Genomic DNA, 121,896 nt, shown 5'->3' with positions numbered 1-121,896 from the left:
ACATTCACAGAGGGATTCCCGGACTGCCATCTTCCCCCATTTCCCGACTATACTGCTAAAGACTAGTAGGTGAGAAGAGCCATGGAGCGATGAGACTTGTTTATTCAGGTTATGTGGGATGAAGTTGGAGACCGTGTGTGAACACAGAATAATCGAGGGCACATATTAGGCAACTTTTGACACTGATCCAACGTTTTTTTTTCCCTTTTCTGAGACTTGCTGTAGAAATAGGTGTGTAGCCTATTTGTAGCTGTTCATGACGGAAACGATGGCGCTGAGTGGAAACTGTAGGACTAACCCCAAAGAGCAGGCGTCAGTTCAGAACAGTTTCCCAGATGTTGTTGAATTAAACGTAGGGGGACAGGTTTATTACACACGTCACTCAACTTTGGTGAGCACCCCGAGTTCATTACTAAGTAAGCTATTCTCTTCCAAAAAAGACGCGTCTAATGACTTGGCGAGAGACCCCAAGGGCCGCTATTTCATTGATAGAGACGGGTTTTTATTCCGGTATGTGTTGGACTACCTCCGAGACAAGCAAGTCGTCCTCCCGGACCACTTCCCGGAGAAAGGGAGGCTCAGGAAAGAGGCGGAGTACTTCCAGTTGCCCGACTTGGTGAAGCTCCTGACCCCCGAGGATATCAAGCACAGCCCGGACGACTATTTCCACAGCGACTATGAAGACGGCTCCCAGGGTAGCGACCACCGGCAGTGCCCACCCCCCTCTTTGGTCCCCGCGGATAGAAAAAGCGGTTTCATCACGGTGGGGTACCGGGGGTCATGCACTATGGGCCGTGAGAGTCAAACCGACGCCAAGTTCAGGAGGGTACCTCGGATACTGATATGCGGGCGCGTGGCCCTGGCCAAAGAAGTTTTCGGGGAGACCCTGAACGAGAGTCGGGACCCGGACAGGACCCCGGATCGGTACACCTCCCGCTTTTACCTCAGGTTCAAGCACCTGGAGAGGGCTTTTGACATGCTGTCGGAGTGTGGTTTCCAAATGGTGGCCTGCAACTCGTCAGTCACAGCCTCCTTTGTCAACCAGCACACAGAGGACAAGATCTGGTCCAGCTACACAGAATACGTCTTTTACCGTAAGTGACACATTTGTTGTTGTTTTTTGCCACAGCGGGTGCACGTAAGCGTACATACAAACGGGAGTCACCGCTAGAAGGCGCAATTGATTTACTCGCGCTCGCGTGAAAGAGATATCTGGCTATCTGGATGGGCTGGGCCTTTTTGGCATCGGACGGCCTCTGTTTTGAATGATGTGGGTGTACTAAACACTTCAGTGTGGTTGACTGCCACAGACAGTGTGATCAGAGCTGTGTCTACCTGTTTCTATGACCTACAGTGTAACGCGCGTTCCTGACCTTTTGGGGTGGACAATACCTGGCCTACATTCCCAGGACAGACATAGACATTAGTCTACATCACCTTGATTAAAATACAGGAACAGGCCGACATTCAAATATACAAGCTCAGTTAATGTGCAAAGTTTGTCCGAGCCCTGTGGAACAAGACCAATTAGAGATCACTTCTGTTAATTGGGGTTAAACCAAGGTGTTGTTACAGTGTCTCTCCCTGGAAGCAATGCAACCTTAGTAGCAAACACAAAACTGACAGACTAGTTCATGTTTTGATCTCAGTGTGTTCAACCCTATTGCAGCATGTTGCAGCATTCAAATGTGCTCTTTCCGGCTAGTTTATATTTCATAAGATTTAACCAGATTTGAATAATTTCACTCCTGTCTGAGCCACAGCAAACGTCACAGCAATGATTTGTCAACGCTTGCTGTTTCTCATCATGGCGTAATTTTCTACTCCACCTCCTCTCTACTCCTCTGCTTTCATCCATCCCATCCTTTCAATTTCTTACACTTCCTTCTGGGTTTTCTATTGCTTTCCGTACATTTCTCCATCACAGCTGCTCACTAACTGGTTGGAGTCTGGTAAGATCAGGTGAAAAAGAAGTGATAGTGAAGAAGATGTCATCATAACTTTTACACTGGCTCATGTTAGATTTTATGATGCAACTAAATAATCTACACTCTGCGTTGTGGCAGTGCATAATTTATCACAAACGGCCCAATAAAGGTGCCATAAAGGAGACAGAGTGTACTGTAAGTGATATTGCGATTGTGCTGAAGTTATTAGTGTCTTATAGACTACTTAGGTGCTATTAAGAAAAGTTTAAGACAAAGCTCTCCCTGGAACAACCTCCTGAATCAGAAGCAGCAGCAATTATTGAGATGCCCAAGAAAAAGTGAGACCTTGAAAAATTAAAGTGTGGCTACATGTACGGATTTTGATTGTTGTAACCTATATGGAGACCCCCAAAAGTATTCTCTATTGAGACAAAGAAAACAAACAAACCCAACAGGATAAATTATGTGTTTTTTTGTGATTTGTAATGAATGAATTACACTTACTAAACTGTGCAGATATACTGTCATACCCCTCTGGCTCATCAACATAGCTGCAGGCTGTCTGCTTTATTTTTGTCCTGGGCTGTATTTCAATAGCAAGCACATGGCTCAATGGCTTTATGTATACGTTTATGAATACCTGCAACCACCACAGGACAGTGCTTTTGTCATTAATAGGTACAGTTAAACAACCTTAACAAATACTGTGTGCAGAAATCTGTGTTAAACCCCCTAAAGATTAACTCAACTTTTATTACATAAGAGAGATACAACATTGTACAATGTGCTGACTGCAAATAAAACCGGTGCAGCTGCCAACAGTACTGAGATCAATGTGTCATGGCAGCTATCATTATATTCACTAATAATACAGAGAAGGAGTCTCTATACTCTCATGGGCACTACAATGTAATATAGAGTTTATTTTCCCTCAAAAGAGTTGTGACATTGACTTTTGTACCGATTTACTGAAAAACTGAAATCTTTCTGTTTCTGTCAAGACTTTGGTACAAGATGTAACTTCCCTTTATATGTGAATACTGTCGTATCAAACCTCCCTTCAACACAACAACCTCACTAAATAGTTGCCATGTTTGTCCTAAATTCCCATTCCATCCTCATTTGCAAATACATTCTGATTACAGACCAGATGGATTTAGTATGTTTGGCAACTATAATTAAGTGGTGGATGCTGTTTCGTATTCATAGGACATTTTTCAGTGCAAAAGGACATCGAACCGAGTTCTTAGTACCACTGGCTTTGCTCTTTCATTTCAGTGCCCAATCCTCCAGATGTTTGGCAAGTGAAAATAGTTATGGGTTGATATGCAAAATCCTTTTTTTCAATACTATGTATGGCTTTTTTTTCATTTTGAATAAAAAGACAAAAACATTAATAAAAATCATCTGTCACAAAAATAGATAGAAAAGCACAAGTACACATATTCAAGAAGCAAAACAAATTACATACACAAGTAAAAATATCTAAAGTATTTATTATATAATATATTTATTACAAAATCAGGGTCTTGTGTCATCTAGATTGACATCAATATCTAGGTGGTACGGCAACACTATCATACCAGCATTTCTCATTCAACTTTTGACAGTAAACCATTTGAGATGAAAAAGTCATCAATTCTGGAGTATGTTTTTGTATGTATATGAGAAGCACACATCATCTTTTTTATTAGGGTTAATATATCATCGACCATGAAATTTTTAATAGTCTTGTTTGTTGGTGTGTCAAAACCAGTGAAGCGATCATGCATCAGATCCAACAGGCAAATGAAATCACCACCAATTATATATTGACATGGGTAGGATGATAAGGAGAGAACGAGATTTTAACAGAAGGAGGGATCATCACCATTAGCAGCATTTATATATATTATTGATTTGGGTGGTACCATTAAATATAATGGACCTCCCTGATGGATGTATGTATTTGTTTTTCAACTGAAAAGGAATCAACATAAATTAACATTATGACCCCTTAGGCATGAGAAGTAAAGAAAGCAGAATAAACTTTCTTTGGCAATCTTTTATCAACTCTGTTAATGTAATTTTATGCTGAGTCTGTTTCCTGTATATTGGATTTAATTTACTTAATCCTAGTCAGTACCTATTTAAGCTTAACAATTTGTTCAGTACTTTTGTATTTCAGTTAGAGATATTTAACTCTGATCCATTAAGCATGAGGCTGTAAAATAACTTTTAGATTATGAGTACAGGATGATCCAATCATAGTAGTGCCATTTGTTTTCTTGCTTGTACATTAGGATAGCATGACCAAAAATAAATAAATAAATAAATAAATAAATAATATGAAAGCAAAACACTGACCTTAACCCCTCCCGAGAAACCTTCATGCACTTCCCCAAATGAAGTGCAAGTTAAAAAAAACACAAAGCGTAATTAACTTTGGTTATGCAGAACATTGGATCCACACTGTGCAGAGCAACGTGATTTGGGTACTGACACATTGTTTTATAGGCTCACTAACATATTGAAGAACAAATAGACCATAAGCTCGACCTGCAGTAAATTAAAAGAAAAATAAAAGGTTTACATTAGTCACTTGTATTACCATATTGTACATCAGAGTATGTTTCTCTTACAGTTATCATACACAGAAAGAGTGCCTAACAAAAATGTCTCTAAGGTCTGATTTGGTGAGGCTTCTGTGTTTAAAACTGAGGTCATTACATTGCCCATTACACGAAGCCAGTTTTCCAAAAAGTTGAACGTCTGAACCTTTGATTTTCTAACTAGTCTCAAATAAGAGCGTTTTGTTTGATGACAGTTATATCCTCTATTGCCTGTGAGATTCTTTCCTTCACTTCTCCAAATCTTCTTGAATTGGACAATAAATCTCTTTTAATGCCATTAACTGCTTACAGCATAACAACAGTTTGCTTTGTGAAATTTTCCGTCAATGAACATTTGCAACCAGTATTTCGCTGTTTAAAGGCACGCCCACACTAGCTTCTTCCTCAACAGCAACATTGTTATCATTGATTGTGGCGTTGGTAGTAATGTTGTTATATATCGGTGCCATGGATGATTGTTGCCCATGTTTAATTCATTTTTGTTTTAAAAGTACAGTGTGCTGAATTTAGTGGCATCTAGCAGAATGGACTTGGCAGAAATGGAATATAATTAATATATTATATTTGTAAGTATATTTTAATTACTATGTACTTCCATGATAATAAGAATTGTTGTGTTTTCGGTAACTTAAAAAGCGGCCTTTATATCTATATAGGGAGTGGGTCCCCTTCCACGGAGCCCACCATATTGCCATATTATCTGTGATTCTTCACATCTCCAACATCATTTTTATTCACTTTGTTCTAAGATTTCCTTGTAATGACTAGGATGTGGGCTAAGTCTGCTGGTTAGAAACCACTGAGCTGTGTGTTCACCACTTCCTTAGGGGAAACCATTGTCAGCTCCATAAATCACATAAGTCAAGTGATCACATGGTCACAGAACAAAAAGGAGTAGAAAACACATGAGCATTATTCGCTGGGCTGGATCTGGACTAAATGAGCTCGGCATTTATGGCCTACATGCAGCAGCTACAATGACTGGATGGCTCTTGGCTCTCATAACCCCCAGAAGTAGTGCTAACAAGCCAAATCGAGTGGTAGTGGGGGCTGCCGACACACAAACACACTAACATGCATACACAGATGTACACACACCTTACTTATGCAGTATCTGGCAGTGTGTATGTGGAATGCCTCTGCAGACCTCTTCTTGCTTACTGACAAACAACAACTGCTTACTGTCTAATTTGACAAATGTTCAGCTTGTTAGAGGGCACACATTCAACACTCAAAGGTGAGGGCACAAACTGGTAGATTTGCTGGGCCTAAAACTCAACACTCACAGTAACAAAAAAGACTACTTGTATTCACACACACACACACACACACACACACACACACACACACACACACACACACGCACACACCTATACACACACACGCACACGCACGCACACACACACACACACACACACACACACACACACACACACACACACACACACACACACACACACACACACACACACACACACACACACACACACACACACACACACACACACACACACACACACAGACAAAACCTGCACTCACACAGAAGCAAAAGCATGCACACACATACAGATAACTAGGCATAATTAAAAATGGAGATGTGCACACAAAGACACACATTCACACAGGTAAGCATGCATTTGTGCATGCAGGGAGTTTGTTAAGTGCTAGAGTCACCCAGTGGATTAAATGTAGGCTCTGACAGTCTCTTGTTTATCTGCCTGTCACGCTCATCTTTCCCCTCTCCCCATCCTCCTTCCTTGGCTTCCGTGTTTTTTTTCTTGCACTTCTCCTTTCATGTCTTCTCATTTTGCTGAAGTCAATCATACCCGGCTTTTCTCCCTTGTCTCAGATCCCGCCTTCTCTCTCCCCAGCTTCATCTTGCTCTGTGCGCCGCAGGGGCAAGGAGCAGTGCAGCGCGGCACCAGTTGCCTTTACATGCCTGACTGCACCGTCACGCCTCCTGTCTCGCTTCTTATTCATATCTCTCTCTGTCTGCTTGTCCATCTCCATGACTGTTTATTTACCTTCATCTCCGGCTGTCCCATTCTGTATTTTAGGTATTTTTATCTCGCCCTTATATTTAGCACAATCCCTCCATGAAGCCTCAATAATGGAGCCTGATGTGTTTGATGTAAAGTGCTTTGCTCAAGGGCACAGCAACAGTAGTTTTTAAGGCAACTTAGACTGTTAGTCATTCAATTTTTTGTTCCCAATTTGATTGTGGTAACTTTGCCATTATCCACTTACAAGCTTTAATTTATTTTCTTGCCAGAAGCCTAAACCTCTTTTATCTCTTTCAGTCTTCCTTTTGCTTGTTATCTCTCTCTGAAATTTTCACTCTGCGATTATACCTATCAATCTCTTTTCTGTTATTCAAATGCCGCTGAAAACCCCAGAAGGCAAATGTATTTACAAATTTGTTGCATGGCTGGAGTGACTGATAATTAATCATATCTGTTGACAGTTGGTTCAGTGGTATTCACCGCAGGGCCTGACGCAGCTGACCACAATAGAACCGTCAAACAACACAACATCCTGGAAAATCAGATTTTGTCCCAGGATGTTTTTCCCTAGGCTTTTATTTCTACCTCAGCTCAATATGTCGGGGTGAAGTGTGTGTCATTACAAATAGCCACTTTCAGAGGACTATGTGTGCTGGTGTGTGACACACTTTGCCATTAGCTTGTTACCCACGGATGAGTAACTCCTTGTGTTGCAAATGTGTTTTGGCAGGTGGGAAGGAAGGGGTTATGTTAATGGTTATGGTGTTTGTGTGTGTGTGAGAGTTTATTTGTGACCCATATTGCACTACCTGAGGCATTTGCACACCCATTGAGCCGCTAGCTAAACACACCTGCAGTCCACCCACTCGTTGCACACACACACAATTGCAGACACACACATTCGTTAGTGTATGAAGCTACATCACGCTCATCCGGCGAGCTTCTCCTGGCACAGTTGCTGATGACATTAGCAGCGGCGGTCCCATGCTGCAGGCCTGTAGGAAGTGATTAGCCGAGGAGCAGACAGGCCATGACAGCTCTGAGGAGAGCCTTGATAGGGACAGCTGCTACCCTGGCCTCAGCTCCACAGGGGAGTTAACCACCACACACCTCAACTCTGCATTATTCAGGCTGAGATAAAAAGGAAATAGAGGAAGCAGAGGAGATAACACAGTTTTATGTACAAAAGGAGAGAAAAATATGCTCCTCTTCTTAATAAAGCTTCAGTTTCTGTGACTACTGATATTACAACTGCTGTTACCACCACTGTATTATCACCACAAGTTGCACAAGTACTGTAACTGTAACTAGTGCAACAGTTTATCTTCCCATGTCCTACGTGTGACGTCAATCAAAGTACTAGATTGTTAGAAGTACTACTACTGCTACAGAAACATTCACATTGCTCTTTCTACTACAACTACAGGTTGTATTACTTACTTCTTATCTTTACTTATGTGCAGTAGCAGTGTTCAAAACACATTTTATATCACTTTGAAAAGGAGTACAAAAAACTTCATAAAACCAAGCAATAAAATCAAGGTTAGGTGAATAAAAGCAAGGCCAGAACCATAAAAGCTACACCATTAATGTACCATTTCAATTTATTTATATTGAAAGAAGAAAAAAATGAGAATTTGGAAAAAGATGGCAGAGTTTTGGCTTTCTTAACTCCTGTCCTGACACTCTGAGCAAACTGGAAGTTTAAAAACCCTACAGCTGCAGTTATAGTGTGTAGCTTATAGTCTCAAAAGAAATCTAAAAAGGATCTGTGTACTGTATACTGAATTCACAAATATATACTTTTTACTTTTCATTTATTGCCTTTCATAATGAAATGCTGCTTTGGGAGACTAATATAGCTTGACAAAACTGATACAGCCTTGCCTTTTTTCCATTAAGCTCCGAAGCTGCTGCATTTTGGCGAGGAAAATACTTCTGGACTGATGTGGGATGGAGAGTAGTGAAGAAAATGGAAGCACAGATGACCCTTTCCCTTTTCACCAAAATGATAAAAATGCACTTTACACTGGGAATATTGAATGTGGATAAGGGTAAACAGGAAATGAACTCAATTTTTATTTTTGAAATAGAGTTTACTCACCTTTTCAGCTTGATAGAAAATAAACTTGCGTGAGCCTTTGAGAAATCTAAATCCTGAAACAACATATTTGCTTGAATTTACATTGTTGTTTGTTTGATTGATTTTGCGTAAGAGGTCACAGTGTTAGGTGCAGGTGGGGTTACAGGAAAGTGAGGGGAGGATAGTATAAAAGAGAGAATGGATAAAGGGCAAGTTGGTCATATTGAAAGAAGATAGACTCTCTTGCTGTCTGTCCTCCCCTTGACCTTCTCCACTCAAAGATTACGTAGTGTAGATTCCCATAATCCCCAGTCTCTGGAGGATATGGGGAACTACAGAGCTGTGGGAGGGAGAGAGAGAGAGAAAGAGAGAGAGCGAGAGAGAAAGAAAACACAGAGAGTGAACACTGGAGAGTCAACAACAAGCTCCCCTAAGCCCTTAGCGACTCCCTCCTCTCCTCGCACGTCTATCAGCCCATTTTCTCCTCCTCTGTGACTCTTGACACTCTATTCTCTCTGCGGTGGTAGGCACAGTTGATATAATGCTGATGCTCTTCCCCTGTTGTGTTGGAATAAGTGCTCTGCGGTGCGACGAGGTGTGGAGCGTTGCCATAATGACGGAAACTGCAGCTGGAGAGCCTCTTCACTCTCTCAGCCCACCGGCTGGCTGCTGCAATGCATCAATGCCATAATAGCCCCGCTATGTGCAAGTCCAGATTGGCTGGAAACAATGTGTAAAGGAGGCACAGAATTCCTATCACATCGGTAATTGCATCGTCTAATCATAACAACAGCTGTTTCCACTGTGGTAATGCATGTCACAGTCCAGATTAATGCCTGCTGCCATTTGTTCAACTTTCTCAAACAGAGGATGTAATGCATAAGGGGACTGGTATCAAGTTCAAGGAATAATAAATAAAGGACATTTAAAGTTCCAATATTTAATATCTGATTCCAGTGCTGTTCTGAAATAACAGCACTGAGGACTCATTTAAACAACTTATTAGTTTTTTTGATTGATTATAAATCTTTACTGGCCCCAAATCTCTCTTGCATCAATTGAACTCACTTTTACTAGACAAGGCACTGGAGATGTTTGTATAGAGCAGATAGACTTACGGATACAGCAACTAGGCACTGACCCCTAGTGGTCAGAAATCAATGACTGCCTCTTTGAACTAACTTCTGTTTTCAAATGCATTACCAGAATAAAACTCTATTTTATATGTTCTAGCCTCTTATAAATATTATAGCCATGCTAGTGGCATGGCTCTATAGATGGAAATGTATGTCTGTTGGTTGGTCTATGGGACAGTTGACCCACCTTTGGGCCTTTATCTGCAAAACTAAAGCCATTCCCATCAGGCTCAGCTAACCTTTGTAATAGGAGTTAACTAGCCAGCATTAGCATGGTAACATAAAAAACCAAGATAATGAACTTGGTAAACTTTATGCTGACATTAGCAATTAGCTCATAACACTACTGTGCCTAAATACAGGATCACATTGCTTTCAGCATGGCTGTAGACTGCTGTTAAAGGTGAACGACACAATCAGTATACTTTTACTGAACCTCTGATAACCTATGACATTCAAAGTGTGATTTATATTGTCTATGCCTTTTAATGATTTGTAATACCCATAAGCAACCTGTGTGCTTATTTGATACAAGAAACTCATATCCTTTATAGAGTGACTTAACACCAGGTTGATAATAATAATAAATAATAATGATAATACATTGTATTTCATTCATGGTGAAATTTAAAGTGCTACAGTATTAATAACAGAGAACACAAAACACAAAGAAAATACTACTAAGAGTTAAGATGAAAAAAGCCCTGCAGAATAGAAAGGTTGACAAGCAGTTTCATCGCTGTCTCTGGTTGAAAGTACTGACACACCCTGGAGTTCACTTTTGCATCACTGCAGCAAAAAAAAAAAAAAAAATCACTGGAGGTCAGCAAAAACAGGATTTGATTTGATGGTAAGTTGATCTTCAAAATATATACAGTACCAGTCAAAACTCTGGGCACACTTTCATGAAATCTTATTTTTACGCCTCAAGTCTACACACTTAACTACAGTGATTATGTGTTGGGCTCTGAGCACTGCTAAAGTGCAGATGATCTACACTTAGTGACGGAGCATTATCTGCTGCTGTTGCTCTACTAACATGCTGCTCGTGTTACACCTCCTGTGCAGACACAGTGTAAACCTTTGTGGGAGTTAATCTGCATGTGGGTGGGGTGGCTTAGTCTTCCCTTCACTGTGGTGATTCTCACCTCAGTTAGCTCTGCTCCTCATTTAACACCACCTGCCCATCTTCATCATCATCTTCTTCACTCTAAAAATAGTGGGGTTGATGAAACAGTTGGTCAACACTCAGACCATTAGTACTTAAACTTCACAGTTTGATTGAGTTTTCTATCATTTCTATTCCTACAGTGCTTCATTAAATCACACATTGTCACTCACACAGCAGTGGTCCGCTGCACACAGCATATGGTCATACCACTGTTATTTCATTCCACAGTGCTTCATAGCTTCCTAGGGCAGAATGTCAGTGGCATTTCATTTGTAAGTGGCAATGAACTCTTTACATTCATTAAGAAAGCTAGAGGCACAAATGTAGCAACTCCAGAGGAAATTACTGAAATCACCAATGGTGACCTGTGATAAAAGCCTGTGTCTTGATGTATCATGAAAATATATAATAATATCAAAGTTCCTTTTACTTATTTGTAGTACAATGGAAGTTTGCTTCAAAGGTATTTGTTTTCATAATTTACACAAAAAGGAAAATAATAAAGGTTATACAATTTCCTCTGGAGTTGCTACATGTGTGCCTCTAGCTTTCTTAATGAATGTAAAGAGTTCATTGCTTCTTACAAATGAAATACCACTGACTTTCAAGATGAGAAAAGACTGAAGCGCACTGATTGATTTTCAGCCTTCAATACTGCAAGTCTTACATTTCTTTTTGCCTACATTGATGAATAGCCAAAGAGGAAAGAAAATGGTAAAAAGAAACTGGGGGCTGGGAAAGATGTGACAAATGATTTATCTCAGGCTGTCACAGTTACGTTGCATACATCTTAACCTCTTAACAAATCTGATAATCACAATACTGTATTAAAATAGTTTTTAGCATGATGTAAGACAGTACCTGAACTTGGGCTACTGCAGAGGATTATTCCAAATTCTAATACTGTGTCTCAGTGTCTCATTTGTAATGCCTTGGTGTCATTTCAGAGTACTCAGCTGCCTGCTCGAGCATGCTGTCATCACCATTTCATTCCTAAGTGACTGTGAAGCTCCTTGTCCATTAAAACACATGCACATATACTGTAGTCATAAGCATGCTATGCATGCGCACACATGCCCTCTACTCATACACTCTCACCTTCTTATACATATGCACACACTTGAAGGTTAACTTATAAAAACAGCTCACCGATAAAAAATGGCTCTCATTAGTGAGAAGATTATAGTTCAGGCTGTGCACTTAAACACACTTACGTTTGTAGATATTTTCATAACGTTGTTGTGTTGCATCACTTCTGCCTATTAATGTAAAGCAGGGGAAAGTTGGAAAGTGAGAGTTTTAACTCTTGATAACAATATTTACTTTGATCGATAAGATGGATTCTGTTGAATTGTTTTGTATAGGAGGAAATGTGATACACACTAAGTGCACAAAACAGCAACACTGTTATTGCTGAGCTCAACCTCATACCACCTCATGGCAAACAATTTCCACTTAATCTGTTTCCTTTGCTTTCATCTATAGTGCCCTTTTAAGACTGAGTGGGATTTACCAGGCAAATAAATCAGAGCAAGACCACTGATCTCACCTTGAACCCATGAGTTTGTCCCTCCCTGCTCCTTAGAACATGTAATTAAGCAGCAGCTACAGGCACAGGCTGACATGCAGTAAGCTAAAGCCTGACTGCCCCAAGTGTGCGGGCCAGATTTTCAAATTCAGCAGGATTTTGAAAAAATTAGAGCTGACACATTACCTACATACTGTAGTCTGCTGGGTTAATACTTGATGCAAAGGGTTAACGGCAGTCTAAGAACTACATTGTAGAGTTGATATTGTGCCATTCATTTGTGGTGGCTCAGTCAGAAATCAGCCTTACCTATATCTAAATTTTTCCATCTGTGGATCTCAAATTACTTCCCATTAATACCCAATACTTCCCACTGTGGCTTGGTGTCATGATTTTCCATTAAGTGCAGTTCACTAGTTTTTTCCATTTCTTGTTGGCCAAGACATTGTAATGGTAGTTTTTGAATCCTTAACTTAATCTTTAAAAATGTATTAAATCTGAAAAGTGAAGAGTTTTCCACAAACTCTTTTGCAAAGGTTAAGAACTTCGCAAGAGAACAATATGCAGGATATATCACACGGAGTGGGCTGTAAAAAAACCTCTATAGTTTTGAAAATTAACCTATTGCCCTGTAGTATGATTAAATGATTACTGTCTTTGACAGCATGATAGTATAAAACAAAGGCGCTATTGTTTCTAATACACACTGAATTCAGTTAATTGAGTAGAGTACAAAACAAAAGAATGAAGGATGTCTTATTGTCTCCTTGGTTACTGCAAGAGTTGGGAATGTAACATATACAGGAGGAAACTACAGCCTCAGATTGGTTGGTGTCATCTGGTTGTGTTTAATCAAACATCCAATGGATGTGAAGAGTTTGTGGTTAATGACTTTGTGTTTTCTGTCTCATAGCGATGGTGATTTATAGAAAGCGAAAGCGTCAGCTATCATCCAATCTACCCCGCTCTGCTGTTTACTATTCACAGGATAATGAATTATTGAGTTCTGCTCACTGAGGACTGCACAGTCTGTGGCAGCCACACAGAGCTGTTTGTTTGCAAAAGTAATGGGTTGCTACCTGGGGTCCTATGTACACATACTGCCTGTATAATGGTGTCTTAAACACACAAGCCTGTATTAGCTGTGTGTAGATAGTGATTTGTTGGCTGAGAACCTGTGTTTACTGTGTGATTATGGTCTACAGACAGGAGGTCCGCAGGTAAGTTGCTTTTGCAGGACAAGAGCAAATGTATCAGGGCGTAAACACTGAAATGGCACATATGCACAAGCACACATACGTACACATTCGGACACATTATACAGATAACATCAGACAGCACAGTCTAGCCTAGAGACACATTGTTCACTACAAGATTAACCTGGCCAATGCTTTAGAGGGATTAGTAAGCAGTGCCTCTCTGTGTATGGTAACACAACCAATGCACAGTTTTCGACTCGATGGATTTGTGTTTGCATGCGGGCTCCGCCTATACTATAAATTAAAAGTCTATAGATCTGATCTGATCTAGAGTGTGGTAGGTCTCATTTGTCCATGAATGCTTGCGTGTGCTGGGACGAGAAACAAGCAAATGGAGCAAGACAATTATCAACATCCATCACCTCATTTAGCCAATTAAAGCTGTTACAGGCTGACATTTGGGTGCAACAATCCCCTTTAATCATTAAGGTTCTCCCTTTTATGCACATATATACAAGCACATCCACCCACACGCACAAACACAAACACACAGACACACACACTGCACTTTAAGCTGTTAAAATGGTGGGATCAGTGCAATAATGTAGTTGTCTCATAATATAATGACGTGTCCTCGTTGAAGAGAAAATCTCATTCATCTTGATTAGGACTTAGTGTGTGTAGCATGTGGATGTTTTTGAGTGTGTGTGTGCGTGAGGTAGAATAGAGGACACTGGCCTTTTCAGATCTCACTCCTCGTTTCATGTGACACCTAATAACAAATGCCACTTTGCCTTCCATCCCCCAGACATCCCTCAACCTTTTGAGAAGCTCTTTTCTACGTCACCCAGCTTCACTTCTTTTCCTTTTTCTTTTTTTTTTCAATACTCCTCCGGTTATATTCCCCTCATTAATATACTATTAGCTATGCTTTGTTTTTTTCCCCAGCAAAATATTGTATGGTTGGAAAGATGTGCCAGATTGTGCAAGCAAACAAAGAAAAAACAGGTTAAAAAACAGACAAAGTCAAAGACAAAATATGCATATTGAGTTAGTCAACCAATGAGCCAAAACTGAAGATTCAGAATAAATATTCAGGGTATGTTTGCAGAAGAGAGTTTGCTTTGGAACTCAAAATCTTTTCAAAGTTTTGTTTTTTTTGGCTCATATGTTAATACTTTGACTCCTCAAGGGCATAGAGGGCTTTGCCTTGTTTGACTTTTGATTCCCAGCTCGTTTTACTGATCAGGTGTTTTGTGTTCCTGCTGTAACACTCAGAGCATCACAATGCTGTGCTGTTAGTTACACCACATGGGGCCTCTGGGTATTTCTTAATAAAGTATCCAGCTTACAGCATGAAATATATTATATGACCCCAAATGGCACATTATGTTCTGTGAGAGAGCACACATTTAAAAGAGGAAGCAGAAAGAAGATCGGGAAATTATTACACACACACACACACACACACACACACACACACACACACACACACACACACACACACACACACACACACACACACACACACACACACACACACACACACACACACACACACACACACACACACACACACACACACACACACACACACACACAAAGATATGTAGAATTGGGCACAAATTACTGATGGTATCAGTATCTCTATGCCTGTTGGTGTTGCAAAGTTATAAGTTCTCCCCATTTTAAAAGCTATGGGCAGTGGAGACAGCTGAGTGTGAACAAATACACCATGGATAACACAAAGGTTGTTTTACAAAATACAAATAGATGCTTAGATTTGGCTCACTGGCAACATGGAAATATGTTTTGGATTGAAATCTACAAGTGGGTGTCAAGTATGTATGCCACGAGCATGTTTTTTCTGTTTTTGAGTTTTTCTTCTTGGGTCTTACCTTCGTGTTCTATATCAGCTAGTGCTTTGAGCAGTTGATTCTCTGCCAGTTGTGCAGATCAGATATTCTTCCGTTTTCTCTGGAGCATTGAAAAGCATCAAGGTGTTGTGCCCAGAGCTCAGCCCCCCTGCCTTTCGTAAAGAATCTCAGACTGGTGTTTCACCGACTTCAAACATCTCACCTGGAGCGCACAGAGTGGTTTAGTTGCCAGTGCTGCAGCTGCCTGCAGATGTTTTTGATTGCTGTTGCTTTCACTGCTCTTACTGCTCCCAGCCTTTGTCTCACTCTATAGCCATGTCTCATATTAGCCCCCTTCTATGCCTCTTTCCTTCCCTGTCTGTCTGCCACTGACAGCTGGAGTAGAGTGTTTGGTCGAGGTAGCTTTCTCTTCTCTGGGCCTTTGTCTTTTCTTGGCTGTCCTTCTTCTTATATCTACCTCTCTGCCTTTTTCTACCTGCAAGAACTGAGGTTTGTTGTTATTTGGCTCTCATTTTCTGTAAGGATTGTGTCAATTGCTTCCAATGCTCTGTCTCCATTATCTTGTTTCTCTTTATTTGCTGGCTTTCTCTCCAAGTGCCCGAAGAGTAAAAGCAACAGCAGCCAAATAAAACAGTCCTGCTGGTCCTTTTCATTCTATTCTGTCTTAGATGTTTTGCCCCTCCCTCAATCTACACTATTAGCTTAGTTGTTTTTGTTGTTTTTTGACTAGATCTTCTACCTTGTTACCAAGGAGAGAGAGAGAGAGAGAGAGAGAGAGAGAGAGAGAGAGAGAGAGAGAGGGAGAGAGAGAGAGAGAGAGAGAGAGAGAGAGAGAGAGAGAGAGAGAGAGAGAGAGAGAGAGAGAGAGAGAGAGAGAGATTCACATTAAGTGCAATGGAAATAGAGTCATGCAGGAGATGCACTCTTGGCCATTTGCTGCTCTTACATTAAACCTATATAACATAAATACTTAGCGTAACAGACCGTACATTTCGGTCATCCACAAGACCGTAAAATAAACCTCTAAAGGTCAGCGCAAGAGGGATGAGTAGGACTGAGGGCCATTTGTAAGTGAGGCTGGGTGCCTTGTTAGGTTTATTCTACACTCAATTAGGAGGCACCACTGCCCAACTGTGAAAATGGAAAAGTTGGGGAAAAAAGGTCACAGTTTGAACAATATCTCAGGTCCCTCTGGTGACTGTTATGGTTTATTTTATTGTATTTTAGCTTATTTGCACCCTAAGGCAACTTTGTCTGCAAAACTACTTAATCAGCGTTGCCTTTTACTACATAAATGTACTAGTTTGGTGTTATCACTGAGCTCCCATTATCCAAGAGCTATTGTACACCCTGCCTATGTGAAAACACAGTGACAAATAGTAATAAAAAAGCAAGAGGCTGGTTGCAAAGGAGCAGCGATTCTATTCTGCTCCTTCAGGGCATCTGAGCTCTGAAAGACTGACTCTTCGCTACATTTTGAAGGAAGACAAAAAAAATGGCCGCACTGGGCTTTAGGGGTTGAAAAATCTTTTGAATCTCTGACCAAATCCAATATCACAGCTGGTTTTGGTCAAGTGTGGTCGGGTGTGTTTGTGACAACACCCAGCTGTGATGTAGCAGTTCCACCATGAAAACCTCTGGTGTAGTAATTATTTTATTGTTCAGTGTCGAATTGAATCCATTCATAGCACCACTGCTTAACTTGGAGTATTTGTTGCACTTTATCAAGCTGTGCGGTATATGCTGAAGTGACTGTGTTTCTTTCATTCACTTTGTGATAAAGAGTGACTGTACAGTGCAAATGGCCTCATTAGACCAAAAATATGTTTAGTACAAGGGGCGGTTATGGGCTGAGGTAAAGATAGAGCAGGTTGTCCAATAATCGTAAGATCAGCAGTTCAATTCCCAGCTCCACCAGTCCACATGTCAAAGTGTTCTTGGGCAAGATACTGAACTCCAAATTGCTCCTGAAGGCTGTGCTATCAGAGTAAGTGTGTGTGTTTGTGTGTGTGCGTGTGTGTGTGTGTGTGTGTGTGTGTGTGTGTGTGTGTGTGTGTGTGTGTGTGTGTGTGTGTGTGTGTGTGTCTGTGTGTGTGTGTGTGTGAATGGGTGAATGTGTAATAGCACTTTGAGTGGTCGGAAGACTAGAGAGGCCCTTCACAAATGCAATCCATTTACCATATTCCATTTATTCCTTGAAAAGGAGAAGATCAATGAGCCTTCCTTTTACTTTCCTGATGTTTCCACTATCATCAATCTTCACTCAATATGAAACATTAAGGAGAAAAACACAAGCAGCTATGCAGACTCCACATTGTATCTCTGTAGACACTTATCTCCTATAGCTTCATTTTTGAGGAGGTACAGAATAACCTTAATTTTGACTGTTAGATCTACATTTTTTCTTTTTTTTATCACTGTATTTAAACCTGATCCTGACTATTAACTTAGCAATTAAAAAAGAGTTTTGATTCTGTGCTAACTACTTTAAACTACCTGATAAAAGCAGCAGAGCTAATTTTTATGCAAAGAAGAATATCCACTTCTTGGCTGAACAGAATCTGTGACAAGCGACAGCACTGTCAGGGTCCACTGCACTTGACTTGTGGCCAAGGATGCAGACACATCTTAACACAAATTATATTAAAAACACTGAATTCTTTAGAGCAAAGGCCCTGGCGTAATGATGTCTTTAAATTTTCTGTCATTTCAAGTTTTGTTCCCCTGGTGAACATGTAGATTGTTGTTTGTTTCATTTGCTGTGGCTGCTTCTTCCATTCCATCTCTGTGGCAGTGATTTATTCACGTCCCCCTGCTAACACAGATAGAAATGCCTCCTACTGTAACCTTCAATCTTAGGATGAAATTGTCAGTCTGTGTATGCGTGTGCGTCTGTCTGTAGCATACACTAAATAACTGACCGGAGATTGTGTCAGTCATGTTTCAGGCTTGTCTGTTTGTATTTACTGTATATCTAGATCGCGTCTCTGTTAGTGTCTGTGCGTGCGTGTATTCATTTGATTCAGACATGAATGACCACAGAAGGAGTCACAGTGACATCCAGATATTGAAATCAAAACTCTTTACACTACTGTCCAGACGTCTAAAAAATGAGGCAGGAAAGTTGGGAACACACACACAGCCTAATGCTTACTGTAACACATGAACCCATTATCAATATGGAGTAGCCCAGAGAGAGTTTGAGTGATGTGGTATGAGAGGGTGGGATGCTAATGTGAATGGATGCCTCTCATATACTGCATGCAGCTACCAGCCAACTGAAGTGATGACTTTGTGCATTCACGCTGAGCGGAGGACTTCCTGTGATCAACTTGGTTACGGTGTGATGAATGCGAGTCAGAGCGACTTCATTTTGGGGAAACGATGTGCTGGAAGCCTCTGAGGCAGGATATGATGACTTTGTTTTGAATTTAGTTGAGAACAACTTTGAAAATGACAGACTGGCTGCAGGTACTCAATTGGTTTCACATCTATGGATAGATACCGTATTTTATCATAGCTGAATAATATCCTCCATTATAATGGTTCTGGTAAAAGTTTAGTTCTTATTGACTATAGTCTCATTTATTTTAGACTGCTGCATAACTGTGATAGCTGTTACCTTAAAGAGAGGTTATGATCTTGCAGCCCTGTATTACATCAAATTTTACATAATTTAAATTTACACTACAAGCATATTGTATAGTAGAAAAGCCTCCTCTATTCTCCACACTATCACTCACTCTTTCACTTACTTAGAAGTCAGTCAGTCCAATTCTATTTAATTAATTAACCCATATGTTTATTTGCTTTCTTACTGAGAGTTCAATGAGACGGTAAGTATGAAGCTACCATGAACAGCCAAGCTAGAGTAGCTTTTTGGCAGCAAAGATGGGGCAAAGAGCTAGCCTGGCTCTTTTCAAGGGCAACAAAATCTACCTTCCAGCACCTCTAAATCTCACTAGCCTACACTACTATTTCTTTGCAGATTACAGTAACTTCCTGGAGTCTCAGCTAGCTGGCTCTAACTAGCACATTGTATAACTGCTTACAGGAAAAAAGCACAATAAATCATATTTTTCTATATGACTTGTAATATGAAATGGTTGCTGATACTACTAATCACACTGAAAGCTAACATGTAAAAATACATTTTAGAAACTGTATGGAAACTTCCCAACCCCTGTAATTCTGAGCAAAGAAATTTACTACTCACCCTATTCATCACCATCACAGTCTTAAATGGCAGGCGCTAAGATATTGTTGTTATGATTTTGTTTGTCAGGTAGCCAGAAAGAAGACTCCACTGGGAAGCCAGCCATTGTCTGCTGATTGTGTTAAGTAGGAGTACTGTACATATGTCTTCAGTGGACAGTAGACAGGTGATAGGCGGTGAAGGGAGAGAAGGTGGGAATGATGTGCAACAAAGGAGGTGTTGTGATAATTACCAGGCCACTAACACCGCAAACCCTAATGAAATATCACAGCTCTATTTCTGTGACGTGCTGATTTTTTAGTCTTTGTCAAAGGACAGCTGTGACTCAGGAGATAGAGCGGGTTGTCCACTAATCACGGGGTTGGCAGTTCAAATGCCAGCCACTCCTGTCCACATGTTGAAATGTGCTTGGTACGAAACTTCACTGCCCTTGGTGTATGTAAGTGTGAATAGGTGTAAAGCAGTTTGGATAAAGGCACTATGTAAATGCAGCCATTTGTTCCCTAGTGTTCAAAATTGCTAAATACAGGTAGCAAGTAAGTATTAAGTTGTCAAAATTCTGTTCTACATTTGAGAAATGTCAGTTCAAAATGATACAATGTAATAACAGAAGTGGTTGTAAGTGCATAGCTGTGTAGTTCATTTGACCTGCTGTCATTCTGAGGAATCAAGTGACCACTGAGGTGCGCATCTAAGCCACTCCACTGGGGCATTTATGAGTTACAAACATTCGTCAAAGGCACCTCAATAGTAGGAGAGAGCAGTACCCATTCACTTCCAACCCTTAGTTTTTCTTCTTTCCAGCTCACACAGACATCCATCCAAGCCAACCTATATAATCTCTGTCTCACTTGGAAGTGTCCACCATACATCCTCAGCATTATATGCACCATAAATTGCAAGGTTGTGCGTTATGAAAGAGGGGATCTGATCTGGTGTTATCAAGTGATATTTCCACTGCACGGGCTGGCTTTCACCGCTTCACTGTGCTCATGGATCATCAGATAAGGCAGCACTCTGACAGGGAAGCTATTGGCTGGCAGTGCCTCTGGAGACTCCGCCACTCCAAAGCTCGCACTGGCAGTGAAAACGGCACCCCTCACTGTACACACACACACACACACACACACACACACACACACACACACACACACACACACACACACACACACACACACACACACACACACACACACACACACACACACACACACACACACACACACACACACACACACACACACACACACACACACGGATTCGTATGTACAACCATGTACAGTACAGACAAAGACAGACAAAGACAGAAATGCAAGGCTGTCTAATAATCATATTACAAGACTTATATTTGTATTAATATAGAATACAAGTGTTACCAAAAAACATATTTAAACTGCATTTAGCAATTGGATACAGAGTCATTGATGACTTATATACAACACAGAGAGTTTTTGGAAACTTGCAACTAAAACTAGAGAGATTCAACCTTTACATATTTGACATCTCATCTGAGACTTCTGGATTTACAGATGAGAGTCACCGAGTTTGAAAGTTACAACCTCATTAGTGCACTGCCCTCAAAGGTCGCTTGGAGACATAAAATATTTCTAGCCTTCCTATCATCAGAGGGTACACCAAATGATCAGAGAGCTAGTGTGACAATGTGAAAAGAAAAGATGAAAGAGCAAATGATGTGCCTCGTTTTCACCGGTGTCTGAAAGCATCCAAAATAAACTCTTCAGTATAGAACCTCTCAGAGAGACAGGACCTTAAAGTTTGCCTGAAAATTATTTTTCACAGTTGCTTTCAGGGTGGGGGCCTTTGAAGTGGTGATTGTTCTGTCTGAAACGTACTGGGTGGCTTTTGCACATTGTGATACCAGTGTTGATGGCTCCAGGAAACGTCTGGTTCCCAAATGGAATTCTCTATTGAATTCATTTTATGTGTGTCTCAGCGTGCTCAGGGGACCGATAGCTTCATAGCATACAGTGAAAGAGATGTATGGTACGGATGTTTCATCCTGATTTTGCAGCATCGAGCTTGGGGCCCAGAATCGAAATGAACAGAAAGGAGATGGCCTGGAGTGCAAGTAGCTCCACTGTTAGAGACTTTCAGTGTTTCCATATTTTTGTATTTTCACACTCTAAATGTTAATAGTGGCAGTTTTTAAGTGGATTCATATGATTAATTATATTTTTATATCAGCTTTGTTTTCATTACACTATTACAGCTTAAACTCTGCCCTACTTTGATAGGAGAAATTAAACAAATGTAAATATGAACGTTTGATAAAGGATGCAGGAAAGGAGCTCCAATCACACAAGGTAAACAAAATCCTAGGCCCAATGTGAACATCTGCTGCAGGAGGTTAACAGCAGGGATTCATGCTGATTGTTGATAAATCAAGTGTCAGGTAGGCTTCTAATGCCTTTGAACCATTATGAAACATTATAAATAGCAATAAAATGCATGTAGAAGCCCTTACAATTGTTGAGAATGTCATCTTAGCAGTCATACTGTATTTTCAAATCACAAGCTAATTCGACAATAATGCTTTCTTGATATAACAAAGAAAAGTGACAAGGGCTTTTAAATGTTTTCATGTCATAATAATGTTGGATACTTTTATCTGTTATTAACAAAATGCACATTATTGTATTTGGAAAATAAAGCATTTCGTTAAAATGCGAAATGTCTTCTTTCATAAAATCACTTTACTGTCTTCCTAATTGTACCAGATACTTTAATTTGAATGAGAAAGCCTGCTCTGCTCTCGTTAATTCAGTGACTTGCGTTGACCTGCGATTTTGTGTAATCGATTGTAAAGCGAGAAGAGGGAAAGAGAGATTCAGGGACAGAGACAGGTATTGGACTGAGAGTGTATATTGGATCAGATAGTTCTGTAGCAACAGTGTAGTGCTGCATCCTAAAATATACGGATGTAATCAGTGAATTGTTAAAGGTAAAATAGAAGCCTATTATACGTTTTGACTGCTCTGATATATTTCCATTTGTCAACATATTTCTTCACATGGAATTGGCAAGTGGCTAAGTAAGCTATTAAAGCTGCTGCTTGTGTCATGAATTAAAGAGTTAGTTTTGTTCAAGTCCCACAGTGCATCTCTTGCACTGTAGGCTGTAGCCTACTGGCTCCTTGCCTCCATATTTGGTAATTATGTGATTTATTCAAATACTGCTGCTGAATTAAGAGGTTGGTTCTACTTATCAACTTCATGTGAACTTGAAGAACATTAGACAAGCCACTGCCACTACATGCTAGCAGTGCTAGTACTTACCTGATATTGTCCACTTGATATTAACAAATGATTAAGCACAATGTATTAATGTTAGACCGCAGTTTAATGGCGCTTTTCCACTATACAGTTCTAGCACTACTCGGCTCGGCTCGACTCGGTTCAAGGAACGACCTTTTCCATTACAAAAAAGTACCTACTCAACGTGGGCGGGGTCGTCATAGCACGGCTCCGCGAAACTGCCCTGACTTCGTTTAATACGCGACACAAACACATAAACAATGGAGGACATGGAGGCAGTGGTGTACTTGCTGCTGTATGTGGCTTTCTGTCACACACAAAGCAAGAAAATTGAGCCGAATCGCTGTAACGCTTTTGCCGGTATTTAAAAATGCTGGGTTTGATTCTTGTGTGGGACGGCTCATGACTCTTCCAGTGAAGACTCTCTGACCAATCAGTGGCCGGCAGTCTGTTGACGTCACATTTAGTATCGGCTCGGCTCGTTTGGAACCTCACTAGAGAAAAAAAAAGTACCAGGTAAAAAAGTACCAGGTACCAGGCACTATCCCTAATGGAAACGCAAAAAAAACTGAGTCGAGTCGAGCCGAGTCGAGTAGTGCTAGAACAGTATAGTGGAAAAGCACCGTAAGTGTATAGTTCCTAGAAAAGACATTTGAGACATTTTGTGCAATTATCTGACCACCCTGACCAAAGTGCTCTTAAGAGACCTTTTAGCAAGGCAGAGGCTGTCTCTTACAGATCGCCACAAATTAAGGAAAAATGTAAAATGTCTCAAAGCAGTTCAAGCCCTTTCCTTCCCTTCCGTTTTGTTTCCTTTCCTCCTTTACTTCCAATTGTATCCAATCTTATTATTTTTTATCCTATCCTAGTCTAAAATCATGGAGAGCGTTTCCATATTTTCACAGTCCTAAAAAGACCTGAAGTCTGTCATCCTATTAGAGGGTAAAGGACAGACTGATGCACGTTGTGGTTGTCAGACCCCTTACAATTCAGTTCAATATAATTGTATCTATATAGCGCCAAATCACAGCAAAAGTAATCTCAAGGCACTATTCACATTCAGCAGGTCTAGACTGTACTCTTTAATTTAATTTAAAGAGACCCAACAATCCCCCATGAGCAAGCACTTGGTGACATTGGCAAGGAAATACTCCCCTTACACAAATCAGTGATCATATAATATCTATCAGGCTTAATTTAATAGAAAGGAATATGACTCCTGCCACTTCATCATACAACTCACAGTTTAAGGGATAATTTTACCAGTGAAAAGGCCAATAAACACTTCAAACAAAATTGGCAGCTCCTTCAGCAAAGAGGCCCCACTGAACTGTTCTGTGTACAGGGACTGGCAGAAAAAGATGGATAAAATGACAGAGAAAGATATGCTTAAAGATGTGTCAAACAGTAGCTTGAGCACCTGCAATTAGTGTTATATATTTACTGAACTGTACTATGTGACACAATAATTCCTAAATTACGTACTTAAGCAACTCATTTGCCATATCAACGTTACAGCTCATTTTGCTGCTCCCAAGTGGCCAAAAATGAATGACTAGATATTTAGTTAGTTAGTTAGTACATTCACTGCACAAAGACATTCACATATACAGTACATGCATGTACACACACACACACACACAAGTTGATACACACACACAATTACTTAGCATAATACATAACATGAAAGCTCTAAAAAATAATTTTAGAGTACAAAAATTATAATACATAAAAGAATGTAGCTAATTATTTCTCTAACAATACTACAGAAAATATAATTGCTACAGAGATTTGGCATCGCACACAATGGAGAATTCTGGGTGGAGGAAATTTTACAGTCACATGCTATTAATTAATTAGCGACTGCTCTCAACAAGAAGGATTGAGAGACACACAAAGACAAAGAGAGAGAGAGTTGAAATGTCTTTTAAATTAAATGCCACTGATAGCCTTTGTGACTGGAGGGCGAATCCTCTCACTAGAACAGTGATGAGTGAGCAGCCCTTTATAATTAACCAGCCTTCATTTATCCAGGAAATTAATCTTAATTTTCCTACATGATCTTTACAGCAACATGCTTTATATTCACAAAATCACCTCAGGGAGTTTTACAGAACAATAACTCGCTTCTGAGAAGCAAAATAAAGGCAGGCTACTATGTGCCTTGCTCAAGGGCACCTTGATTGTAAACATCCCTCTAATCTATAGGCTACATTTTCAGGTAAAGCAATATTATCAGTGTTTTATCAACTGGATGATCAACAAGGAATAGGTTAAACCGGACAGTGACTTACTGAAAAAAGAACAACAATATCTTAAGAACCAAAGTGAAAATTAAATTGAAACTTCATTAGATTTTTTAAAAATTATATTCATGTTTATCTTTCATTGTATACATTTCTAATACGTTAAGTAATAAGTTAATAACTTTGTACAAATAAGTTGAATAAGCAGGATTGACTGTGCGTAACTTTTATGCTGTTTATTGGAATGTTAACCCCACATTAATAAGATTATATCCTGCACCCCAAGACCACTGTCACCTCCACTTTCACTCAGACAGCAATAGAGCTTTTTGGTTCAACTCCTGTTTTTTACAAAACTCAGAATTAAAAAACTTCAAAGACTTGAACTTAAAAGGCTGTTTGGGGCTTTACGGCTTCAAATGATATATAACATGTCTTGGAATTTGTCTGCTTTAAACTTAATGCACAGAAGAAACTTTTGAAATTTAATTTTTGCTAGATTAAAAGGTAGATGAGGTTGTTTGTTTTGCTTTGCAAGGATTCTCTACCAATTTTTCCCTTTCCCATTTCCCTTTGAGTCAAGTCTTGAGAAGCAGCACAGAGGGACTAATGTCCTACCTATCAGATGAAAGTAATGGTATAAACAATACAATATTAGCCTCTCATGTGTGGTAAAGCAGATATAGAAATGTGCTGTAGTGAGTTGCCAAGGTGAGTTACCAGCATGTTTTGTGAGGACCCAGAATCCCATTTTGATTGACAGGGATGCAGATTATGTAGAACATTCTTCAGTGACAGTCCAGTGCTCTCTGGGATGTTGCCTGCAGCAGTCCACCAAGGCAAAGGGGATGGGATGATGGCATAAAAAATACTAAGGAAAACAGAGGGAGAGTGCATTCACTCACCATAGGCACAACCACCTTAACTTGGTCCCTGTACAGGGGTGTGCAGGGTGGAGCCTTAATAAAGTTACTTTATTTGTCAACTAAAATAAAGTACTTTACTTTTGTGTTAATTAACTATTAACTGTGTTAATTATTAAGACATATGGGAGCTGGCACAAATATGAAACTTAAAGTTACAAATTACTCATGTGTACTTCAGAGGTAGACATCTGGAGACAGCACATATTCATTTGAAATAAAAGATTTAGAAACCAACCAACTGGAGAGGATGTGTCTACAGAGTGATCGTTACTATCCGCCTTGTTTATTTATGTCTGAGTCATCGCAGAAAACATTGAGACAGATGATCCCATAAAGACCACAACGCTTCATTGCTTCATTTGATGAGTGAATAAATCTATTGTTTTGGTAGATTTTAGATACTGATATGGTAATCGCAATCAGAATTATCTTTATTGGCCAAATATGTTGACACACACACAAGGAATTTGACTCTGGTTTAGTGGCTCTTAATCTATTTACATAAAATAACAAATCAACAATCTTCAGATATATACAGAAGGAATACTCAGGATACAAATAGTGCAAGGACTACTAAGTACTTAATATACATATAGCAGGTGGTTACGTACAGTAGCCTCTTCAAATAAATAAAGTAATTAAAATGCATCATTTGTATACTTTGTAGGTACAGTGGGTACTTTAGTGTTCCGGGGTTACTGCGCAGTGCCATAGTGAGTTGATAAGTGTGCGGTGAGGGGGAAGAAACTGTTCTTGCATTTGGTGGTTTTAGTGAACAGTGTTCTGTAGCGCCTACCAGAGGGGAGAAACTGGAACAGGTTATGTCCAGGGTGTGAGGGGTCTACAGTAATTTTCCCTGCTCACTTCCTGACTGGCAGGCAGGTCGGCACCAATAATCTTTTCTGCAGACCTGACTCTTTGATATAGTCTGTTCCTGTCCTGTTTGTCGGCCGGCCCAAACCAGACGGTGATGGATATGCAGAGAACAGACTCAGTGACTGCATTGTAGAGGTGGATCAGCAGCTCCTGAGGCAGGTTGTATTTTCCTACAACCTGCAGTTGAGCTGGCACAGGAAGTACAACCTCTGCTGACTGTCTTGATGCTGGACACCCACTTCGGGTCCTGGGAGACTGTAAAACCCAAAAACCAGAGGGTTTCCACAGCTGACACAGTACTATTAAGGAATGGCGAGGGGGCAGGGGCAGGGGCAGTGATACGTTGTTCCTCCTGAAGGCTACTATCGTCTCCACAGTTTTGAGCATGTTCAGCTCCAGGTTGCTGCAACTGCACCACAGCACAGATCCAACTGTTCTACCTCCTGTCTGCATAGACTCATCTCCATCTCGGAATGTTGCGTTGTAAATGTTACTAACACCACACTTCTGAGAGTACAGACGTATCTAATGCTGTTAAGACTATTAGTGTAACTGGCTAATTTTAATCAGTGACATTTCCTGAAATACTATGTCGATTTTGTAGGCTGAGGACACAGCAGCAATCTGTAAGTATATGAGCAGTGACAAATTCCTGGTACTCTTGACCATTTGATTTGAAATGAGACAATGATTATAAAATAAGACGCTGACTTACAGCTTCAAAAGTGTGAGCAGATGTTGAGTGAACAGCATCAGACTATGTTCAAATACCAACAAAACTACATTGCTGGACTACAAACTAGACTGTTAGTTTACATAAACACTGAGGCTTTACTTGCTTTACTGGAGGTTCTGATGCTGAATAACTATTAATTTACCCCATTATTAACCTGTGTAATTATCTTTATATCTTCTTAGTTTTCTAATCTGATGTGCTGCTTCTTTCCCAATTATGGCACCACATAAACATTTGGTAGCAATTTGTTGTGCAGTTTTAACAATATTCAGGAAAATTCAAACTTGTCTCATGATAAAGTAATAGGCAAGGGTTGCAAACAATGCCCAAAGTCAGCTTGTCACAAAAAAGCCTAATTCACATTTCAAACATGTAATCTTTCTTTGAATTTTGTTGCTTTTATGTTTGCTACGTTTTTTAAAATCATTCAAAATCATTTTTTTTCTGTGCTATTTTCAGACTCTTTCTCTCATTAGAGCCTGCCTAAGGAATGGGTTATGTCATTGATGACATCACTGATATGACACCATCATTGTTTATCAGCATGAATGCACCACCTACTCTAAAACCCATTTGAAGTGACTTTGTAGTTTGGAATTGGGGCACAGCTCCTTTATCTCTCTGTCTGTCTCTCTCCATAGTGCTGAAATATTCAAACCGTCTCTCTCCGTGGTGCTGAAACATTCAACCGCTGTCTCGTAGTGTCTAAATATTCAAACCTAGTCTTTCTCTCTATGTCTTTGTGTGAAAATACAATGTTTTTGTGTGGGCTGGGGCGGGGGCTGGGTATGAGCTTACATACACACACAGTATATTATGAGGCTTTTACTGTTACATTATGAACCTCAGTCATAATGTTAAATAAAAATAAATTTCAAATTGGCAATTACATCATAGATTTCACTGCCTTTATATTATAGAATAAAAATCATTCTGCTTTTATAGACAGGCTCTGTGCTTTCTACCCACCCACACACCATTAGGCAAGTTTGCCTTCTCCCTTCAAACGTCTCTTCCCCAGTTTGGGGCCTTTGGAAGGAGTTTTCCTGGGACTCTCATATACATCAAAGTAGTCAGGTTACACACAGATGGAAGAAGAGAAAGAAAGAGAGAAAAAAAAGAGAGAATGTACTGTAGGTCTCATCAGTTGGATGTATTTCTGTTTCCACATTCACTCACGCTGAGAAACACCGCCTCCTCATTCCACACCATCGACTCCTCCGCTGTTCTCACACACACACACACACACACACACACACACACACACACACACACACACACACACACACACACACACACACACACACACACACACACACACACACACACACACACACACACACACACACACACACACACACACACACACACACACACACACACACCCTTATATATTCACCTAAGCACAATATTCTAAAAATTATCCGCATTGTAGCATAAAAGTGGAAAGAAAGTGCTAGCACTGTATTGAAGGTTCAGTATGAAGAACTGTAACTGAGAGGCAGCATGTCCAGCTGTCTTCATTGATTTAAGACTAACTAATGAATCCTCCTAACAAGAATCAACAAAGCTGCAAACTCACTTGTTATTACTCGTCATTTGGCTTCCCACTTCTGTTAACTTTCCTTCTTGTTTGCTTTCCATCTTTCCATCTCCATATCCTCCTCTCCACTTCCACTCCTTTCTTTTGCCGATTTTTTTTCTTTTCATTTGTTTTCTCTCCTCGTCTAACCCACAGTCGCGCCACCCCTTTTCCAGCTCTCTATTACCCCATTATCCTCACTGTCTATCTTCCTTTGCGAATCTTCCCCACTGTGTCTCTCTCTCCTATCTGCTCAATATCCTTTCTTTTTCTACATCACCCATGATGCTCAAGTTCAGCCCACGGCTCCAATTTGCCCTGACAGTGAATTGTGTCGAAAATAATTTCGATTGCTGAGCGGGCCGTCTTGGGCTGGGGTTCAGACAGATAGGAAATGATGGGAGGGGCCGTCAGCCGAGACATTTTGTAGCCAGGGGAAACAGAGAGCCAGTGCAGGGCAGCAAGTACACTGATGGTTACTGTTACAGTACATTGAAAAATGCTGTATACTATATGAAGACAAAACATTAGGTTATTCACATCAACTGTATATAATGAGATGCATGATAACAAAAGTCATAATGTATCAATTTCTGCTTTTCATATATTGTCTTTCACAAAAATACATACTGTACAGGACTCCCTTTTGTAATATTATTAACATTGAATGATGAATAAATTGAATTATGTGTTACTGTGTATCTGTTTCCTGCACATTTAAAAACAATGTACTCCACAACTAGCATCTTATCTCGTCTTCAACACAAGCATTACAAATACGCTAAACTCATTTATATAATCCGCTAATCTCCCCAACAGCATTATCATCTCACCCCCACACCCCCCATCCCCACCACACACACACACACACACACAGGCATGCACACAGAAACGGCATGTTTTTGCTTCACAATCCCGCACCTATTCCCTAAAAAAATCACCTGCTTGCACACTCATTATGTAAACACAACATCACACACTTGAGACTGGTTTCTGGGGTGTTCTGAGCTCCCTTGTTGTCTGGCTGACACAGATCAGACTGTACTCGGGTGTTGGATGCTGAGTGTGTCTGGTTGTAGCCAAGATGGCTTCAGGGCCAAAGTCTAATTCCTGCACATTCAATAGCAATCTGATTAGAGCTCTAAATTGCTTTTCCGCTCAACCTCTTAGCGCTTTAACAGTTTCTCTCACCGCCAACACCCTATCTCAGTTTCTTTCACCGTCTCTCTTTCTCTGTGTCTGCCTCACCCACTTTCTATCTTTATAATTACGGCTCGCCTTTCTATCTTTGTAATTATGGTTCGCCTTTCTATCTCTTTCCCTTCTTCTCTTAGCCCTCTCACTCTCTTAATACTACTACTACAATGTCTCTAATACTGCTGTGCATATCGGTTCATTTTCCTGTCCGATTCTTTCAAAATTTTGGCCTCGTCACTTCATCTCGCTCACATTGTCTTTTTCTCTCACTCTATTTCTTTCTTTCTCAAATGTTCTCCCCCTTGCTTTAATCTTCTGTCTCACCACTACCTCTGTTTCTCTGGGGTTTCCTTTATCCGCACCAGTCAGAGTGGAGGCTGCTCACCATTCTTTTCCTCACTCACCCCATTAGCCCATTAGAAGCTGCAGCAAGATGTACATTATTCTGGTCTCAGGGGACAGCCTATCACTTTCACTATAGCCAGAGAGCCATAGAGAATGGCGTGTACTCAAGACGAGGGGCCTGGCACGCCTTGTTAGGTGTGTCTCAAGCTTGAACGATTAGCAATTACACTGTCTGGCTAAACTTCTTAGGACTTGATGGAGTCAGCACTCTTGTCCAATCAGATATCAGAATGAAGCTGTTTTTTTCCTTTCAGAGTGACTAAGGTTTTGGTGGTGGGTGTTAGTGTGTTTGAAAGTGCAGGCTCACATCCGAGATCAGACTGTAAAGGCTGTTTTCTGTTTTTTTAAGATAAAAGATAAAAAAAAAACATTTTTTGTCTAAGAAAGGTAGAACTTGGCGTGGCCACCCTTTTATCAGATGTACTGGTATAAAACTGCAGTATACAAAGGTGAGGTAAGAAACATAATCAATGTTTTTTACTTGCCTGTCTGACAGCATCAAATGCATCTTATATACTTATATATATATTTGTGCTTGCCATAACTGTGCAACAATCCTATCCATCATCTTCTGTCGAAAGACATATTTTATAAATAAAGGGGACATATTGTGCTTACTGTGATTTCTGTTATTTTTATACTGTTATAATGTCATAGATTTATGTTAAACATGATCAAAGAAACAACCTACCTGCAAGTTAAAAGCCAGGACTCCAGCATACTCTGCTTCTTTTACAATCTTACCTGAACTGACAGGTCAAAGAGATGAAAACTGAATGAATAAGATCTCTTTAATAATGATAACATCTTACCTTCATGATCATCAGAAAACTTCTCCTTTTGCCGGCAGCCCTCCAGAAAGATCAAACCTCTTTGCAGCACCTGCAGCATTAAATTGTGGGATGCAGACCACTCAGAGTTTGGTTCATGAGATCAGCCTGAGTTTTGCAATGCATTTAAAAAAGAAAAATGAATGAATGTTTGTTTGAATGTATGCCTTTTGATGATCTAAATAAATACATACAGACATACATACATATATTGGCAACTACGGCAATGTGTGACGTGTATTTGAATACTGTTTTTTTTCTTTTATGCCAGAGTGTGAATCATAGAGAACTCTGATCACAGACAGATGACGCTGGTCTGGCTGCTGTAATCTCCATCCCCCTTCATCCTCACAGTAAACGCCTCGCCTGCTGCCTTCTCCAACCAGCTTAGCCTTGCTTTAGCATCATTCCACCACCACACGAACACACACAACACACACACACCTCCTTTCATTCCTGTCTATCTCTTCCTCTGCCCTTGTAACCTAAAGCTCTCCTGCACCTCTGCAGCCCTTCAGCTCTCTGGCCTGTTACCGAGGCACCAAAGTGATGGATTTGTTTTCATCAGACCTTGTGACCTCCCCTCTGGCCATGCACTGGCTATACTGCCAAGACTGGGAGTGACATTTAGCCCTCAACCCCCCATCCCCGCCCCGTTTCTGCAAGGACTGTAGATGACCTTTAAACTCTCAATCACTGCCAGCATATTTACTCTGCTGATACAACAGATATATCGGCAGCAAGGGAGGTGGGGGTAGAAATGAAGAGAAGACAGGGTGTTAACTTTAGAGGCAAAGGTTTTTAAAATAGGGCGAGTTCATGCCATTCACATTAGTCACTGTCAGCAGTTCACTGAGATGATAAAGTCAGACAGCAAAGCATCGACAGACACAAAGCAATCGGAAACCGTTTTGCATAAGGGTTGTAAGCGTACATTCTTCAGTCATTGGATCTTACATTAAATTGCTTGTTATCAGTTGGTGTATCATAGGAGCCCTATTGTGTCTTCATGAGTCTGGCTTCATGAGTTTGGCTTGAATAGTTACTGATGGACGGCTCACAGAAGTTGGCTGCAGTTTCTTAAGTTGGAACTCCACTGATTTTACACATTAAAAATGAGTTTGCTTGATAACAGGTATATGTTGTTTTTTGTGGCTCTGTGAGAAGCTTTATGAAGCCTGAGAGTATAATTCATAAGTCAACAGGAATAGGGTCATATGGGCTTAAGTCGGGAAACTACAAATTAACATCAAAGCACAGATATGAAATTTTAAAGACTTTGACTTTTGCCAGTAAGGAATGGTTTTATATAGAGATGCTAATGAGTGGCATTATGGGAGATGTAGGATCCAGTGTTTTTACAGCTTGACAGCTTGATAGTTAAGATATTTCATTTTCTGCTGTAACCATTTTTATGCTCTCTATTGTTTTTACACTCTCTATACCTCTGCCTGAGGCAGTGCTTGCTCATGTGGGAATGTTGGGTCTCTTTCAATCAAATTAAAGAGTACGGTCTAGACCTGCTATATGTGTAAGGTGACTTGAGATGACTTTTGTTGTGATCTAGCACTATATAAAGATTGATTGATTGATCGATTGATTGATTGATTGATTGATATGTTGTTCAATGAAGTGCAATTTCTACTTGTTGCAAAACTATTTTAAACTTGTAAACATTTCTATAAGTTAAAGGTACCACAAAACATTTCACTTACTGTAGATTATACTGATGAAATAAGCAGTAGTGCAAATTGTTAATTGTGCAACATCTCAACAGGATTTCAAAATTGTGTGAATCAAAGGACACATTGAAAAAAAAGAAAAGAAAGAAAAAAGAAACTGCAGTGTTGGAAAAACATGACCACTTCTTCTTACATAACACACTGTGTTCCATTGCGGGGCATCACACTGTCCAGACTACTGTTGAGGCTTTTCCCCTGAACCATTCAGTGTCTACCAATAGCAGGCATGCACATTTTACAGCCCTGATACCTCCCACTGCAGCAACACACAATGTGTGCTTCATCATGACAAGCCACTCTGAACCTTCCAATTGTTCAACCGTCACTTGTGCTGCCTCTTTGTCTTATTACGTCTCTCACTCTCTCCTCCTTCTACCTCCCGGTCTCGCACTGTTTCTCTGTCTCGCTTGCTCGCTTTGTGTTTCTGAGCCACCCTATGACAAGTCTTCACCTCCCTGCATGCTTTATTGGTCCAGGCAAGCCAGTGCAAAGATGCCCCAAACAAATGTTAGAGAGAGATGTGTGGGTGCATGGAGGAGGAGGGGAGGCTTCTTCAATTCGACTCCCTCAATTCGACTCCCTCTAGGTCTCTTCATATAGCAATATACCAGTGCTAGAAATGTCAGACACACTCAGTGCTTGCTCTCGCTCCCTCTTTCTCTCTGTGTTTGTCTGGATCTCCCTGCAAATGCACATTCCCCATTCCTTTTCTTCCCTGCTCCCTGTCTCTCGTTATCCGTGGTTTTGACGTACACCAAGCTAGGCCATTGATAAGGAGGCTTGTCATAGATGTCAAAGCAGCCATGCATGCCAAAAGAGTCAGTTGCTCCTTTCATCTATATAGAGCAGGGATGAAGTACAGAAGGTGAGCCGTGCATCTGGTACAATACAGTGCCAGAATGTCAGGTGGTGTTGCTTATTTCTACAGATCTTTCAACTGCTCTTCGACCCATTTATGCCTGTTTGTATACTGCAAGTAATATAAGCTTTGCAAACACCTATTGTCTGCTATAAACACACAAACACAAGACTGCTGTGTGTGTTTTTGTGTGCACATAAACATACATGCAGAAGCAGCATTTGAATGTTTGGAATCTGTTTGTGTGCCACTGTGCACTACTCACAAAAATAATTACTATGAACAGTCCTATTACTTTCTCTTTGTATTTTAGTCAGTTTTTCCATTTCCCTGTAATATTCTGAGAAAAGCAAGCCAATTACAAAGGAGCACTGTTCCAATTATATAAACACTGATATCTAGCTTTGCGGTGGCAGCTGGTTGAATGGTGTTCTTGTTATGTTTAGATGTTGTTTCATTCCTCCCCTCACTAATTGCATCCCCCGAAAACAGGAAATTAAGAAGGTCAAGTGCCTCCTAAAAAAAACCCTAAGATTTTGTTTCTCTCATTGGTAAGTCATTGGCAAGGAGTAACATGCATCAATGGATAAAAGGAAGGGACAAAGGGTAGGTGAGCTGAAACAGGGAAAATAGTGAGAAACCTTGAAAGATAGAGACAGACACACTTGGAATAAAAGAGCTGCATGGCTCATTGAGTCACCCCCAGCAAACCTGCAGCTGTGACATCTGAACACTTACCATTATCACTGCAACCTCGCTTCCCCAGGTCTGCTGATAGCTTCTTGAGGGCAGCATATTGGGGTCAAGGAGGATGTTGTACCAGCGGTGGAAGCTGTGTCTTCCGCCGTACCCCAGGTGTGCCAGGGGTAAAGATGAGCTCAGGGCCTCACTCTTGGCAGGGCTGTTGAGAGGTAAGCAAGAAAATGACTCAGGGGAGACAAGATTACAGTGACAGGTTTACTCAGTCTTATGCAGCCAGTCAATGTCCTCTCTCACACTGATCTATCACACACACACACACTCTGTACTTCTTCACTGCAGTGAAAACATCATTATAACCAGCAGTAGTTGCCTCACAAGAATCAATTTTCATGTTTCAGCCCGGTGAGGGAATAGCTCATTTTGTTTACTAAATGTTCTCGTCATTGATCTGGCCCTTGACTACTTTTTGATAAATGATTTACTGTAAGCTTGAAGAAGTGCACACACACACACACACACACACACACACACACACACACACAGACACAGACACACACAAGGAAAGACGTCCGATGTACCCAGTATTTGAGCAGAGGCATAGTTATTATAACACAATTATTGGAAGTCACTCTATTTTAATGAAAAAATAACATTATTTTCTTTTTTTTACCAATTTAACAAATGCACAGTTTATAATTGTTTGTTCTTATATAATATGATGAATTATATTTGACTGGCAGCTGAGTAAGAAATATGTGCATGAAAGTATTTCAGTCTTCAAAGGATTCCACCAGTGTTGAAAGCCATTTGTAGGCACTTCCTAGAATTGAGACATTTTCCCATTAAAACTACAACCAAAAAATATTTTTGTTCAAAAGGGTTTTTTGTGTGTTTGTTTTATTTATCAAAGGTAAACATGCTGGAAGTGGGTTTCACATTAACTTCAATCCACCATCTGTCTTTGTGAGAAATGGTGAACCAAACAGTGCTGCCTGTTTTGTTGTAAACCAATCCAGAAGATTTCCAGCAGAACATTGTAAAAATGCAGTACATAGAGATATGTGATGGCAACTACAGTTCAGTTAGAAAATACTCTGTGGCAATGTAGCCTTGTTTATATATCATTTAACTCAATGATTCACAGACAACTCGCAGTGCACATTATCCATTGAATTCCCTATAATGGTAACTGAGAGGTAGAGAAGCAGTGTGATGAGAACATTACAATGCTAATTTCCTTAATGCTTGCGCTTGCTTTAAAAGCTTCGTCCTACAATTAGTGCTGGTACGTCCAATTTCTACAATTTAAGGACCAACGGTGTCATGCACTCACCTGTGGAGGAAAATAATACCCCTGGGAAGACAGCAGATGAAAAGCAATGTGGGTGAAAATGTATATACTTAGCCAATCATGTGTTGAGGAATAGATGTTGTCTTTTCAATGTGTTTTCCAATCAGCAGATCAGCAGTTGAAACATATTCACTAGCAGTGCTGTGATTGATTGAACTTGTTTGGCAAAACAATGCTGTTCTAAGCTGTGAACAGCATTCATTTAGCAGTTATGATGGGCCTAAGAAACCACAGATGCTAATCTTTTTAATAAACTGACACAAATGTTCTCTCATAGAGACCATTCTCATGGAAATCTAGTTGGTTTCACTCAGGCAGGTTATTTGGTCTTTCAAGTGAGAAACAAAGTGAATGCCTGGCTTGAACATTCATTTTTGACAAAAGCAACAACATAATTCAAGGTCCATTTACTGATTTTTTTCTGTAGCGTTCAACCATGTCTCTAATATCTGAGTGCCCTTCTTATGCCAATGAAACCATGATTGTTCTTGTGGATACATTTGTGAGTATTTTATTTAACCAGATTCTTCTAAATAATGGCTTGCAAATTGTGGTTAAGGTTTTCAGTCACATCAAAAATCCATGAAATGTTCACAGTCTAAAATCCCTCCCACCCCTAGCTCCCTGCAGCCATGAACTGAGTAGGGGCGTCTTGAAAATGGATGAATGAATGTGAAGAGACTGAGGCCGGTGAGAATGATGACTTAAAATATTTGACATTTTTATTAGATGTAATCGCAAATAAATGTATTACAGTAGACATTATTTTCTACAGAAGCATTTTAATCACACAGTATGCAGAAATGTTATGCAACTATGCCATGCCTATACAAAAGGAAAAACAGACGCCTGTATTCATACCCTTGGTAGCCAAATTGCTGGGCTATTGTGCTATGGCCAGTTTGATCTGGTTGAGTGGCTGATGTGGCACGATGACAAACATGCCACTTATAAATGGGATAACCACGAACGCCTAATGCTTTTGTGGGTGTAGAATATGTGTGGAAGCTGCTATGTGAGGATTGAATAGTGCAGCAGCAGTAATAGGCAATGGTATAATGATCATAAAATTGTGTGTGATCAGAGGAATGTATGAAATTATCCCTTTAGTCTAACAGCCCCTGTGGAGAAAATACTGCACCACAAAAAAGTGCATTGTGGCTGAAATAACAGAATTGACCACTACGTGAAGCATATGAACTCACGGCACATGTGACTGCTTTGAGCTATTTAAACTAGTGCTACTGTATCTCCACAAATATGAGGCTGTATCTGTGTTCTGCCTCTAAACAACTCTTGCCTGTAGATAAAATATTTCAATGCTGTCCCTGTCTTTCTCTACTCTATGTTTCCACATTTCCCTTTACCCCACTCATTAGTCTGATCCTCTATTTCTAGCTTTGTTTCTCCATTTTCTCTTTTTCACTCCATTCTGTTTCAAATGAAAACAAAACCCTCGTTCTTCTTCTTCTTCTCCCTCACCCCGTTCCTCCAGCTCTCAGGCCTCTGTGTAGCTGCTCCAGTGAACCTGACATTATTTGCATTCTTAATGACTGCTCTTTGAAAGGCACTCTTCTGTAACAGAACAGGCTGTGGCAATAAAAATACAATATAAACAAAACCATACATACCCTGCTCTTTTTTTGAAAAGCCCACTGAAAGAGTTACTCAGACACTCAGGGGGAGGTGGGGGAATTGCCGAGATGGTTCTTCCCGATGAGTAAGTTAAATTTTGTTTAAAGGGGACCTATTATGTGCTTTTTTATTTTCAGTCATATATATAATGTCACAATGTCAGATGTTCATATTAACATGAATAATGATATTCAGACTGCTCTAAATGCTCAGTTTCCAATATGTTTTTTTCTACTTTCAGCCCGAGCTGACTTCAGCTCATGATGGATTTCTCTACATGGTCATCTGCTCCACGCACAGTGCGCAAGTTCATTGTTTTACTCTGCTAACATTATTGCATTTTTCAATTGTTTTGAGGGTAGCCACACCGAGCCATTACTTGAGTGGAGCTAGCACGCTGTGAGTGTTTTCCCATTACAAAGCACAGCAAAGTATAATTAGTCGTTTACCTGTTGCAGGTGTGCTGGTCGTCTTCAGCTCTCCATTAAACATCATCATCTCTGTGGCTGTTCATGCTTGTACTAATCCTTCCTCCATTATTTCTAACTTGATCCACTAAACAAATAGCTCAAAACATCTCCAAATGTTGTTGTGTTGTGTTGTGTGTGACTGTTTGTTAGCACTGCTAACAAATACGTATCTTCACAAGTAATTTAACTCAACTCTAATACGGCTGCCCCCGACAGGCTTCTGGCAAGCTGGCCAATCAGAACGGAGTAAGGTCATTGGGAGGTGGGCCATAAGGAGACAGGAGCTAAGACAGTCAGATAGGAGACAGAGGCTGAACTGAGGGCTGAATAAAAGGCAAGTATAAGACAAATAAGGATTACTTTTTTAAACTGTGAAAAAAAACAGAGCTTGAAAATGAGCATAATAAGTCCCCTTTTCAGTCCCCCTCCACCAAAAATGTGTTTTTCTTCTTGATCCTACAGTTGGGTGTTTGATCTTCACTGTGCACAGTGACAATGATTTATGTGCAAAGTTTGATCCTAAAAGCCTGTTTTTACATTAATTTACTGAATGAAGAAAGTGTCTCTGTGCTCATCAAAAATCTGAGTTTAATAAGTGGGCCTATTAGCAAGATTTGTGACATCACAACTACTTCAGAGCCAATCGAAGTCAAGTAATCAATTAACATAAGTATCACTTGGAAACTCGAAACCTTCAGTCAATATATACTGACAGTGGGCTTCTCAGTGAAAGAGGAGACATTTCGTATTCAGTGGTTAAACATTTGAAATGATAACTATTCGCATATTCATCAACTCTGGAATGTATAATGCGGGAGAAAGAGCAGATGTCATTTTAATGATTTTATTGAGATTGAACTTTTTTTGGATATAAATTATATCAGAAATTATTAACAGTGGAGTGTTTTATACACATCTTAAAACATGAACTGGAGGGGATTTAAATTAGTATACACAGACTATAATCGTGGTCCATCTTGCTGCCTAACTTGCCTCCAAACTCCTCATTAACATCAAAATATTTTGTGACAAACAGTGCTGCAGAGGCCTGAATACGACAAGCTTACCCGATGCAAGATGAAAAATGTTCACATAGTCCCGGGGGAAACTCGGTTTCAAGCCCAGCAAAGAAAACATTGTGAGTCATACGCAACAGCAGACAACATACACCACGCTGAGTGGTAAACAACATTCTAAGATTTCAGTTTAGTAATGCCAGCTCCCTACTAGGCTTAATTTATAGGATTATTCCAGACATGGTGAACGTTAAGCCCTGTCTTCTTCATGAAAATCCCATGTATTTTTGTGGTAAACTGCAGCTAGAGTGATTTTATAGATGGCCTACATTTTAGATCTTGTAGCAGTTAATGGTAGGCTTAAATGTTACAAGAGATCAGTATAATGAGATCCAGCTGATGCATCCACTCAACACAAAGCAAAAAAAAGCATAAAACCTGCTTACTTTACACCATATTCTGATATACTTTACTGGAACTAAACTGTCAGTCAGTGTGTTTGATTATTGATTAGTTTGACCTTAAATGTCTTTCTCCTCTTTCTCTGTACATCCCTTGAGACATGATTGTGATAGTGAGCTATGTACAGTTAATACATTGACATTATATTGTCAGATGTATGACTACAGAGCCCAGGTTTGACCTGTTCTTTATGAAAAATAACAGTGCACTAACTAAACAGTCCATTCAGCTCTGTAGAACTTTGTGGAATGTCAATTATGTATTCACAGCCATTTCCACTGCCCCAAGGGGCCAAAAAATATCAGTTATTAAAAAACATTAAAAGCATTGCATTTAGAGTCATTATTAACCATCTTCTTTTATACCGATGGTATCATACAATTTTTTAACTTGGAATTTGATGTCTATTAGACAATGACTGACATAAAATTACATGTAGAGGTGTAATCCTCTGTGGTAATGGGGCTGCACGTAAGAAGAAAACATCAAACATGGAAATAGTACTTGTAATATGGGTTATTTCAAACATCCCTACATTTATCATATCATTCAGACAAACTTACGCTTACGCACAGATTCATTTTTTACTCCATTTCCCAGGGCCACTCCAAAAAGGAGGGGAGCTTTGACCTCTTCCACCTGTAATAAATCAAGAATGTGTACTGTAGAGCGTATGCACTCAAACATTGTATGCATTCGAAAGATGATCTAATAATGGGCCAAATTGCGAAATAAAAAGATTTCGAAATATAATTTTTGTTTTGATATATCAAAATTTCTTAGAAAGAGATTGTGTCTTTTTTCCCGTTGTTTTCCAACTTTGTAAAGCAGCAACATCTCGTTGAGAAGGAAGGCAATTGCCCTGCTGCAATTTGTCTATTTCTATCACCATGCATAATTTAAAACATGGGGCTATTTTAGGGGCATTGTGCAGGCTGGCAAGAGTGCGGGCAGAATGTGAGCCAAGTGAGTCTGGGTACAAGACTAATGATGGTAATGGCTGCAATTATATATATGGCCATGTTCTCATTTGGCTTACTTAGTCACTCCCTTTTCCATCTCTCTGCCTGCCTATCTCCTTTAATCTTTAGCTCATTTTGAAAGACAGACACGTTATCTCTGCTTCTACACTCCTTTTTTCCATTTCTCTCACTCTCTCTACATCTCTTTCTCTCACTTAGTCTGTTTTGCCATCTGTGTCTGTGCAGACAGGTGAGGAGAGAGGGCTCAAAGTTATCTCCATTCTGCTAACCTATCTATAGCCGCAGTGACACTTCCATTGCCATGACAAAAATCCCAGAGTGCGTGACACCAATCAGATGGAGCTGCACTGTCATCAACCTGCAACTGTCATCTGGCTTACGTTTGACATCTTTAGTGCACTTGTTCCAAAGTTTAAAAAAGCACTCTCCAGAGACATAAACATTTTCAGATTGTCACAACCATTTCGAGATAATTTTTATTCAGTGTTAGAGGGGTTAGCCTTTAAAGCTACAGTTGACGGGGTTTGTATGAAAATATATAGGCATATTTTAAACCTTAATGAGGAAGTATGACCGCAAAAAAGGAACTTGACCATAGATTCACCCTATTTGAATGATAAGAGTTGTAGGGTATGTTACTCCACGGTAATCCCTGCTACTCCATTTCATATATGGTGGTAAACATGAGCATGCTTTGTGTAGTTTGCTGTTGACCCACACTTCTGGTTCCCAAAATGCTTAAATTACAAAGAGGCACCACCTGCACTGTTGATCGATATTATCTAGTGCAACTTTTATTTCTAAGCTTGTTTTTTGGCTGAACAAATCCTGAGTAAAATATTTTACATCTCCCTCTTTGTTATAGTAACCCCTATTTAGTTTAAATATTTTATACTTTTATATGCTTTCCAATACACCTATAGACTTATTACTGTATTTTAATGTTACATAATTATGCCCTTTAAGCCAGCCTGCTTTTGCAGTATGCAAACCATAAAACTTTCATGTCTGGCCTTTTCAACAGAAGAGGTTAGCTCAACACTAAAGCTAGCAGCCCTAGTGTAACTATATCCTATAGGGAGCAAATTCTCTCTGAACACACACATACGTTCATATTTTTACTCTCTCTCTCTCTTTCAGTAACACACGCTAGTCAGGGTGACATGATTTATAGGGGTTCCTTCTGAATAAATTGCAGTACTGGGGAATCAGGAAAAGGTGATGCATAGGCTTACCTAGAGTGAAGGAGAGGAGTGGGAATGGGGAAGTATAAAAGATGGGATGAAGAGATAGAATAGAGGGAGGAATGAAGGTTAAGATAAGCAGAGAAGAGGGAGACTCAATGAGGTTGTTCACTTTTTTTAAAAGGTTGTCAACATGTTACTTATGCATTCAATTTTACTGAATACATCTTACGTCCTTACAAGTAATTTGATTTCTTTCAGTGACTTTTTGATTTGTTTTGATCTAAAACAGTTTTTAGTTGCAGTTCAGATTTCTTAAATGTAACTACACACTGTTCTATCCATATATATTTAACACCAAGCTGCAAGGAATGAATTTAATTTATGCATAATGTTGTTTGTGTCCATGATTTCACCTCAACATAAAAATAATTAATACATGGTAAAAAGAAATGTTCCTGCAAGTGATGCTTCCAAAAGTTCAAAGGGAAAGAGCAGGGTGGAAGAGCTTCTTGTCATCGTTGAGGCAACTTCTTAACATTTTTGGCAGGTGTAAAAAATGTTAAACTTAGGTCTTAGAAAAAGGGATCAGGAAGTCTCAGAAGCCTTCAGAAACTTTGCATAATCTGCAAGAGTTCCTGCATGTTATTCTTGATTTTAGCCTGAACAGACAAAATGTGGAGGTGACAGGAAGAAAAGTTGTGCTGCACAATGTAACGCTGGGCAAGGCTGTAAATGGTGTGGAGTGATAAACATGCATATGTGGTGGATATGAATAGGTGATTAATACTATACAGTATGAAGTATGAAGAGGAAAGGGTAGACAGTACAGGTTAGACAGTCAAGGCAGTACAATAAACAATATATAGAGCATTGAAAGCATTATGACAATTATAAAGGAAGAAGTGTGACAGAATAAAATTAGCTGCATACAAAAACAAAACATTATTCACATGGATGGATCAGACTCAACTTCAACAAGAGGGATTTTACTCCATGAAGCTGAAGATGAGACACAACTGTGCTGGATGAGCTATGGAACACAAAATTATAACCACATCAAGTACACAATATTGTTTGAAGTATCAATATATCATACAGGCATTGTACATCTATTTATTTCAGTTGGGAAGCTGCTTCACTTGTGCATGTTATGAGGGTGTTTGCAAAGCACTTATGCTAATGAGACCCATACGAACATCTGGCTGGTTCTAAGGTAGCTAAGGTGAAGGTGATGTAGACACTGTTGCAATGAGTAGGAGGTGATACGAGTGAAGGAGATAAAGGCCATTTTCTCTTGTTAATGCTAAATAAAAAGGTAGTCATTATGAGTGACACATAGAAAGCTGACACATGCACCTTTATCTGTCGCTGAAGTAGACATGTCTTTGATGTTGAACTGAAATTGAAGGCTGCTGAAGGTTCATTTGCATTGCAAATAAACCCAGCATAATAATACATAAGGTGAATGCAACATATGGTCATGACAAAAAGAGGCACAAAATAGTATCCAGAGTTTGCTGTACAGGTCCTTTCATATCATTGCCTCAGTGAGGGAATCATTTGTTTTATTTTGTCATAAGTCTTATGATACTTTGTTTCTCTCAGTAAAATGTGTGATTGACTGCATACTGTAGATGAAATGTACTACCTTAAACTCCAAGTAAATAATCTTGGAGTAGGAACACAAGTAATGTAATCGATCAATTATTCATTGCTCAGGTTAGAAGTGACTTTATTACCTCATCTCATATACTTGGGAAGCAGTAATTAATTATTTTTGTTTCACTGAGGCCAGCTGCATGTGTGTAGTGAAAGGCAACTTGTGCAAAAATAAATCAGTCTTAGCGAACTGGCCATAAACTACAGAGAGGTTAATAAAATGTTGTAGTTTTGATAGATAACTAATTATCAAATTAGTATTGGTTGCTGATTTGTTATATCACGTGTTTATTACTGTAAACACAAGTAACAACTTTGGTGATGCAGAAATCCTTACTTAATCAAAGTTATGGATTGGTAAATGATTATCGTGTTTGGAATGCTAGGATGAAATTTTTACTAGTGCAAAGAAAAGCACTGCTGCAGCATGATATGGGCTTTATGTTGATATGCTGTTCCTTAATCTCTCTAGTGTGCTATGTAATTAGAAATAAAACTGAGAAAACACATATGCATCATTTACATACCAGAATTGTCCAGAAGGGCATGTTTTCCGTCAGTATTCTGCAAAGCAGCTCAAACATCCCAGTTTATGATGTATTCGTGCTCTGGGGGTGCAATAATCAGACATAATCCATTCTCTGCATTTTTATTCATTTCCTGGAATGAGAAGGTGTTTCTTTGTAGAAGTCAAACATCACATTAAAAAAAAGAAAAATGTGTTTATTTCTATTTGAAATAATTAACTTTGCCTTGTTTAGGTGTGACACTTCTATGAATATTTATATTTGTGCGATACACTCTAACCTAATCCTGTTAACATCAAAATCAAGTTTTATGAGTAAATCATTGCACTTTAACAACCATACATACAGTATCATATATTATACTCTATTTGTAGTGTGTTTTCAAAACCCCTTATTTAGCCACATCAAAGACAAATTTTAATTGCTTTGTTGTGGAGGATATATTCTCAGTTGTTTCAGGCTGCTAGCTTTAAACAACTTTTTTTTAGGTTGCACAGCTTATTGTATGGCTAATATTTACCTTTAGGCTAACGTCAGGTTGGCTCCAATGGTGGTGTGTTATAAAGGGTTAATGGTATTTGTCATAGTCCGTTTCCCCATTGATTCTTGTTTCTCCTAAGACCTAACCTCAATTGCAGAGCATGGTGCTCTGTGAAACACATGGGAAATGTTATTCAAAGGGAAACATGTTTTAACTTGTACTACTTTCTATAGGTAAATAGCTTTTGAGCAAATTCAAGTTTTAAATTCATCAAAGTGTACAGACCATTAGTCTTATACTGATACCATAATTTACTTACCACATACAGTATGTTTGCCGTAAAATGTTAGTTGCATGTGTGATGGGACTTCTACAATCAACTAGATAAATTAGTTAATTTAACATTAGCAGAACAGCAGCAACTATTTTGAGTTAATTGTAGGCAAAGTATTGATGACAATACAGCAGCGATGAGTTATTTATATAGTCTCCAGCTTGATTCATTCCTTTCTGACAGAATGTGCAGAAATTATGTAAGGGCTTGTTCTTTAATGTGGCAGGCCCTCCATTTTCAAAGTGTCTGCTGGGACATTAAAAACCTCTGTCATAGTCAGTCAGAGAAATTGTCCAACATTTGCTGGCACTTCTTCAGGGATCCCAGCCATACTGTTTGGTCTGTCTTATAGTCTCATTACAGTGATGGAGGACTGGATCAATCTCTCTGTCCCTGAGATCATTATCCAGTCAGTCTGATTCTTCCAGACAGACTAACAGACACATGTAACTCATTTTACCTTTGAAACTAAGGTTGCATCATTATGCTTCACAAAGTCATTTGGTCAGATCAGTGCCTTTCAAATGAGTCTGCTGGTTTATTTCTGTCTGGCCGAGAAGATATATAAGCATAGCCTTTGAAGAAAGTGTTGTGTAATAATCATATTAATATGCAGCTCTGTTAACTGGACTGTGGCAACGGTTGTTGCAGAGATGTGAGAGGCGGATATGACTTACATCAGTCATTCATTTATTCATGCTTTCCCCTAAAAGAACACACACAGTACACTCCAACAGATCACAACCATAGCTTGCCAGTACTGGATGTGACTTCAATTCCCGGATGGTTTACCTGACCTGTGTTCCATATTCAAGCTGTTATTGGATTAGGGCAGTAATGCATCACTGGGAAACAATGATATGTCGACAGAAAGCACTGGAGCATGTTAACGTCAAACCAAAACTACCCACGCTGACCGACCTTAGATAAAGCAGGAGAGAAAGTCAAGGAAACAAACTGTGGCCCAAGGGATATAATGTGTTCTTATTGTTCTTTTGTCTTCCCTTTAGGAGAAACTAGTGTTCACTTTGATATTCGACCCCATGTTCTTCAGAGGAGCATAAGTGTAGAGTGGAGTGTGTTTGAGGGTCCTCTGTGATTGTCTGTTCTGCTTTGTCTGACCCACAATTCCCAACAGTGTAAACATGGACACACGCTCTCTCTCCTCTCTTTCTCTGTCTCTCTCCCTCACTCACTCGCTCTCTCTCGATTGATTGCTGTAATCAAACAGCGGGCTATAGCTGGGTCGTATGAGAGTGCAGTGCTATTTTCCACTTCTACAATCTATGCTGGTTGGAATACTCCCATTTTCTGCACAACCAGGCCACAGAGTGAATGAGGTCACAGGTAAAAAGGAGGACAAAAGGCAAACACAAAAGCATCACCATGAAAAAGAAAACCCTCCAGTCCCTGTAGTAAGAGTAGGACAGATACAGTATATTTTGATATAATTTATGTGGGTGGCCGAGAGAGTGGCATAGAGAGTAAAGAATAGGTAAACTGAAAATGTTTAGGCTTTGCTGTGTGTTTATTCATTGTATCCTTTCAGATAATGCAGTGTTTTTTTTGCCCCTTTGAAGGAGAGCCCCCCCCCCACCCCACCCCTTCCTAGCACGAGGAGAGACAAGTGACAGTAAGTGCATGCAGGTTAATCGGTTGGCAGAGAGACACGCTGGTAGACAGGCAACACATAGGAAGTCAGAGCAGACAAGGTGCTCCACAGCAGAGACAGACAAAGGCTACGTTCAGCTTGCAGACATTAGGGGCTCAGTTCAGATTCAAGCTCACTGCTCATGCTTTTGTGAGACTGTTTGTGTTTATTCTGTGCAAGCCATATCAAATACGAAGAGGCAAATACAGAAGAAGGAAACACCCACAGTAATTAATAGAGGTAACGAATGGGAGGCATAGATAACATGCTGTATATAAGAATTTCATGAATAGGCAGTTTTTTTGTATTCTTGTGTTGCCCTTGCATAACAGTAGATGAACACACAATAATTTGTATTTTCTTTTGGTAGCTATTTGTCCAAAGGATCGACTCTAGTGGCTGAAATAGACCAGTTTTCTTTTGAGGACTATATATGCTCAAAGCTGCATAAAACAATCCGAACAAGCTTTTCAGTCACATTGTCAGACATATTATCACCTCGGAAAAGTGTGTGAAAAAACATGTTAACGTTCTTTTGGATTTTTTTCTGTTATGTTCTCCAGCAATTCCTGAGAAGAAATATCTGGTTCTTTAGCTGCTGTGCTATTTAAAACTAAAAAAAAACTAAAAAAAACTGTCCCAACTCACAGTTGAAAGCAGGAAATGAACAGTAGTTTACTGCAAAGTCCACTACATCCTCGTTTTGCAAGTTAGTTATGAATCTCACAAGAGTTTTGCAAAACTAGGGTTACCATCTAGACACAACCCCAATTCACCAAGGATAAAGTAGTGATAAATGCAGATTTAATGCCAAACTTCAAAATTTGAGCATTCGATTCCAACTTAAAAATGGATAGGGAAATGTCTCCTGAGATATACTGCATTCATGTATCCCAGGTTGGATTTTTAATAAGGTAATTTTAAAAATAGATCAGTTGGAGCACTCTTCCCTGCAGTATGAATGTTGCCAAAAAGACAAGGCTAATGGATAAACAAGCTAATAGAGACAGGCAGAAAGGCAGACAAGTTAGACATTATTATTTTTGAGTATACACAAATAACTTTGTATTTTATGAGTGTGTTCATGAGAATAATGTTTGATTTTTAGTTTACTGGATACTACCTTTCCCTCGTATCTTCAACACAAAATGTGCAAACAAGGACAGAGGGAGCAGCAGCAGAGTTGAAGAGAGAGGCAGAGCAAGACAGTGTGATAGAGGCACAGAACAGTCCAAAAACAAAGAAATGAGACAACATAAGACCCCTTAAAGACGTGACAGAGATGAGCAAGTGAGAGAAAAGAGGCCTGAGAGAGAGCAGAGACAAAAAAAGTGTGAGTCAGAGCAGAACTGAGAAAACACAAGAAAGACGGAGAAGGAGTGAGAGGGACACAGCAAAGTGTGTGTGTGTGTGTGTGTGTGAGACTGAGTGGAGGCAAGATTAGGGAGGCAATATCAGACTGTCCATCAATGTCACAGCGCTTGTGTCCTCTGTAAGCCATTTCATCCATCAGCCTGGAAGGCCTGGCTGTGTGTAGACGGCAGTCCTTGCCTGTTTCCCTATTCTGCATTGTGACAATCAAATTCCTTTCTCTAATACCTTGTGTAGATTAGGACTTCCTGGAATCATGCTATGGATGCTTTTACTGATAAAGTATTGAAAACACTCTACAAATCCCAAATTAGAATATTTTGGAATACAGGGAACTAAATCTGCAGTGTAAAGTATTAGAAAGTTGTAGGAAGACAACAGCTTGGAGCTATTTGATGGCAAACACAAGTTTATCCATCCACACAGGACGTCTGTGCAGCATCTACACTTATATTGTGGGTTCAGCTATGGTTGAGAGCACAGGCTTTGGTTTTGGTACCAAACAGGCAACCTCACAGTGACAACAAGATTCAGGAGGTTTCGCACAGTTGGTTTGTTCTCCAAAAAAGAGCTTCAGCATGTAACATCCCTTAACAACATTGACATTTCTCTTTATGGACGAGTTGAAAAAGAAAAATAAGAAGTGAATTTTAGAGGCGCTGATAGGCATCTTTCTTTAACCTTTAACTATTTAATTCCCAGATTCATATCAGTCTTCTGATCTCACTCTCTGAAAAACATGCTGAACTATTCCTTTGAAGTAATGGTAGAAAATATAGAAAGTTTTAAGCTAAAAGTGAAGAATACAATTTTAAAAGTAACATCACATGTTGCTTTATCGCATGATACACACTTTGTATGCAGAATGAAGATTGTGCAGAATATAATTTTTAGACAATACAATATCAAATGTTGATGGATAAAGCAGGAATACATAGTGGACATGTCAGAACCCAGCTCAACATCTATCCACTGTTACAAGTTTTGACAATGTGATTAGAGCCACATTAACACAAGCTTTAATGACTGTACATCACATTCTGTCAGCATGTTCTCAATGCTGATGCTAATAAAAAATCTAAAGTGTTTCTGCTACAAAAATCCCCTGTGTGCCTCTGTCTAAATGTGACATTGCTTTGAAAATGGAGTAAGGGCTTTTGTAGGTTACAAGTGCTACAGAGTGAGGCTGGGCTGATCCAGCTGCTGTGATTAACCCCCCATCCTACTCACTTAATACACAAGTACTGGCTCAGTATCAGCATAACGATATCTGTTAATTGCTCGATATGTAAATATCTTGTGCTCTGCCAGACACATTTTGACAGAGAGCCTGTCGAGCACAAGGCGAGACTACCTGAGGGGCCCTTCAAGGCCGTTTTGTTCGCTGTATTTTAATTGGTCTGGTGAACAGTGAGAGCTTTTCAGGAATATTCACAGATTACCAGGCTGAAAGTCTGAAAATATCCTAATTAGAAGACAACATACTAGCAGGAGTTTCAGCAGTTCCAAATAAAGGAGCTACTATTCTTAGCTTGCAGAAATACTACGCATAGTTCAAATGTAATACTGGCTGTGACAAAGGCTTTACTCATATTACAGAAATCTGCTTTTTTAATAATCCTCCATATTGGATGGATAACTCTCATGTTATCTATCTTGCTGTTTTGAAAAGCAATGAATCATATACTGAAACTTTGCATTTTTATCCTCAGCTGTTTGTTTTCTCAGTCTGGTGATGAACGGTTAGTTGCTGTCTGACAACACTGATTGACAAAATAGCATGTTTGGCAAAAAGGGAACTGAAATACAAAATTGTATTTCCTCAGTATTCATTTTCATGTTACTTCTCACATTTAAATGACAGTTTTCAGGATTTAATTTGAATGAAAATAGCTAAACAACATATTATTATTCCAAATCTGTTAGATTTGTTCCTTATTTTCAGATGGTATGGTGTGGACCACAAAATGTAAATCACAATACGTGATGACACTGACTGATCTTGACCACTTAAGATAAAAGCATTTTATAAACTTTATGAATGCCTCCTTCCCTCACATTCTTTATTTCCTCTGTGTGAACTTATGTGTGTTTTTCATTTTCTGCTGTGAAAGAGAACATCCATCATCTTTTTTTCCCCTTTTTTTTTGTTGTTTACTGGTATTTGGTCGACCATGACAGAGCTTTATGAAGTTCTGCCCTATGCTAGAAATCACTGATTGTCACCATTTTCTGGCTCCGCTTAGGAGAATAATCTGGTTGGACCGCTCACTGCAGGCTTCAAATAAGATTTCCAACCCTACATAATTCTCTCCAGAGGAATTTATTCATTTTCTGCTCTGTATGCATGCACATATTCGAGAAGCTCAGACGTGACAATGGTCCAAGACGTACATTCTATTCACCCGGCTTGAAATGAATGTGCCTTTATTCAAATGTTGTGTGTATAGTGCAGCATTGCAAAGACAGACAGTTAAATGTTTATCCACAGTGAGATGCTGCTCCAAGAGTGTTTTTATTTGCCTTTAAATGAATTTCGCTAAACTGCCTGATGATGTCGATGATGTTGATGATGATGATGCTCATTTACTTGAAGAGGAAGAAGGATGAGCAGAAACAATGAAACGAGCATAGACATGTTCATTTCTTTCCATTCTTTTTTTGTCAGTTTTTTCTCTCTCTGCATATCTCGTTGCTTTTAAATTAATAGAACCATCATCATTTTGCTAAATGGGCATGTGCCATCTGACCCCTCTCTCTCTTCCAATCTCCTCTTCTCTCTATTTCTCCAGCATGATGTTCCCCCCCATTTACATCTGTCATCAAAGTCCATTAAAGGACTGTTCATCAAACAGGCCTCACTATGTCATGCAGTGACACACAGTGAATAATGAATCATTTGAGACCAGTGAGGGCTGGTGGGGGTAAATTAGCGACATTGATTGAGAACCAGGTTTCCATTGATTACCTCTAAGCTGATGGAGCATGGAGAGACATTTTACAAACCTTTCTCACCATACCTCATGGAGCGAGTATGAAATATGGAAAGAAGATGAAGAACAACAGGGTGGTAATAAAGACAAATTAAAGGCGTGTTTATTTCACCGCCGTGTTGAAATTGAATGGCTGTTGCCTTGGATACCATAAATTTAAACTGAATGGGCAAAGACTGACAAACAGGCGGAGAGAAAAAGAGAAAGAGAGACTCATCAGCGCACATCGTTTAGCATTGTGCCTCTTATCGATTCCACCTTGTCATTGCTGAGAATGGCTGAGACCAATTAGAATATTAGGGATGTGGTCTGTTTCACATGGACAGCTAGATGGCTTGAGAGTGGAGGGGTTGTTGGGAATCAAAGCCAATAAGAGCCCTCAAAATGAATCCTAACACGAAAAGCAACATATTGTTAGGATCTAAGAGAAAGGCGGGAGTGATTCAGAGAGATTTTCAATTCCTGGGTTGTCCTGCTGAGTCACAAGTGTTGCTAAAGGGAGCTGACATCTGGCACGTGAAATCCTTCAAGCACACATGCAAACACGATCACAAACACCTGCCTGCTGCAATCAACATCCAAGCTGCAGTTTCTTCAACTTTCTCTCTTACACATATGGAAAGTCTAATGGCTGAAGGGACCAGGCATTTGCACCATTTTAACTCACTCAGGTCACCTTTATTGCACTTATATTACACACTTTAGATGTTGTATTTCTTTGTGTCACATTCTATTGTATTTTATGTTTTTATTATTACTACCTGGTCCTGTGTGGAACGATATCTCATTCTGCCATATGTGTATTCTTATCGATAAGGTTAGAATGACAATTAAATAAACTCAAACTAGTGACAGAGGAAAGGGTTAAAACAGAGTGAAAGTAAGTAAATCAGGCTTTCTCAGTTTTACTTTCAGACAATAAGCAAGGATACCTTCGGCTATTAAGTCTCAACATCTTGATGACACACAGAAAAGCTGTTTTGCTTGTCTACCTCCATTTGAATATTGCTGCTGCTGGTAATGTATATTGTAAATGCTTTTACTCCTGGTGGGAAAAGATAGAAATTCAGACCCTCCTACTGTGCCTCCTGGGGTCAATACAGGAAAATTTCTGTATGTTATTAAACAGTAGGAGTTTACCTGAAAGAAAGTTACAAACAAGCTTGACTGTGTGTGCCAGAGGTAACTGGTGGTATTCCATACATGCATTAGCATGCATGTGCATATACAGTGCATATGCAACATTAATGAAGTTTACCTGAGCAGCCTGGAGGCATGAAATCCTCGATGTTGCTTTTTTTCTCAGCTGAAGCTTCGGTATAAAAGATTTTCAACATGTGACTCTACGTAGCTTTGCCCAAAGACAAACTTCATCTTCAGCCATTAACTTACAAAATAGCAACAGCTTACATTATTCTAGCACAAGTAAAGTTAATATACTGTTGACTTGGATACCACAGGTTTTAAATTTTCAATTATTTTTTTCCATTTAAAATTTGAATTATATTAATTATATTATACATAGTATTCCACCTACAACTTGAAAAGCACTGGCGATCAAGATAATAATGATATATTCAATAGTATATCAAATTATGCTTATGTAACACTTACAATGCTAGTAATCTCATAATCGTATTAGCTTGTTACACATATAAAACTACAGTCTGACATATTAGCTCAAAAAATACATATAATGTATCCTCCTATGTTCAAATAGAATGAAAAAAAATGTATATATATATTTTAACCATGGTAAGTGTCTCTCTTTGGAGTATATTAAATAGAATTATACTTGACATTTCTATCTGTCTATTAGTTAGTATGGCTGAAAGTGAAGAGTGACAGGGATTATATGCAAGGGAGAGCAGATGATTATGTGGGTCGGATTTAAACTTTGACATATTGAGCAAATGGTACTGTACTAATGCTTCAGTTTGCTGAGCCAAAAGAAGTCCTTGTCATATATATATATAAAGTGTTTATATATATATATATATATATATATATATATATATATATATATATATATATATAAAAACACTTTTTCCACAGTATATAGTAAGGTAGGTATTTGCTTATGTACCTAATTTCTGTGAGAGATATGGACAGTTTTGAAGTATGTATCGTCTGTATGTTGAATCACCAACACTCCCTATTGTAAAATGGTTACATTCAGGAGCACATTGTGAGTTGTTTTACCGCATCATTAATAAGTTGTCTGTCCTGTGTGTGTGTGTGTGTGTGTGTGTGTCCGTTCTGTATTGGTGTGTATGTTTGGGAGCCTGCCTATTAAAAAAGCATAAATCAGACACTGTGATGGGTGTATGAGGTAGAAACTGAGAGACACCATATGGAGCTCTGTCAGTGAGCTGTATAAGAATTAAATGTAGGGTGTCAGAACACAGCCTGCTCGCAGTACACACACACACACACACACACACACACACACACACACACACAAGCACATTGAGATATACACACTCATCCTCACCAGCTGCGTGAAAAGACGAGTGGCTTAATGACACTTAGCGTGAGATCAACTCTGGAGACGCTCTGGAAGTCACAATGAGCCAAAGCTGTTGTAGCTAATGACCCAAACACACGCACACATTCACACATATACACAAACACACACACCCCAAAAAAACTGCATGAAATTAATTAACTAAACTGACAAAATAACAGCATAGCACACTAAACACTTAGGTTTCAATTAGCTCCTTTGGCTTTTGCAGTAAAGAAATTTCAAGTAACACTATAATTTTTTTCTATCCATCTGTCTAAACTTGTTTCTGCCATTTGCATGATGCTTGGTGTACACAGCAGTCCTGACACATCACTTTACTGCCAATTACTTTTGCGCTCTGTCATGCTCTGAGGCTTTCTTTTCGCCCCCTGCTATGCGCCTGCATGTATGAATGCATGTGGGCAAGAGAGACGGAGAGAGAAGCCGCATATGTGTGTGTGCGTGTGTGTTCATGTGCATAAGTGTGAGAACGTGTGATTTTTTTGGTTGTGTGTATGGATTGGTGGCTGCACCCCACTTCCTTCATCTACCAATCATGCATAGTCCTAATGAGGCTCCTGGGAAACTGTCCAGAGCTTGTGGTTCTCCAAAACTGCTCCTGTTCCAACTCTATTTCAAAGTGGATGCCTTCAAGGCTGCACCGCCTTTGAACTGCCATGGTTGGTAACCAGCAGTCCAGCTTGGTCATTGTCATCACTGACATTAACACCGTCATATTTGGCCTATACACCCTGATGATATTTGAAATAATGTTGTCCACTGATTTGTTCACAAACATACATTTGCATAAACTGAGAAAGCGCCCAGATAGGCAAGCTAACAATCACACACAGACCGCTTTGAGCCACATGCATGATGTAGATTTTGTGCATCCAAGCTGTTTCTTTTTCGTTTTTCCCTCATTTTGTTCCCTATTTTTTCTGTCAACCTCATAAAAAGTGGCACCAGAGTAGAATCAGCAGTAGCTTAAAGCAGAGCAACCACACAGAGAGAAAAATAATGTCTCAAGTTTTAACAAAATGCCTGCAAATGGGCAACACAATGGATGACTGGCAGGGAAGTAGGAAGAGAAAGCAGCAAAATAAATGAAAAAATGAATGCAAAAACTGCCAAATGAGCTAGCTGTGGAGACATAGAAAAAGAGAGCATCAACATGTAGAGATTAACAGTAGGCTATGGTAAAGAATGTAATTTCCCCTCAGGGAATCTCTTATTCCTTTTGGTTCACCAGCCATGCTTTTTCCTGCACGTTCTTGCCTGTGCTGTTTCTGGAAATCCCTGCTGGATATACTTCAGGTGAAATGGGTCAACTGCAACGAGCCATTTACAGATGATGTTCCAGACTGAGGCACTTAACATGGAGTAGATGCTTAGAGTGGAGTGTAAAGAGAGAGAAAAGCAGTTCTCAAGTTCATATAGTGTTTTGTTTTCAAAGAGTTCATGGGGATGAGATGTTCACCTCTCATAAGCATGCACTCTGACAGCCACCTGGATGAGAGAACGCTTAAAAAAGAGAGAGATGGTGCAGTAGGGAAACCCTGCTTAAATTGAAAATTATCCTTGCTGGCCCCAGACCAAATTTCCCCCAGAGCCCATCACACCTGTTTCCTCTCTCAGCCTCTCCTCTCAATAAAGGAAAACATTTCTGAACCATGTAGTTGCTGCTTAAAAATAATAAAACAGATCAAGTAAAAAAAAGAGAGCATAATGGAATCAGAGATAAAGAGGCCAAGTACAAAGAGTCCTGCCAGGATTTGAGAAGATTTAACACCATGATAAGGTTATATTGATCAGACGCCTTTCAGTCTGGATACCTTTCAGAGCCAACAACAGCCTTTCTTAATCTTTTGATTCCTCCAGTTTTCATTCAATCCTTTCATTACTCCAACCATCCTTCCTGGACATCTGCACAGATTCAGATTCACAGTCATAAAACCAGAATGGCTCATGTTTGTTTTTAACTCTCCTTTCATTTGTCAGTGTGAGTATCTTTGCAGTTTGTTCTCTGATCTGATTATTGTCTGTATCTGTTAAATTTGATAGATGCCAGACTAGATTGTTCCTGACAGTCCACCACTCCTCACAGACGTCTCAGTCATGCACACACAGGCATCCAGGCCAAAAAAACTGGACAAAACAATCGCTGCCCAAACACTTGAGATGTCTGGCTGCAGACTCCTCAGGTGAAATCAGTGCCAGTCTCATGACATGTTAAATCCAAGTGGCCACATGAGGCTGTGGTTGACTATTCATGATCTCTTGTAGAGCTATACCTGCCAAAAATGAAACATAGCAGTAATACGTGTCTAATATTAGTATATAATGCCCTTTGCTTTACTTGCATGCAACATAAAAAAAACAGAGAAAAAAAAGGTTTTGAGACTTCAGACAAACTCACCAGTTAGATTATCAGACCTGTTTAATTTCTTGGATGAGACAATCCTTTATAATCATCTCCACAACATTTCTTAGCTAACTGATATAACTATAAGTAAGTGATCATGTCAAGCCATAAGCTGAAGTTAAAATGCTTTTCTACATGAGTGACCACTTTATTACGTTCACTTATAGTTACAAACAGCTCAGTAATGTGGTCAGTCATGCAGATGCCGCTGAGAGTTTCGCTTACAGTACATCACAACGGACAAGATGTGTGACTTAATTAACTGAGCATGGTATTATCATTACCACTCCAAAAAGTGCCAGTCTCTCTGGATTTTCACGCACCAAAGTGTCTTTAGCCTCCTGAGGATGACAATAAACAAAAAACAACAGCAGTCAGTGGATGAAAATGTCTGAAGAATGACAGAAAAGGATAGGCTACACCTGTCAGAAAGGCTGAGATTCTTATTAAACATTTACTGCACACTGTTGATTTGAAGCCTCACAAATTCAGGATGGCCTGCAGGCAAAAGATGGTTCTATCTGCTACTAAGTAGGTATAACTGATACATGGGCCACTGAGCATTGGAGGAGGCATGAATGTATGTAGCTGAAGTCCTATTGGAGACTGGTTCACAGGTGTAAATAGCAGGCCAGGGCTGTCGTTCATACTTATGGACACCTAAAAGGACGGTCACAGTCCTTACTGCCTAGCTACTACATAGCATCACAGAAGAAATGTTACTTAAGCGCCATCATCAGTTTCCATTGAGAAAGGAAGGAGTAAAAGATGTTGAGAAAAAGAAGTGAGACTGAGACTAAAGGAAGAAAGAGAGAAGTCAGATAGAGAAAAAACTGTAAAGGCATTCCATTATGTTGGGAAAAGTGGTATAGGGGGAAAAAAGGGTCAGATGACAGATTGGAGAGACAAAGAAAGGAGATTGATTGAGACTGGATGAAACAAGAGGATAGAAACTAAGCAAAAATGAGACCGATAGAGACCAAAGGGGAAAGGAAAAGAGAAGAAAATGAGAGACAGTTGCTGATAATGAAAAAAAAAAAGATTAATTAATAATGTCATCTTTACATGATAAAAAGTAATCCTTCTTGCTACTGATGATAATAGCTGGGTTATATAAAGTAAAAATGAAAGGTCTTCTAACCTCAGATTCCATTTTGCAAACAGAGTCATCCAGATACAGTACAATTGAAATCATCACAGTCAGCGCAGTCTGAGACATTCAGTAATCTGTAAGCAATTACATTTAGAAAGTAACCCTCTCAACCTTTTGTGTGTGTGTGTGTAACAGATGGATAATGAGTGAACGTGTGTGACTCAGAGGGGACAGATAGTGGCTGGTGAGCACTCTGCTGGGCAGTGATAATGGTCGTGCAATTGTTTGCCGATTACAGCCTTGTTTGTTTGTGCTGACATCATCTGCAGATAATTCATCACTGGACGATCTGGCGGGGCATTTCTGTTTGTCAGTAGCGATATCCAGTGTGCACTTTTATTACCACAAATGTGTCAATATATATAACACTTTGGACAAATGTTCCCTCTGTGTAAGCTCCTGAAGCTCACTGTTTTATCTGTTCATTTTAAACACAAAATCCAACCAAACAAATCAGCTTGTTTTGTCCAGAGGAGATTTATCAGATTTTAGTATCATTCGGATCCTTTTTTACTGTATCCGAAGTAAAAAGTGTTTGTCATGGAAAATCATTAATGAAACCTAAATGGGAAAAAAAGTATCATTCTCACACTGACCTTCTTGGGGTCAGTTTAAACAAAAATATTTCATTTGTTTTTATTTCTGTCTGAAATTCTTTCAAACGTCCTTCTTGACTGTTGAGTTTAGTTGTTTTATTTATCGATATCACAGTGCCCTGCTGTATGTGTGGTCTGTATTTTCCTCTACGGCTGGCTGCATGGTGCCAACATTTCCTGCTGCTTCAGGCTGCTTGCTGGTTGATTTCTGATAAAAAAAACACTATTTTTTCCCTCTGTAGAGAATCACCTAGCCATAGACCCCCATTAATCACCCATGTTAGCCTGCAGGGGACAAAAGTCACATTCACATGTGAACATTTGAAATAGGCCCAAAAACGGGCAATGCCACGCTGTGAATGTTCCATCTGCATGTAAACTGTTGCAGCTGTTACTATTTTTCTATCATATTTATTTACCTCCTGCACCAATACTGTGTTGATATGTATGTTCGTTTACACTTTTTATGTATTATTGATGTGTGTCCAAAACATATACACATACAAATGTGTTGTACTGTACATAGGCATAGAGAGTATGAAAATAAGAAGGTTAAAATTGAAAGATAAGATGGATAAATAGATAATAATATAATAATCAATAGATGGTGCAAAGCTAAAGTAGTAATGGAGAAGTAGTAGCTTGGATTTGGAGTTTGGTTCTATGTATTTACACAAAGATACCACAAGTGTGCTTGATCAGGTGCTATCCAGTGCACACCTTATTCAATCAAAATAGAAGTAAAAAACAAAAGACTGGGAGAGAGAGAGAAAAAAAAAGATAAATAACAGACATGATACAAGAATACAAACTAAAATAAAAGCCATAAAATTACTAGTTACAAGTGGACAATTTACAAAGATAATCCACAGATCCACAAATATTGCCAAAAAAAGTAATGTAGAAGTCCAAATACAATAATAATCTATCATGCCATAATAACATGTACGTCAAACTCTTGGAAATGCTACAGTCTCTACTTTGATTTTTTGTCCTCTAACATTTTTTTAATATGCAGGCTAATTAAAGGAAAGTGGTGACTAAAAACAGCAACAGTGTGAGCAATGATGGCCTGGCATTAAGTGTGAGGCGAGTAAGACAGCCCAGAGTTGGCGGTTTCTAAGAAAAAGACTGTTAATTTGCATCACGATGACTGTTCATGAGAACAGTCTGGATGTGGTGGTTTGCAAGTGATGATTTGCACAAGTATTATTAATGAATGCTAACAGAGGCTGGTGAAGAGAAAAAAATCTCTAAAATGGAAAGTTTTTGAACATTTGGAGAGCAGGCTTGATTAATAATCAGTAGGATTGGTCTTTAAGAGGAACGTTTCACTGAGCCTGCATCAGCAAAGCTACTCTGAAGTGTTTCAAACTGCATAAGTCCCCATTGTTACAGTTAGTTTTAGTGCATAAGGACAGGGCACTGCTGGTCTACGTCAGACATTACAAGACCAGTGTGTAGGATTTATTGGCATCTAGTAATGAGGTTGCAGATTGCAACCAAATGAATACCCCTCACCTTCAAGCATATAGGAGAACCTACAGTGGCCGCGAAACTCACAAAAAACGCAAAATGTGTTTGGTCTGTTCATTCTGGGCAACTGTAGAAACATAGCAGTGCAACATAGAGGGGTCTGTAGAAGGGGACCCACTACCTATGTAGAAATAAAGGGCCCATTCTAAGGTAACAAAAACAATTATTAATTTCAGGTGATTATACTCTAATTAAAACATACTTATAAATATATTCCAGTTCTGCCAAGTCCTTTCAACTAGATGCAACTAAATTTTACACACTGTTTATTTTCCATTATGTTTAAACCATCCAGAACGTCTCACCATATGAAAAAAAGAACAATTCTCCCTCTATAAATATTTTTCAGTCCTCTTCATGCATTTTTTTGTTCTGTTCTCCACCTCCTCTACCTCTAGTAATAACGTCTTGAACATTCAAAATGAAATACAAATAAAAACCACATGCGTCCTTGCACATAGTGCCAATTTTCCAAAGTACCTATTGTACACTTGTATACTGTTTTAGCTTATTGTGACTTTAGAACCATTGAGATTTACAGTTCAGACCGTTTCAGACTTTTGTCACCGAGTAGTGTTACTCTCTGAAGCGAAATGTAACACCTGCTTGTAGGGAAGAGAGGCACTTTCACTGAGCATCAACACACAAAACAAAACAACCTTGAGTGTAGGAACACTCACTGAGACATACAGTCATTAAATACAGGGCTGAGGAAATGCTGGCATAAAAGAAGTGGCTGGTTTAAGAAGCTGAACAGTCAAACACATCATTTCATGCTGTCTTACGAGGAACTAATCACGCTGCATCAAGAGAAAGATGGTGAAGTATAGAGAGAGAAGGGAGGGAATGGAGAAGAAATGCTTCATTCTTGTTATACATTATGCCAACATTGCAAATATAGCTTGAACCAACAATCTATTTAGGAATGCACGCCTGAATATGCTGAATTTTTATTGGACAGCTGACGTCTTTGTCCAGAACTGATCCCCAGTGCCAAGGACAGTTTAATCAATATCTGACCAACCAAGCTTCTTCTCACAGCTAAAAGCCAGACAGCTGAGACGTAAAGCAAGCTCCTGCGGGTTCAGGCTCCTCACTTGACCAGCATCTGTCACACTGAAGTGTCCTTGGGCAAGATGCTGAATCATTGCCAACTTTAATTGCTGTTCTCTCGACCTCTCTGCAGACGAGGGCATGTGTAAAAGAAAAGAAAAAAGAATCTCCTTGTAGGGATAAACACATTATCACATTATCATTACATTTAACTTGAGATGGCATTAGGTTGTGCTTCAGTGCTGGGAGCTACTCCGTTAACGATGAAAAGAAGACTGACTTTGTGGACCCAAAGATCATTCGTCAGAGTATTTGAACTAAAATAAAATCCATTTTAAAGCAGCAACATCAGCTCTGAACCAGAAAATAGACTCATATGCCCAGAAAATCACTCAGAGTACAGCTAGCGTTTCATTTTCTGATTGATTCTCTATGGTGCTACACATTGGTCTGATGCTCAAGAGAGGAACAAACTCTTTATTTCTTTCTATCACTTTGTTTTTATTATGGCAGACTGAACACTCAGTCATAAAATCTGAACTGTCCTTAGGATTGTAGTGATAGCATATGAGGGGTGAGATCCATTTGTAAGTCCTTTCAAAATTGTGAAAGTGCAGCAATAAAGTATCCGATCAAAGCCACCAGTGCTCTGATTGTAAAACACAATTTAAGGCTTATGCAGTGTAGACATTGAGGCTTACACAGAAAGGCTTGTGGCTTACATTTTATCCTTGTGGCATTATTTGTAATTGCAGCCTTTTACAAATACTTAATGTAATAGTGTAATCCAGGGTTTCTCATCCAGTGAACAGGGATGTGATGAGGGAAAACAAACAACGGCATACAGTATTATTGATATGAAGCATCTAAAAGCTAAACTCAGCCAATGTCAGAACTGCAGGACTCTTTGCAAGTTGGGTAAATATGGGTATTTAAAGGGGTCATAACTTTATGTGATTTTCTTATACATTCTGTTATGATGTTTGATTATATTTGATTTTAAACATAGTTTGCACTGTAACCTCTACTTCTTCTTGTGATGACATCAGATCTGTTCGCACATGACCATAAAGGGCCTTTATTGCTGCGGAGGTTGTTCCATGAACTCTTCATGTTGTCCACATAGTTATTTCATATCGGATTTGTGCTCAAACATGTACAGATGTAGCTGAGACTTTAATAGTTTGAGTAAAGAACTGATAAAAGAAGTGAAGTCCATAGCATGCTGAACTACTGTGAGTCAACTGAGTCAACTGCAGCTTCATGAAGCTGAGAGTGGGCTGATTGAAAGGGGGCCCTTAAAGAGACAGGAGCTATAATGATCTGTTTAAGACAGAGGCTTAACTGAGGTGCTGCATAAGCACGTTTATCAATATGAACATGTAGGGTCACTTGTGTCATGGTCCATGTGCTGGAAAAAGCTAGAAAACAAAATATTTTAAAGAAGATAATATTTGGTGTAAAGCCACATCTGAACTGCACTATTCAAGCATTTGACGTCCACTGGAGGACAGTGTGACAGGCTGATGTTACATCTGTAATCTATTTAATTGTTGCCAATAGGTGGTACAGATATTATGTGAAACCTCCAAAGAATTTACCAAGAAAGAAAATGCAGCTGTGACACTCATTGCCCACAGGGGGTGTTAAAAAAGCAACTTTTATTCTTTCTTTACCTATAGGTGGCAACAATGTCAACATCTGTAGGTTCAACTTGCTGATGCTGTTACCTCCCTATCTGATAAGTGGTGGGTTTGGCATGTATAGAAATAAACTGACAATGACTCAACAGCTCCTTCATGTGGAGTTTCTGCAGCCTGATAAGCAGAATTGAATGAGACTGATTTAGTTACAGTTGCAGTTATGAAAGAGTTTACATATATACTGTATATTCCAGTGCTGCTCTAGATTATTGTTTAGTATACTTTGTCCTGCACATAAGGCTAATGTTGAGGGACACAACATTACATTAAGGAATTCAACAGCTACAGTGGATATTGACGTTCCAATGGTTGGTTGCAAAATTTAAAATGATATAAACACCATCAAGTTACTCTGAGTTTCGCAAGGGCTCCTGTCTTTTTCTGATACTTCTTCCATTTCATACTAGTAAAATTGCATGCAAAAGGCATCAAGTTTGACTTAGTTCTTTTCAAGTGAAATTAACTATGATGCAACAAGTTCTGACACCGTCTCTCTATGTTTCCAAAGGTTTTATGCAAAATGCTGAATGAAATTGGTATATGGATAGAAGTAGATGAGATGAGACAGGCTGAGGCAAGGTGGAGACTATATATTTGAGAATCTTTGGATATGCATATATTTCATTTTCCTGCAGGACACGAGATGTTTCTTAGCTGACTGAAAAGTCTATTCTCTATGTATCTGCACTGGAGGCTTCCAGTTTACACATCACACTAGTGGAAATTTATATTGGTCAAGGATTGACTTCGTAACTACTTGTGAATTCACAAATCATGCCGGTAGGCCCACCCCTTAATATCATATTATTAATGAATGATAATCTGTTGTTTATTTTAACTTGAATACTGAAATGAACTGCTGCTGAAAAAAAAGGTGTTGGAGCCATGCAGGAATCGGATACACAAAACTTTCTATCAGGGCTGTTGACTTACTTGCCAAAATGAGGCAAATCAGTGGAACAGAAAGTAAGACAGAGAGAATAAACTGGGGGAAAAAAACACATAATAGAAAAATGACTAATGAAGAGAGAGAAACGGAAACCTCAATCTTGAGAGGAAGATAATGGAGGAGACTGAGTAAGAGACAGGAGTTGAGGTGGGAGACAGAAAAAAAAGACCAGACAGAGAGGAGTGATAGATAGAAGAGGTTTATTTGTTTTTGTTGTGCCAACATCATTTATCTCCAGTGAACAGCCTCCCAGTGCTGAGAGGCTGTATGACAGAAATCAATCAGAGGGCAATCGTCCATACACTTCCACTGATGCGCCAACTCATCGATACAGGCATTAGGAGAGGAATGGTGGAGAGGAGATGAATGTGGAAAAGGAGAGAGAAATGTGAAAAGAGTTGACAAAAATAAAGAGAGATGGCAGAAGAAAATAAAACAAAATTAAAAGAAATGAGTAGAGGACGGATAGACAAGATTGTTTTTTAAACCGCAAAATGAATGTTTGGAATGTGTTTAAACTCATTCCATGCTTACTCAAGTGGGTGTGGCGTTTCCTTATTTTTGCTTGAAGCTCTGTTCATAAGGATATATAATAATGAGGTAAATATCTGAGTCTGTTGGGACTCACCATTCAATATTTTTGGAACACAAGAGTTGAATCACGCTGCATGATTTGTTTGCAGACATTTGAACATTACTCTCATAGCTTTTACCAACTTCGGTGGGATTTCAGCTCAAATGGGGATGAGAGAAGATAGATGCACCCAGTCATTGATTTGCTATGGTTTTCAATGAGAGCCTAACTCCAGGCTGTGTACAATCATGACAAAATTCACATGTCAATTGGTCATGTTTAGGTCAATAGTTGGTATCGTTAGAGTTAAGGCAGATGTTTGTTTGACTTTGTTATGCAAGCAAATGAGGCAAAACTTGGCTGACAGAAAGTCAATAAAAGAAAAAAAAACCTTATCAATTATAAGCAAACATGGTAACAGTAGAGAAAATAACTTGACATGTATAGATGTTGAGGCATATGATGCAAAACCATCATAAATATTGACATATTAATACATTAGAAAACATGTTAGTTTTTTCAGCTGCTCATTCAAGACAATAACCAGATGACAGATGATAGCTAACATGATTTTTTTTTCTCTTAAATTCAAACAAAAAGGGTTTATGTGTTTATGTGGGTTGATTTTTTCAGTGTAGGGTTAGTGTGTGTGTTTATTCTATTCTATTGTGAGTGCAGTGTGAGTCAGCCAGGTCTGGCTGGCTAACACAAGCTGTGGACATTCCTGCTGAGATCAATACATCAGAGCCTAGAGCACCTGTCAGGAAGCATTGTGTATTTGTATTTGTGTTTGTGTGTGAGTGTGCATGTGCGTGTGTGTGTGTGTGTGTGTGTGTGTGTGTGTTTGTGTTTATGTGTGTGTGTGTGTGTATCTAATAGCATGTGACAGTCATTAGACTACAGTCAGACCTTCTGCTCAGCTTCCTGGAAGAGAAACAACATGAGAACACATGAATCAAATGCTGCACATATAAGGCAAACACACACACAGGCACACACACACACACACACACACACACACACACACACACACACACACACACACACACACACACACACACTCAGAGCAAGTGTGTGTGCTGAGTGATGCTGGCCAGAGGCACAGCCGACAGTCTGACACCTCTGATGACATGAATGGGAACCCCACCTGACACCAGCCTCCCTTTCTCTGCCCAATGGCTTACAGATAATAGTTCCAAGGCCAATGTCACTTACACACTGAGGGATGACCACAGGCGTGCACACACATGCTGTTGGTGTGCCCAGTAGCTCACACACACACACTCCAGAATACAACATGTATGACTATGTGGAGGGAACAACGCCATATTGAAGCACATAAACTGACCTATATCAGGCCCTAACTTATCATGCATCATGTGACACATTACATGTGTGTGCAATTACACATGTACATTCCCATGCATTGTCTTTCACTCACACATACACACAAGCACAAACATGCATCAGCCCCGAAGGAAAGTATGACCTTACTCTCTCACAAGATGCCACATATACTAGGTCTATATATAGATAACGTTTACATTGACATGCACATACTGATATGTAAAGAAATGCACACATAAATTGAAAAAGACAAAACTAAATTAAGTGTCTTCTTTTCTTTTGCTCCTTTTGTCACTGAGTGTGTACTATGGACACACACACGTCACAATCACATTACAAAATATAGACTACATCCTACAGCATAATAAAGTCAGCGGGTTTATGTAAATATATATATATAAAAGACTATTCAAGACTAAATCACTTTTTAAGATAGAATCTATGTTTAACCAGGGAAGGTTTATTTTAGGTGAAAATACCTGCCCCAAACATACCCAGTTAAACACTGTCTCACCCAGAAGCTTCCCTGTTAATGAAAGTCTAATCTGTTTGTTCCTTGAGCAAAGATTAAGTGCCTTGCTCAAAGCTCAAGGCAAGTGATCCTGAATTGCTTCCTTGCCCAGTTTTATCCTAAAGGTCCAGGTTTGAACCAGCTGCCCTCCAGTCAGCAGTCCTTTCCCCCAACTTTTAAGTTGCTGTTTTTGCATTAAACAATACAGGAACTTTATTTTACACTGCTCTAACACAAAATACTGTATGATGTATAATGTAGCTATAGTACAGCAGTTTGTGAGGTTGTTTGCTGTCATCTCAAGACATGTTTGCCTTCTCTATTCATGTTAGTTCATCAGCATATTCTTTGTTTCCTGGCTAGTTGGTATTTTAATTTAACAGATAAATGAACCAATATACAGTATATTTCATTGAGGTTATATTAGTGAGAGGCGGCTGGGCCATTTAGCCATTAAAGAAAGTCATTACCGAGGGAGACATAAACACACTGCCTTAAGAAGTGTACTGCGAATCTGACCTGGAGCCTTCCCTTCTCTCTTTTTTCCACTTTTCTTATCTGTCTCCACTGGGCAAAACCATTTTATTAAAATAATGTAAGCAAACAAGATTAAGAGAAAATAGACCGTTTTTACTGATGAAAGCTCTGGTGTAAATAATAGAGTGAATGATGGCTGAATTCAGTTTAGCTAGTTTGGCTGTGGTAAGGCCGCTGATCTGTTAAATTGTTTTCTCAGTGAGTTGACAGAACAAGCAATGAGCAGGTGATGTGTAGTTGACTTGATTTTATGATGTATATGTCAAAAGTTGCCCTACAATACAAAAAACCCCTACTAGTATTCAGTTAAAATTCAAACACATTCACCCTGTAACACACAGAAACTCAACCTCCTCTGATTCATTCTACATCTTTCCAAATATGCTGACATTTGTGTGGGCATGATTGACAGTAAGGGCGTACGCCCTCTCCCCAAGACATCTCCTGCCTGATATGAACAATGAACCTCAGCTTATTTTACAAGTGAGTGGATAATTCAGGAGAGTTGCTTACTTGTCAAGGATAAACACTGTCAAATCGATGCCATTAAAAGACCAAAGATACCGTGTACCTATGATTATGACAATACAGGTGATTGGTTTTTTAAACAATTTTTATTTCATAGGAGAAAATTAGGCTTTGTTTGAGTTAGAACACATGCAAGGTCTGCACAAACATACTGAATATTGCTCCTGCTATACAGCTCAACCACCAACATACTGTGTCAAATCATTGACTTAAAGAACCACAGTGCCCCATTAAGTGGATTGTTCAGGCATGATGTAGGAAAATCCATCACAATTCCTTCAGTTTAAGGTGCAGAGGAAGAAACTTTCAGATGAAAATGTTCACCTGCAGTGATGGATCGGGCATCCTTTCGGCTTCACAAGATGCATCATTACCCTCCAGTATAATCAAAATCAGACATTTGGTGTAGCAGCTATCGCCTTTCAAACCTTTAATTATGGCACTTCTATCAAGTTTAAAGTGTGAGGCTCCAGAGTACACAGCCAAATTCCATCATTCATCTACAGTGAAGCAAAATTGGATTAGGGATGTCTGAGATATCAAGTTTGAGACAAATGTTTGGACCCTTAGTTTAAACAGTGGCTTGTTTATTTCAAAATGAAATTAGTGGTGTCATTACAGAATTACCAGAGATTTATTTATGGATGGACATTTAGGGCCCTTACATTCGATCTGGTCATGTGATTTGTCCGTACAAGAAGACAGAAATTCAAGCAGACACAAACGGAAGGGAAAAAATGAATAAGCAAAACTAATAGAAACAGTGGTTTAATTTTCACCTAAATTAGCAACCATACGGTGTAAATGCCAATGAGGAAACACAGGTCCACATATTAACAATTTTTTTCATTTCAATTAGCAGGGAAAATTGGTTTCACTTCTAACACGACTTGATGTGTTATTATGCATCACCACTGCATAGGAATCTATTCTTTTGGGAACATAATTACATTATCACTCTGTAGGTGAGGATAAAGACACCACTCAATGACTTATACACACCTCAGTTATCATTGCTTGGGATTTTATAGTCTCTGGTGTCTTCAATTGAATTATTTGCCAGCCAATTTGTCATGAAGCTAAAGGTTTGACTGGTCAAAATGATAAATCAGATCCCTCCCTGGTAGTCTTTAGTGTTAGCAAGGCTAATAGCCATTTACAATACCTGAAAATTAAAGCAGCATATCACTGTCAGGACTTACAGTGCGAAGAGCTCAAATGGAGGTGGATATAATTACTTAATGCCAAAGTTTAATCCAAATGTCATATATCAAGTGTACAGATGCAAGGGCGCGTGCGCGCACACACACACACACACACACACACACACACTGGGGCTCTTTACAAAATGACGTTTGTTACTGAGGCTTTACCCGTCCCATCGTGTTAATTTTATTTGGACAGGCAAATTGGCTACTGGCAGATTTAACAATTCACCACAGTCTGGGGCCATTTTTCAAAACACCAATTACGAGTCTGCATCTCATCGATCAGAGGGCCCTCTATTCACTCTGGGTGACATAAATTAACTCATGTTCCTAAACAGAGGTTGGGAATAGATGTCATTGCACCCATCATGGGGTTACATTTTCTATACTGAAATTATTACATCTTTTTATCTGAGGTTGATATCTATTTGTGTGTATGTGTGTGTACCTTCAAATTACACTTTTGTAATACTACTAGTGCTAGTAATACTGTATTTTCTGTCTTTGTCTGAAGTCCGTATGTGTCTTTATGCAAGTTTGTTGAGGGTTTGTAAGTCTTAATTAAAGAGATCCAGAACTGGTACGGGTGAAAAGCCGTTCTAGTTCCGTCACTGCCTTTGATGGGGTGATGTTTATTTCACAAAGAAAGCAGTGTATACATGTGTGTCTGAGTGTAAATGTTGTTCTGTGTTAGTCCTCGTGCCATTTGGAATGACAGTGGGAAGGTTAAAATCAGTGTCAAAGCTGTAATCCTAAGAGTATTTCTTCACATAAACAAGTTACAATATGTGCTAGCTGTTTATACTGTAAGTAATACTCCGTACTCAAGGAACAAATATTGGTTGGATGAATTGATTTATCATCTGCTGTCCCTCACTTTAAACAAGCTAAATATGCTGCCTAGGACAAAAAGAAAGAAAAGCAGCGGGACAGTTATTTTAAGCAGAGTTATTTATAGTCTTGTACAATCTGTTTGAAGTGAAATGCTCAGCAACACATGAAAAGAAATGTGGTTCTATTGAACATGATGAATGGAAGATGCATGAAAAGCAGAAGCCTGTGCTTGTGTGTTTGTGTGTGTTTGTGTGTGTGTGTCTGTAGTATTGTAGCAGGTAAGGGGTGGGGCTTGAAATCAGAAGGGAGGCAAAATGTGTGTGTGTGTGTGTTTTTGCCTCAAGGGTTTGATCTTTCTCCTCACTAAACAGAGCGGACTCCATCAGTAACAGATACCCTTTCAATTATTCAGGAGGTTAGCATGAAAAATAAATGGCTGTTTCCTGCAGTGAGAGGTGTGGTGCTTTTCTGGTTCCTCCCAGTGTTTCAGCCCTACTGTAAACAGATGTTAGGCTGGGCAATTGATTCCTTTCAGCAATTGCTATGGTTGACTGCTTCTGTCTTCCTGTTGCTTAAGGCTACAACTATTGGTATTCAAGGAAAGGTTGCAAAGTCTTGTTTTAATTTTTTTTAAATACTGCTAACCTGAATCAACTTTTTGCCAAGGAAGCATTGATTTGGCGATTTGCTGGTCAGAAAACATTGAATGGTCTAAACCTATTTAGACATCTAGGTTACTTACTATTGTTTCAATAGTATTTTTATGTGTACATGGAGTTAGAACCTGTAATACACTGAAATAGACAGCCATGGTGATGAAACAACCTGGACCTTTTGACCTGCATATCACTAAGAATAATACTGACTGGTTAGAGTTTACATTAAGTTTCCATTGAATCTATTATTGGTCTAACACAATGCTCCCAATAAATTTAAAATGAAAGTTATTTTAAGTGTTTGATGCTGCATATATGTGTGTAGGTCCTGGGTTTTATAGGCCAAGTTTGCAGTTAATGAGATAAACAAGTTGGCTGGTGAACAGGACAGCAGGTTTCAGCGAAAGCTGTATTTAATTGACAGACTTCATTTTGCTTAATTGTTTGTCTGTTTCAATATTGCTATTGTTTCTCCTTGGGGAGTTGAAATTGTCTTTGCAAGGTCAAAAGCTTGTATTGCATTGGTACTGCAGTGGCTCCCATTTCATGATGTCAAACTACAATCGGTTTCAGTGTTTCACAGTAAACACATTTGCAGCATATAAATCTGTACATTTATTGTGATTCCTCTTGTTTCTTGTTTCATGGATCTGGGAGAGGAGTTCTTTGAACAATACAGGCTTGTCAGACAGTCAGCCAGCTCACTTAGACTGGAATAATGCCAGTTGTTCTTGACGCTGTGTCACTTTGTTCTAGGTGATGGCTATTTGGCATTCACTGACTTTTCCTCTTGCTCTGTCTTGGGGCTTCTTTATTTGTCTTTCTTCTCCTGTCTGACTAATTTCTGCCTCTCTTTGTGTCACTGTCTCATTTTTATCTTTGTATATTCCTGAGGATTGGCCCAGAAAAAAAGACAAGGTAAAAAAATAGCTTTGCATGGAATCTAATGTTAGCTCCATTTCTGGTTCTGTCTCTTTCCAGGTGGCCCATCACGTTGGTCCTCCCCTCCATGTGACTGCTGCTGCAAGAACCACAAAGGAGATGGCGAAGGTGAAAGCGGCACCTCCTTTAATGAGCTCTCCACCTCCAGCTCTGAGAGCCAGTCAGAAGCCAGCTCTCCCCAGGGAACAGTCATCTGTGGCCCGGTCAGCCGCCAGTCACACCCCCACGGTAATGTCCAAACTCTGGACAGGCCACTGAAAAAAGGCCCCGTCGCCATGCTCCAGCAGTCTGAACAGCGGCGGAAGAGTGACTTGCTGCGCACACTCACAGCGAGCTCCCGTGACACCAGCACTTGCAAGAAGAGGCCAGCGAAAGAAAAGCTGACAGTGGAGGAGGAGCTGGATAAATGCATTCAAGACTTCCGCAAGATCAAGATCCCTGAGAGGTTCCCCGAGAGGAAGTACATGTGGCAGGCTGACCTTCTGAGAAAGTACCGCGTCTGAGCCAGGAAACAGAACAGAGCGAGCAGACACATGAAGCCAAGGATCAGTTTACACGTTTTTTGATCATGACTTTTGCAACAAAAGGGAGATAACACTTGACTCATTTGAATCCAGTTTCTGGGGGAAAACTTCACCTTTATGCCAGTAGGTTGAACGTCTACACAGAAGCTTGAAAGAAGCATTAAAAACAGACTGTTCTCTTATTGACGTATGTAGTATGTATGTGTGAGTATCTAGATTAGGACTACTGTGTGTACTGTAAGTATGTGCTGTACCTTGCTGAATGCTTCAGAGCTTTGAATAATTTATCCCAGAGGACCAATCCGAGTGGGTCAAAGACATCCTCTATGAACAGATCAACCAACCGAAGGCTTGCTAATGGCTACACTGGGGGTTACTGAGGGTTACTGGCCTGCACACGCTGTCATCTGTCATCATTTCACTGAAAAACCATCACAGGAGCCACAAAGACAAACACTGATTCACTATGTGAATGTGTGTGTATGTGCCTGTGTTCTCACCCAGGTGGCCTAGAGGTCACAGATAAATCTGCATCAGGATCCATTAATAATTCATGCTGTCCCGACAGTGCTCTCACTATAAATACACACAGAGCTCTCTGCTTCCAGGGTGGCGTAAATAGTTAGGTTGATTACTTTTAGGAAACATTTTGGGGGCTTCAAAGGCAGGAGGAGGCACAGTTTCAATAGCACCAAAATTAATTATTCATTAGAAAACTTCTTTTTTAAATATCTCTTATATTACAAGTGAGTCTGTCCTCCCAAGAGAATGACATTATAGGTCATGAATTCAGTTGCCAAAAACTACATTTAGTTACGTCTGAGTGACTACCCTAACCCTAATTCTAACCCTAACCCTAACCCGCCATCAAGCAGCTGCAGTAATTATGACCCTTGAAAGTGATGCAGTTCAGATGATGATGATGATGAGGCAGGTTGGGTAGACGGCTAGATAGAGAGTCAGTGGCAAAAAGTCAGTTGGTTCAAATAAATGGCAACAAGTGGAATTCCCGTTTTAACCACTCTTTGCTTCTTGTTTCTAACTGTGAGTGTCATGTTTTCAACTTCAAGTTTTTTTACTGTAATGTGGTTTTGCCATGACGACAAAGATTGCATAATTTTAAGGAACAATGTTTATAGTGATCATTTTAGCACAAACCATGATGTTTTGGAAAGCGGCATATTATACTCCAATGGGTTGTTCTAAAAATGCTCAAATGGGTCGTACTGGAGTACAGGTACAAACAACCTATGTGGCCATTTAATTTAGAGGATTTGTTGCAAACGTATTCCCCAAGCGAATCTCACTGCACTGAATTGCATTGATTTTTGCCACGTTGGCCAGGTGTAGAGCAAAAGGATGAACAAAAGAGTAAAGGATTTGATTTGATGGTCAAACGAGAGGGAAATACAGAGGTTCAATAAAAAAGTCCTGATTTAATGCACCTATACATACATCATATGCCTTTAGCACAAATTGAACAAAACACTCACTCAAACACACAAAGCACATGCACAATGATTAATCATGAGGTCATTGGTGCTCAGTATGACACCTACAGTAAATACAGACAGGGTGGGACAGGATTGCTACATTTGCTCACACTGTTGACGCAGACTGATGCTTTCTACCCTGACTGTTGACAAGACGATCAATAGTTATTGATGATAGGGTCCGGTGATAGCGCTGGAATGTGGTTCTTGTTTACAGTTATTAATGAAGCCACTGGGTTACTGACAAAGACACGCTGTTCATTTATTCAGTGAAAATTAGCCATTACTCATGTATTCATTTATATACTCCTAGCTCTGTCAGAGTTGATGGGATTTATTGTGATGGGGTTGCAGAAACAAAGATGGCAGACAGATATTTCAAATAGCTTAATTCAAGAACACATCAATTTCTCCACTTGATTGATGTAGATTTGATTTATTCGTTGTTGTTTTTTAAGTACCCACTGGACCACATAGTAAAGGGAAATTATTTCAGGGTGCAAATGAATTTATTGATCACAGTAAATGGCAAAAAGCACACATAAATTCACTAATGCTAGACTCATGAGAGATTTCTCTTTAGCGTTATGGTAAAGATGATAAATGCCATTTAGCACAATTGTTGTCAGATTAGTTAACTGTTCATTTAAACAGGCACTGTTTTTGACATCACAATCTCTGTTTTAGGAGAGAGATATTTAAAAGGGAGCAGCTATATGTAAGACACTGTATAAAAGGATTGATTATATGACTCAACAGTTAAAACAACAAAAGGAAACAAATACATAAGACTGTCAGAAATAGAGGTCATTATTTAAAAGAGATACTTTTCCTTATTTTCAGTCATACATAGTTTTACAATGTCAGATGTTGATATTAAATGTGGCCAAAGTGTCAGAATAATGAGATGAACATATGGAGTAGGGGTAAAGCCTTTGAGCACTTGGTTTCCAATGTTTTTTTCTACTTTCAGCCCAAGCCGACATTGGCTCAAGATGGATATCTTTATATGGTCATCTGTTCACTGCTATGCTCCCCTAAAATTATGGCATTTTCCCATTGTTTTGGGGGTACTCATGCCGAGCCATGACTCGAGTCAAGTTGGCATGCTGTGAGTGTTTTTCCATTACACAGCATGGCTTCATCAAACATCATCGTCACTGTGGCTGTGTCTGCTTGTTCTATTCCTCCCTTCATTCATGCTAACTGATCTGTTGAACAAAGAGCTCCAAATATCTCCATATGTTGTTTTATCAACCAGTTAGCACTGCCGACAAAGCTCTGCTAAGATGGTGAGAAACATGTTTCATTTCATGTAAATTCTTCACAATAAAAGACCCTTACTAGTAGTTATTTAAATGCCTTTAATTTGAAGCAGTAAAGCCGGAAATGTTGGTTTTGCATCAGTGGTAACTTAACATGACCCGATACAGCTGTTCCTCAGCAGGCTATCTGAAAGCTGGCCAATCAGATTAGAGTGGGCTTATCAGGAAGGGAGCCTTAAAGAGACAGAAGCTAAGACTGCCTGTCAAGAGACAGAGGCTGAACTGAGGGGCTGCATAAAGGGCCAGTATAAGATCAATTTCAAGTTGTAGAAGTTGAAGTGTTTTTAAATTGTGAATCATGCAAAGCTATTCCAGTGGAGTCCCAACATAAACATACAGAGCTGGAAATGAGCATAATAGGTCCCCTTTAAAAAAATGTATTGGTCAAAGGAAATTTAATTGTCAGTTTTTTTCCATATTGTAAACCATCTGTGTGGGGCAAAAAAAAGGCATGCAGTGTAAAAATACTGTAGAAGGAAGCATCTATGCCCTCATCATGTCCAATGTATGCGACAAATTTCAGCAGATTTATTTTAAGTTTCTATTAGAGCCGATAGGACAGATAATCAACTGCTTACTGATGATTGTGTTTGTTGATCACAGCTTTGAGACCGATCGCGGTATGTGAACGGTGTGATAGACAGTTATGATGAAAGATGTAAATTAAAAATGTAGTTTGAGTCATGAAAGTTATGAAGTAATACATGTTGATGAATTGACTTGTATAGATGAAAGTTCAGGATGACCTTGGTAGTGATATTAAAAACAGGAGGAAATGGAGAAAATTTACATAGAACTTGATTCAACTTCTAACATTTATTATTGCTGCTTATGGATGTGTAGAGGAGAGGACTTTATAAACAATCATAGCTTTTTGAAAAGCACAAAGTATACAGTTTAATTAAAAGCACAAAAAAGAATAAAATATGCATCAGATTAACTTATTAAAAAGACATTTATTTAAAAATGCCCCTTACATGTTAATAGAAATGGAGAACTAAAATATGTTTTATTATGCTTATTTTTTTATCTAAATTATTAAATTAATGGATTATAAAATGCCACAATATGTTGCCCATGAAATGTATTTCCTTAAAGTAGTAAGGAATTTCCAGTTATTTTCAGTGATGCCTATACGTCTGCTATGGTTTAATATACTATACAGTAATATGGTTGCAATAGGTGCTAGTAACAAACCAACCATTCTCCTCATGTCAATACAATGAATATGACTTATTTTTCTACATTGCTGGAATATTACATTTTCATTTTAAGGGTCATTTATCGTATAAGTTAAAGTTGGAATATGTTAATCCAGACTACATATCATATGTAAATAAACACCATAAATCATACCTAACCAGAATAATGTATTATACTATGTGTATATAACATGCAAATCCATGACGCATGGCTGCTCCTCTGTTTCTTAGTGATGCAGTAGACTGACACTAATGTAATACAGCTATTCTTGTTTTATCATATAGAGTGTTGGGCCATCAGGGATGAAGGAAAATATAATACACACCTATAACATATTACACTACACTATAACAAATTATACAGCGGTTCTTTTTCATGACAACAGTGTCATAAACGGACTGTTAGCACATTTGTCTGACAGCGCCACAGAGGTAGTCACTGGTCACATTTATTCAAAACTCAAAACTTGCGAATTGTTCAACTGTAACTCTAAAGCTTTTGTTACCATACAGTGCAGTCAGAAAGTATAAGGATTTATTTTGTTGTTGCCTCTTTAATTCTTATAAACTTATAAAAACAGTTCTCCAATGCTGAGGTTAACCATTGACAAACAAATTCTCTATAACAAATGCTACTGATACAATGGTTAATTGCTGAGGGTCAAAAGCAACCAAAACCAGTAGGAAGTGAAGACAGCTCCACAGTCTGTATACAGGTGTTGGGGAATATTATTGCATATGTGAAAAAAGTTTTGTGAGACCTTTTTGATAAATTGCCTCATGTCAGATAACGTGACATAACCACTGGTTGTGGCTTAAGACGACACATTTGACAGTTAAACTTAAAGGTAGTGGCTTAAGACTGCATATTGCAAACCGTCTCTGACCAAACTGCCCGTTTTGACAAGAAATAAGAGTACATGAAATAAAACAATATGATATATCTGCATCAATTTTGATGCTTGTTTTAATCTAAGTCTGACAAGGAGCATTGTTCATGTTGCATGGATGCAAACACCCTGCTGAGAATCACAACTTTAAAGTCAGTCTCTGTTTTATTTATTTGAAATCCTATATCTTCTAGAGTACAGAGGTGGAGTGTGCTTTCAGCTGCTGGTACAACTGTTATCTGGCAAAATGATCTGAACACAGTTCTGAACAGTTTTGGAAGTGGAAAAAAAAGATTTTTGTGAATAGTTACAGTCCGATTGCTATAGCTTCTTGAAATTTTTATTATTTTGTAATTATTTTTGACATCTGCAATATTTAACGTTGTGCTGTTCATTTTCAGTCCAATTTAAGCAAGAAAGCAAGTTGATATTAGGAATCATGTTTGCTTGACTGTGCTTGCCATTTTTAAAAGATGTGTACTTTGACATGATTCAACAACAAGGTCGATCAGTCACAGAAATCTGAGAGCATTTTCAAACACAGATTTAACATTGGTCATGATAAGAAATATTGTTGAACAGAGGCAGAGTGAAGATGAATACCAAGACACCCGGTGGCCTTCTAGAGTAGACTTCAGCTGTTTTTGCACAATGTATAAAGATGATAAAGAAACACTAACAAGAAAGTATTTGAATAAGATATAGTTATGTTATTAATCACTTACATGCACAACACAGCCACAAGTAATGTGTCTGTCATGAGAGAGAGTTTTGGACATTTGTTGTCTTATAGATGAAGCAGACCAGTTTTCACTGTCAGAGCACATAAGATAACATTCAGTTCCTCTGGGCTGAAATGAGCAACAAATTATGTAAATCTTATTGATTATGAATGACTGCAATTTAAGTCAAATGTGATGTATGAAAAGAAAGCGAGACTAATGATGTGATGTTAAGTTCGTCAATTTATGTCAATTGTAGCGCCCATCTACAGTCTGTGATTTGTTTTCTCTTGAAGTTAGGGTCATAATGCCCTGCAAGTGAAGCCTGCGTACATCACTGCAGGCTCAGTTATTTTCCTCCTGTTTTTGTTGAGCCTGCGAACCACAGAGAAAATCACATTAGTCTGCTACCACCAAGGTAGACCTGGCACATACTGTTTGAAACAAAAGGGCGTTTTGATGTATGTTGTTCTGACACAAAAAAGAAAAAATGAAAAAATGGTTCAGAAACATTGTGAGCATGTTGGTATACAAAAACTATAACAGATTTAACTTAGTCTGTTCTTGTGAAAAAGATTATGTCAAAACTGATATTTAACAGAAAAAAGAAAAACTTGCACAAAAAAAAAAGATAAGCACAAATGTGTTGATTGTGTCTGCTGTTCCTCCACAGGTGTATAACATTATCAAATAAGAAGTAAATTCTGCAATGTAACCGAGCTCCTGCAAAACAGAGTGATTCTCACCAGGTGCATATAAGTCATGTAAACACAAATCATTCAGAAAATATGAATGGAATTCTATATGGGTAATTATGGGATAAATTATGTCTGTCAAACTTTTTCTAATCTTTAAATTATTCTTAAATTTACATGCAGATATTAAATGAAATGTGAATTTTCAAGAGGCAAACATCCATGGTGAGAGTTGCGCTGTATTCCAGGTGTGACGTCCTGTTATTACGTCTGCCTTTAGAGACAGTACAATTCATCGGAGAGTCTTTAGATACAAAGTACAGTACTGGTCAAAATTTTGGGCACACTTGATGAGAAAGTGCGTCCAAACTTTTGACGTACTGTATATAGTACTTTTGAAAATGTATGAGTACAACCAATAAACAAGACATTATGTACAGTAACCTAAGAGTTGTTTTTATTCTTGATTTACAAAATTTCCAAGTGGATTATATTTAAGGAAGTTAGTCCTGTTGGTTTGTTTGGCTTTTCAGTTTCTGCTGGTCACTAATCTGGGGTCAACATATCAAGAAAGACAGGAACATTATAAAATGACTGATTATTCATATGAGATTAATACCGCAGTAAAGAATGGATGAGTGATCACCTTCACGTCAACTGCATTGCAAATACCATCACGCCAACAGCAAATGTTTGTTGAGCATTGAATTGATATATTTTATATTTTGGGAAAGTGTTTATGTTCATGGGATGATAATACTATTTGGCACTGGCTTTAGAAGAGTAGCTTTTGTGTTTATGGTAAGTCAGAATATAATAACATTGACTTCTTGCAACTGAATCTATCAGGAATTTACTTAAAACCAGACGTGCTCACATTTTATTATATTGGCCTAATGACCCATTTGTGCCCAAAACACATTCAGATGTTTTAGTTTGAGAGCCTGTGCTCAATCCATGAAATATAATGTTGACATTGATGATGACTTGTGGTACAATCTACACGCACATTTTGATTATTTGTTGTACAGGTGCAAGGAAGAGAGGTAAGTTATAGGCTGTGTCCAGAACATGAAGTATTATATTTACTGTATTAACAATACTATATTTACATACTATAATAAAATACTACATTTAGTCAATGCAATTTATTTAGACTGTCTGAGTTCACAGAGCCCTACAAATGAAAAATACAAACAATCCCAAAATGCAAAACATCGCACTTTATGAAGACTGTCTTGACAAAGCAGTTAATAGACTTCACTCACAGGTCAGACAGGCTAAGAGTTGCCAACAGGCTGCCAGTAAAAAGAAGCAAGCAAATGCAAGGATGGCAGTAAAAACATAAGAGACAAGGTAAGAAAAGGTAATCAGACAGAATCCAATAGCTAAATGTCATTACAAGTTGGAGCATCTGACAAAAGACAAAAGGTAAACTATGTACTGAGAGGCTAATGGGGAAATGGGAGGCAGCTGCGCAAGTGAGTGAATAAATCAGGTGATGTGCAGAAACGGGAAAGCTCAATATGCCGTGTACATGGGCAAGTGAGTGCAGCAGGGTTGAAAATGACAGGTGAACCAAAAGTAATTTCATCTACTATGTACTTACACACTACAAAATACACAGGCTGTTCCAATCAGTACAGTTATTACAATTAGTGCACAAGAAATTAATGTACTTTGGTGATTTCTTCCTGTACTCATGACTTTCTTCCTATCAGTGAATGATACAGACACACACTGTTATAAAAATCCATAATTAACAATAAAAACTTGTCTTCCACCCACTCAAAGTTCTCTGACAAAACTTCAAGACAATTAAATCATCTATTTAGCAACAGCATATGGAGAGAATTCTGCTATTTCTGTCAGACTGGCTTCTCCCCTGATAATACAGTTAATTATACTGATTTCAAAGTCACAATCAGGAAGCGAAAGTCTGGTTGTGAGGGAAGAATGCATGTTTCATGTCCCTTTTTGTGGCTGCCAGCTCTCCGTGGAAGGCAAGAGGAGGGAGAGTGTGCATGAAAGGCTTAAAATAGCATCAGTGGGATCAGCTCAAGATCAGGCGATGGGGGCTACATGTGGCTCTTAGAGCTGGCCACAGCCAGTGATGAAAAGACTAATAAAACAAGAAATGGGTGGATGAGGGGTGTGGATGGAGGTGCAAGGGAGAGGTGATAAAGAGTGCTGGAAAAGGCAAAAGTATTGAATTAGGATGAAAGGTGAGAAAAGGGAGGAAATGTGGGAGCATGGAAAAGGGACATAGGCTGGGCATATAGAAGGGCTGAAGATTGGAGGGAGAAAAGGGAAGGAATAAAAGATAAGTGACAAAAATTGTGGATGCGTAAAGACAATTTGTAGCCAGAGAAGGAGCACAAAGACAACACGAAGCAAGTGAAGGATTGAGGGAGGAAAGTAAGGACCAAAAGAGAAACGGGAATGGGATAGAGGCGCTGAAAAGGAAATGAAATATTAAGAGGTGGGAGGGAAAAAACAGGTAGGAACCGCATGGAGCCTGTGATGGCTGTCAGCATCCATCCCCAAGATAAGAGCTCCAACTACATGATCTGTTTTCCAGTATTACGGATGAAAGCAAGCTCTCCTGCACTGCAATCAGATCAGCGGTGTGTATCGCCGCCATTGTTGCCACTAGCCGGGATGATTTTCTCAGCAACACAGCTGAATGATGCTCACTGCCAGGCATTGTGGAGCAAACAATGGTACAAGCCTCTGTGCACAATAGACTGATCCAGCTTCAGCTCTGTCCTGGAGCCACTATCGCATTGAAAAGACTAGTAAAAGGACATTTAATGCATTATCTCTTTTTCTCTGTGAACTGAACTGAGCCAAACACGACTTGGGGTCCTACTGTGCAATGAAAGTCACACAATAGACACATTAAGCTTGCTAATATGCGGTGTGGCAGGCATGTCAGGGAAGGGATAACAGTTGCATTTATGACACGTGAATCTTTAAGAATCATTTGAAAACAGCTGAGGTATTTATCCATCTTTTCAATATTGAACATCAGGAACAACTGAACAAGACATTGTTCTGACCTCCTTAGCAGGGTTTGTGTCTTTTAAGTGTCTCTTCATAAGGTTAAAGTCCAACTGAAAATAAATAAAATTGCATATTTTACCTGCTATAGCATCTGCTTTGTAAATCAGTTATCAGGTTTGAAGAAAAAAAAAAAGTCAGAAACAAAAAGGGTGACATTTATGTTTTGGTTTTGTAATGACACCCGTTATCTTTGTGTTAATCATTCAGAATGACAGTGGTTCTATTGATGCCATTCATCTATGTAGATAGACACTTTATGTCTTCATACAGCCAATCACACCCTTTCTTTTCACACTGTATTTTTAGCAGTAATGCAGTAATGTCATGATACCATTATTTGTGTGTTGATTGGTTTGCTTTTTGTATTTATTTATTTACTTGAAGCCTATTAGATTAGGACAGACACAGTGAACATGGACAAAGTGAGAAAAGCTATCTGATGCAAGTATTACAGTTCATGAACTGTATATGAGTCAAACCCAGGAACACTGTGCCAGCTACATTTCAGCGATCAAGTGATTGTATAATGTTTTAAAATAGTTAACAACTTAACTCTGTGCGATGGTCATGTCTGAAACTGAACTGAGGGTACAAATAATGGTTTGTCTAAAAGAAACACAGCAGTTGTTCCAGGACAACCTTCTCAAGCACTTTAGACAAGACTAAAAGAAGAGTAATTGGTCTATAGTCAATAATCTCTTCAGCATCTCCAGACTTTCAATTACCAAGGGATTTTCCATCTATCTCAAGATTTTTAACAGATTGAATGAATAAGTTGTTAGCAACTTGAATATGAACAGAGATAATGATTTCCCCTGAATTTAAGTTCATATTTGTGGGTGGCCATTAAAGTTTTCAGTTGTTACCAGATTGTTACGTTTATTTTTTCATTTAGCCTATGATAGGACTCGAATGTGATAATGCACAAGTACCTAATTTCTCTGAGTCAATGTCATTTTGAGGAAGGTCTTAAGGGCATGATATTTTAGCTTCATTAACTAATTGTGCAGTGTCACGTAGTCTTGGGAGCTGTACTTTTCTCTGTGGCTTACTGGCTTTTTGTATTTCCATTAGCAACAATAGGACCAATGCTGGACTTCAATTGATTACAGCATTCATTTACTGGTCATGGCATAAAACCTCATCCCAGCTAACTCTCATTAATTAATTCTCAAACTCAGTCAGATCCTTATGAGGAATCACACGTTTTACTGCTCTGTGATTGTTGTAAAAATACCCAACTAGAGGTTTCTTTGAAAGTTTCTTGCAGTTAGTATCATGTTATAATCAGATAATCTTAACTAGATTACATGATTTTGTGTGTTGATCAGGTTTGTTTGTAAATACTAGTGTTTGCATATTCCTGGTTAAGCAAGTAGTGTTCATCCAACCAGTTTATGTACAAATCTTCAAAGACAAACACCACACAATTGCATTTGATGCTTTTAAACAATTATTCTAGATTTTTGTAGAACGTTTCAGCACAACCTGATGGAGGGTTATTCACTATCAAAATATTAACTTCTATATGTGGGGACAGTTTGTGACAAAATATCAATTGAATGCTTATGTATACAGTGAAACCCGTCTTTTGACTTAAACAAGTCTTTGATATGTATCAGCACATCCCCTCCTCTACCCACAACTCTATTATTTCTAAAACACATATCCAGAGACATCAATCATACTGATTAAAATGTATTATGCTACCATGTATCAAAAAGACATAGAAAGTCAAGATAGAAGAGCAGGATTCTGATCTCATCACATTTGGGAAGCCAGACTTCTAATGTTTAAGTACCCCAGGAAAATGCCATTAGGCTTTTCTGTTGGATCCGAAACTACTTTGGCATGATTCTGTCTTTGTTTAGTAAGTGCAATTGTTTGAAATGTCCTAACATTACCTGAGGTTTCCTTTGGTAGCTTAAGCTTAAGGCTTAAAGGTGATCCATAGCTTCATCACCATTCATCATTTGATCATATTGGCTATCATCAGCACACAGTCACATTGACTAACATCCTGTGCACTGCTAACATCAGTCTGAAGGCTATAATTAGTTAATTAATGAGTCAGCTGCAGCCCTTAGCTTCCAGTACAAGTTTGATTACTTTGTCTCTCCAACATTGAGAGACATGGATATACACACACACACACACACACATATTTACATATATGTACACACACACACACGATGTCCATTGGTGTCATGCTATTCTTAGTTGGTGATGGAAATATACCAAGAAACCAGCAACCTTTTTGCAAAGAGCGAGGAAGAAGAAGACTGCGTGCTTATATAAGCATGGTTACATAAGCAAAGCAGGTTTCCAAATATTTAATAAATTTGTTGCAAATGTTTAATGAGGAAGAAAGTACATTCAGTGTATTTGTTAGACCTTAATGATACACACAATTCATTTTGGTTAGAAACACTAAACATACAGTATTTGTTTATAGGAAAACTTCACAGAGAACCTTTAATATGCCTTTTATGTCTACTATGGGAAACAGGTTTATTATTGTATGTTTCACTATCTCTGGTTTTCCATATTGTTGAAACTGATTTGAGACATCTGATTATTCCAACCAGAAAACACTCTAGTAAATATTTATGAGGGATACTTTTATTTCTGATTAACTATAATCTGAAAAATGTAGTTGTTTCGTTTCTATGTTTTACACTCCAGACTGCATTATGCGTCAGACAGCTGTAGGATAATGGGTTTTAAAAACATAAAAAACAAAATGTGTAAAGCATCATTTTAGTGATATAATTAAAATTTGGTTTCATACATCCTGATGTGGATGATCATTTTCATTTGATCTAAATGATTTACTTGCATTAGAAAGGACTAATAAAAGGACTGCGTGGCTTTTGCAGCTGCTAACCAGCTCTGATTTCCACACGCAGTTAGGGTGCAGTTACTAGCTTTTTCATGATGACAGTGTTTACTGTGCATACAATCTCTCTCTTTTTTCAAATCTTCAAGCTTATAAGACTTGAATGAATGCGAATGATATAAAGCGCGAAATCTACAGTCAGACATGGGGGAGGATCAAGTGGGTTTGTGGGCTTATTTCGGATTTAAAAATAAAAATAACAGCACTGATGGCTCAGAATTTATTAATGCAGTATAAGTGGCTGCTGTAGTACAAACAGTTCCACCATATAAACCTGGTATGTGTAGCAGAACACTGAACAATTACCGTCAGATCCTAACCGACCCAGTGTTAATAAAGTTACTGCTGCGCTGCATGCGTAAATGCGCACAGCCTCTTTCTCAGTTTGGAGATGCCCTTATCTTTTCAGCTGCTGTGCAATGCTGTAGCCAGCTGAGGACAACAAACAGAACATCAGTATGGATGTTTCCACGAACTCCCAGATACATTCAGAGACAACTGACCAACATTATTGTAAGATTCAGATATTAATCTAACACATTTCAGACCAGCCTGATCACATTTTGACATTTACAAGAGAAATAAAAGAAGCAAAATACATTGATGTTGATTTGTGTTGTGTGGAGCTCTGTGTGCGCACACCTTTACTAATTGAAGACACACAACTTGAAGCTTTTGTGTTCTGTGTAGTTTCCTTAGGGACCAATCTGGGTGCTGAAATATGGAGAAAATCTTAAAACAAAGCCAGAAACAGCTCCACTTACTCAATCAGATGCAAAATTGGACTCAGCTGCATATCTTTATGGACGTGTGTGTGCTGGCATATCATTCACGCAAAGTCTTTTGCGAATAGGACCTTAAAATATAGCAGATTACGGGTGTAAATACTGTGCGATTAATAGCACTATTAGTGGGCAATCCATTCTCTGTTGATTTGGCTTGGCCCTAATTGTTCAAATTATAGGGTGAGATGTAAAACTGTATCTGTGCTGCAGGTGTTGTATTGGAAGGATGACTTTTTGTCTTTGGTGTGGTGAATGTGAGATGGAATGGACTCTATTCACATTTCCTGATCATATGAAAACAAAATGTTGCTTCGTTCCCTGCTGTGAAATTATTTCAGTGTCAACATATTGAAAGTGGTGTATGGGCTTATAAACCTACAGCACAGAGGCTTATGAAAGCTGATTGCATACCATACATTACATGATACTCTTAGCTTTTGTTATAATTTATTTTCATAAAGCTTTGTGACCTGGTATATTTTTAGATAAGTTGACTCATACATTTTTGGCTGCCTCTGCCGTCAACAGACTGTATCTTTGCTGCTGATACCAGATCAACAAAGCTAATCGGCTCATGACAGCTCAATCAGGAGAACGTGCCATTAGCGCTGTTTGAAGGCCTTGGATATTGGACCGTATTGTTATTTCACAGAATGTGTTCCAGAAGCATCTATTATCCCAAGACAGAACGCCAAATTTCACAAGTGCCAAAACAAAATTAAAAAAACAGAAATCAGCTGCCATGTCTACAGTGCTTGCAGTAGACACATTTCCAGCATCTCATTAGTTTAAACTATTTAAAGAAGTCCTCAAAAGCAGTTTACATGCACAAACACACACACAAATATATTCTATGTACATTTATATACGCACACACACACACACAATAAGCACTACAGTGAAGAGAGGGGGGGGGGGGGTGTAGCAGATTAAGACATTAATATTGCACCATGTTGTAATTTATAACGTGTTAATTAAAGCGCCCTGTGGGAACAGAATCTAACATGCTTCACCGACTTGGTGCAAAATCACCTTTAAATCTTAAGTCAGATAGGTCTGTGCATATAACATTTTGGTTAGTCTTAATGCGCGTGTGCAACCATGACTGTTTATGTGCATTATTGTATGATAAATGTAGTGTTACTTTTACATTTTATGATCAAGGCTTTGACTATTTATGTAACACTGTCGGATTAAAGTTCCGTCTTGCATAAGTAATCATGTTAGATCTGTACTGTGGAAGCCCTATGTTTTTTTTTACCTTCACCTTTAGTGTGTACTGTATGTTCCCCTTCAAAATGCCTTTAATGTCACATTATTATTTAATAAAATAATCTACCCAATACGGTTCTCCATGGAGTTCCAAGTTAATGGGTCAAAACAACACACCATATCACATATAAAACAATAAAAAACGTATTGCATACCCAACTTACTGTAAGTCTTTACAGGTTGGCTGTCAGTTATTGTCACACCCAAATATAATATGTATTGATCCCAATGCTGATAGTAAATTGTTTCCAGTGCATCAACGTTTAGTTTTTTAAAAACCCAAACAGCATTAATTTAGATTTGTCATAATTTAGAGAAATCTAACTGACTCATATCTACAAGGCAAATCTTTCCACATCCTGTTACAGTCTAAAGAAACGACTCTCCGTCAGCTGTGACGGAGGGTCATTCATGTGCGCAGAAACATTATAGGTCCAAGTATATTTCCTGTGGCACACCTTGAGGAAAGGTTGGGGGCAGTTTGTTTTGAGGGGAAAATTGTTTTAGAAATAAACACAAGTCTAAAAAATAAACATAGTTCTGCATATGTAATTTCACATCCATGTCTAACTTCACTGAGGGCACAAGAATTCAATTTAAACTTTTCATGTTGACAGTTGGGAATTGGGACTTGATAGCCACATTAGGTGGAAGATCAGGTCGTCATTATATTTCTATAAATAATTTTCTTCGGCCATGGGATCAATTTTTTGGGGACCAAATCTTATATGGCCTTGGTCAGTATTTGTATACACAAACAAGTCCTACGCCTGGGTGTTGGGCGAGACTAGGCAACTAACCTAACAAACAGGACCTGACTGTGGGTACTGCTGCCACTAGGGCAAATATGCATCTGTAGTTTAATGTCAGTGTCAATATTTTTTCTTTTAAATGAGGCAGTGTCAATGCAGGGGATTTGTTGTGTTCTGTGGTAGCTGTTACAGTGACCACAGCTTGGAGCATTGTCTTTCCATGTTGTCATGTTAAGCACTTACAAGAATAATAGGGCATATAGTCTGAATTTGATGTTCCCTCCTCTCTCTTATTGAAGGCAATAGTGTGTCCAATGTATACCATGATTATTCTCTGTTGTTTTTGTATATGTTCCCCTGTAGACCACACAATCACCCACCCGTATAACCTGCAATTATACTGATAAGGGGAACTTCTGCTTCCTCTGTGTTTGATCACCACACCATGGAGACAGCCATTACACCTGAAACACTGAATCTCACCTGCAGTCTTTCTTCTAAATGCCAGCGTGTTAACTGCTGACATTGTCTGCATGTTTATCAGAGGTGTACCATGGATGTGTTATACAGTTCTGCATAACTTCTGCTCTGGGAGAACAAGAGCAAAAGGATGAGGGGGTCAGCCACTCTAAAAACTCCGGTAATATCACATACTATATACCACAGATCTGATGTTGACTCTAGTGTTCCTGGAACTCTTCCAGTGTTACCTACACTAATTGCCTTCAGCAAAAAAAACTGCCTGGGCAGAGTGTCAGCAACATCAACTTTAAGTCTGGCTAAAGATTACAAAGTGTGAAGCCTGAAAGCCAACATGTTATACTGTAGTAGAGAGTCTTACTCAAGAGATCTGTTCTTCATGTGGATATCTGTTAACTGCTGCCAAGGACCACTGCAGATTTTAACAGTGGCGAGCACCAGAGCCTGGCAGTATGGCAGTCCAGTTAGTATCGTGTATGAAGCCTGAAAGCTGAGTGTGGTCTGCAGAGAGCGTGAGAGGCCAGTGTTAGGTTGGCAAGGTGAGTGCTGTTGAGATTAAGAGACGCTCAACTCCCAAAGCATCAAGCCAGGGTCAGCAGCTTAGGGCAGACAGGTGCAAGCAGACAAATGAGTTACTTTTTCATGCATGGAGCTCATTAGTCAAACTGGTTCCCTAACTTGTAGTACAGTGGTATCAAATCCAAAATTTATGTCAGCTCAAATCTGTACAAATTATACTCACAGCATGACTGTACATTTTTCTACATCATGATCTGAATTATGATTTTGAAAGAGAAGAGGTAACCGAGAAGAAAAAGTGGGAGATGGGGCAAATAGCTACTTTTATTCAAGCTAGTATTCATGAGCTATACTTCTCCAGTTTTAAATATCTGTGCAAAAAAGTACAAAAAATGTTGCTTTTTAAACCTTTGATCACCAGCTTGTTGTACTTGTCAGTCTGTCATGTATTATGACAAGTAGGGGCTGGAGTGGGGGTTTAAGCAACATTCTGGTGAGGAAAATTGTTGTATTATTGTATTTAGTAATTACAGTGACAGGAAAACACAAATACGCAATATATACCTGCAAAGATGGGAAATGCTTTTGATTGAGTGCTGATTTCTATGTTATTGAAATTCAGTATTAATCAAGTGAATGGAATAATAAGTCTTGCAGCACTTCAGGCCTTCATTATTAGCTTGTATATATTGTAGCTGGAGGAGCTATGACCTTCATTGTTGTAGCAAAGGAGATGTTTTTTTAAGTGTATTTTAAAAGTAGGTCTGCCTTTAATAGCCTGTGCTGTCATTTTCTCCCGGAAGAGATGCATAGACTATTAGGGGAAATTACCATCATCATCATTTATCAATTTACATAATCAATTTATCAATAGCTTTGTTGTTATTGACAAAAAACACACAACAAGCTTACAATTCAGTGTAGTTTAATGCATTAAACTATCCAGTGTATAATTTTACAGCCAAACAAAACCGAAACAAACATTAAGATATGTTTGCAAGTGTTAATCTTGCTGTTTTTCCTGATACAAGAGATCAAGAACAGAGTGCTGCTGTGGCATGATTTCTTGGTATTGGTAGTCAAGTCCTTACATCACCAAGACAGAATTACCAGACAACAAAGAAATAGCCAAACAGCAAAAATGCATTTTCCAGGCAATATTCTGACTGTGAAATGCCCCATAAAATCATGGGATCATCCAGACCCAGAATACTTTCAAACTGAAAATGGAAAAAGTTTGGTTAGAAATAAAAGTGCTGTGAGAGTTGTGGCTTGGAAATTGAAACTGTTTCATTGTTAAGTTTTACATAGCTTGACTGAAATTAAAAAATGTTTAAACTGCTTCAACCAGGTGATTTCAGACCAAAACTGAACCTGTGTTTTTGAAATTACAAATGGTGCTGTCTTATGATTAGAAAAGAGATAACACTAGACTGCCACAGTGCCACACAGTTTAGACCTCAGACTCACCAATTAAGTTCATTCCATTCAGTGATTACACTGCGAAGACTAGCAGAGAAAATGGATGCATTTTATTCTGGTAAAGCAACCCCCAGGCGCCTCCAACATGTGATGCTTTCTTGCTGCCCCTGGGTGACAAATCGGACATAATAGCTCTAACTACTAGGATACTGTGGCAGAGCTCTAGCTTTCATCCATCCAATTAAATTGGCTCAGTCATTACAGGAATGAGATGTACTAGAGGTTAGATGCATCTGCACAAAATCCAGCCAATCACATTTAATGTATTCAGTGATTAGGTCCATACCCTCAAGAGACAGGAACGGATGGGACAGGCATTTCTGTTGACAGGGCTTCATTTTTACAGGAGAAATATTCTAACAAGGCCCAACCCCATGATCTCCAGCTGCTTGGGTCGCTGTGGTGACATCATTGTCACGGCTCTGACTCCATTTCTGGCCATCACAGAGAAAGTCTCTATCTTTCTGCTCCAGCAAATCTACTCCTTTCAAGTATTGTTAGAGACTAATGCACCATGCCACACAGAGAATAGCCTTCTCTTCTACAGCTTACTATAAATAGCCATCCACTTAATCTATACAAGATTTCATAGATTTATTTCTGATAGCAGTGCTTTCAACCAGCCAAATCACGTCAAAGATGGTGAAAAGCAGTGCACACATTCATTCAAAGTGAATGAACACTATGCTGGAGTCCTCCAGTGACATTTAGCAAAAACCTGCTCTAAAGTTAGCTAAGATGAGTGATATGTGTACTCATCAAAGTAATTACTGACAGTGGTACAACATGGTACAGTACACATCTCTTTGGATAAAACGACTACTCTGGATAATAATATCAACATTCTTATAACCTGGTCACCATTTCTTGTCTTTGCATATGTACCATATCTGGTTCCCCTCCCCCTATTTTTTTTTTTTAGATTTAATTTAATCTTTCTTTTATCTTCTGTTGTATTTGATGTTTTTGGTATCGAAAGAGGACAGTGTTGTCAATACATCATTCCTAATATTATTATAATCATGACTGCAACCATCGTCATCATGACATTTAATCCTTATCACAGATGCTACTATTATTGTTGATGTTCTTACTCATTACTAGGGTTGTCACGATCTCGATTGAAAATCGATCAAAATGATGTCACGATCTCGAACTTCGAAATCAAAAGAGGAATCGAGGATGTAGCCATGTCCCCAAAGTCACGTCTCGCAGGCGAGTCAAGAGGGAAAAAACACAGACGTGATGAAATGCAGCGAGTCACATTACCTCCTCTAACCTGAACCTGCAGCCGGTAAAAACACACCATAGCAACCGCTGATAGAGGAAACACATCAACCAAACTCAAACTGGTTGTCGGTCCGGGGGGGAACCCTTTGGCTTCAAGCGTTTTGGATACAGGTTTGTGATGTAATCCCAAGCCACCATCTGCACAATTTCAGAAACCCAGTTTTTGAGAACAGAGACCTCCAACAACTCACCGGACTTGTGGCCCACCTTCATGGGGTGCTTCCTGGGCTGCCTAAGCAGGAGTTTAGTGGCCGAAGCTATGGTTCTCTCCAAATTTTTTTCACTGATCAATTGGCAATCAAGACCTGCCATCGGAGTGCCCCTGCCAGTGAGCTTCGTGCCGCTGCCTGCAGCAGGGTTCCATTCCACAACTCTCTCCCCCAAGGCACAGGTTAGGCGGGCGTTCCCGTGATGACCAGTCACTGAGGGGTATCTGATTGATACTGTCAGTAGCATATGCTTGTCTCCCATATTAGTCCTTGAAAGCTTAAGTACACATACAATTGGTAAAAACGTTTACTGTATATTCGCCCTTCAAGCAACACTTGATGTTTTGGCTAATATTTGGTTTCCTTTGATTTCTCCGTAAAATAACTGACTAATTGTGTCAATTGTTTCTGTAATAATGCCTTGCAGTTTTACCAAAGACTTCAGGTTTCAGACCCTCATATATCCCCATACCTGCCATGGGAAAGTAAAACATATTTCTGCTTTGTTGTACAGAAAATGGAACACAAAAAGATGAACGGGGGAGAGTATGCCGTTTGGCAGTGGTTGACAAATACATTATTGCTTTGCGCACAGCAGCAAACAATCCAAGTGCCGCTTTGGAGAGTGAGCTGTCACAGTCCCCGCACCCAGACAGCACTACACCATAAATATCAATAAAAGAGAGAAAGCGAGATGTCCTCAGGGAGACTGCAGTGAGGTACATGAATTAGAAATGTCACCAATAAGTTTGGGAAAAGGGGAACAGGTCTACTGCCTGGCTTTCAATTCATTCTTGCACAAAACTAAATTTACCTTGAGGGAGATAACATCAAATGATAGCAGGCTGTGGACTCCTGTCAGCTGTAATGGGAACAACTAGATAACCATCTATCAAGAGCCAATACAAAAAAAAGAATAAAATACACTGATAGAGCTCTTTTATACAACGCCTGTGGGCATTTTTATATTATACTGTATAATTGAGGGCTGCCAGTAATGATTAGTAAATTATTTTCATTATTTGTTGAATTCAGAATTTAACACAGTTCAAGGAGATGTCTTTTGGCTGTTTTGTCTAACCAACACTTCAAAACTCAAACATACTCAATTTACAATGATATAAACCAGAAAAAAAGCCGTCAAGACAAACATGTTCACATCTGACATAATAAGAATGTCTGCCAATAATGCTTGATAAATGACTGAAGGGAGTAATCAGTCATCAAATAAGTTGTTGGTTACTTTTCTGTACATTAACCAATTGATTAATCAACTGTTTTTTCAGCACTGCAGTAAGCATATATTATTTGAGAAATTTCACAATTTAAAAATTAAAAACATTGAAAACATTTTAAAAAAAAATGTATATTACTGTATTAATACTACTGTTTCAGGCTTTCATATCAAAAAGAGTTACATATATCAGTTTAAATCAGCATGCTCATAATGATTTTTCACATCTCTGATTGGTAAAATGCATCTAAGCTCCATTGTTTGAACCCTGAGGCCATAACAATTAATTGTGTTATTTCCTTGGAGGCCCCACGCTTTGTGAACAACACCTGGCAAGACAAATGTCACAAGCCATAGACCCCCTGATCTTTGCACAATCTCTATGGTGCACACCTGGGTTTTTTCCTCACTCTCTTCCTTTTCATAAGATCCCTCCTCTGGTTAACTAGTCATTTATGAAGCTAAATATTATATATGATAATATTTTATATATATATATATATATATATATATATATATATATATATATATATATATATATATATATATATATATATATATATATATATATATATATATATATATATATATATATATATATATATATATATGGGAAAAAACACAGCCTGACCTGCAGCTCATTTTGGCTCAATGGGCTCCACTCCTAAAAGGAGCCTGTGATCTAAAGAGTCATAATGAAGATGGTGGCCATATAGCCACTTATTAGGCTATACGATAATTGGTAACAAGCAATACACATTCAGTAGATGACATATTTACTTGAAAACACCTTACTTACTGTTTATACCATATTCAGATATCTCATTTAGTTGTCTGCTGATGTGTAGCAGTCACACACACTCACTTCAACTGATGTGTGGCAGCTAGTTTCTGGCACCAATTGGTGCGTAATTATCTATTTTATCTGCCCTAGATAGGCAAAGAGAGCACCAGCAACAGCCATCTGGCTGTGTGAGCACTCAAGTCTTTATTGGCAGGAATACAAATGTATTTTCACCCTCCCTGTTCAAACACCCACCATATAAACCTCCGCTGTTCTTGTTTTACAGATTGTGCATTTGTCACGGTCACTTGGACGCTGTTTCAGTGATTTGGTGTGCTCCTTTATTCCAGCTGCCAGTCAAATGGCCAGCCAGGCATGTTTAACTCCTCCTGGCCTGAAAAGCATTTGTAGAGCATCACTGTAATATTCAGATAAATGATGACTTCTTTCAAATTTCCACAATGCTCATAGAGGAGGTTCTTTGTTAAGCATAACAGGGAATTTGAATGCAGGAAAAATGTGGTGTAGCATTGTGTAACCGTGCTCTGTTATGTTATCAGGAATTGAGAATTATGCAGTTGTCCGTGAATATGGTTAGGTAACTCCATGTAGAATGTAGGTTTTCCACATTAATCTTAAAAACAAAAGCATGCAACCCTTTTTTTCAAAGTCATGAAAACAAACATTGTATGTATGTTGTGTTGTAGCTGTGTTCCTTTGAGCTTAGCAATGGAATAAGCCAATTACCCCAAACAAGAGGCACACTAACCCTAAGTCACCTGCTAACGAAGCTCACTACAAAGCATTTGCACGTGTAAGCAATACATCACCACCACCAAATAAAGCAATATCATTGTGTGTTATGGAGAAAAAATAAAATCTGCTGCACTGACTTGATCTTAGCGATGTATGCATAGGCCAAAGCTATCTTTAGTTGAGACTGAAGTCCTAATGCAGTTGTTATCTGTGTGAAAAAGGGACCAGATGGGGCCTAACCTTGGTTCATTCCCTGCTGGGCATTCATCTTAGCTTTAATTAGCTGCTTTTAGAAGCTTGCTAGGCTAGTTATATCGCTCTGAACACTGACACCTCTGCTTCTCACACCTTGGCTCACAGTAAAGCTCAGGCCATGTTCAGAAAAATCATAACAGTTTTGGAGATGATTACATTCTTTGATTAGACAGAATGTTAATGGCTGTGATTGACATTCATTACAGTGGAGCTGAAGAAGTAATCTCAATGATTTTCAAGTAAATAAATGTCTGTCAAACACAATGGTCATTAAGCCTTTGGCCCACTGATGAAAGCCTTTGCATTTGCAGTATTACAAACTGGGTGTCAGTAGCAACAATTCCAGGAAAAATCACAAGTGGTTTACAGTTAGTGACACATTTTCCATCACTCAGCAGTTGTTGGTCTGCCGGAGAGCGACAACACAACAGAACTGATCTTCAACTTACTTGTGTGTAAAGTGGCATGCAGGCAACAATGGTCCTTGGGAATTGAGTTCCAAAGACTCACCTGCAATACTTCTTATTGCCTTAAGTGCTGCCAAAGAGAATGTGATAAGGATCTTAGAGATTTTTACTTTATATGCCATAAGTAAGTATTTTCTTGAAGTTTAACAAAGACACCTAAGAGTCAGTTGACAATGTGACATACTTTAATGTAATGCAATACACTACCCTTAATATATGACTATATAGACTATATAGACTACATATCCTACAGCATGGTTAGGGAAATATTGTGGGGGTACAGTTTATAAAAAGCCAACGATAAGAACAGGAAAACCCGTCTTCAGCACGAGAGTCTGAAATGCCAAACATCTGTTAACCAAACTCACCTCCACGCAAATACTGTACTTGCTGCTTTACAATGTGAAATGCACTGGCACTGAACATTGGCACTGGATGTAAATTCCTATAAAGCTTATTATTGTTCAGTATAGCTAACACCGTCAGTGCAGTGTTGATTTTTTTCTGTACTTTTGTCAATGTACAGCAGTCTGTACCAATATACTGATTAAATAATGTCGAAAGCAAGAGCAGTGTGTGCATATCTCCTTTTTTTGGAAAAGGGCCGTCAAAGATTCTCTTTAACAACTCATTTTCAAAAAATAATTGGCAGGTGATTGGATGAACCATCCATCTATCATTATCTATAACAAACTTATCTTGCGACACTGCTGGATTGCAAGTTAACCTGAGAATCGTCATATGAAGCTGATTGCTCCAAACCACCAGTGGTTTGGACACAAGCGACAAACTTGAAGTCTGACAAGATGGATTCTCTCGTGATCTCATGACGTTGTGATCTTGTAAATCCAGCTGCTTCACAACATAACTCTGATACACCCACAAAAGAAACATTTGATGTACTTTAAGTCTTTTCCTTACCTGTCAGTGAACAATGGACAAAAAACATAAACACCTTCAACACATTTCCATCACAATCTACAGCATCAAAAACTGCCAGAGTTCACCTCTTTGACGCAGTGTTAGCACAAATTGAACTTCACAATGGATTTACTCCAAGGCTGCTGTGGTGGAAGTAGTAGACTGTAAATTGGCTGTACTGAAATGATTAGATTGGACAGGTGCACCTAATAGGGTAACTTCTGAGTTACCAGAAATCACATTGTAAGACTTGAAAAGAAAAATGGGCTAGAAAGTCGCTGTATTGAACACTGACTCACTGTTACAGTTTCTAAGAAGGTATGACGCAACTGAATTGAGAGTAATAAAAGAACATTCTGGATTCACTCGCTTATAAAAAAGATTGTAACTTACTACAAAAAATTAGGAAAAGCTGGTAAAGCTGGAACAATGCTTTGTTTTTAGAATAGTAATATGTGAAATATTACTCTTCCACTGGCTGAGTAGATATGATGAATCATTCCACGCTGTTGAGCACTGGAAAAGCAGCTTCGCATTATCATGTCATCAAGGTGAAAGCATTTGTGAAAATATTCATCCGTGTATAGCGCAGAAAAGACACTCATTCACATCTTTTCAGCATCATTTGTAGATTCAGTGTGACCTTTTCACTCAGAATCACTTAATTTAAGCCACAAAAGCACAAACTGTTTTAATTAGGCCACAGCCAGCAGCTGCAGTAGTATTGATCGTCTTCTCTGCAGCTGATGATGGATTATGGATCTGATAGATTTTAGCCCTTGGATAGGTGTGACATGACAAGGTATTCTGTTAACACAGAGAAATCCATAGTAACATTCAATTGAGCGCGCCCCCTCCCCCCCCCTCCCTGACACACACGCACACTTTTCCTTCATACCTCATTCTGCATGAAAGTGCTGCCACCACGGGAATCTGCAATCTGGTGTGAAGCTAATGGACTTGACCTCTGACCGTATGTCTATATGTGGGAGAGAGTTTTAGTTAAGTTTAAGTAAATGACCATGTGAATGTGTTTGAATTTCCAGGTGTGTACAATATGTGAACGTATGCAGAAATAGCAATTTCTTTGGCATGAGGGGAAGCATAACACAGAAAATGTCCTGCTAATTAAAATTTGCAGAACAACCTGTGTGCAACAGATATGGAGACAGAAGGAAAAGAGTGTCCTAAATTTAGTCTCTCCAGGATTCAGATGAGAACAGTACAATATTAGTACAACAGTCCCGAAAACTGTCCCGAAAGAAGGAGAAACCAGTAATTTTCATCATTTTTAATGAGGGTAGATTGGGCATTGATCCATAATCTATAGTAAAGGGGGAGATACAGTAAGTAACTAAGGGAATATGATGTATCTGGGTCAAGGCTACCGTGCAGTTCATTTTTGATTGCAGTACTGATATAGAACAGCAAATGCATGGTTAAAGTGTGAATGTGTAATATAAAATATATTTTTACTGATTTTTTCTTATGGTTTTTTTTGGTCAAATATCACCCAATGGATTTTTCTAAATTCTAATTGTGCACTTTGTCAATGAGACCTACAGTATATTTCGCTGCATTGATCGCATACAAAAACATTTTTCACACTTTTTTTCCACGAATTTGGCACTACAACAAATGTTCTCTGTACTTTAGTCTTATCTAATTTAATTTCTTTGGAACATCAAAATTATTACTTCAAATACACATGAAAAATGTCTGAACAAAACCTGTGAAGTCATAATCCTCACCTGACTCTCAAACCAAATTCCAACATATGTTAAAAATAGATCCTATATATGAGATTTAGAGTGGGACTTTCCTTTAAGGAATCTTTGGTGTTATTAAAGGTGGAGCCAAAGGAGAGCATGTCCCAAATGACTGCAATGGCTGCTTTGTAATAAGCTTTTTTATGATGCTGTGGATAGGCTCTGATTAGTGTGAATCTATATTATCCACGATATTGTCGCTGTGGGGATATAAAAAGCACTTGTCAGCTGCATAAGGGAAAAACAAGACAATAAGGGTCATTTTTATACATGAAAAATGGTAGTAGTGGTGTTTAAACCCTCTAGTGACCACTACTACTTTGCATATGCCATTTTGTTGTAATTCAGGCAAGATGATATTTAAATGGCAGTAATAACGGAGCAAAATAATTGATTATAATGAATTGCAGCCTGCCATCTGATTAAAGGGGAATGCCAACCATTTTAAGAATTCCCATACGTTCTTCCTTAGCTCCAGGAAAGTTAAGTCAGTATTTGTGAATATGCATCACCAAGTCAAAGCTTAAGTGATGTAACTGAGATGCAAAATCTGGGGCTGCTTGATAGACAATGAATGGGGCTCTGACATTATGAGGTCATAAAATGATTGTGTTAGATCTTACAGCACAAGATTTTTCTAGCATTGCCAGAAGTTATGAACCAGAATTAAAACCTCACATGTGTGCAAGAGCTCATACCAACATTTTATGGCTTCATCAATTCCACTTTAATACATTATGCATTGTCCTTAATATATAAGCACAGTGGCACAAGTCAAGTGACAAGAACCATTAAATAAGAGAACAGGTAATATACCGTTCCTGTTAGGAATATGTTGTTGATGTAGGCTGTGGGCTTTGCTGATGGTGATTGACTGGAGATAACTGTGAGGTCAACAGTTCAGTAGGTTCTGAAGTTCTTCCCAAAAATGTATTGAGCCATGTAGAAAATGTAGGAGTAGAAAAGCAACAAGGAAGTCATGCTTGGTTGTAGGTTGTAAGAAGGTGGACGTCTGAAAAGAAATCAGAACACAGAAGTGATCTAATGTATTTCTGTGCATGCAATACATTTCAGTACAAGTCCAAATTTTTACAAATGAGTTTGCCCACTCTTAAAAACTACAGAGTGCTGCTGATGCTAATAACTTAATAATGGCATTTTAGAGTCACTGTTAGTAACTAGGAATTGGCAAGTAATGTATTAATAAATTCAAATTACACATTAGTTTATATACACGTGTAGCCCCAGAGGTAACCCCAAAGTTGTAGATTATCTTCATTTGCAAAGGATTTTCAAGTTTTATGTTGATCCAACTACAATTTGGGAGTTATGGCCTTATGAGTTTGACCCTTTGCTATAGTGCCACCATCTGGCTGACCTGGGTGATTAGTGTTACTTGAGTAGTCGGGGGGCATAGGAACCCACGTACTCAATTTGGTTAGTCTAGGACTTATTCTATCTTAAATAGAAAGCACAACCATAGAAACACACCTGGTTGATAATCATTAAAAGAGTTTTTTTTTTTTTTTAATTTAAAAACTGAAGCATCACTGTTCTTGAGACTTTCATTGTAACTTCACTATCTGAGAAAATAACTCATGTTAACCAAAAAACTGAAGCTTGAAATTGGATGTTTCTTTCTTGAAAAACTAGTGCTTAAAATAATGCCTCTAGCCTGGAAGTGAATGTTTTACAGACATGTCTCTTTTATCTAGTTAAAAATAACTCTAAGACAGAGTTGCTTTTCAAGATAAGGCAAGTGACATTTACTTGAATTAGGTCAAAGGATCTTCCTTAGAAAACACTAGATAATCTATTTATACTAAAAACAAGACCAACTAGATTCTGGATCTAAAAATAAGATCATTGCAATTGGTTAGATCTGAAGTTAAAACTGTTGCACTTAAATCCTCCTTATTGCGCACATCCCAATAGGTCGTACTACCCATTGATGCTGGTCTGAAGTGAGTTTTGCAGTTGTTGGGGTTTTTTTAAGGTTAGAGAAATGGGATGGTTGTTTGGATGTTCTCACAGGCATCTTATCCTTATTATCTTCAATCCTTTTGATGCTGTTGGATGTTTGAACAGTGGGAGTCTCCTATAAAATGGAAATACATCACAGAGAAAACACCGACAGAAAGAGACAGAGGGTCCAAATGTCAGTTAGCTAAAACACCAAGCCTATATTCAGGCCTGGCAAACAGATGAAGGGAGGATTCAGTAGTCTTATCAGCCACAGTGGGAGAGCCAGACCAGAGATGACAAGGTCACTGACAACACCTTCACAGCCTCTCAAACGCCTCTACAGAACTCTTCATGCAATTTTACATATTTCTGGCAGAAATTTAACAAAGAGATTGATTGAGCGTGTGAGAGGTAGAGATATCATCTACTGTTCACATTTTTACATTCTCCTCTTGCTGCCTTAATAAAAGATTCAGGATATCTTAGAAGTTTCTTTGAGTGTTTTCATCTACATTTGTGTGTACACAATAGGGACTATAATCTAATAAAAATGTTTTGGATATGAACAAATAATGGTCCCTGAACAGATACAAATAGTAATTTTGTACAGTGCTAACAGGAGCTGCTGCTGGTGATGACTTCTGGTCTTGCAGACTTGCCAAATACAGTATGTAAACAAAGGCTATGGGCTAAAAATGTAGAGTTTTATATTTGCTATTCATCTTCCTATTTTCTAAATACCTTTTCATAAGTTTTCACCAGGATAAATAAGCTTTATAGGATAAAGCTAGACAGATGCTGCACACATATCATATTCATGATCAAATACTGAAGCCTGAAACCTTGAGAAGCCTGACAGTATGACTATCTTAAATCAGGGGCCATCAGCAAGCAAAAGTGCATGTAAAAAAGTAAAATGTAAAATGTAAAAAAGTAGATGTCAAACTCAGGCAATGAATGCTCTTGTAGTCATTCATTTGAGAGACATTTGTGCTGCACAGTACTTGGTTCTACTGCATTGCCTATAGAGCATAATGCATACTCAAAAAGCTGGCATTGACAGTACCTTGAACCGCAGCAGTACCCGTGATCCCTCTCTTCAACCTCCTGACCAACTTGAACTCCCAATCCACAAAACCTCTGCAATTTACATAATTACAGGAACTCATCTGACCTGGAAAAATGGTGTATCATCACACTGTCAGGAAATGATTTCAATCTGAAAGACCGATAACAGGAAAAGGCAAGAGGAATAATCACAAATTATACAAACCCCTTGTAACTAACTGGATAGAAGTCAAGCTGACAACCGTCCGTACTGATTTATAGTGGATTAAAAACAGCGTTTTCTGGGAAATGAAGTGCATGAACATCATTGTGATGGCTACTTATAAAATATGCCATATATTTCTACTTGTTATTAGAATATTTGATTAACAGTAAAAGAGAGCAGTGTTTGTTCAAAAGCTTAAATTAGCTTGCAGTATGCTTATGTCCTTTTGCGGTTGTATCAACAATGACCATTGGAAGGAAATGCTGCATTTTTCTTCAATGTTGCTTTCTTTTCATCATGAAGACAATCTGTCCCTTAAACATTAGTTGAGCACCAGCTTCTGGTACAAATTCACCTTCTTCCAAGGTACATGAGGAAGGGAAAAATGCCTAAAGAGATCAAAACTGCAGTAACACTTGCATTATATAGAACAGCCCATGTGTTTCAGCTTGGGGCTTGCGGACATCCCAACCTGCAAAAAGTAATTTTGTGAGCCGCTATCAACATGCGATACTCCCGGAGCTTCCGGGAGAGTTGGGATGTCTTGGCTTGTGCCTCATACCCACACCTTAAATTCATTAGGGAATGTTGAAAAGACTATGCAGGTATTTGGGGAATAACTTTCAACATAATTTTGAGAAATGCACTTTTTCTCTTAAGTGTGCTGCTAGTTAGCCAACATGTGGGTGATTGTAAAAACCTAGATAGGCTAAAACCGTCATATAAATACCAAGTACCACAAACTCCTAACAATATAGACAATGATGAAACAATTTAGTATCCATTGAATACTTAATTCCAGTTTAACTAAAGAATTATAATTAATTATAATAATAAAAAAATAATTTCTAACAAATAAGCAATAGAAACAGCAATACACGAAAAACAGTTTCCCTTAAATCAACATTTAGATATAGTTAGAGACATCAGTTTTTCCTTTGGCAGGCAGAGGGATCATCACTGACAACGTGCATAATGAGTTTCAAGATTCTGTCTGGTTTCTAATTGCTGCAATTTGAGATGTTACAATTGCCCCCGGTTTACTCTTGCCAATCTGTGTTAAGTATGTTATAGGCTATAATGGGGCTTAGGTGCTATTACTTGCTGGATATCACCATCAGCAATTTTTTTTACTAATTTCATTCAGCACCCAATGGTGACATATACTCCTCTCTTCAGATGCTCTATTGAAATATTTTTTATCACCCCTGTAAATCCTGGGCTACCTGCAGACACCTTCTCCACCTCAGCACCTTCCAGCGATGCAGCATCAAGCGCTCCTGTGAACTCCACGTCAGACACACACAGCAATGCAGCATCAGGATTTTCAATTCTGTTTATATTTTGATAGTTTGTATTTCTTTTTCCAAAGTAAAAAAAAATTGCGAAGGCATAAAGCTATGCAGTTTCTGAGCGATTATATGAATACTGGTAGTAGAATTGGCTGCAAGGCAAGAGGCACTAGCTAAATTTAGCCTAGGGCACCAAATTGCTCAGGACTAGTTCTGATGAAGGTTTCCAGATCAGAAATCGTTTTCACTGAAGCATTCTTTCACCAAAACACTACTCCATTTAATAAACCATTGAGACTAGTCAATTCGACCAACACTAGTCCGCTGACTGCTTCCAAGGTGTTACTTCTAATGTGTTGGTTTTTTGGGGGTTTTTTTTACTTCGGTTTTACTATTTCTTTCATGTATTTCACATTATATCTTCTGTTGTATAAGGCTTTATGTATTTGAATGTCCTGTGTATGAAATATGGTAGACAAATAAAGTTGCCTTCCTTTGATTCCCCCATGCTAATACTTCTGGCAGCCTACAAGTGTAGATTTTCCAATGAAAGAGCTCAGTCTTTTTGCATCTGAGGCTGTGAGATCTTACACAGACATCCAGCTGGAGACACTAGTGAGCCAAACAGAGCTGTGCATTCAAACTCAAGTGTAGGTTTCCACTCAACAGTCAGACCAGCTCTGATTTTGGTTAAAGCCAGCTGTTATCCCTGTGATCAGGCAGTGAACTGTTAGCAATGGCACCTAAGTCCCTAAGGTTGCTGCTGCTAATGACTCTGGTTCAAAAGGAGCAACACTTTCATGTCTCCTTTGATTAGCCAGGTTAGCTGTGACTGAGAGCTAGAAAACACTTTCGAAACAGACTGAGACTGTAATGGATCTAAGTTTGTAATGTAATTTCGGTTTGGCCTGAAAGCTGTCTGCAAAGATTTTTCAAAGTCACACTGGATTGCTTGAGAAATGTGCGGCCAAGGCATAACGAAGCATTTTGTCTCTGGTGGAGATACTGATCACATCTGTTCTCATCCTTTCTTCCAGCAACATTTTTTAAACTTTATACCCCTAGGATCATATTTTGGAACCTTAATAAGCTTCACAACATGAAATATTAGATTAATTTATTTTGGGGGGCTGGTCTCTCTCACTTTTCTGCCTTCTTCTCTACACTCAATGTCTCTTATACCTTTTATACCTTTCATTGCTCTACAATCAATTACAATATCACACTCCACATGGGGGGGGGGGGGATACACTGTTTTCTGTGTCTTTTCAAATAAAGTGATCTGCCAAATTCAATGCTCACCCCCTTGGGAAAGAAGCACAGATGAACAGAATACTAAAACTGTCCAGGTTTGTATTGCATTGTGTGCCGAACAAAGCCTGCAATCACAGTAAACAGAGGGTGTTGTGTGAGTAGTTTTGTAGTGTAGCCAGATGCATTTAAGAGTTTCCCTGGATTCCCTGGAAAGGTGGCAAAAGCTGGAGGGTGTGTGTGGTGCAGAATACATAGTTTCTGCATGCACCTTTAGAGTGTCATGCGTTTAAGTGAAAAAAAATCCTGATTTGACAGGCAAAAGTGTTCATAGGGATTTAAATCTTACACCAAGAAGTAACAAAAAGATAAATATCTCCCAATTCAATACAATCCCGATACTTGGCTGCCGATTTGATTCAGAATCCATTCTCAATTATATTATTATTTTCAGTCTCTTGCTCCAGTATACTGTGTGCCAAACCAATCACTGATGTCCTTAGTCCACTGAAATACAATATGACACATAACTGGCAATTACAATAAATGGTCCAAAGCATTTTTATTTTAAAAAGTTAACTGTATAAACTAATGAATTAATTCATTTTTAATCATCTTACAGTCTCCTGCCTGTATGAGAATAACAAACTGAGGAGTGCTATGCTGTGTTATTAACGTCATGTCTCCAGCTGTGGAGAGCAGCCTCTCTGCTGCACCATAAGCTCCAAGGAAAGACATCACTGTACAACACGCTGAGCAGGCGCAGGGTTTCTGAGGTGAAACAGACTGAGTGATTTTCTTTTCATCAGAGTTGGTTTAAGTTGTTTAATGCGGCAGTATGTGTTGGTCAGCTGGTTTCGTTTGGTACTGGTGGAGTTTGCTAAGTCTCCGAGTGACGGCACAGAAAGTTCACGGTATACTTCATGTTCATCTTTTTGTTCCACTAACATCACATGCCCTAATTTTCAACAAAGGAGGCAGCAAGTAATAGAAAGGCCTTTACATTAGATGAGCTGGGAAAACTCTGCACTTGTGTTGAAAAAAAAGTTAATCTGAGTGTGAAGGTACTTACAGAGACCAGGCTGAAAAAGTTTTTAGAGCCAGAAATTGCAGAAGTTCATGAAGTACTGACTAAGTAGACAATATGAGAAACCAACAGAACAATAACTATTTGGTTTGGGAATTAAAAAAGCTTAATGATTTCTCTCAATAGTACCCTGCTTAAGGGCATCTGAACTGAAGTACTTGAGGGAGAAAAAGCATGATCCATTCTATTTCTCTTGAGACCTCTAGTGTCAAAGGTAGAGGTCTGTGTCTGCCTGGTTGTCTGTCTCTATTCCCATCAGGGCCAAAGGTCCATATAGTACACTGAGAACTTTAGTCTCATGCTATATGTGAGTTAAATTATGTTGTGGATGAATGTCTGCACTGTAAAGCCACTCATGTCAGTCACACTTAGCATAATGCTACCGGTTCATTTGTGAAACAAGACAAATCTCTTCAGCAAACGTGATGCAAACACATATTTTAAAAGCATGGCTAAACATGCAGCAGGCTGAAAGAATGTAGCTTCAAACTCATTTGAAGTGAATAGAGGGATGGACGTATAATTGAAGAAATGATATGTTGTAAAGCAAATCGTGCCGAATAGACCTGTAGTCTGAGGTTGGGTGTAATACAAAAAAAACAACTAATATGGAGTTCAAATTCATTTGGGGTCACTTGTATTAAAAATGGCTATAATTGTGGTAAGATTTTTGTTGTGTTATTCAAAGCCTCATGCAGCGTTGGATAACAGCACCATAATTATATGCTATTTAATGCTGTGGATGAAGCAGAATAAAAGAATCAATCAAAAATGCTTCATAGACTGAATAAATAATTACAGTTACCAAACCAACTTCTAACAGGCACGCAGTCTGTTTACAATTTCAAATGTTATCAGTGTCATGCAGAAATTAATTTACATAATTTCCTAAAGAGTGTCAAAGAAACTCCTCAGCATCCAAATAAATTGATTGTTCCATATGATGCGGTCACTGTTTTCCCTTATAAGTGTGAAAATAATATGGAATATTCAGCTTGGTCATGTTACATTTTAGCCTGATTGGATTCATTTCTGCTGTAGTTACAGTTCACATACATAATATAACCATGGTTGTGTAACTGTTCTCTTTTATGTCTCTCATATGCTGAAATAATCACTCATTATCATCAAGACCTCTTAAAATTGAAAAGTTCATTATTTCCTACACAAGACTACTCTTTTGGAATTACTGCCACGTTGAAAGGGTTTTAGTAAGTACTGTAATAATAACTCAAGGCCTTACACAGTCTTTAATTTTCTTATAAGTATGTGACAGCGTGTTCATTCAGGACTACTGTAGAATGGAATTTCACAGACAGAATAAATGGAGATTGAATTATTAGTTATTACATTTTATCCCGAGATTACCTGAACTAGCAGAACAAATACAATATTTAATAGTTTCTGATTCATTCTCCTCTGGGCACTGATATTGCTTTGATATTAGAGACTACATAATGTGATAGATTTAGGCTGCACTACTATAATTTGTTCTCCTTGTAATGAAAATGCCAAAGCAACGTCTGAAATGAAAACAGAACAGTTAACTTTTGGTGTTAATGTATTTGTGCCTCATAATGGCCATTTGGAGATGTATGAAGCCCAAATGTTGTTTATGTGACCTCTTGACTAAAGATGCGTTGTCTCGCGGATCATTTCGGCAATTATCTTGACCACTGGAGTGCTGTTCATGACCTTCCCACTTTGTTTCTATGTTGACTACTTTTCATGGCCAGATGTCACTCTATTTTTCTCTACTTTATTTTCCTTCGCCATTGTGAATAGATTGTCATCTTGTATTCTCCTGATGAAAGATGTTCACAGTTAATCACAGTGCTCACTATGTTGTTTCATTCTCTCTCTGTCTGGTTTCCTCTTATCTTAATTTTGTAAATATGCAATGATGTACAGCAGCAGAGTGTTTGGTTTCATACAAGTGTTTTGCCCGGGTGTTGACTTATGTCAGTGTCAAGATAACACATTAAATTCTATCCCAGGTTTGTACACTTTGAGAAAATACAAACAGGGAAATCTAACATTTAAATGCTGGCCGTCTACGAAGGTATTCTAGAAACTTCAGTAATTCACTTCTGTCAAAAACCAGGAAAAAGACTGACTCAAGTGTTTGAAGAAAACCACTGAGGTTGTAAAAAAGCATCTGTCCCATTTAGAAATGCAAAAAAAGAAAGAGCAGTTGACAAAAAGCCTCAGACATCAAGCAGATGGTTCTCTTCCTCTTTCTAATTATTTCGTAAGACACAGAATAAGTAAAATCTAATGTAAACACCCACATAAAATCATAAAAAGCTGCATCTATGATATGTTGTGTTTCTATCCAGGTCAGCTAACCTAACAGCAGGATGGTTTCAAGGCCAAAACGCCAAAACTGGCAGAAAATTGAATAAACTGCGTCTCGGTTTTTTTGTGGCAGTCTCAAAATGAAAGTATGAAAAGCTTTTCAGATTTTTTACATGCAGCATCATATACAATAAGCATATCCAGAGTAAAATTAAGAAATAATTTGCTTCAGGACTGGATGTTTGCACAGCAGAGCTTCTTCTCTATAAGAAATATGTGTACCTAGGACTATAGAAGGAAATACATGCTCAAATAATTGGTCACTGTGTTTGAATGTGACTATTGGCTCTTGGAGTTGTCAACTGATATGGGTGAACCAGAGAGAGAAAGTAAGACTGAGACGAGAATGATGATGGTGAGACAGCCACTACAGTCAAAGCACAGGAAACTACAGACCCTGTTAATTGTGCTTAATTGTCTTGAAGATTATATTTACAGATTTTTCTGCTGAAATATGGATGGAGCCAGCTGCCTTCATTGCCAACTCAGAAGCCAATATTATTGTCTTGTCAGAGTAGGAACAGGCAGCTCTTTAGAAAAAGGGACAGGGAAACAGATTTTAAAATTGTGCTAAATGGATGACATATGTGCAAAAGTAATCTTGCAGGTGTGCTACGAGAGTGTGTAAGACGCCATAACCACCAACATACTATTGAGCTAACAATGGTTTAAACACTGACTAGTCTGACTTTCGGGGTGTACACTGTAGGTGTAATCCTGCAATTGACCAGATAATACAGGCGGCATTCTACTCCCCTTACATTTTACCATTTTCAAAATCCCTGTCGCTGCAGAAAACAACAACAACTACCTCCAGCATATGTTTTTGGGTTTTTTTTATTATCACATAGTCTACATATGTCTTTTCCTGCTTTATAAAGGCATTTTCTTTTACAGGTATTTAGCTATTTTAATGCTAGGGCTCATTTGGGCCCTTTTCAACAAGATTTTGACATGTCACAGTGGGTGTAAATGATACAATTATTGATGGCTGAACTCCATTTAGCTGCTCTATTGTGTGGTGTACTTGAACACAGTGGAGCCACTATTCATTTCATTAGTAACACCTAAAACTTTTGGTTTTTTAGGCATTGGTGAATACATAACTGTTTTAAATGTTTTTAAGTATGCATGACTGGACTTAGTCTACTAAACGGACTAAAACATGAGAAATATACTAAATACTGCATTTGGTCATATAAATGTAACCTCTCACTCAGGTTTCTTATCTGGAGAACTAAGAACCTTGAACTCTTGGTAACTATTAATTATGTGTATCTGGTATATTTAAAATTGCTGATTGTATTTTTTCACATCAGTAATTTCATTTCAATTAATTTGTACACAGGGTGCACAGTTGTGGGGGGAAAATTGTAGAACTGGAATAAAACTGAACAATTCTTCCACCAAGGATGGATGTTTTTTGTATCCGCCATATGCAATACACTGCATAACCTCTCCCTCTTTCATGCTCTCTCTCTCTCTCCACTTCTCCTCCTTTTATCTTTACTAAACCCCATCAAACCCTTCATAAGCTTTGATCAAAGGAAGACCTCAGCCCATGAATTTGACAGCTTGCATACATAGTGAATCACCATCAGCTTGCAAAAGTGGTCATTTCCCTAATGCTGAGATCAGACTACACGAGTTCAGCCTGATTTTGACACGATTTTGTCTTTGCTGATAAATTTCCAGAATCAGGTCCAATTATGATTGTCGGTAACGATGAACAGGCCTTGTAGTGTGACATAGTCAAAGAACAGTCAGACATCCCAGTCAGAAAGTCTGATATTTTTGCATTTTCCTGCTTAGTTTGACATCTCCTACAAAGTGTTCCTTGACATTGTCCAATAGTATGACATATGTCCCCCAGACATATCTGGGGTACATATAAATATGTAAAACACCAACACAGAATGTCAGCTGTCCGGCTGAGCTGAGCTGCATTTAGTGTTGGGAGAGCAGTGGCTCATCGCCGCCTCCTCCACTGGCTGATTCAAGCTGGAAAAACTGATCAAGAAAACAGTCAACGATGAATGACGGCAGGTTTTCCTTCCTCTCCCCGCTGTCTTTTCCCTCCACGAGACCTTCTGTTTACATACAGTGAATCTGGTAACTAGCTACAATTATGTAATGTTCTTGACATGTTAACTCAATCATTACCTCCACTTTTCTGTGTAGGACTGACAGCCTATTCCATTCCCATCGTGAAACAGTAACTTTCAGTAACTTTGGTCTACTTCCACTTCACTTCAGTTTTGTTTAGGCCTAATGAGACACTATTTCAGTATGGGAGGTTCTAAACCTATCACTTAAGAAAAAAAAGAAAAAAGATTAGACCGCTAACTACAAAGTTATTATCAAGAAGTTATGGATATAGGGTGCAAACAAATTGTATTCCTGGAGATACAGTAATGCAATTCGTAATTGCTTAAAGGAAACCATATAGCTATGTATCCAAAAATATAAATTTAGCATTTAACTGGAACACACACTGTAACCCAGAAATCCAAGTGCACCTGTTTCAAAGCATCCTTTAGTAAAGTAGCTGCTCTGAGCTGTGGCCAAAATGTTGTCAGTGCCTTTTTAAAGCCATCAGGCTGAAACTCAGGAGAAAAAGAAGCTCTGACATATCAGACAGGTACCTGAAGACCAAAGGGACAGCAGCTTGTGTGCTTGCAGAAGCAAAAACTTGTATGTGGAGGCCTTTTGGATAAAGAAAGAAGTTCAGTTTGCCTAAAAAAGGTTCTCTCAACCATCAGACCGCTGAAAATGGGGAGGCAAGGTGGTCTGTTATTATAAACGGTACAAAACAGAAACAGGAAACAGGTGGTGGGGGAAAAAAAGATCCTGATCCTGAATACCACGTTTTGTATGGAGACAGAGCCAATAGGCTGTATGAAAGCTGTGCTCACATTTTTGACAGGGAGTCAAGCATATTAATGTATTTGGCTCTACCAAGACCAAGCCTGCCAAGTCTTGTCATTTAATCTGGGTCATTTGCATCACCAAAGACTGGCAAGTGTATTTGGGCAGCCTTAGTTTTTTGCACTTAAATACTCTTTGCTGTTGCAAGTCTTGTGGTTTGCATTCAAGTGTGGTTGGAATGAGGGCCAGCAACTCCAACTATGAGACCATGGTGAGCATAGTGGAATACCCTTTGGTGGATTTTAGGTCTTGTTTTCATCAGGGTATGTGGTATGGAGTGTGAGGTTAACAGGTAAATTAGTGTTCCATCCACAGTCATTGCATTCTCAACTGTTCCACCTATAAACGGATGGAAAATGAATTCCTCTTCATAATGACAATACAATGTACTGCTGTGCAATGTTACGAAACATAGTGTCATGTGGGTAGTATGAGGAGATCTGAGCTCATAGAACTGCTGCTCCTTCACATTGAAAGGAGCCAGATGAGGAGGTTCAGGCATCTAATCAGGATGCTTCCTGGACTATGTTGTGTAGTGCAAGTGGGAGACCTTGGAAAGACCCACTGGAGGAATTGCAGTACATATCCATTCTGGACAGCACATGCATCAAGAGGATGAATCTGAATGATGTGTAAAACCCCACCACGACCCAGAGTTGGAGAAACCATGGAGGCTGGATAGTAGGGCTGGGTAAAAAAATCGATTTAATTTAAATTTTGCATTATCGATTCATACTGTAGGGCATGAGATCGATTTTGCCCCATGAAGTTTTTTTTATTTTTTTTTATTTTTTTATAAAGCTTTATTAGTTGGCATCATTTACAATATGTTTTGTAAATGACAGCAGTAGTAATATAAAAATAGGGAAACAAACAGATATACAACGCCAGGGGTTACTTTAATAAACAATGCCTTAATGCAATTTGCAGTGATGGAATGTTGTAGTTCAGTCACACTTTCACTTGCAATTCCTTTATAATTTCAAAAATGCACTTTTGAGAAAGTTTTGTTTACAGCTCAAGTTTAAACTGTCCAATTTACAAGTTTGCACTTAAAACCTGTTGTTTAATGTGAAGAGAAAAAATAAAGTACATTTGTATTTTGTAACACAGTTGAGCCATTTTCATTATTTAAGAGCAGATTGAATTGAATCGAATCGAATCAATTTAGGAAATTGGCCACGATACCCAGCCCTACTGGATATGTCGATTAAAGGATGGCTGGATAATAAAAAATAACAATACTGAATTCAGAATAGAACTCCAATGCCTGTTTGGTTTCGTTTTTGTGGGTTTTAGGAAATTCCCCCATGAAAATTGTGTCTAGACTTCCTGGTGTATTGAACATGTGCAAAATACACTTGAAATTATTTGGCATATTGGCCATCCAAAGCTTAGCTTAGACCCAGTAAAAAAATAGGGAACACTGTATGGGCTACAGTATTAAAGTGAGCATTGAAATCTATTTTTAATGCTCACTTGAAACTGGACCAAAACTGAAAATGACCTGAAGAGAAAGTACTTTAAATGTGGTAAACAATGCTGGATTGAAGAAAACAAGATTGCCTGTGCTTCAAAAATTCAGAAAATCCCAGGGGTAAAGTATTTTTTACCCCCTTTTTTTAAAACTTTGTTCCTATTCATTTTGGAGTGCATTACTATAGCTGCTAGGTGGCATAAACATAACTATTAGGGGTGTGACGTATTAGATCTCGTGCCACGATATCTCGCGAGACTAAAACGTGACGATATTTCTCGTCGAAGTGAATGTTGTCTCGTGAAGCTATAATTAAGGGGCGCACCAAAGAAAAAAAAAGAGAGGATCGTTTTTTTCTATCGCTCATTTGCACTTCATGTCTTCTTTTTATAATGTCACATGTGGATCATTAACCTTGTTGCAGCTTCTACCTGCTGAGAAGATCTCAGTCAGAAGTAGGAGATGAAGACAGGAGCAGTGGTAAATTGACCTCAGGTCTCTACATTGAAAGCCTGAAGTAGGAGGAGCAGTGAATCTAGCGCAGCTATGGAAGCCTAATGATCCAAAAAGTAAAATGAGTCACACTACCAAATTATAACACAATTTATATGTTGTTCTACTTGTGTATTTATGTGATACAGGATTTGTGCAATTTACTTTTATTTGTGTGTTTTTTTTAAATAGCAATATGTTATAATTTGTGATAATTGGATTCTTTATTTAATTTATATTTATATATTAGAATTCTTTCTACTCTATAATTTACTTTTTGGTATTTGTGATTGTATCTAACTTTTGTATTTATGATTGTTATTTCCATAAATACCAAAATGATCCATCCATAAAATATCTATATGGGGAAACCTTTTACAGTGCTGCATACTGCATATGATAATTATATTTTTAAAAAGTAGAACTGAAGTGATTCATTACAAGATTATTAGTTAAAACATTTCAAAATGCATCTGCATTATTTCCATTTTGTAAATTTCAAATAAAAGAACAGTCATGTATTTCTAATTGAAGTTTTCTTAAAAATATAGTTAAAATTCTTGTCTAGTCTCGATCTCGTGAACCCGATATCGTGTCTCATCTTGTCTCGTATCGTCACACCCCTAATAACTATAGGTCATTTTTACCAGCTAAATTTTATACCTATGTAGTTGTTTAATTATGTTAACAGCTTTCACAGCTGTCTCCATCTAAAAATGACATTTTAGTGGGTGAAATATTAACTGTATCTAAAAAAATCAAACAGACTTCTGTAATGAGAAAAGTTGGCACTTAATTATGGGTCCAATTTATAAGGAAACCACTAACCAATTAATTTAACTTAAGGCCCTGTGTATCCCCACAGGGATTTTAGGTTATTCTAGTTGATGAGAACTCTGCTCAGGTTAAAGGTGTGCAAAACTATGCTGGGTGTACATAGGTCACCAGATTAACTCAATTTATTAAAGAGGTATAGGTATAATTTGTCCCACCCCAACAGGTGCAACATTGCAACAGGAGAGGGAGGGAGATGCCAATCAAACATTGTGTCCACCCTCTCACAGACCTAAGAAGTGGTCTGATCAGCAAAAATAAATGAAATCACCTGTGTGGGTGATAGGTGTGCAAGGCCCTTAACACAAATAGTCAGTGCAAACACAGCACAACTGGAAGAAAACACAGCTGACCACAAAACAATTACAATTTTTGCACCTTTCAGCACATATAACACACTCCACAGGACTTATTTAGGAAAGATTAATTTGTGTGACTTGACAATAGCAGCTGGCTCTCTGAAATATTAAAGCGAGTGGTGCTTCATCAAGAAGTGGAAGAGGGACAGTAGTTTAGTCATGCTGTAGTCACAAAACCAAATTATTGGAGAGAGCTTAAAACTGATATGACTGATTACCTGCAAGAGAACACTTGACTCCCTCAGCCAAGTTATTCACATGGGGGAAAGAGTATGAACTGTGCCAAGATTTGCACAAAAGTTGTTCTCCATTCTCAGAACAAACATGGCTTACCTCATATTATCCTCAGTTTAATATACCCTTTTTCTAATTGATGGTTACAATTAATTCAAAGAATAGTTTAGAAATAAGGGATGGAAGGAAGTATTTAAGTGTTTTACAGTAGATAGTGTTAAATTGAAAATACAGTTAATGGCAAATTTGGTAAGGAAACAAGCTACGCCACCATGGCAACAGGACTACAAATATTCTTGTAAAAGAGCTAAATACACACATTCACGAAGACAAACTGACACCGGTGCGTAGGAAGGAGTGCAAGATTGTGGTGGATAAACATGGAGTGAGATGGGGATGATTTAATAATGGATGGTTAGGAAAGAAGAGGGGGCAGGGAGGGAAAGAGCAGGAGCAGGTAAGGGCATTATAGAGAGGAGATAAAAGCAGATTTGAGTATGGTCTGATAATGTTGCTGTCTCTCTTTGGTATGTTAAATGTTTTTTGGTTGAACAAGGTAGAAATGTAAGTAAATGGAAAAACCAGCAGTGGTCCACTCAGTCAGTGAGGTGAACCTACACCTTATTAACCTCTGCCTTTATGTGTGTGATTTGAGAGATGCTGTGGGAGGAACTTTGTCGATCTCTGCGCCAGAGAAGTAGGATGCGTGTCAGTGAAGAAAGGCTCTCTGAAACAAACTGTTGCATATATGTACTGTGCTTCTCAAAGGGAACTATTGATTTCTGTTGGATGTATTTTTTTGATATTGTGTGCATGGCTTTATTGGTGAAAAGGGAACAGATTGATCTTTCTGTTTCTTGATAGAGGCTAAATGTTACACAGTCTCAAGGGTCTGGGATATTACTGTTGGGTTGAGTTAGTAGCATTTTATTTTTTCAAAGACCAAATTTGGCTTCAAAGTCCAAGCAATAAATGGGAATTCTCTTTTTAAAGCTCTGATGCATCCAGCTAGGCAGTATATAATAAATCAGTATCTGAACAGAATGCAAATATGGCTGCTTCATACTTAAGTTACATTTAAATCCTCAATTTGTTTTCCATTTGTTTTCCATTAGAAAAGATGTTAAAGGGTGCTTTCAACCTGCCTCCCACACAGGACTAGCTCAATACTTGTAAAGATTGCGCTCGGTGTCAGTAATTCACCATGGTGAGTTGTTTAATTACAGTTTTCAGTCGTCTCAGTAAGCCTTCTTGCTTCTTCTATGAAGATTTGGAGAAAATATTTTACTGCCAAAATACAATTTCTGCCACAGAGCACCAATAGCCATTTAATATCCAGTATTAGTATCCGATGGTGAGTAAGCTGACGTACAAAGCCCAAGGTAATGGAAGTCCTGAGATCCATTATATGAAAAAGGCAACATGACCAAAGAAAGCTATATCATATTTGAACAGTATAACAGGTGGAGGAAACATCTGTGTGGCTTAATTAATGGCACAAACTTGAGCAGAAATTTCATTTTAAACTGTGAAGATGCTTTGTCATGCTTCTGTTCCCTTTTCCTGAGAGGCCTGAGGAGGAACGCCCTTTTTAAAGATCGGCTGACTTGGCACTCTTGGTCCCTACAATTTCCTAAGGTTGAATTGCATCCAAATGTTATACTGGATTATTTTACTAATTAGGTTCCTTTGGTAGGTGGTTGGTGAACGCTTGCTTGAGTGACAAAGCGCTGGACTTTGACACTGAAGACTGGGGTTCACTTTAAAATTATGGATTCATGGTACAATGGTCCCACTGTAAAAGAGACTTGGTTGTGTGGTCATTTGCGAACTATAATTGTCATGTGTGCCGTCCTGTTCTAGTTTAATATTTGTCCTTTGCCAGGAACCCCTTGTCCCAGAAAGACAGGGGTTATGAGACACAAAACAGATGGCCATCTTTTTACAAAAGAGTGAAGATGAATCAAAGTTGGTTGAAGCCGGTTGTTTCATACATATTAAACATTATTGTACTGTTACATGTAATGTGTGTGTGTGTGTGTGTGTGTGTGTGTGTGTGTGTGTGTGTGTGTGTGTGTGTGTGTGTGTGTGTGTGTGTGTGTGTGTGTGTGTGTGTGTGTGTGTGTGTGTGTGTGTGTGTGTGTGTGATCTTTGTGTTCTAGGTGTCGCTCACTGATGACTGATTGACGACACCTGTGTGAAGATGCGGGCTGGCTCTACATATGTGGCTCCTTCCCTCTGCCCACACTCTCAGCTGCTTGACACAAGACCCAGTTTTTCCATTTGTTCTGCCGCTTTATTCGCTTTGTCTTTTTGCAAATGATTGTATTCTTTTGCATTTAACTAGGTGTTAGGGTTAGCTAAATTCTAGAGAACGTTAGTTAGAAATGTCAACTTCTACTTCTAGCGATAGTGTCATAGACAACTTGTTCTGTGTTAATGTAGGGAGTCAGAGCAATTTTACTTTGTTATACGCAGTAATTTCTGTTTAATGCTAGGCTGTTTTTGTGTTCTACTAGAACATTTGTAACCTGGATTAGTCTGGCAGTTTGTAAGAATTGCACGTGCTTTCATTTTGTCTGTGTGAGCTTTGTGTTTGTGAAGTCACATGTTTTTTGCAGGGACTACATTTTGTGTGACCTACTTTCTTCTCAGTGGGGGAAGATTAGTCGTGTTTAGTAATTGAGTTGCACTGTCTCATTTAAGCATGGCAGTATAGCTAATGCTATTTCTATACCGTATGGCCTGAAATAGTTATCGAAAAAGCTACTTCTATCAGCCTAGTGCTTTGTTAATTTTTTATTACTTACTTTTAGCTTTGTGTAGGCCTACGGTAATATTAACTGCACTTTTGTTTCATAACACTTTAGTTCTCTGTGGTAGTGTTACTTTGTGTTCACTGTTTTGTAACTACCTAGTTAAGAAGCTTCTCTAGGGAGAGCTTATTTTGTGTACTGCCTCCAGTAGTACTTTCCTGTTACTTTTGATGTAAACGTTTGTTCTACATCATCATTTTGGTAATGAGTTTGATTTCAAGGGGTTTAGTGAAACTCCTACGACAGAGCAGCTTTTTAGTTGTACCAAAGCATTGCTCATGTGCACTGCAGAGTATTATCATATTAAAATTGATCAGACTTCTCCATAAGAAAAATCTATTTAGAACTTAGTCACCGCTAGACACTAGCCAGTCCCATGAAGAGTCACAAGTGAATCTGTTAAGTTGCTTGGCAGCAAGATAGGGCAGGCTCAAGATGATCAGCCTGTATACTTATGAGAATTTAATCTGCATTTCAAGATAAAACAGACATTGAGGTAAAGAATAGAAAAGAAGTTGTGGTTAGTACGGTGAGAAAATTAAGAAATCAGTTTACGTCAAGATCTGAAACTGACACTGCTAATTCTCATACTACTATCTCCCCTGCCCGATTTGATGGTGGTAGACACATAAGTTTGGCACCTCATTTGTCTGAGAAGGATATGGAAAAAAAACCTTTCCCATTTTGAGCGTTGCCAAGATATCTGGACATTACTGTTGCAGTGAGTACTGACAGGTAAAGCTCAGGAGGTCTATTCATCATAAGCACACACTTAAACCTCTGAAAATGAGGTTGTTAAAGCAGCCATCTTGTGTGACTACAAGTTGGTCCCAGAGGCCTACAGGCAGTATTTTAAAGATAGTTGTAAGGTTGAGAAGCAGACACTTGTGGAATTTTCCAGAGAGAAGGGAATCATGTTTAATAGATGGTGCACATCTCAAAAAGTTGAAACCAAAGAGCAACATCAACAGTTCATTCTTCGAGGTGTTCAGAGATTGTGTCCCTGGGGTGGTTGCTACCTATCTCAGTGAGCATAAGTGTCCAAGGTGGAGGAGGCCGCCATGCTTGCTGATGAGCATGTCTGAACTCATGAAGTATTTTTTGTGACAAATCCTGTGAGACTAAAACCTGTGTTTACCCTCACACTCCTCGATTTAAAACTGACAGCAATGGTCCTGGTTCTTCAGTTTTCACTACCATGGCTGCTAGTTCTAGCAATGCAAACTTAGGCATGCATGATGAGTCTCCCAATATGTGGGTCACTCTACAGATCTATTTGTATTGTCCTGATATGGTTGTAATGACCTGATCTAACATGATTGGATTCAACATAGAAATCTATCACAAAAAGGGGCATGAGAATGTTGTGACTGATGCACTCTCACATGTACCTTAGGATGACACCAGTATGGCTGTTATCTTATCCTATGTGTCATTCGGTGTCCTGTTATTGTTTTTGCATGTGTGTGTTTTAGGTCCTTGTATTCTAGGTGCAGTATAGTAGCTACAGTATACACTGTATAAGTACACAGGAAATACTGCACTTCAACGCTATTGTAGCCCTGAAGGTGAACAGCAGCTGTCAGGGCCACACAATAACTCAATAGAAAGTGCTATTGCCTCATAGAAAGCAGATCATGAGTACACACTTTCCCACCTGAGAAAAGCAGAGATATACACCCTGTGCAAGTTGTTTCATAAAGATACTTCATAACTGCCTTTAAAAATGTATGACTACTGTATGTTTGAAAGTTAAATTGGAAGTTCTTTGCTTTTTTGGCAACGTAAAAAGAACAAACATTCTGCAGTATGCCTACAAAAATGGGGTGAAAATATTCAAACATTTGCATTTTCAGAAGACATATGGCGCTTTTCCACAGTTCTAGCACTACTCGGCTCGACTGGACTCGGTTTGGTACCAGGAATGACCTTTTCCATTACTTCATAGTACCTACTCAACGTGGGTGGGGTCGTCATAGCACGGCTGCACAAAACTGCTGTGACTTCGTTTTTATACGCGACACAAACACATAAACAATGGAGGACATTGGGGCGATGGTGTACTTGCTGCTCGGTCTGTGGCCTTTTGTCACACACAAAGCAAGAGAAGAGAAACGATACGCTGTAACGTTGTTGTCGGTATTTAAAAATGCTGGGTTTGATTCTTGTGTCCGACGGCTGATGACTCTTCCAGTGACGACTCTCTGACCAGTCAGTGGCCGGCAGTCTGTTGACGTCACATCGGCTCGGCTCATTTGGAACCTCGCCAGAGCAGGTACTAAAAAAGTACCAGGTACCAGGTACTATCCCTAATGGAAAAGCAAAAAATAATGAGTCGAGCCGAGTAGTGCTAGAACTGTATAGTGGAAAATCTGCCATTAATTGCCTTACACTATTTTCTTACAGGGGAGGTGGATGACTGGCTGTAATGTGCTGCAGCTTGATGCACAGCAGGTGTTAGTAACAGCCTTTTACCATCTGTATAACACATTAGAAATCATGGTGCTGTGCATTAGCTGGACAATGCTACTGCTGATATCCAATTGGCCTTAACCATGTTCATGTTATTCTCAGTTAATTGCTTAAGCATATAAGAAGATTTAGAAGCTTATTTCTCACATGGTAATTGCAATTGTGCTACTGCATATCTATCATGCATTGATGCCATACGCATGTTCATGCAGTTGATGGAGCAGTTTGGTGCACACAGTTCTTTGCTCAGGGACAAGAAAAGAAATGTTCCATAATTAAACAAGAAATGCAAACAAATCAAACAAATATCTTACACTCTCTCAGCTTTCCTGACTTGAAACACATTAAATGTAATGCTTTTTACAACAGTATATATACTTTTTAATTGTCTCCAGCAATGTGTACTGTGTGTGTATTTGTGTGGGTACATGGGCACTGCATATTCAGTACCAGAGGGAACAATAGGGTGTTGAAATACAGAGGGAAAAACAAGTATTCACTGCTTTGTTTTCCATATTGATTAATTTAAAAAATGAAAAAGTTATACTACACTACATATTAGAATATACTGCACTACATATTATAGACCTACTGTATGTTATATGCTTTTATATTTGTATATCTCCAGAGTGGGTGCTTCTAAAACATTTGGCTGCTTGGTTCTGAGCTGGGGTTCATCACTCAGGAGAAGCAGAAAGAAAGGAGAGATAGTGAGAGAGGGGAAAAGAAGAGTAAGAGATGTGGTGCAGCTTTCATTTATTAGTTCAATCTTCAAAGAATTAATTCCCCAAGGAGAACTTGCAGGGTACTAATAGCTGTGAGCTCGCTCTAAAAATGAAGATACTGCCAGTGTTTTGATGACATACACAACAGCCCAGTGTGAGAAAAGACAGGAAGTGGGAAATAATGCAACTACTGAAGGTATTACTGCAAAGAAAATCAGAGGATTTGCTGCAGCTTGTGATTATATCTTCATATGTGCTTTCACATTAACTACATGTAAATCAATGATCTTAGTGTGATCTTATATTGTCTTGATAAAGCAGCGCTGAAAATTGGGGATGCACGATATATTGGATTTTTTGACAATGTCTGATAGCCGATATATTTTCCATCTTTTCTTTGCTAATTGCAGGTACCAATACTGATATGCAGATATTGTTTCCACCTAATTCCACCTCTTTCTAAATAAAGAAAGGAAGTTCAAATTTATCTGACTTCTTGTATCAATTGATGAAGAAATAGCAATGCAGTAACATAGAAAATTGAGAATGTGATACATCACGTGTATCATGATATAACATAGAATCATAATCAAATCATGAGGACACTGAATATTCACAGCACTACTTATCACCCTGTCATATTGGCAGGAAAATTAATATAGACCAATGCCGACTTTTCATTTTAAATTCTTTATGAGTTGATATCACTGTGTGCAGAATTTTTTTTATATGATTGAGACATAAGATTTTAATGTTAAGCAAATTTTGTTAATTTTCTTAATTGATCTGTTCATCATAAGTTAATGAGAAGATGGTTAGGAGACAATATTTACTGACAGTCACTTCCTTTTTAGTGTGAGTTTGGCTGCGGGTAAACACAGCAAATCCTCCCCTTCCATTAATGAAGCTTTTAAGCAGTCTTTGTCTATTAATATAACAACAACATCCTCCTACCAACTCTGTGTGCATCTGCTAAATGAGACAGATGTCAAGATACAGTAACAGACTATATTGATGATAAGAGTGCCTTTTCTGCCAAGGAAATGATACTAATTTTGAAGCATATTAAATTAATTAGGAATGGCAAATTTCTCTCATGATGATGTTTATCAACAGGGAAGTTATACCAAAGGCTGCAATTAAATTGGGTAACAATTATTCTGTTTTTTCACATGCTGGGGAACCTGAGAAATATGAAAGGGATTTGCAATTTATCATTAGATTCAGAAATGTACCTCTACTAAAATGTTTAAAATGGTTTTAAAACAGTTAAAGTTGACCAGTTGAACCCCTAAGAATGAGGTTATGGGTGTTTTCACAGAAGCAGGTCTTTTTTTACAATGTGTAACAGTTTGGGTCCATGGTTTTCAGCTTTATGTCCACAAAAACTACTGGGATTGCACAGCCCATTGTTTATTACTACACATCAACCTTACCAAGCCTGGTTGAACAGCTACAAGTTTATCATACATGAACAAAACAGAGGCCACACGTAACCTAAACATTACAGTTGAGTTAAGGGACAATAGGAAGTAGGGGCTCAACAATATGGATCCATTTGTAGCATGTGTGCCCAAAAAACTCTGATGATGTTGCTTCTCTCATATCTAGGAAACACAGTATATACACGTCTGTTACTAGGGATGTCCCGATCCGATATTTGGATCGGATCGGCCGCCGATATTAGCAAAAAATGCATATCAATATCGGATCGGCCTGCACGGGAAAATCCTGATCCGGCTCCCGATCCAGTTTGTTTTCAAAACTCCGGTCCGTGTTTTCCAGCGCACCGCTGTAGGTAATCCATTCCAGCTTTTTTCAGCTTTCCCCCCCAAATCCGGTCCGCGTTTTTCAGCACACCTAGCGACCTGTCCAGCATCCCACTATTTATTTTCTACTCAGCTTTTTTGTGTGTTTTGCTTTTTTAATACAGTTTGCAATATTGTTTGCACTGATGGCTTTTTAAGCCTTGGTTCACACTCTTGTTGTTCGAGATCAGAGCACTGATGCCAATTCAGTTTGTGTGGTTAATTGACTATTTATTATTTTGTCTATTTTGTGTTTATTTAACCCTGTTAAGAATAAACAGGTCAGCTTCTTATTACCAACCATTGTGGATTATTCAAACTAACCTAATTAAGTTGGTAGTTGTTCTTAAGAGTAAAACCCTTTTCAACATGAGTATAACAACAAAATAAGTAAATATCTTTAATCTTTAATACATGCTTGGATCGGCCGGTATCGGTATCGGCCTATGCTAAAAGCTACAATATCGGTATCGGATCGGAAGTGCAAAAAGCTGGATCGGGACATCCCTATCTGTTACGTATTGTAAAATTTGTAATGGGAGTGTTTTAAATAGGCTGACTTTAAGACATGAAGCTGTGGTTCAAGAGGTAAAGCGGTTTGTCCACTAACTAGAAGGTCAGTGGTTCAATACCCAGCTTCTCCAGTCCACATGTCAAAGTGTCTTTGGGCAAGATACTGAACCCCAAATTGCTCCTGATGGCTGCACCATCAGTGTGTGAGCAAATAAATTGCATTGCATTGTGAGGTGCTTTTGGATGGGAAGCACTGCATAGCAGATCAATGTATGAGTGTGTTCGTGAATGGGTGATTGTTGGCATGTTTAGTAAAGTGCTAAGACTGGAAAGGCACTATATAAGTCCATTTACCATATTTTGTACCCAATTCATTATGAGACATCACAGTCATCAAGAGCCAAAACAACTGGAAAGAATGGCAGGCTGTACCCACAGTAAATAATGGTGTAAAAGCAAGATGATATCATATGAATTTTAAGAAGCAGAAGATGCTACATGTAACACTTTAAATGATTATCGTCAAACTACGGACATGTACTTTTCATATTGTAGTGGATCTTTAATGTTAAGTACTAGAGTACATACCAGTCTATGTTCTAAGTACAGTATGTTAGCAGTGGTCTCGGATGTCAGCAGAGAGAGACTGCTGTTTTTCCTTTGCCTGAAGGCATCACTTTAGCAGTTTGCTGCTATAGTTGATAACTGTATTTTGGAACTAATTGATTTCTTTTTTTCAGTTTATGTTATCAGAGTCAAAGTGTCAGCTACTTGTTAGAGCCACTGTACATCACTGAGGAAGCTCAACATGGAGAGGCATCTGGAACAGACAGACAGTTGTATTTGTGCTGCAGTTGACCTGAGCTAACCATGTTGGAGGAAGGGTGTTATATTGTGTTACACTTGCAAGTGTTAAAGGAAATGGCCGAGGATTTTCTATATTTCATATTTGTCAACAAATTTCATTTGCAGAGCAGAACCAACAATGAGTTGATATTATTACAAGTATTGTGTGTGCATCCAAAGCCTAATATATATTGTTTTTCTATGACATGGACCTCCAAAAAATATTTAAAAAAACATATGGGACAAGATAACATTTCAGGACTGCCAAAGTTGTTGTTGTTGTTGGTTTTCTGATTTTGGACTATGTGTCAAAATGTTCCTGCAAAATTCTTTAGGAGGTTAACTGATACAACTAATGACAGCAGTGAACAGGCTGCACTCATCCTTTTCCTTTGAGAAGACTTTGACTTCAACTGAAACCACAAGCCAAACATTTAAGTCAATAATGATATGATGTCTCTTCTATATGGTGAGTGAACTATTTTACATTTGGTCTGTGTACTGATCAAAGGCCTCAAACTTGAGGTGGTTTTAATGAGAGCTTCCAGCAGCCAATTATACAGAATGACCTAATTGCATTGGATATTTCTACCACACACACAAACACACACCCACCTACCTTTTCCCTTTGTTGCCGTTTCATTCCTTGCCTGTCTACGTTCATCTGTCTGTCTCGCTCCTCTCTCCTTTGCCCTCTGTGACTTTCACATTATTTTTTCCTGCCTTGCCTCTCATTGTAACAAGCATTCATTGTGTATGTGTGTAAGTATGTGTTGTGCAAGAGAGAATGAAACATTGACTGATCTGATCGAAAAAGCACAGATGCATGTCAAAGAATAACAAGCATGAATCCTATTGATTCCAAGCCGGTTCATCTGCTCCTTCAAACCCCACTGCAGCAGGTTAATAGGTTCATTGCAAGATAGTAAACTAAAAAGGTATGCTGCAGCCATATGTAATTCAAATAACTTTTATTATATAGTCACTTATTTTTCTGAGTTTTGAATGATTGTTGCATGAAGCAGCATTTTTATGAAATCTCACTTTCTTAGTTCAGTACATTTC

General features: G+C 38.7%; 1 protein-coding gene across 1 annotated transcript; it reads left to right on the top strand.

Annotated features, from left to right (window-relative positions):
* The first annotated feature begins 256 nt into the window (after window positions 1-256).
* kctd16b (potassium channel tetramerization domain containing 16b) lies at window positions 257-70,813 on the top strand. Its single transcript, XM_062433463.1, has 2 exons — window positions 257-1,094; window positions 70,350-70,813. The coding sequence occupies exons 1-2, from the start codon at window positions 257-259 to the stop codon at window positions 70,811-70,813; spliced, it is 1,302 nt and encodes a 433-aa protein (XP_062289447.1).
* The last annotated feature ends 51,083 nt before the right edge of the window (window positions 70,814-121,896 follow it).

Source organism: Scomber scombrus, chromosome 14, assembly GCF_963691925.1.
Source record: "Scomber scombrus chromosome 14, fScoSco1.1, whole genome shotgun sequence".
Lineage (NCBI taxonomy): Eukaryota > Metazoa > Chordata > Actinopteri > Scombriformes > Scombridae > Scomber > Scomber scombrus.
The sequence above is the reverse complement of the archived record's forward strand: the minus strand, read 5'-3'. Positions and strand labels throughout refer to the sequence as shown.

Excerpts from the sequence above, each read along its gene's own strand:
- kctd16b (XM_062433463.1), top strand. The coding sequence starts at position 257 with ATGACGGAAACGATGGCGCTGAGTGGAAACTGTAGGACTAACCCCAAA. Across the intron at positions 1,095-70,349 it reads CACAGAATACGTCTTTTACC|GTGGCCCATCACGTTGGTCC; the intron begins GTAAGTGACACA and ends GTCTCTTTCCAG.